The sequence below is a fragment of the Malania oleifera genome, chromosome 13 (genome assembly GCF_029873635.1).
Source record: "Malania oleifera isolate guangnan ecotype guangnan chromosome 13, ASM2987363v1, whole genome shotgun sequence".
NCBI classification, from domain to species: domain Eukaryota; kingdom Viridiplantae; phylum Streptophyta; class Magnoliopsida; order Santalales; family Ximeniaceae; genus Malania; species Malania oleifera.
The window spans coordinates 64,084,210-64,228,388 of NC_080429.1; the positions used below are offsets into that span (position 1 = coordinate 64,084,210).

The window sequence follows — 144,179 nt, forward strand, 5'->3', positions numbered from 1 at the left end:
TGCAATCCTCGCCTTAGCTAGTTTCAGCTATCCAGGCCAGAAGACTACTACTGAGTGGTTGTCAGGGGTTTGTGGTAGTTGTGAAGGAGATGTCAGAGAATGAATTGAAACTTACTAGAACGCCTGTAGTAAAAAAGTTTACATATGTTTTTCCAGATGAGTTACGAGGCTTGCCACCTGATCGTAAGGTAGATTTTTCCTATTGATCTACTTCCAGGTACAACGCCGATTTCCAAAGTACCTTACCGAATGGCGCTAGCAGAATTGGAAGAATTGAAGGATTAGTTACAAGATCTACTTGAAAAGGGCTTCATACAACCCAATGTATCTCCGTGGGGAGCTACATTTCTATTTGTGAAGAAGAAATACGAGTTTATAAGGATGTGTATAGATTATAGAGAGATTAATAAAGTGACGATCAAGAAAAAATATCCTCTACCCTGTATAGATGATTTGTTTCACCAGCTCCAAGGTACACGGGTGTATTCAAAGATTGACCTTAGATCTGACTATCATCAGGTAAAAGTGAAAGCAAAAGACGTCTCAAAGACAGCCTTCAAGACTAGGTATGGACATTACGAGTTCCTTATTATGCCATTTGGTTTGACGAATGCTCTTGCTATATTTATGGATTTGATGAATAGGATTTTTCATCCATATTTAGATCAGTTTGTTGTTGTTTTTATTGATGATATACTAGTCTATTCGAGGAGCTATGAGGAGCATGAGACACACTTGAAGCAAGTTTTGCAGATGCTCAGAAAGAAGAAGTTGTACACCAAATTCAATAAATGTGACTTTTGGCTTGAGAAGGTCGTGTTTTTGGGGCGTGTCATACTTAGAGATGGTATTTTCATGAATCCTAGTAAGATTGAGGCGGTTGTGAATTGGGATAGACCGAAGAATGTCTAGGAGATCAAGAGTTTCTTGGGGCTAGCTGGATATTACCATTATTATTTGAGGGAATCTCAGCATTATCAGGACCTCTGACACAACTGACAAGGAAGAATGTTAGATTCGAGTAGGATGACAACTGTGAGCAAAGTTTTCAGGAATTGAAGCAGAGACTAGTCACAACACCAATATTGATCATCTTATCAGGGGGTGAGGGTTATGTCATTTACAGTGATGCATCCTTGAAAGGACTTGGCTATGTGTTGATACAGCATGGCAGGGTGGTGGCGTATGCTTCCAAACAGTTGAAAGAATATGAAAAGAACTACCCTACCCATGATCTTGAATTGGCTGCAGTAATACACGCATTGAAGATTTGGAGGCATTACCTGTGTGGCGAGCAGTGTGAGATCTTTTCTGACCACAAGAGTTTGAAGTACTTTTTCACGCAGAAGGAATTGAATATGAGGCAGAGAAGGTGGTTGGAGCTAATTAAGGATTTTGATTATACCATCAGTTATCACCCGGGAAAAGCAAACGTGGTAGCTGATGCGTTGAGCAGGAAATCTAGGGAATTAGTATTGGCGGCTATTGAGATTCAATATCCGATCATGATGGATCTGGAGAGATTCGGTATAGAGTTGGTCGAGAGTGGTTCTCAGGCTCGTATTGCTAGTTTAGGAGCAGCCTACTCTATAAGAGAGGATTAAAGCTACTAAGAAAGAAGACCCAGAATTAGATGGATAGAGTGCAGAGTGGTCAGGGGGAGGAATTCAGTGTTGCAGATGACGGAGCTTTGCGGTCCCGTTCCAGATTATGCGTTCCTGCCGATACTGAGACGAGGAAGACTATTTTAGAGGAGGCTCACAGTTCTTTGTACATTGTTCATCCAAGTAGTACTTAAATGTATAGGTATCTATGAGAGTCGTACTGGTGGAGTGGTATGAAGAAAGAGATTGCTGAATATGTAGCCCAGTGTTTGACGTGCTAGCAGGTTAAAGCTGAGCACTAGAAGTCGGCAGGGCAGTTACAGCCATTAGTTATCCCATAGTGGAAGTGGGATCATATATCTATGCCATTTGGGTGATTGTTGACCGTTTGACTAAGACCGCCCACTTTTTTCCTATCAAGATCAGCTACTCTCTTAATCGTTTGACAGAGATTTACATTAAGGAAATAGTTCATTCTCATGGGGTGCCAGTATCTATTGTGTCAGATTGAGACCCATGCTTTACATCACGATTTTGGAGGAGTTTGCAGGAAGCACTAAGGTCTCAGTTGTCTTTTAGCACGGTATTCCATCCTCAATTGGACGGACAGACTGAGAGGACGATACATATATTAGAAGATATGCTCCGAGCATGGGTATTAGATTTTGGGGGTAGTTGGACTCAGTTCAAGCCACTGGTGGAATTTGCATATAATAACAGTGATCAGACCAACATTGGCATGGTACCGTTTGAGGCTCTATATGGTAGGAGATGTCATTCTCCTTTATTTTGGGATGAAGTGGGTGAGCGGCGAGTAGTGGGACCAGAGCTTGTTCAACAAGCACGTGATAAGGTTCAACTCATCAGAGAGAGAATCGGTGCAGCTTAGAGCCGACAGAAGAGTTATGCTGATAATCGCCGTAGGAATTTGGAATTTGATGCTAGCGATCATGTATTTTTGAAGATAGCTCTGTTGAAAGGGGTTGTGAGGTTCAGGAGGAAGGGTAAACTTAGCCCTAAGTTTATTGGTCCATTTGAGATCCTAGAGAAAGTGAGGTTGTTGGCCTACAGGCTAGCTTTGCCACCTGTGTTATTTAAGAATTCACGATGTATTCCACGTATCTATGTTGAGAAAATACGTTCCAGACCCTTCTCATATTATCAGTTATGATGAATTAGAGCTCAGTGATTCACTTGTGTATGAGAAGGTGTCAGTACAAATTCTGGATAAGAAAGTGTAAGAGTTATGTAGCAAGAAGATTCCTTTGGTAAAAGTTTTGTGGAGGAATCATACAGTGGAGGAAGCTTCTTGGGAATCCGAGGAGCAGATGAAGCAGAAGAATGCACAACTATTTTAAGAGATTTGACAAGTAAAATGTAAGAAAATAGGTGATTTTTCTTTTGCAAGTACACGTAAAAGTTTAGTTAGTAAGTAGGATTTTAGTATTGGGAGAATTTTCTTTTGTATATGCAATCTCATAGGATTCGGAATGTAACCACAGTATTCCTCCGCCATAAGTGAGGGTAAGTAATAAAATAAGTAGATCGTTTTGCTTAAAGGGATGATGAATCATACGAGTAGCTAATTTCGAGGACGAAATTTTATAAGGAGGGGAGAATGTAATGACCCAAAGAATAATGGTAATTAAATAATATAAAAAGAGGGAGAAAAGGAAATAAAAAGGGGGCTCAGCATGACACTCTTGGGGAGGTTCTCTGCATATCTGCCGGAGTAGATTGTTGGCGGGACTAGTTCAAAATCCATCCCAAATCTAGGGTAAGGATTTCTACTCAATATTTGACTTCCTGATAGTTATAGAAAGCGTAGTACGCATAGAAATACCGAAGTTTAGTTCTAGAAAATATCATTTTCAGGATGTTGAACAGGGAACCTTGCGGGTGCAAGACTGTTTTCTTAGGGCTCTTCAGGAATCAGGTAAGGGAATAAACTAAGTTAGGAGTTTTATGAAAATATAAGTATAATTTTATAGCATGTGATTTCAGAGAAATGTATGTATATAAATATGTATTATGTGGGAAAATACTGCTGAAACTGATGAGATATTCTGAATATATGAAAAACCCATTTTATGTGGCATAAGTACAATTTAAGATAAAATACTGTTTTCTGGGAATACGATAATGATATGGATTTTTATAATGAAAAATAGGTGTACGGGCCGAGATTTTTATATATGTTTTGCCGACGTACGGGCCGAATTATGGATATGTTTTGCCAGCGTATAAGCCGAGCTATGGATGTGATTTGCCGGCACACGGGCCAAGTGATTACGCACCGAAACTGCGTAATTGGACGTTTAACCCGAGCTTTACGGTTTATATTTTTAATTAAATATCTAAAATTATCCAATATTTTAATAAAATGCCAAAATCATCATTCTTGAACTTTATTGCACTATTTATGAAGTTTTGGTAATTTTTTGTCGCAGGAAAATTCCCGGGAATCAATACCGACACCTGTTCGTATTTTATGTATAACTTTTCCGTCTGAGCTCCGATCGAGACGATTCAAATTTTTGGAGAAAGAGAAAAGGATCATCTACAACTTTTGTGTTTTGAGTTTTGTGAGATACAGGCTCCAGAAGAGCAGAATTTGAGACGAACAGAGAACAAATAAAATGAGAAAAAATATATATATGAATGGGTATTTGATATGACCCGGCCATGCATGGCCGGGTCGGGTTGGGTAATCCGGATCCTAGGGCACCGAATTTCCACTTTTTATTCTCTCCTTTTTTCCTTTCTCTGGCTGTTGGGCACTGCCCCAGCCGCACACTCCTCTGTTCTTCTTCTTCTTCTTCTTTGTTTTATTTTATTTCAATTTCTGCTTTGCTCTTTGCTTTCCTACTTTTCCCTTCTCTTCTTCCCCTTTCTCTTCTTGTTTTTCCTTGGTTCTGTCTTTGTTTTCTCCTATTATTCTTCCCTATTCTCTTCTCCAATCTTTCCCTACTTTTCTTCCTTAAATCCCACTGCAACCTGCCCCTGTTCCAGCAGCTCCTGCACGACACTGGCAGCAACTCTCTTGCAGCAGCCTGCTGCACACGGCCAGCAACACAGCAGCCCCTTGCTGCCACGCACCACACCAGAGCATCCCTCGGCCAGCGCTCATCCTTGGCCTTCTTCCAGCATAGCTGCAAACTCCCATACTAGCAGCAGTTCCTGTTCGCAGCAGCTCCACAAAACAGCAACTCCTTCCTGCTGTCCAAGCCACACACAGCAGCTGCATCTGCTGCCATGGCCCTCTCTCTCTCTCTCTCTCTCTCTCTCTCTCTCTCTCTCTTCTTTCTTCTGCTCTTTTCTTTCTTTTATTTTAAATTACAGCAGGATATTGTTTTTTCTTCTTCTTTATCTGGTTATTATTTAGAGTTTTGAAAAGATTATATGAATGAGTGTTAAAGTGATGTTAATTTATTTTAGTGAAGTTTAATTTTTTACTTATCTATTTGGCTTTTAATTGATGTTATTGTTAAATTTGAAGAATTTAGATTAGTTTTGCTTAGAGCTCTTATTCAGTTAAAGATTCGATTTTTATTACGCGTGTGTGTGTTGGGTTTAGTTTCCATTGGGTGTTTTTAATTCCATGTCTTAGGTGACCATTTTTAAACTAACGCGTGTTAAGTTTCCTTGAGTAAATTAGGATTTCCATTAGTGTTCTTTAGTTTAATGCATGTTAGTTTTAGGAATTTAATTTACATGTCATTTAATTCATAAAAAGTGAAATGAACAATCTTGAAAAACCCCGAATCTGAACCAAGTTCAGTGTATTTTTGTTTTCGATTGGACGAACGTAAAATCTGAGATTAAACGCATTCCCTGAGGAGACGATCTAGCCCTTGGGCTTAATATTACACGACAGAACTCCTATACTTGGGATAGCTTTCGAGCTGCTCATTTTTCGAGTGAGTCACCAAGCTATGGTAAAATAAGAAATATCAGCGTACGGGCCAATAATTATCATGATATACGTATATATGCAATAATGTGATAATATTGATTTGGAAATTAATAGTATGAAATATCCATGTATTATAGTTTGATTATATGCTATATGTTATCAGAACCTGGTTGGCTTGGTTTAGGCTAGCACTTGCACGTTACCGATGCTATGTGTTCATGATCATCACGATCTTATGTTAGCGCTGCTGTACGAAGTAGTGTGAGAACAGATAGTCGATGTGGTTTTAAGAAGTGTGAGCGCCCCTGGTGTACGGACTAGGTCTGGCAGACCCATCGAACTTACAAATTGTACTTTTGACTTGACAGTGGTCAGCCAACCATTGTCAAGTCCCGCCTTTGGGCCACACAACCCAGTCATGTGGGGGTAATATATGAAAACAACCAGCTAACCTACCACGGTTGTTTTTGTATTATTATCATATGAGATGAATTAAGTTCTATGAAAATGTAGTATGTTTTTCCATCTTATGATGATATATGTTTTCCCATATATGAAATAACAATTTACTAAATATGTGTATATATGATTTATGTATAACACGGAAAGCTCATGTTACCACACACTAGTATTAGTTTATTTCCCTTATTGAGAGGTGTCTCACCCTAAAATTTCATAAACATTTCAAGAGCTTCGGATAGGTGAGCGGATAAAGTATCGCTGAGATATTTATGACTGATCTACCCTCTCTGAAGGGTATGTATTTTGTGATAGGGTCAGATGGATTTTTGTGGGAAGTAACCCTAGAACTCTTTGGGTGGTTTACATAAGTAAATATGGTGGATATAGTAACTCTGGTATTGTGATGGATGGTATAGTATATGGTATTATGGGCTATTTACGATTTTATGTTTCTACTGCTTAGGCTTCCATGTTATTTTCTATTGTATCCCTGGTACCCACGGGTTCAGGTTGATTACAACCTTCTGGATTTACTATATTGGTTTTATTATAAAAGGGGAAAAAATGTGTGAAACTTTAAGCAAGTCGTTACATACTTAATGTCAAAGTCTACATTGACGTCAACCACATAAGTGGGGGGAGAGTCACGAGCCGAGCTTGTTTAGGGCATTATACTTGCCTATGACCACTTGTCTTGTGCGTTAGGGTTGAGTTTCCATAATGTAAATACTAGTGTAAGATTACTCTTCGGAGATAGTTTTTCCCTAGGCTAAAAAGGGGAGTATGACTCCTCAGACATAGTGACATTTCCTAATGCTAGAGTGAGAATATCATAGAAAACTCTTTAGGGGAGGGTGAGTGTTCATCAACTTGTAAAAATCACTCATTATTATAAACATTTTTAGCCTACAAGCTTCCCTCGCTAGACACATATTGTTAACAGAGGTGTTGATTAATGACTTATATTGCTTCAATGTGTACTACTTGCGTGCCATTGCTTTTGTTAATCGTCCCACCTAGGAGTATATAGAGTCAGAGGGGGGCTGAATGGACTCTTGTCACGTATTTTGATTTTCTCTACAAAATAAAACTCTTTGCAAGATTGCAAGCAATTATATCACAATATATATATATATATATATATATATAATGTAAATCAAGCATAAGAAAAATAAAATAAAGAGAAGGGTAGATAAAGATCAACACTGGGATTTTTACGTGGTTCAATACCAAGCCTACATCCACAGCTTAACACCAAGCCAAGGATTCCACAATCCACTATAATCTCTTTCACCGGCGGAGAAAGCCTTACAACTCGGAACAAATCCCTACACTTGGTTACCATGCTCACAAAGAGCCACAAGGATCACCAAGATACCTTGCACATTCGGTTCACCAAAAACCTTTACCAAATGGTTCACAAAGAACCTTACAAAGAGATGGATAATACAAGACAATGCTCCTCAAATGAGTTAATATCAATTACAAACCAATCTCACACTACTCTATCAAGGAATGATTCAAACAAGATAAATGAACAAGAGAGATTGAGCACTTGTGGATAAATAACTACAACGCAAAGAGCTAGGTTTTGTGTTGAAAATATTTTTATGACTAAACTTGTGTAAAAGCAATCTAAACCATGCTAAACAAGTCTATGGACTTGTATTTATAAACAAAAACCCTTGCTAGTTGTTATTGAACCGTTGGGAGCAAATCCCAAAAGAAACTAACCATTTTCTAGTCGTTGGTGCACTGTTCACGATGCGAATCATTGACTATTGACCCCCACTCATCGACTAGTGGCCCCAACAGGTTGACTAGTGGCCCCCATTCATCGACTAATAGCACTCTACCAACAATCGTAAACTTTCTGCCTAGAATTGTCAAAGAGTTGCACCAAATCGTCGACGAGTACTCCCAATTAGAAAAAGTTATCAATATGAAAGTTGTGGGATTTTTTCTTAGCTTTCCACAGACACCAAGATCGTCCTTTTTGGACTTTTCTAGTAAACGTTATGCCCCAAATACCAAAAAATGTTCAGGAAATTTAATAGGTGCATAATTGACGTTTTAAAATAAGCTCCTCATTCTTCTTTTTAAAAGAATCATCATTCTTTTATCAATGAGAATTTCCTATGTTTAAACATGGCAAGCTCTTTCTTAAAATTTTTGTTCTTACTTTTCACTAATTCATCAAACTTAGCACAATTATTCACAACTTCTTTATATGAAAGAATATATTCATCATCATCATCCAAACTAATTTCCTCTTGCTCATTGGCCATGAAGCAAGAATGTGCTTCTCCAAATGTGTCTTGGTGAGTAGTGCAACATGAATCAAAGGTGAAGTCTATTTCTTTCCTAGGCTCTTCACGGGTGCTTTGAAGAAAATCCCATATTTCTTTTGCAGTTTCACATCTGCAAACACGACTGAATTCATCATCATTTAAAGCACAAAAAATGAAATGTTTAAAATTCAGCTCTACTAACCTCCTTTCACATATTGATAGCTCCTCTACTTCTTTCGGTTCCCCTTCTTCATTTTTGAAAATGTAGTCTCCTTTGGAGATGATCTTTCATAATTCCAAGTTGTGTGATTGAATAAAGGTGGCCATTTTATTTTTCTATACCGAATAGTTGGAGCCGTTGAACATCGATGGTTTGGTCACAGATTGTCATTGGGAAGAGGTAACCAAATACTCCATTTGATCTTTACACTCTAGATTTTACTCCAAAAAATTAAAGCGACTTGCTCTGATACCAATTGTTAATCGTCCCACCCGGGAGTATACAAAGTCAGAGGGGGGGTGAATGGACTCTTTTTGTGTATTTTGATTTTCTCTACAAAATAAAAATCTTGGGAAGATTACAAGAAGTTATATCACAATATATATATAATGTAAATCAAGCACAAGACAAATAAAATAAAGAGAAAGGTAGAGAAAGATCAACACCGGAATTTTTATGGTTCGGCACCAAGCCTACACCCACGCCTTAGCACCAAGCTAAAGATTCCACAATCCACTATAATCTCTTTCACTGGCAGAGAAAGTCTTACAAATAGAGAACAAATCCCACACTCGGGAACAAATCCCTACCACGCTCACAAAGAGCCACAAGGATCACCAAGATACCTTGCATGTTCGGTTCACCGAGAACCTTTACCAAATGCTTCACAAAAACCTTACAAAGAGATGGATAATACAAGACAATGCTCCTCAAATGAGCTAATATCAATTACAAACCAATCTCACACTACTCTCTCAAGGAATGATTCAAACAAGATAAATGAACAAGAGAGATTGAGTACTTGTGGATAAATAACTACAATGCAAAGTGCTAGGTTTTGTGTTGAAAAGATGTTTATGACTAAACTTGTGTAAAAGCAATCAAAACCATGCTAAACAAGTCTATGGACTTGTATTTATAACCAAAAACCCTTGCTAGCCATTATTGGACCATTGGGAGCAAATCCCAAAAGAAACTAGAATCGTTGACTATTGACCCCCACTCGTCGACTAGTGGCCCCTATTTGCCAACTAATAGCACTCTACTAGTATCGTAAACATTCTACCTAATCATTGATGTGTGCCCCGAATCAGAAAAAGTCATCAACATGAAAGTTGTGGGATTTTTTCTTAGCTTTCCATAGACACCAAGATCATTCTTTTTGGACTTTTATAGCAAACGTTATGCCTCTAACACTGAAAAGTCTTCAAGAAATTTGATAGGTGCATAACTAAGGTTTTAAATCCAATCGGGACCAAGTTTGTAAAAGATTATAACACTAATATAATTTAAAATTTATCCTTATGAAATTTCTTTTGAATACAAAATATCTTATTTATGAAAACACATTTGAAAGCTCATTTTGATATCTTATATGCTAGTATGTCCTTTATAAAAATATACTTGACTTTCTTGAGGCCTTAGGACATAAAACATGTTTTGACAAAACCGGGACAAAGTATGAAGAAGTTTATAAAATCAAGATGTTGAAAACTTGTCCCTTAAGAAATTATATTTTGAGTTTAGGATTCTTTTGACAAACTTTTTAAATTAACTTTGAAAACTATGAATTGTGAGTTTGTGACTTAAGGTGAAATCCTATAAACACATGTGTCCTAATATGCATATGCATTTTGCTCAACTCTTGCTCAGAAACCATGCATGAAACAAAAACTACAAGAGTTACAAAATATGTTGTCTCAAACACACCCCATTACAAATAAAGAATTTTACAGTAAGCTTCCTTGGGTGCTTGAGTCCTTTCCGAGTGAGTGTCCATCAGATCTTTCCTACTCGACGACTACTCGGTCTGATCTTTGCTTTTTTTATCAATACTTCATGTATTCGTCCCTTGAACTTGTACTAAACATAATCTGCAAAGATAGAAGAATATTAGGAACCACAAATAGGTTAATATTATCAAAACACAATAAACATGATGATGTAGCCACCAAAGCTAACAATCTCTCCCTTTTTTATGATGTCTAACTTATTAAGAATTTACTTAATCTTTGCATTTGTGATTATACTTACCATAACTTAACATGTAAAGATAAGCTTACCTAGAACCACTAATGGGTTGTTATCATCAAAACAAGGCGATTTAGAACATGTAGCCACCAAGGCTAACAACTTTCATAAATTACTTATTGCTTTCGCTTATGCTTCTTTGAATGACAATGAAAGTGTTTTGTTGGTGAATGGTGGTAAACGCTTGGCTAACTAATTAAACAAGAGTACTTTAGCTAGCACCACATAGTCCTTCTCAGTTGAGATATATGGAACCTTAGATTGTGCATCTCTGCTAATAATTGATATACATATTTTATTAATAACCTATCATTTTGATAATTTAAAGACTCCCTCTGATGTGATTTTATCCTTCTACTAGATACCTCACCCCTTTCTACTTTCACACCCTACTCCTTGCCCCACATATTTCTCTATCTTTAGATGAATTTTTTCGTCGTCCAGAGGTTGTTGATAGGTAGGCTCAAAGAGTGGATCATCTCTGTCTCCTAATCCCTCATCCACAACAAGCCACTCACTACCTCGGGCCAAGGGATCAAATGTATGCACCTAATTTTGTTCAGGTTTAAGGAGATCAATTTTATTTCAATTTGAGAAAAAAATCTTCAAAGCTCCCTTAGCTTTTACATTTGATTTTTTGAAAAAATGAAATAAAAATGTGATTTTTTTAGTATCAAAAATTCCAAAAAAGAACTCTTTTTGCCCTTTTATCTTTCTTTTCCCCTATCTTTTTAGTTGTTCTTTTGCCCTATTTAGGGTCTTTGTGTATTTTCTCTCTCTTGAAGCCTTGCTCTCCAACTTTTTACCTTTCGATTCGTTGAGCTCTCACACATCGTGTGGATGGTTTTGTAAAATTCTCTACTAGGTGGATTTTCCTCTCAATTCAAATTCCCTCTTCACCTTTATCTTCCAATTTCACCATCCAACCAAAAAAAAAGGGGTTCCCTTCTTCACTATGTGCACATATCACAACTTCACCTTTTGAATACAAGTTTCATCCATATTTGTTCATAACATTACACAATCACAAATCTAATAAGAGTCATTAGGCCTAGGCAAGAATTTATTTTTGCTAAATCATCATTTGAAAACAAGTTAGAAACCAATCAATAGTTAAGATTTGTTAAAAACATAAGATACATACATATATTTCATAAAGCAACTAAAAATGTTTAGCTTTCAGTGACAAGATCTTTACATTAGGCTGTACTTTACATGCAATATTTTTCACACTTCCTAGTCTACAAACATGACCACCAACCAATACATGCTTAGTATCCCTCTCGTTTTCTTGTTGACTAATACTTGTAAAAAATGGTAGTCTCTTAGATAACTTAATAAGTGCGGCTCTCCTTCGGTTCAAACTTGGATTTATTAAAGAATAGAGTGAGTAACAACAAGCTTAGTAGACATTATTAAATCCCTCTTATTCAAATAAGGATTTCAACACTTTAACATACAATTTCTTATATGTATGCATAATCATAAAGCGCATGAATACACTTTTTATTCTAAGCAATATGCATGAACACACTCTTTATTCTAAGCAATCTCTTTATCTAAAGTTATCATCAAAAAATGCCCAAATAACATGCATTTACATTTTTTTTTTTCAACATAGCAGCACCCTAACAAAGTACACATTTTATCCTAAACTAGTGTCAAATTCCATCTTGGCCAACCACAACTTAATGCAATAATGCCAACAAATTCCAAAATCCAGCTTGACCAATCACTGAGTAATGTGGAAACACCCTTTGGAGGTTCAGGGCCTTTCACCCAAGGGATACCCAATCCTTACTTGCTCAAATTCAACAATATCACAACCATGACAACACATGGTGTCAACTATTTCACACAATAACAATTCAACATATGCATGCACAAGCTTTTTTTATACCATGTAAAACAATCATCCTTACAAGATGAATATCTATCACATGAAAACTTGTCAACTAAACAAGATGTGTAGCTATATATCTAATGAAAACCTATATACAACCATATCAAGTAATTAGAAACAACCAGCTTAAATCTCCTTCATTAGGATCCAACTTTATGCAAGTTCCTACCCTTATTTCCTTTGAATACCCAAAATCCCTAGGTGAATAAATGAAAATTAAGAACATCTACCTTGATTTTCAGCTTCCTAAACTTAGTCTAAGTTTTCCTTTGAATTTTTTGTATTTTCTCATAATTTTCGTTGAATTTCCTATATTTTTTTATAGAGCTCTCTCTCTCTCTCTCTCTCTCTCTCTCTCTCTCTCTCTCTCTCCTCTCTCTCCATCTCTCTCTCTCTCTCTCTCTTCTTTTCTATGTTGAGGGTGGTTTGGAGGGTTAGAAAAGTCAAGACAACAACTACTTGTTGCCAGTTGTTTGCCAAATGTCTCCTTCTAGGCTAAAAACATGGCAAGAAAATAGCAGTTAGTAGTCATGCTAATTTATCAAAGTAGTTTAGATTTACTATGGCCTAAAGGGGGTGGTTATCACATAGCTTCCACCTAAAAAAGAATGGGCAAAATCACTCACCTCCCTTGAGGTTTGTAAAAAAGACAATAACCTTCTCTGAGGTTTTATAAATTCCATTTACCTCCCTCGAGGATTCAAAAATGTCACAAACTTCTCCTAAGGTTTGGCAAAAAAACACAAACCTCCCCTCAAAAGACTTACTTTTTAGAAAAATACTAGAGGAGATTTGAATTTTTTTTGTCAAACCTCAGGGGAGGTCACTGGGATTTTTGAAACCTTAAGGGAGGTCCAAATCTGCCAAACCTCAGGGGAGGTCAAATTCTAACAAATGCCAAATTTCAGCTTGACCAACCACTGATTAATGTGGAAACACCCTTTAGAGGTTTAGGGCCTTTCACCTAGGGGATACACAATCCTTACTTGCTCAAATTCAACAATATCACAACCATGACAACACATGGTGTCAACTATTTAATACAACAACAATTCAACATATGCATGCACAAGCTAATCCGTAGCAAGTAAAACAATCATCCTTACAAGATGAATATCTAAATCCTTACAATATGAATATCTATCACATGAAAACTTCCCAACTAAACAAGATGTGTAGTTATATATCTAAAGAAAACTTATATACAACCATATCAAGTAACTAGAAACAAGCAACTTACTCTATGCAAGTTCCTACCCTTATTTCCTTTGAATACCCAAAATCCCTAGGTGAATAAATGAAAATTAAGAACATCTACCTTCATTTCCAGCTTCCTAATTTTAGTCTAAGTTTTCCTTTGATTTTTTTGTATTTTCTTATAATTTTCATTGAATTTCATTTATTTTTTGTAGAGTTCTCTCTCTCTCTCTCTCTCTCTCCTCTCTCGAACTCGAACTCGAACTAGGGGTAGCAAGAGTTATGGTCATTTTTCTATGTTGAGGGTGCTTGCCAAATGTCTCCTTATAGGCTGAAAATTAACATGGCAAGACTGTAGCAGCTAGTCGCAACAAGGTCTTGTAGTGTTGCCATTTATGTGCTAGGTGTCATTTGCTAGTCTTCAGAGCTGTCAGGTGGTTGCTGTTGGTTTATAGTGTTGTCAGGTGTCAAACCTAGTGTTAGCATGCCCCATCCTTTTTTTTTTCGTCCCCAACTCTTATGTTGTTTATGTTTACCATATCCCTTATAATTTCCTTTCATCCAAGTTTCTCCTACTACTAATAAGTCAAATGAAATTTCTAATATTAGTTAAACACAACTCAATTAATAAATAATATGACTAGTATGAGTTTGTTTAATGCAAAACAAAGTAAAGTCATGCTAACTTATCAAATGTAGTTTAGATTTACTATGACCTAAAGGGTGTGGTTATCACATAGCTTCCACCTAAAAAATAATGGGTAAAACACATTCACCTCCCTTGAGGTTTGTGAAAAAGACAATAACCTCCTTTGAGGTTTAAAAATTTTCATTTACCCTCCCTCGAGGTTTGAAAAATGTATGCATACAGGGAAAATGAAAAACACGATAGAAATTTTTATTAACACAATTTGAAACCAGTTCACAGCCCAAAATCAATGAGAGGGAGGTAAAAGACAGAAGTGTCCTCGCATGCGAATGCCGCACGCAGGGACATCCTACCTTTTATATAGGTAGAAATAAGATCTCAGGATTCATATTTTGTTACTTCAATTGGAAAGAAAGGCAAAGGAACATACTTTCGAATAAAATTTTGAAGCCGAGGGGGAAGGAATAAGAAATAGTGTCTAAAGAAAGGGGAAAAATGTAAAAAGGCCGTCCATGAGATGAGACTTGCATCTATTCTAAAGTGGATGCCTTGAACTGCATAGGTAAAAGTAAAAAGGTAGTTTTGGGAATCCTCGAGGCCCCATCTTGATGAAGATTTTGATCGAGGAAAAAAAGTAAAGAATAAAAAGAAAATAAATTTTTCTTCTATTTTCTGTTTAGATTAAACAATATTAAAAAAAAATTAAGAAAAATCAAATGCTAATCAAGTCTAAAATCAATTCTTTATTTATTAACTTTTCTATATTTTATTTTCATCACTTTATTCAATAGCCAAACAAGAAAAAATAATTTATTTTATACATATGTATATATTTTTCTTTTTCAATGAAGATCATGGACAGAAAAGTAAGAGGACTACCCTGGAAATTTGCAAATCTGCCTCAAAGCGAATAGGAAATAAAGAAGGTGGTGATGGGATCTATATTATCTATTCCAAAGTGCGACATATTAGATAGAAAAGTACAGAGGAGACGCCTTGAACAAGAAACAAAGGGTAGACTTATGAATTTGTTTTTGCCCCATGATGGACACCTTGGACAGGAAAGGCAATCCTAGGGATTTCTAACCCAAAGTAGATGCCTTGAACAAGAAAAAGAAAAAAAAAAAATCTTCTGAGGATTTATATACCAATGTGGACACTGAGGACCAAAATGTGCAAAGCCAATCTTGATCTTGTATCCTGGAGGCACTTGGGACAAAAAAGCTGAAAGGAGAATGCTGAGGACTTGCATCTGTCTCCCAAACTGGGCACTTTGAACAAGAAATCGAAAAGATGCTTCATGTATTTGTACCCACCTCAAAGAGGACTACTTGATCTGTGAGCTGGAAAAGCAACCCAGGGACTCTGAATCCAAGTCCCACTCCAAAAGAAGGGGCGACAGAGCATTTAAGGGGCGGATGAATGATGATATGGAAAGGGTAGATCTAGTTAAGATTTCTAGATCTATGTCAAAATGCTTTACAAATACATTTTTATTTTTGCCACTTCTTTTACGCACGCAGTGAGGCAGCTTTCATACATCTAAATGCATCCTCAAATCTATTTAAGAGTATTGACAAGATAATATGATAATATAGATTAGAAGTGAAATTTCACCAAACTGACTTCTTGTCACCTTAACTCATTGCGAGTTCAAATGCTCTGGTCCAGGAACCAGATCAAAGCCAGTTTGGTCACCCTTGGAGCCTACCTTATCTTATTAACTGAAACTTGCCTACACCATTTAGGCCAACCTTTCTATCAGCCATTTTCTTGCTTCATAGATACACATGCCAGGACAAAATATATTTCTAACTTGACTCAGATCTTACTGCTCGAGAATGGATTTTGAGTCCCACGAATGAGGCAAATAAAAAATGACCTCAAATTTCAGGATTTACTACTGCTTTGGCAGGAGGAAAATCATCTCAACATGATTCTACATTCAATGTCATGGCATTTTTTTATGTTGTGAAGTAAGAGTAACAACGACAATGTTGAATCTATGGCAAAGTGCTTCACAAAATATTACGGAATGATGGAGGTTTATGGGGCTTTATGGGTGGTAGAAACCTCCTTAGCTGTGCTCCGATAAACACACCTGCAAGGGTCTTTATTTGCAGTCCTACCTCATCCTCTACATCCAGAAGCAAGTCGATGCAGTAAGTTAACAACTCTTAACTGCTTCAGAGACTTCCACACCAAATGCATCGCAGACAAGCCATTAAGGAGTCGGTCACTTATTGGATACTTATTCTCAATTAAACATAATGAAAAAGACAATCTAATCCTGTTTCGGTTCAAGAAAAAATCCAATGCTGTTCCTTCAATAAGTTCAGCTAAAGAGTACATGACTATTAGATACAAGACTTCTGATTTCACATCATTTACTCATTTTAAGTTCTAGCCAGCCACCGAAGAAACAGATGCTAGGATCAGGCTACCGCCCCCATCAATCACTTGGAAGTGATCCCCGACAAGCACAAACAAGGGGTCATTGACAAAATTCTCAGCCTCTCTTTGATTTGGCTTGTAAAAATGATGATCTTGTTGAGAGGGGAAAGATGACTTCATGAAGGTTGTGAATGAAACCATTATCATAAATATTTTCTTGGACAACAGCATCCACATCCTCCAGAGGGGATCTTCGAAAGAATGCTTTCCATTTGCTCTCTGGAGGTTTTCCTTCAGAGCTCAGTCCACTGATACTTGCCTTGAGTGCTGCAGCACTTGCCTTCGCTTCATTAAGCTTCCTCTGCCAGCTCACATACTCCTGCCACTTGAAGGTCTGCAGTTTCATGGGGAAGAGAGAAAGTAATACATGTTTTGATGGTTAAAAAATAAACTAATCTCACTAAATAGCATTGACAAATCACCATTAATTAGCTTTAAAACATACCAAATCAATTAATCAGTAAATCTAATGGCATGATATTGTGATGGCTGGCTGAAGTACCAACCCAAATTTCAACAGAAAGTTCGGGGGAATCTGATGTACTCAAATCTGCAAAGTTGGTGAAAGCCCACCAATCTTAACAATAACTACTAATGGATTTGGTGACTGGAACAACATATGGATCTAGATCACCAAAATCGTATAAAATTATATATAATTATTGATTACAGTACAAACAAATGATAATAATATAGAATAATTATCTTATCTAATAACATAATAATAATTGTGCAGTTTTACACTTATAAGAATGCCAAGGTTGTATTTGGGGGCACGGATTTCAGATTTTGGATTTAGATTTGTGGATTGGGGTGAAACTCAACAATGCACTGCGTTACATCCAAACCCACACAAATCCAAGGTTTGAAACTCCAAACTCCAAACACAAGGTCAACCAGATTGACTTTTCTGAATTAGCTGAACTAGAATCGGTTGCATTTATAGTCCGAATCCAGATCAAATTCAGTAAGTCGTACAGTGGTTCCTATTGCAAATAATCCATCCACCAGAACTCGACCTGCATGGACTTACTCAGTTCTAAACATTAATTTTTAGATTTAACCATAACTGTCAAATTCTTATCAAATTACCATAACAGCTTACATGATAAGAACTGTCAAATAACCACCTGGTAGGACTTAAGGTAACTGTCAAATTGTGCACCTAATTGCAAATTGGTTACCCTGTTTTGCATTGTGCACCATATCCTATTATATACAATAGGATAAATCTTGTTACATTACCACTTTACCTAAAAGCTTAAGCAGTTAGGTTGTGGGCCAGCAATGTATATCAAGCTCTAACATTCACCCACACATTCAGCCCAATAGCATGTGAAGAGATACACACACAATAAATAACACCCATCAATAGCATGTGGAGATAAACACAATAAATAACACCCATCACAGGAAATACAAGAAATTTTTTAACACCACACAATAGATGTGGGCAAGAAGACTAGAATCCAGGACCTCTTGGTAATCGGCTCTTATACCGTGTCAAATTACCAATTTACCAAAAAACTTAAGCTGTTAGGTTGTGACCAACAATGTATATCAAGCTCTAACAAATCCAAATGCTTTTCAATATTAAAAATAACATACGAAAACATGCACACCATATCGTATCACAAGTCCTTAAGTTGGTCTTTCTACGTCCTACAGGAATACCATAGAATACCCCTCCTAAAAGAACGCTTGGGAATAACGGAAGATTTACAATAACGAAATATGGTCAACATGTTCAAATGCTCTCTGATTTCCATTGTTAAGCAACCACCCAGGCCATAGGTTATTGGCCTCTCTCTCTCCTGCTATCTTAAAAGAAAGAGCACGAGGACCAAAAATATTAAATAACTGTTATGTCAAGAAAAAGAAAATATGTACTTCATCAGCTTCTAACCTAGAGGTAAGAATTCCTTTTCCATTTAAGCAAAGAAAAAGAAAAAGAAATGGGATGGAGGAAGTAAGGTAAAATCTTTTAGTTGAGATTTTTTATCATTTCAATGTATTAATTGTTCTGCAGTGAGCACATACACACACCATCGGTCACATTCAACATCATAACTTGAAGATCAAATTATATTTTGAACTTGAAGCTCAAACTATATTATTTTAGCAAATTATCACATTTTGTGTAAAGCACAATCATTTCTAGATCACAAAAGAAAAGATCTAGCATCAGACATAAAATTATTATTTTTCAAAGAATAGACGAGTATTCATGTTAAGCAACCACCCAGCCCATAGGTTATTGGCCTCTCTCTCTCCTGCTATCTTAAAAGAAAGAGCACGAGAACCAAAAATATTGAAGAACTGTTATGTCAAGAAAAAGAAAATATGTACTACATCAGCTTCTAACCTAGAGGTAAGAATTCCTTTTCCATTTAAGCAAAGAAAAAGAAAAAGAAATGGGATGGGGGAAGTAAGGTAAAATCTTTTAGTTGAGATTTTTTATCATTTCAATGTATTAATTGTTCTGCAGTGAGCACATATACACACCATCGGTCACATTCAACATCATAACTTGAAGATCAAATTATATTTTGAACTTGAAACTCAAACTATATTATTTTAGCAAATTATCACATTTTGTGTAAAGCACAATCATTTCTAGATCACAAAAGAAAAGATCTAGCTTCAGACATAAAATTATTATTTTTCAAAGAATAGACAAGAGTATTCATGACATTGAAATGTATCAAATAATACACTGAAAAAATGCATCTATAATAAATATATCATTTCAAATGTATTTTACTGTAACAATTTTTTTAATCAAACAAAATAAAACTAATAAAGCTTGATATACATTGTTGGCCCACAACCTAAAAGCTTAAGCTTTTAGATAAAGCGGTAACCTAACATGGCATCAAAGCTGGTACCCAGGAGGTCCTAGGTTCTAATCTTGTTGCCCGCATTTATTGTGTGGTGTTCAAAAAAATATTCTATTTCTTTGAATGGGTGTTATATGTTATGTGTTTACCTCTCCATGTGCTGTCGAGCTGCATGTACAGGGGGAGTGTTAACGCTTTATATACATTGTTGGCCCACAATCTAATAGTTTAAGCTTTTAGGTGAAGTGGTAATATAACAAAAGCTATGACTTTGACCCTCAAACATGCCTCAAGAATCCCACCCAACCCCTAAATAAAAGAAAGAAAACAAGGAAAAACTTAAGAATGCGGATGAAGAAATGCCACCACACAATATTGACTCAATGATGATTATTTTCTCAATAGAAAACTCCTGGTTTCATCAGTTATATTATGAAAGCAAGCCAATTTCACGAAAAGAATACAACAATTCAAAGGAAAATTTTATGTGACCTATCTACCAAGAATTTCTTAACCAGAAATTGCTTAAAATTTTCCCATCACTTTTGGTCTTCAGAAAGAGAAGTAAATGCATGAGAGAATTTGTTAATGTTTAATGCCATTATTAGCATACTGTTTGTCTCAACTTGCTGTCTGGTTCGCAGGTACAAACAAAATCACTGCTGGGACTCATTGATTCCCAGGTATTCTCATGTTCGATTCAGATTATACGATTAGGAATCCATTCCCAAGAATGGTTCATATTCCCATATAACTATTCAACACCAGCATTTCTATTCCCATTTTAAAAGGTAAATATTTAGATTCCCAACCTGGGGGAATCACACACAAATTATAAAGTGACAAAAGACCCTATTATACTTCCCCACTTATTTATAACTACTTCAATCCCTGGTTAAAGTCGTCTCTCCCTGCACAAGGTTAAATGACATAACTTGACACACATGTATAAATTGCATACTACTGTTGTTTCATTTTTATTTTTATATTCATTTTCTATAAATAGTTACACTATCAAATTAACTCTGGATTATGTAGTAATTTATAATCTTATTTTAAATATTATTATTATTTGTGAAGTATCACTAGTCCAACTTAAGGATATTAAGGAAATAGAAATTCATTTTTATCATTATTCTCAGAATAAACCAAATATAGAAAACACCACATGCCCAGGAGTCCATTAGTAATATGCTTCTAAACCAAACATGAGAATCCTATATTCTTGTGAATCATGGGTATACTGACTCCAGAGAATCACTACAGCAGGTGGCATCATGGTGCCGCTAACCAAATGTCACATAAGAGATGATCTTGGCAACAGCTATGAAGACAAAAGGATTAGGTGAAAATTAAAAGACTGGCAGCACATGCAATATGGTTGAAAGTTATCCGCCTCATCATACATTTTCAAGTAAAATAAATAAAATTGACAAGAAGAATCAAGGATGAACACAACATACCTCATTTGTGGTTGTGTTTTTGAGGCAGAGTTTGGCATGGTAACCGAAGAAACCAAACAGCAGCAGAGCAACTATGGCAAGAAATACCATGAGAAGTATTTGAGTGTTATATGAGCCCAACAACCACTGTCAGATGTCAAAAAACAATAGAACAAAAAAGAAAAATAAGAAGAGGCATGCCTATAGCATTATAATGTAAATATATTTCATATGGATTGGCTACTAAACGTACTCAGCTAGTAGAAATGGAACTACTCCTTAATGCAAAAGCAATGAACACACCTAGGGTGAATAGGTTAAAATGCTTGTTTGTTTTGCATGTGACTATGACAGTGCATTATCCAAGGACAGCAATGAATAGACATGCCATAATGGATGGTAAAAAATTTCAACCTGAGATCCACCTAGAGATCATCTGGAAAAAGTTCACACCAGAAATATCTTTGTCGGGAAAAAAAATTATTAAGAGAGGAGAATGTACATGGGCAATGACAAATCCTCACAATAATGAAGGAAAAAGATAAAAGCAAAAAAAGGGAACAACACAATAGGAAGACAGAATTAAGCAAATGAAGCCTAAAAACCCCACTATATCCAAGAAAGAGATACCTCGAAGACACCCTACAGAGAAAAACCACATGGAAGCTAAAAAACAAAAAAGAAAGTTCTATCCTGTATCAAATCAGGAATGAAATGTAACGTGTAAAAAAAATGTGAGAATTTCTCTTCAACCAAAGTACTGGTATAACCACAAAAGCTGCAGTCTGCCTACAAACTTTGCATTCTTTTGCTTCACAAATCCTCTAACAAATCAACAAAAAAGCCTCCAAAGAATGAGGACAGACCCAGCACTCCCTACAAATTGAAAAGCTTTTACCACAAGGACTGAGCCATATACAAGTGAAGAATTAAATGACAATGACCCTCACCACTAGCATAACACAACTCATACATCTGTAGAGATTGCCATATAAGGTCATCTAATCTACAGCAGATTGTTGGCATTAACTGTTTAACTCTATTAAAAATTTCCATCCACACAAATGCCTTACCTTTGATAGAGTTTTAGCTTAGCACACTTGATTAGCAAAAGGAAATAAATAGGTTAAGATGAGAAAAGAGATTTACAAGAAAAAAACCCAACAGGAATCCAAATCCTAACATCCCAACCAAGAGAACATTGACAAGAATCCAACACTCAGGAGTGAAGAAAGCACCTCCATCTCCTTATCATTCTCAAGAAACAAAAGAACTGTTTTTTTTTTTTTTTTTTTTAATTAAAAAAAAAAAAAAAAAAACTTCATTCGAAGGCAAAAGAAAAAGATACAGCAAAGGAGAACCAGCAGTCCTTAAACAGAACAAAAAAGAAAAAATAACATCAACTTAATAAAGCACTCCAGTCTCTGACAACATCTTGAAAGCAGCATCCCATAAAACGGCCAGCACTATAAGCCCAAAGAAAAAGCCAACTATTGGACACTGTCCCAAATAAAACTGAAAACCTCTTCCCAATAAAAACTCTTGCATATCTTTCCAACCAAATGCCCCACAACATAGACCCAAGAATACATCTCCATGACCTTTTAGCATCTTTGCTTCTTCCAAAACCAGCAAAAGAACTAGACGAAAAAAGGGCACCCATTGAATTTGGACAATCCCAAAATTCTCCAAACACCCCAAAGACAGAATTCCCTAAGTTCCAAGCAAAAGAACAATGAATAAACAAGTGAGACACATCCTCAAAATTATTATCACACATTGCCCATGTCAACACGCGTAGACTAGGGATTCGACACCTCAACAGAATGGCAACCCTAAAATGATTTTTTGGTGTTTAATCGTGCTTAGGTTCTACAAAGTCTTCACTAATCTTTTATTTAAACTATATGTCGTTAGGTCGCCTAATTACTACCAATTAATTGGTGTCTAAGCTAACCTAGGGCCAAGGAATCAGTAGTCATAGTCCACATAAGAGTCAGGTTCTGGAGTACAGTTATACGAGAGAAAGGTACTGGCACCCTACACACCTATCCTATGAACGGTACTTAATTAGCCTAAGATTACCTTTGAATTTAACCAAACAAGACTTTGATTCTTTCCTTCTTATTATTTATCAGCCTTTTAAATATTGGATAGCCCTGCACAAGACAAAAACCGCCCTCACCTTGACAGTCAGAAGAGCATGAATAAGACACGACTCTTGGGTTCGTTGCTAAATTGATTTTAACATGTGCTAGTATTTTTGTCCCTCCTGCTGCTGCAGTGCGAAGGTGATAAAAACATGTGGCAACTGTTCTCTTAGATGTGGAAGCCAACCCCTCCAGCCTACCTTTTGGCCAAAGGTTCTGCACTGCAGAGACAACAGTACCTATTCCTTTCTCTCTTTTTTCTCTCTCGTACCCCAGGACACAAGGAGTAGGCTATAAAAGAGGAAGAAGAAGATGACGGTGATGATGATTGTGGTGGTGTTTACATGGAAGGGTATGGTAGTTGATGGTGATAATGAGTAGGATGAGGATATAATGGTGATGGTGAAAGTGATGGTGATAGTGATAATGGAGCTGATTTAGGTATTTTGTTTTCATGGCCAAGGGTAAGATACTCCTAGGGTTTCTTCATTGTAGACATGTACACCCTTTTTGAACGTGTCCCCCTACATATTGAACCTCCTCTCTACCTCCTTTCCTAGCTCCTTTATGAAGAGTTAGGGTTAGGGTTTTAAGCCAAAAAGCCTCACTTTCCAAAAATGCCATTAAAGATTGAGTTTTTATTTTTACTAATTCACATAACTAATGAACCAAGACCTAGCCCTTGCCCACATTCAACATAAATTAGCATAATTAACCCAATTTGGGCCTTTGAGACTCACAAAGCAGTTCCCTAGAATTATTTAGAAATTAATGTCCAAAGTTAGCCCAAACAAAAATGGGTGTCAACAGCCTATACGTCCAGTGACAAGGCTGTAGGTGGTCTCCCACTCTGCAACATATTGTTGGTGTTGACTCCATTAAGGACGCCCACCCAAACAAACACCTTAATTTTAGAAGGGACATACACCCCAATAGATAGGAAAATTTGAACCAATGAAACAGAAGTAATATTAATAACAAGAAAAGAAGAAATAGGCGCCTCACTCAAAGTAAAGACAAAAAAGTAGACGGAAAGGCAACCAAAAAACATACTTCCTCCCTAAGCCAAAGGTCCTCCTAAAAACGAACCCTGCAACCATCTCCTACTTCATATTTGATATAAGGAAAGAAGAAATGATATACTTGCAAAATGAACTTCCATGTGCTTCTATGAGAAACTCCAGCTGCTACACCAGCATCCCACACTCTCTTCATAGACCAAATTTACTTTTGATAGCAATGCCAAAAGAGAATCAATTTCCAAAGGAAAATGCCACAGCCAGTTACCCACCAAAGCAATGTTTTTAGACACTGAATTACTGAGACCCAAGGATTCCTCTTATAGACGACCAGCCAATTCAAAGATGATTCCTCCTCTGACTCACCCTTGACCAAAGAAAATTTCTTATAATCCTCTCAAGTCTAATAGAAACCTCCACCTAGAATCTTAGAGAGTTATACATTGGAGCTCAAATACTCTCTCGATTCAAGAGTTTGTTGCTAATAATTGGAAGCATTTTACACTTTCTTATTTGAATTCTCAAGTAAAATTTATGCTCCCGGTTAATTTTGACCTCAAAAAAAAAATTTCAGATTTTTTTTATAATATATCATGTTTCCATAATTGAGCTTCTTATTAGTAAGACTTTTTGGCATTTATTCAAGGTAGATACTAGAACTGCGCAACTAGATAACATAAGCATCAAGGAATGACTAATTACATCAATGATGATTAATCCATCAAATGTCTAATTAAATACTACTCAGAGCTAATAACAGTGAACTACTGAATTCAAGATATGGTGCATGGATTTTGCTGGAATGACAAATATTGAGGCTGTGTGTGTGTTGTTTGCAAGTAATCTACCTAGAATTGCTTGCCAGCTATTTGGAAAAAAAAGGCGCCCCGCAGTTCTAATGGAGATGAATTCCACAGTTTAGAAGACATTCAACAACCCATTCATCCAATGAGATTAAGAATCTTTTTCCCTTCATCTGGACACCTGTTATTTCTGCCATTTCAGCTTCATGAAGTCATTTCCATTTTGTGTTTAAAAAAAAAAAAAAAATCTTTTACAACTTATGTTCTTATCATGGAATCTATTGCTCTTTTTTATATGCAGTCAGTTCACAAATTATATTCTTCTCATGAACCTGGGCTTTGGTCTGCTGGCTCATCTAGTCTAGGACCAATCAATTTGAATCCACAATGTTTTCTTGAAATACAATATGGCCTAAGGACTTGTGCAGGTTGGGAAAAGATAGAAGATCGCACATGAAATGCCACAGGTAGCACACTTAAAAATCAAAATCCCACACCATTCCTTCGCAACACGTTCTTTCAAAATAGGGTAATATAAGGGGTCATCACAATGTAGAATCCTCCTTGAGCGCTTAAATAATGTAATGGTCCTTCTCACCATAAGCTCAGTGAATGGGTGTAGCACAGTGCTTCAATTCCAGGGCTTAAAGAGAACCTTCCAAGCAATTACTAGATGAAGCTAGAGTTTTTTCATTGATCTAGTATATAACCCAGCTACTACCAGGTACTGCCTTCACATCTCTCCTCCATTTCTCTTCTGATTTTCTGTGTCTCCTCATATCTCCCTGCACTAGCATAAATTCTAGCCTGCAACACATAGTTTGCAGCATTACCAGGCTCTGTTTTTGTAGCATTGTCAGGCTCTATCTCAAACAGAGCTTGACCCACAATCTTTGCAAGCTCCGCATCTCCATAAGTTCCACATGCCAGAAGGGCTACCTGAGGTTTTGCAATCACTTTCACCCACATTTTCCAAATGACCTTAAATGCCTTGTACAATTGCCCATCTCTGCTCAAAACATCCACAAAACATGAATAGTGATCACTTCCCCCTACCCTATAATCCTCTGACATTCTTGTGAAGTACTCCAGTGCTTCATCAGGCCACCCTGCATGCATGACTACTAGCTTTTCAATACCCCAAGAAAAGTTATCCCATTAGGTCGCAATTTCACAAGTTCCATTTGTCTTACAAATTAAAAATAAATAAATAAATTCCTGTTATGGTGATTTGTACATGAAGAATGTGCTCAAATAGGACAGCAGGTGCTATATGCTTCAGTTGTCCAAGACAAACACAGCCCCCATAATGAATATCTTACCAGTTAATATCACTTGGGCCTATAGATATATGTGAATTCCAGCAGATTGATATCTTGAAAGGGAAACTGGAGAAGATCCCTAGTCCCAACCAATTAAAAATTTGAGGGCAAAAGACACTCACCTCCCATGAGGTTTGTCAAAAAGATAGGGACCTCCCCTGAGGTTTCCAAAATGACACTGACCTCTCCCGAGATTTTTCAAAAAGACATAAACCTCCCCATAAAAGAGTTGTCTTTTTGCAAAATACAAGGCGAAGTGTGTCTTTTTGACAAACCTCAGGGGAGGTCTCTGGAATTCTTGAAACCTTAGGGAAGGTCCCTAGGACTTTTAAAACCTCAAGAGCGGTCAGTGTCTTTTTACCAAACCTCAAGGGAGGTCTGTCTTTTTGCCCAAAATTTTAAAAACTGTAGTACAATAGTTTTATATATATAGAATTTTGGGAATATTGGTAGATGTAGATCTAGTCTCCAGTGGTTCATGTTTGTGTTTAAGTTAGCTGCACAGCATGGTTTGAAGAACTGCCATGAACTGTGTTGATTCTGGACAAGTTTTAAAGAAGAGTGAGGATAATTATGATGAGAGAATATTTCAGTCCAACAATGCCAGTTTCCTGCTGAGGGGATTTATCATTTAGATCCTTGAATGCTCTCTTTTGTGAAAAATAATAAGCTAGGCATATGGATGCTATGCTTGATTACTTGTGGGTAAACACTAAAGAGTAGCTGAAATCTGAGGTCCCTACACTCAAATACAAGCAACAACAAACCAAGCCTCAAGTTCAACTAGGTGAGGTCAGCTACATGATCCTTTTCCGCCAATTTACACAATCATGAGCAATTTTCTCCGACAAATTCAGGGTATTAAATCCTTAATATATTACTCCATGTTATTATAGGTCTACCCTTTCTACTGACCCTCACAGTAACAAGCTCACCCCTCATTGGTGCATATGTGGCCTACAATGCAAATGCCCGAGTCATCTGAGCCACCCCTCCCTTTTCTTCTACATGAGCTATGCCTAACTTATAGGGTATATGTTCATTCCTTTATTTATCTTTTAACATTATACCACTCATCCACCTTAGCACTCTCATCTGACAACTTTTACTTTTGGATATGTTGTTTCTTAGTTGCCCAACATTCTGATTCACACAGCATAGTTAGTCTTATAGTTGTCTTATAGAACTACCCTCGTTTGGTTCGTGGAATACCTATTCCTTGGAGTTAGATGGAATATAGTGAAAATTTTGGGATGTAGGTAATAGCTATTCCTTATATGTTCCTTATTATTCCATTCAACATGCATAAGAAAGGAATATATATTCCTATGATGAAATTTAGGAATAGTTATTCCTAGTCTATTTCTTGTTATGGACTCAAAAAAAGTTTCACATTGTTATTTGTTTTATAGTATCAACATAATTTTTTGTATAACTAATTGTAATTAACCTATTATAACTAATCTACTCTTAGAAATAGACATTCTGTGAACCAAACGTAGGGTAAGAGCATGCTACAATCACATAGCACGCGCTCGAAATATTCCTCAATTTTACCCAACCTTCTTTAACTCTATGTATTACATATTCAATTTCTCCGTCAACTTGCATAATAGATCCAAGGTATCAAAATCAACTAGTGTAATTAATTTCTTAACCATCAAATTTAATCTTTTTCTCCAATATTCCTCCAATTTAATCTATGATTGATGATAGTAGGAGCGGTGTAGAATCTAAGCTAGAACTTTGGAGAGTCACATTAGATTCTAAAGGGTTTAGGATAAGCAGGAATAAGACAGAATATATGAAATGCAATTTCAGTAATGTAAGGAGTAGCAATAGAGAGAAGATTAAACTTGATAATCAAGAGATTAGTAGCACTGATCCATTTGGCAAGCCAAAAGGGAAATTGAAAAAGATGCAGTACATAGAAATAAAATAGGCTGGGTAAAATGGAGGAGCACGTCAGGTGTGTTGTGTGATCGTAAAATACACTTAAAATTAAAAGGGAAGTTTTATAAGATGACTATAAGGCCAGCTATGCTTTATGATTTAGAATGTTTGGCAATTAATAAACAACATGTACAAAAAATAAAAGTTGTTGCGAATGTTAAGGTGGATGAGTGGTTTAACATTAAAAGATAAAGTAAGAAATGAACATATATATAATAATTTAGGCATAGCACCGGTTGAAAACAAGATAAGGGAGGGGCGGCTTAAATGGTTTGGACATTGAAACGCGCGCTAGTAGAAAACCTATAAGGAGGAGTGAGTTAGTTATTGTGTCTGGCATGAAAAGGGGTAGTGGTAAGCCTAAAATAAATTGGAATAAGGTAGTGAGGAAGGATTTAATAGGCCTTAATCTAATAGAGAAAAATGCTCTTGATCGGGTGAATTGGTGGAAAAGGATTCATGTACTCGACCCCACCTAGTGGGACTGAAGGCTTCTTGTTGTTCTTGTTGTTGTATTCCTCCTACCATGACTAAAATTACATCTCATTTATGTTTTATTTCTACTTATCCTAAAACCTCCAGATTCTAACACTTCTCTCCATAATTCTAACTTAGATTCTAATCCACCCCAAGTTTCATCAATCGAGACAAAATCATATGCATACAACATACACCATGGAACCTTAGTTTGAATATTTCTAGTGAGTTCATCTAGTGCAAAAAGATAAGGCTCAAAGTGGATCCTTGATGCACACCTACTATGATTGGAAATTTCCTAGAATTTTTACCTAGTCATTACCCCATCATACATATTCCTAATGACATCAGTATACCTACTACATACGCTTTTTTCTTCTAAAACCAACCATAGAACTTCCCTAGGAACCCTATCATACACATTCTCTAAGTCAATAAAAACTGTAAGTCCCTCTTCTTTTCCCTAAATTTTTCTTTTTATCTTCTTAAAAATGTTGTAGATCTTCCAGGCATACAACCAAATTGATTTTCTATGACACTCATGTCTAACATTAATTTTTGTTCAATTACCCTTTCCCATAGTTTCATTTTATAACTCACAAATTTAATTCCACAATAGTTATTACAATTTTGAATATCTCTATTATTTCTTGTATACTTGGTTAAAGTTATTTTCCTTCATTCGTCTTGCATTTTCTTAGTGTTTATAATAACCATATAATTCTGTTATCACCTAGTCATTTCCAAACTTCAATTGGGATGTTATCTGGCCCTATGGATTTTCCATTTTTCATTTTTTTAGTGCAAAATTAACTTCATTAACTCTGGTTTTGTGAATAAATCTCATATTTTTAGCCCTTTCCACATTTGTCAATTCTAAGTTTAAGCCTTCTAGTTGGCTTTCATTAAAAGCTTACTAAAGTAACTTTGCGATTTTCTTTTATTTCTTCTTCCTTAACCAAGATGATATCATCCTCACTTTTTATACATTTTACATTACCTAAGTCCTTGCTCTTTCTTTCTCTATCTCTAACAAGTTTAAATGTCTCTTTCCCTTTCTTTTGTATCTAATCTAGCATATAAGTTATTATATAATCAATGTTTAGCTTCACTAACATTTTGTTTTGCACTCGATATTTTGGCTCGTAATGCTCTTGTTCTTGTCCAATTCCTGGTCACTACCACCACGCAGGCGCCTCCTCTGCTCCATCATTATTTTGACTTCTGGTTTTGGAGATCCATCCCAATGTGACTTGGATTTGCCCATTGCTCACCAAAAAGGTAATTGAACTTGTGCTTAGCAATCCTTAGTTGCTTATCCTATCACTTATTATGTTTTAGTTCTTCAACTTCCTAATCCTATGTGTTTTTTGCCTCATCTATTTCCTCAGTTTCTATTTAGTTTCTTATCCTATCACTTATTATGTTTCAATTCTTCAACTTCCTAGACCTATGTGTTTTTTGCCTCGCCTATTTCCTCAGTTTCTATCCCTTCCTCGCATGTTGAAGCACTTGCTAACCACTGGTGGAAGCATGCAATGGATGTAGAAATGGATGCCTTGACCACTCAAGGGACATGGGACATGGTGGATCCTCCTCTTGGTAAAGAGTTGGTTAGGTGTTGTTGAGCCTACACCATCAAATGTCTTTCTGATGACTCTATCAAATGGCTTACAGCTCAATTGGTTGCCAACAGGTACACCCAAATGCATGGTATTGATTATTTTGAGACCTCTCTGATTGCTCGAGTAAATTCTGTTTGTGTATTGATCTCATTGGCAATTAATCTTGATTGGCCATTACATTAGTCGGATGTGAAGGATGCCTTCTTGTATGGAGATTTACAACATGAAGTATACATGGAGCAACCTCTTGGGTTTGTTGCCTAGGGGGAGAATGGTAAAGTATGCAAGTTGCATAAGGCCATTTATGGTCTTAAACAATCTCCTCAACCCTAGTCTGACAAAAATTTAGGGTTGTAGTCTTTGCGTTTGGCTTTATCCAATGCGACTTTGATCTTTCAATTTTTTAGTGTGATACTTCTAGTAGTTTATGTTGATGATATCATCATCACTGCCAGTGACCATAGCAGAATTGCAGATTTTAAGTAGTAGCTTCAAGAAAAATTTCAAATCAAGGACTTGGCATTCTACTTTATTTTCTTGGCATTGAGATTGTACAGTGTAGGAATGGGTTGAATCTCAGCAAAAGTGTATTTTGGACTTGAAATATACATTGGACTTGCTAAGTGAGATTGGTTTGTTAGGAGCTAAACTAGTTGAGATTCCTATGGATCTCAATGAGAAGTTGTCTAGGGATATTGGACCAGACTTTGATGACAAACATCAATATAGACAGTTAGTTGGAAAATTGATCTACTTGACTACCACTAGACTTGACATATCTTTTGCAGATGGTATCAATTTATGGAAAACCCAAACAACCACATTGGTACGTTGATTGTAGGATTTTGCGGTATCTCAAATGCTCTCCTAACAAAGGTTTGATATATAAATGTAATACAAATTGTGAGATTGTGGGGTACTCTGAAGCAGATTGGGCTGGATTTATTGATGATTGAAAGTCTAATACTTGATATTGTTCATTATGGGCGGTAATCTTGTTACTTGACATAGCAAGAAACAAACTACTTCAGGAAGATCTAGTGTTGAAGCAGAATATCAAGCTACGGCTCATTTTGTGAGTGAGCTTATGTGGCTGATGTCTCTTACATCAGAGATGGGATAGTTGGTAAAGAAGCCAATAGATGTGTTTTGTGATAATTAAGCTGCATTTATATTGCTAGCAATCCAAAGTTTCATGAGAGGGCATAGAACATGGAAGTTGACTGTCATTCTGTGAGGAATGTTGTGCTGAAGAAGGTCGTGAGGACTCCCTTTGCGAAATATGTCAATCAGTTAAGCCATATTTTTACAAAGCCTTTATTTAAGCCTGTGTTGTCAAATGTTTCTTACAAGCTAGCTTTTGGTGACATTTATACACCTCCAACTTGAGGGGGAGTGTTAGAAGAGAATACGTTATTTTTATAATTTAGTTGTGTTAATAGGGGTAACTTTGTCCTTAAGACTATTAATTATTAATAATATATAAGAGGGCATACCTAGAGCTATACGTAGAGTCTAGGAAACTGCCAGTTAGTTTTTTTCCTCTATTTTTCTCTTCATCTCTTCTCTTCTCTTCTCTCTCTCTCTCTCTCTCTTCTTCTTTTTTGCATTTCTAACATTACAACAAATCTTTTTCGCTAAGTCAACAGATATCTAGCTTCTCTTCAAATATTTTCCTCACTTTCAACACCCATCTACATGGCCCCTAAACTTATTGGAGTTGGTTTCCTTACCAATAGATTTTTCCCCCGAAACACCATTTCTCCCCTGAATCTCGCCAACACAAGTTTTTTGGTTCTTTCTAACCCCCTCCCCCATCAGCCACAGCTGAAGGTATTGACTTTTTGAGTCCGATCCCTGTTTTGATTATGACAAACCACAGTATCTCATCTGTGTGCTAAGTGTATGAACAGGTTCATTTTTTTAAGCACATATGATAGATGAGAAATGGAAGCCGAAAGGTACTTAAATGCGCACACTATCGGAGCAATTCATGAAATTGCAAAAGAGCAGAGCATGAAGATTTTTGTTTCAAGTTGTATTTTATTGCATTATATTTTCTTTGGGTCTGTAATAATCTGCATAGCATGCATAATAGGTATTTACGCTCAAGATACCTTAGAATGACCATTGGAACCATCACCTCTCAAACCTAAATGCTATAACTTATTCAAATATGGTTGAATAAGTTCAAGGACAACAACAGGGCTTACACAGGTTGACCGACGCTAGGTTTTTCCCAAAGAATCAACACGTTGACTGCGGCCTGGGTGACTGAACCTAATTTGAACTGAAAGTCAACGGTTAACCAAACATAAGAACAGTCACTTTTTACCTTTCTCGGGCACCAGAACTTTAGGTTCAAAATAGCCCCAGGCGACCGAATTATGAAGTTCGATAGATCGAATTGACCACCAAGCGACCGAACCTCAAGCGTTTGGGAAAATCGCCTTGGCTCACCCGCCCAAACTTTTCCTCGGGCACCCGAACTTGAAAAGGTCCCTTTTCTCTGTGTCTGTTCAGGAGACCGTCCCTAAGGGCTAGGCGACCGAAACTCTCAAGTTGCCTTATTTTTACCATGGTTAATTGAGGTTATTTTGGGTTAAACTTTAATTTAACAATTTCAAAATACCCAATAAGTCCCCAACGGTCAAAATTTGAGGGATATCTATATATGCCCCCTCATTTGCCTTGATTAGCAATAAGATTAGCAAAAGTAATTAGGAAAAATTCTTTCAAATTTTTTATACTTCTTTTGCTATATACTCAATATTCCAAGCATAGTTTTCAAACTCTCTTACATACTTATTAGCAAATATCATTTTGAAATAGAGAGTTTGTTTTTCTAGTTCTCCTCAACTGCAAATCAATTGCAAGGTGCAGTAAGATTTGATTGTTTTATTGTGTGCATATTTCAAATCATTTCCTTGGCATTACTCTCTCATATTCATATATATTAGAAAAACCTTTTTAAGAGTTTTTCTTGATTGTTTATTCCCATAATATTTCGTATATAAATATTTGATTGGGAATAACTTGTTTTTAGTTTCCTAGTCTTTGCATTCAAATTGCAAGACTTGAGAGCTTGCATACTTTATTTGACAAATCTTTTGCAAGCCTAAGCCCTAAGTATCTGTTGTTATTATATTTGATAAAATATTTGTGTGATACTTGAATAGGGTTTCGAGGTAACCTTGAATATTCACTCGTTGAATATATTATCTTGAATTAAATTTTCAAGATCTCACTTGAGCATAAATACTATTATCTATGAGTGCATCGATTATTGTTTGTGCGTATTGGTACATATTTGCTTAGTTGAGAAGCAATTGAAATTGTACACAAAATTGTATTGATTATTTGTTATATTCCAGGCGTGGCTTGAGGGGTATTGATCTAACCCGTAAGAATCAGGTTGAAAAGGTTGGGGTCAGTCCTGTTAATGTGACCTTGGACCTTCTCCGTCCCGTAAGAAGTGTTTGTAAAGGGTTGAGGTCAGCCTTGGTAATTTGACCTGATGTTGTAATCGGTGCCACTCCACCCGTTAAGTGAGCATTAGTGGAATTCTCGAGCTTGCGAGCTGAGGCGGGGACGTAGGCAGTATTGGCCAAACCCCAATAACATATCGCGTGTTTACTGTTAATTTCCAGCACTTTATATTTCTGCACATATATGTTATATTCAATATATTGTGAATGCTACGCATGATTTAATTTTCGCATATCATTTTAATCTGCGCAATTGGTATGCTTAAAAAGACCCTAAGTTGTGTATTACTGCTGCTGGTTTAGTTGATTCTAGGAAGAAAAGTTTTAAAATTTCAATTCACCCCCCCCCCCTTTCTTGGGAATACACCAATTCCAACAGAAGGCTCACTGGATATTCAATCCTCTGGGATTTTGTCTCCCACTAAAGGTACACAATCATCATCCGAATTCCCTGAAAAGTTTGAGACCAACCTAGCTTTAACCGCCCCTTTGCCTTCAAGACTTGATGGACAGATTTCTCTTCCTCATAAAGAGGAATTAGCCAAATGTTCCATCTGCAAAACAGAAAAGAAAAAAATAAAAAAATTGTAAAAATTATTAAGTCAACTTTAGGCCTGATTGCTAACAGGCATCACTTGTAAAACCTAAACTAGGAACTGGGCCTAGTTCTAAGGAGTTAATTGATGTTGAATGCCCATCCTCAAGTTAAAACTAAGTTGAATACCTTGAAAATGTGGATTAGAAATTTGGGCCTGAAATGAAGCCCCATTTACCTCTAATCCATTTTGAGCCGAAAGAACCTCATCACCTCCTGGCTGGGTTGATACTTAGGCCCAATCCAGGCCTAAACCAAACAATATTACCCAACTGGCCTAGGTCTAACAAAATAGCATGAGACTAAGACCCAGATGATCCCATCTTCAAACCCTAGATTGTTTCTTGCAAAACCCTAGCTGCCTCTTCTACAGGTAAATTCGAATCCTCTATCATCCAATTGCTTCACATCATTTCCAATAGTCATCCGCTACAAATTTTTTTTTGATAATAAAAAAAAGTATATTAGATGGAAAGAAGATAAAGTACAATGTGTGGGGACAAGATGTACCAAGTTAAAAGAAAGATAAAAAGATAAAAGAAGAAAAAAACACAAGATCACAAAATGCAACCCAGCCCAAATCTCTTCACTACCTCCTCCCCAGATGCAGCCCTAGCTGCCTCTCTAATCGTTCCTACTCCATCGCAAACCCTAATTTTCTTCTTACTCTTGTCAATCGAAGTCGACTGAATAGCGACTGCTTTAGATTCAATTTGATGCAACATGTCTCCTCACCAATGACACAGATCTAGTTTCCCAGCCTTTAGACATTGCTTTATGGAATAGGCTTGACTACTGCATCCATCATCATCATGATTTGTGCCTTCCAACACCACCTGACTCCATGAGTGACGTGAAAGGCTATCTGCACCCACACTACCAATTTCCTCAAGAAAGCCCTTTGCTATCTCGCAAAAGGCACTCGTAAAGCTTCGCCAACCTTTGCCTTTTACACCCAAAGGAATAAAGATCAAAAACTTCTTGTCTTTCCATCCCAATCCTAACTCTAAAAATTTTCTTACCTTCATCCATTATCGACATCCAGAGCTTTATAATACCAATGGTCTTAAATTTCCACGAAATTGTCGAAATTTCCATTGAAATTTCCGATTTCCATCACCCTCGAAATCGAAATGGTAGTCGATTTCCATCTTGCATAATTTCCGTCAAAATCTCAACAAATCATCCAAAATTTATTGAAATCTCGAAATTTTGGCGAAACTTGTCGAAATTGGAACTATGCAATGAAATTTCCTCGAAATTCAAATGAGGGATTTAGGAGTGAAATGAAATGTAATTTCTCTTTTAATATATTTTATTTATTTTCGTCGAAACAAATGATTATTACAAATGCTTTTGAAATTGTATGAAAAAATAAACTTACAACAACATTTTATCTGACCGTTCATTTCTAAAATTATCATTATTTGTATAATAAATAATATTTAAATGATTTATGAATTTTATTTGTATTAACTAATTCACTAAATATGTTTGATGTACATTATCTTACAAATATGTTTGATGCACATATTATATTACAACTTCTCCACCTTATACACAGCATAGATGTATTTACTTGTAATATATAAGTCCTAAAACTTACATTATTATGTGTATTAATCATTTCTAAAGCTTCATAAAAGAATTCCATGTTTTACTAATGATTTCCATTATTTTTTCAAATCAAAATTGACATTGAAATTGAAATTTCCGTCAAAATTTCTGTACTTTTGGAGCTTCGAAATTTGAGTCGAAATCAAAATTTAAGACTTTAGTAAAACCCAATCGAACCAATTGAAACCCCCTTTGCATACGACTAAAAGTAGATATGCCATTAGCAAACCAAAGCACAACCTCTCTTGAAAACCTAACCCACCTACTATGAATGATATTGTTCTTGACTACGAGCAAGAATGCGAATCCTCCAACCTTATCTAATCACAGATCAAAGGATTTGCCTTCGATCTGGATCAAACGTTTCAGCATCGGATACTTCAAAAGCTTTCATGACATCGAGCGCACAAAGGGGAGAAAAACCTATTCATAATATAATAATTTTGAATGCATTACAAACAACCTACTAAGAAAACAAATTTCCAAAGTTCATCCACCACCTCAACAAACTATAAACCAAGGACATACCTTGCAGATCCAGCAAGTGAGCCCTGTTCTGCTACATTCTCACCACACTTTGCACAGAGTTGATTAATTTATGGCAACATGACTTCCTCCCAAGACCAAGTTGTTCACTTCCCTGCCAAAATGTTTCCATTCACTGTACTGAGTATCCCTTGCCCTAGATCTAGAACCAGCAGACAAAGCTTTTTCACAAAACTCCACCATCATCACAAACAGCACTAGGATGTAAATAGAGAAACTTTTCCAATTCCATAGATTCCACCCTAACCCTAACTCCAAGTTCTCATTGAGCTCACCACCATCCAGCAATCCACCTTCCTGAATCTTATTTTTTTAAGAAAATTCCCCCAACCACCCAAGCACCTAAGACAAACCATATGCAATCCATTGTGTTGCTACTAAAGTAACCCTTACCCATAGATTTCAAAGAGGGTACCCTACCTTCCCTTTTTTCTCCTTTGCATCTGGGCAGTCCAAATAGAGAACAGATGTCATGATCAGTCACAAACCAGAAGAAACTGAAGACTTTGAAGGAGGAAAGGGGAGAGAGAGAAAGAGAGAGAGAGAGAGAGAGAGAGAGAGAGAGAGCGTCCATCTTTTACTGATTTATTCTCCCCATCTTTGAAGACTACTCTAGTATATAGTTTACCATTTTCAAAGATAAATCAATTATCTTCATTGATGAGAGATGAGAGATTGGAAATTAACTCCACATCTATTTTAATATTAAAGCCAAAATATTTAGGCAAATGTGGAAGCTAAGATAGGGTTGTGCAATTACCTCCAACCAAAATGGCTGCAATACTAATGAAAGGGTCAAAATTGATTTACGAATTGGCGAATTGAAGAATGTTGTTGGCCCCTTGGAATTGAACCTGTAACGACGATGAACCGAGAAAAACAAAATCTCCAGCTAATTGGCAAAACATTTACAATGAAAAGAAACCTTCATTGTTTAATTTAGAGACTATCCCAACAACAAGATGGTCTCTCTTACTGTCCCCATCCCCAGAAATTTAGGCTTTGACATTTTAAATTTTTGAAACACCTATAATTATTCAACCTACAACTGATTCCAAACATAGATTTAAGTCCACAAACAAAAATAATTTGAAACAATAGGGAAACGAAATGTGGAACAAAAAGCACTTACCTGCACAACATGTGGAGCTAAACTATAAATTGAATTTTCAATTCCATAATAAACTGCAGATAAGAAATAGGAAAAGAATTATAGCATATTTCGTCACAAAAGGGACTTAGCAATCAAGTAAAAACAATTATATGCAAATCAATTATACCTGTCAGAATATATATTACTTTCAATTCTTTCAGTTGACCAGAAAGAACCAATGCAATGGCAACTGCTCCATAGATGCAAAGAAGGAAATGCCTGCAAACAAGCACACATGAAATCCAAAAAAGGCACCAATAAAACCATAAATGAAATGGATACAATACATTCTTCATATAAGCTAAAGAAGTTGTAAAAAAATCGACTCGGATATGGAAGCATTGATGCAAATTAACTCCTCCTATGTTGCACTTAGTTTCTTAACTCTTTCCACAGACAGCCAGTCCAATCCCAAATACGTGAGAAATGTTGCATAGGTAGTTGATAGCCAGCATAAAGCTTTTCATATCTAGAGATATGAAACCAATTATCTGTTGAGTGGGAGACAAGGGTGGGCTAGGTCATCATGCCAAAGCATATGGTGTCAAATATATGAGGGTTTCCACATCGTTCTCAACATGGATGGGTAAAAAATATATAATGCAAAGACTAGGGTTAGATTAGCAACTCAGTACATGGCGGCCCTTGCTACTAAAAATATGGAGGTAATTGACACAACGGTTAGAAAAAAAATAATAACATGCTTTCAAGAAATATAGAGAAGTTGAAAAGTTAGGATTGGAACTTTTGTACACTAGAAAAGAAAATCATAAGAATGGGGTGGGTATCATTGTAGATAATGGCTCAAAATAGTCATGTAGACCATAGGAGTAGGGATAGAATCATAAAATTTAAGACAATATGACGATGAGAGAATAAATGTCATCAATGCTTTGATCCTTAAGCAAGCATAGCAAAAAAGTTCAAGGGAAAAAATAAAAAGACTTGTAGATAGTTTTCATTGACCTAGAGAAAGCACAAGTACCTAGGGAACTTCTATGTTAGGGAACTTCTATGTTGGGTTCTCACCAGAAAAAGAAGTAGGTGTTGGTGCATGGATGTCATTAAGGATATGTACTATAGGGCAATGAACGGTGCAGACTACATGTGGAAGAGTGCAAAAATTTCCAATCACCATAGGCGTACATCAAGGTTCAAGGTTAAGTTTTCTATCTTTTTTGTTTTAGTTATGGATGAACTTCCAACTTCCAAGGCATATATAAAATGAGATTCCATGGTATATGTTGCTTGCAAATAGGTATTAAATTGATTGATCAAAGAAATTAGAGGTGCTTGCAAATAGGTATTAAATTGATTGATAAAATAAATTAGAGGTGGGTAGAACTTAAGTTGGAAAAGTGAAACTTTAGAATCTAAGGGTCCATTTTGTTGTGGAAAACAAAATAATCCTTTTCCATTTTAGTTTTCCAAATAATTACAAGAAAGTTAGAAAATTTTTCAATTTTACATTATCTGTATGCAAAAAAATAAAAAATTAAAAAATTAAAAGGCTTTGGCACTATTTGCTTGTGGAAATAGTTTTGTTTTCCATTTCTAATTTCTCAAATAATTACAAAAATGACACCTTTTCCAATTTTCTAAATTTGTATAGAAAATTAGGAAAACATCTATTTGTAGTTTTCTAGATTTCTAATTTCTTACTCTATGTTTGGGAGCATGGATTTTGGATTTTGGATTTAGATTTGTCTCGATTATGACAAAAGATGGTATAAAATTGCATTAAGTTTCTTTCAAATCCACACAAATCCGAATCCAAGTCCCAAGATCCATAATTCCAAGCATTACCTTATATAACTTTTGGATAATTGAAAAAAAAGTTTCTTTTTTTTGTAATTATTTTGAAATCTAGAAATAAAAATAAAAAAATTTTGCCCAACAAAACAAATTCTTTATTTTCTATTTTTTTTTTTTTAATATGAATCTCAAAGAAGTAAAAAAATAAACTAGGATTTTTATAATCCTTACTAAAAGTGGAACATAGATGATGTTTTCCACAATTTAAACAGGCCCTAAAGGTTTTAAGATGAGTAGAAGACAATATATGAAATGCAACTATAGTCACTCTAGGAGAGATACTAAATTCAATGCTCAAGAAATTTTTTATAAAAGCAGATTTCAGTACTTTGGATGTATCAAGTTGAAGGATAAATTGAAAACGCACACATACAGTTAGGCAAGTTGGCTAAAACAGAGAAGTGCTTTGTTCATGTTATGTGAATACAAAATACCATTACATTGAAAAGGAGAAAGTTTTAAAGGATGACTACGAGACCAGCTAGATAAATGAATTAGAATATTGGGCAACTAAGAAAGAACACATCCAATAAAGATCGCAAAATGAGAATGTTAAGACGGATGAACTACAATGAATTGCAAGATAATCATGGCAGCTAAGAAGCATCGCCACAGGCACAGATACTAGCTGGCATGGATTATAATGAAAACAAATCCAAAAGCTTCCTAGAAAGCCTTCATATGTCTAATGTTTTAATTTTTAACATCTTTTTAATTTTTTAAACTAACGTTTCTCCTTTTTTACAGGAAAAAAAAAAATGTTCATCATTTGAACAGTTTATGAACTTGACCCATCTACGTCACAAACACACAATTAAGTCAATAACCACCACTGTTGGAACACGTGTTGAAGCCGTAATTAATAATTTTTTATTACAATAGTCTGTACATGCTAGCTGTGCGTTGGAAGTGCGTTGAAGACATCCTCATGTCCACATGTCTCCAACACAAAAATGCGCCACTCAAGATACGTGTCAATGCTTCATAGCACAATTGTTTGGAGGTGGAGGATTAAACCATCCAATGAGGATATTAAAGAGTCAAAAGTTTGGCATAAGAGTTAAATTTTGAATAGATAATAGTCCATACATTGTCTTTCAAAAAAAATTTAGTAAGCAAGTTTTATATCGACAACAATAATACTACAGCTAAGACTGACAACTATATCAAATGGCAAAGATAGTTCACAGATCACCCGATCAATAATTGCAGAATTGCATGAGAAATTTGGAAATCAACTGAACTAGCAAAAGAACTCGCTATAATCATTCTGAGAAAAAGTTGTCTCATTCAAGAAGTAGTAAAAATGACAATCAAGGTAAGTTTTTAATTTTGTGTAAGGGAAGTTTTTGTCTTTGAACTTAGAGATAGCCCAATGCAGTCTTTTTGTCTGATGGCATGGTTGCATAGCAACAAAAAATTTATCAAGGTCACAAGATCCACAAGATGGCTTCCTAGATTAAGTATTTATGGCAGGTTTGGTTTGAAGAAAGAAATAAGGTGGAAATGGAGTTGTCATTTTATGGAAATAGAATAGGAATGCGATAGCTATTCCACGGTATTGACTTGTGGACTTGAATAGCTATGTAATACCTCTCTGACATTGTTCTCATGTTTGGTTTGCCAAAAAAGCACAAGGAATAACCCAAGAATAGGGGTCAAAAAGCCAAAATATTATTTCATATAGAGAATACATTCAAAAAAGGAAACCACCCAGCCAGGTATATTTTTCTTCCACTCATACACCTACTTTTAGTTTTTTGATCAGCCAAAAACAAATAATTATATTTTCCTGTTAACATATTTACTTTATTATTGTTATTATTATTTTATTTTTATTTCTTTTGCAGAAGAGAAAGATTTTATTAACAACCAAAACAAACTACAATAAAAGAGGACAAGGAGTCCTCAAATGACAAAGAGTAACAACCAAGAAGATTACAAAAGAGCTGCCTTGCAATCCCTTTTAAGGTCGAGCAGTGAGAAGAATCCAAAGAATGAGCCCAAAAGTAAGCAAGAACACCACCATCCTATAGCAAACAAGGAGTTGTAAGACCCTTGAATATTCTCACATTCTTCTCAGTCCAAGGATTCCAAAGGTTAGCAAAATCCGTACCCCTACATAGCACACAACCAACTCTTCTTGAGCCAAAACCTCAATGCCTAAGAGCAAGAGATCTCCCATGTGTGGGGGATCTCTTGCTTGTTAATGATTATTAGAAGAGGAAAGAGTGTACAACAAAGAGGACAGGGGTTCCCCATACAAAAAAAGGAAAAAGAAATAAAATACTAGAAGCTTCCAGTACTGCTTAACAACCTCAAAACAAGTAACTTTAAAACAGCCAGCACTAAAGGCTCAAAGAGACGCCAAAATTGTATCCTGTCCCAAGCAAGTAAAGGCAATTTCTTTCCTGAAAAAATATGTGCATTCGAACAAACCAAATCCCCTGCAAAACAGCGTACACACCTCCACAGACTTCCAGCATCCTCACTCTCTTACTTAATCCTGTAAAAGAAATACTCAATAGCTCTTCTACGAACTTCAAACACACCCATACCTCACCAAATGAGCCAAATAATCTACTCTGCATGCCCCAAGAAATGAATAGTGCAAAAAGAAACGAGGAAGTCTCCAAATGTTGGAGGTAGCATGGTGCAGAAAGCTCCCACGCATGTGGGGACCAGGGAAGGTGCGCACCACGACGAGTCTATAGTATGCAGCCTTACTTTGCATTTCAGCAAGAGGCTGTTTCCACACCTCGAACTCGTGATCACCAGGTCACACAGTGACAACTCTACCATTGCTAAAAAGCCCCCCCCCCCCCCCCCCCCCCCCAAAAAAAAAAAAATCTCATCATGGGACAATGCCTTTGAAAGCTCCTAACCTGCCTCAGATTGTGGGTGTTAACTCTATTAAGCAGCACCAACCAAACATACGCTTTAATCTTTAGACTGACTTTCCCTCGCAAATAGAATGACAAAGGGGAAAAGACACACAAGGCTAGATAAGGTGACAAAAGAAGGATTTACAAGAGCAATCGCCTAAGGAATCCAAAACCCACATTCGAGCATCCCTCCTATTAAAGATATGACAACCCTCCTATTAAAGCTTGATAAACATTGTTGGCCACAACCTAATAGCTTAAGTTTTCGGGTAAAGTGGTAATTTAACATGGTATCAGAGCTGGTTACCAAGAGGTCCTGAGCTCTAGTCTTGCTGCCCATGTTGATTGCGTGGCATATAAAAATTTATTGTATTTGCGTGTTACTTATTGTGTGTTTATCTATCCATGTGCTATTGGGCTGCACATGCAGGGGAGTGTTAAAGCTTGATATACATCATTGGCCCACAAACTAACAGCTTAAGCTTTTAAATAAAGTGGTAATCTAACACCTCCAACAAAACAAGCAAAGAAGAAAGGTCCTCCATCTCCCTATCATCCAAATCCCTCCTAAACTGAAAATAGCAAGAAAAAAATCACCATCTGGAATTAGAAAATTAGAAATAGAGCATTATAGGCCAAAGAAAAATGATAAACCCAAGCAGAAGTAAACAGTAAGTCTGAATCCCCCTACACAGACATCCATTCAAAAGAAAACATGAGCACCATTACCAGTTTTAAATTTGTTAAAAGAATAAATAATGGGAAAAGTTGTGAAACTAACCTTGAAGGACTCTCAAATGAACATCTAAGATCAGTATTAGCATCCCAATCATTCAAATGAAGCCAAATTTATTTCTTATAACCTTGTGCCATAGAGAGTTCACTTCTGAAGAAAACTGCCATAAACTTTTGCCTAAAAGAACAGAGTTTTTAGACACCAAATTGGCAAGACTCAGTCCCCCTTCCTCCTAGGACCTGCACACCACCTCCCACCTAATCAAATAGTGAAACCCCTAACTAAATAAAATCCCTCGTAATCCATTCAATAGACATATTAATTAATCTTGATTTTATAAACACAGATACGCACTAAATCATATTGTTGACATATTTTGGAATGGTTACACAATAGACCCAACAAGAAAGCCAATGAGATTGAATATTGTAAAAGATCATTGGGAGAAAAGAATGGGGATTAGAATGGAGAATGGTACATACGCAATGGTAGATGAGAATTGAGACGTAGAATTGGAAATTAGGAGAGTGCTTATTTTTGTGATTATGATTGGATTGGGAATGCACCATTATTCAAGCCTTTCCCAATCTTTTCCATTTTTCTAGTCTTTAAAATGGTCCAGTTTTTTATTTCTTTATTATACATGGAGTTTGGAATACTGGAATTTCCATTTTGTTAGAAACCTAAATGAAAGGAGGGCCAATCAACTGATCATTTCATTGATTATGCTGGGTAGTTTCACTGTTTTTTTGTGGAAGGATAGGAGTTGGGCTTTGGATGCTTCTCAGATTTTCTTGCGATCCATTCTTTGACCATGCTCCCAATGCTCTTCTTGTTCCCCAGCATTTTTTTGACTTGCAAAAGTAAGATTATCTTTAAAATAATGGCTTTGACTTAGACTATAATCCTTAATAGGATCAATACGAATTTGCTTCAAGGGAAAAATTAAGCATTTCCACCTCATGAGTGTACATTTAGTTATTAAATCTGTGAGACTTTTTTCATTTGTTTTTGAAATTTTTTTTTTGAGGCATCTGGAACAATTTGTTTGGTGTTCTTGGAGAGTATTGGATTTGTCCACCTTCATGTCTCCATCAATTTAGAGGCTTTGGGAAGGAGAGGATGGATTTTTGGACATTATATTCTTTGCAATTATTCAGTGTATTTGTTTGGAGCATAATGCATGTTAGAATCTTCAAAGGCTCTATTACTCTTACTACCTTGATTTGGAGCAAAACAATTGTTACTGCCTTATCCTAATGTTCTACCAATGGTTTTTTGGAGGGACTCAGTTGAAAAGCAATTGGAGAGCTTTGCTTCATTAATCTTGTGGTGTTGTTAAGCTTTTGACTGAGTTGAAGAGGGGGGGGGGGGGGTCTCTCTCTCTTGCATGGAAAATGCTTTGTCCTCTTTGTATGTTCTCTCATTCTTCTATTAAAAAATTTCATTGCTTATTAAACAAACCCTCTCTCTTCCCTGGAGAATGGTTTGTCCTCTTTGTATCTTCTCTCATTCTTCTCTTAATAAATTCATTGCTTATCAAAATAAATCGTGGCTGGAGCTTTCCAAGTGGATATATTGTCTTCCTATTTTTCATTATTTTCTTAATTCTCTTTGATAATTTCTTATTCTCTAACAACAAAATTTGTGGCTAGAGCAGCTAGAGGACCGTCAATTCTCAGATCCTACAGTTTACAGCCACAATATCAAGTCCACAAACATCATTGTAACAAATTCAGGACATCCGAGTCCAAATCTTTGGTCTATCAATCCTTGCCTCCAAACCCTGCACCAAGATATAACTGGTATACCACCCCAAGACCATAATCGAAGATGTCACGGCCACTTTTGCCAGTTCACATTGTGGGTTGTAGCATGGCACTCTGACAAATGACAAGAACATAAAAATAAAAAAATAAAAAAATAAAACCATCTTTGACAAATTCAGGAGATATAAGCCCACAACTTTGGTGGCACCAGACCCCACACTAAGATCTAACTGGTGCACCATCCCAAGACCACAATCCAAGATGTCTCCACCAGTTTTGCCAGTGCACATTGTGGATCATAGTCTGGGTGTGTGTGTCCGTGTGTGTGTCTGTGTGTGCATGTTGTTGCCCAGATTGCAAAGCTGGTGACATAGCAACAATGAATGGAAATGGTAGCAGTGTCTACAACTAGTGACCAACAGCTGTGATGATGGCAACAGCTGGCAACATTCTCCTCTTCCCTCTTTGGACAAGACCAGGGCAATTTGGGAAGAAGAAACTTAAGGCATTATTGGTTTCTGTAGAATAACTAAGTTGTTAATACCATAGAGATGTGGGAAATAGTTAGGGCCTGTTTAGCTGTGGAAAACAGTTTTTATTTTCCATCTTTAGCTTTTCAAAGAATTATAAAAATATCAGCTCATTTTTCAGTTTTCAAAGATTTGAATTAGAAAGTTAAAAAATAAAAGGATTAGTTTAGTTGTGGAAAACACTTTTCATTTCTCATTTCTATTTTAAAAATAACTATAAAATTACACACCTTTTTCCAAATTTCTAAAAATCATACAAGAAATAAAAAATTTAGAAAACAATAAAAATATTTTTTCCAGCTTTCCTGTACAAATTTAGAAAATTGGAAAACAAAGTAGTCTTTTTGTAATTACTTGACAAATTGAAAATGAAAAATAAAACTATTTTCCACATGTGAATAGCGCCAAACCCTTTAATTGTTTTCCAGTATTTTTATGAAAATGTTGCGAAAAAAAAAAAAGCTGAATTTCTTTTTGTTTTTTTTAATTCTTTGAAAAGCTAAAAGTGGAAATAAATACTGTTTTCCACTACTAAACAGGCCCTTAGCTGTTTGAGATTTGGCATAAATGGACAGCTAGCCTGGAATACATATTCCTAGTTGTCTTTGCAACAATAGAATGGATTTCCAACTAGAAAGAGGTAGAAGAGAATAACTGTTCATCTGAACCAAAGATGCTGTCAGGCTTCAAAGCATCAGCATTTCAATATGACAGAGTCATCAATGTCTCACACATGCCCGACATCAGCATGCGTCTAACACATATTGGACAATGCTCAAATGCACAGATAGGCAACAGACATAGCAGATATGAAGGGTCCAACTCTTACAGGACACAGCAAGCCATTAATAAAAGAAGAAAATAGAAGTCTTGGGGGCAAGTTGTAATATTATCAAAATTTGAGGTTTCTAATTTGAAAATCTAGTGCACAAGGTTCCCACATATTTTTCCTAAATTAAGTCAAGACAAATTTTTGTATACTTGTATCAATCAAAGATGAGAGCTATTGAAGAACTTTACTTAACGGTTTATAGTTTATTACAAGTCTAGGAGCATCTCTTTCTATTTCAGCTTGATTTTGTACATAAAACACTGAACAACTCCAAGGAGATTTACGTACTAATCCTTTTTCCAATAAAGTTTGAATTTCTTTTTTGCAATATTCTAACAATTCTTGATTCATTTGAATAGGCCTAGCTTTAGTGAGTAACACAATTGAAGAGACATTCTTCACCTTTCCATGTCATTGCACTATATTAGAGGCATGTTATTTATTCTTTCCTTGTCCTTTTGTGACAGGAATCCCATGCAATTTATTCCCTTTTCATGGTCCTAGGTTTTTAATGGTTTATTCTTAATTTGTTATTATAACTATGCATATGAACTTTTGATGTTTGAAGGACATATATCTTTAAATTAGAACTCATGAACAGTTGATGCAGATTCAGTCATTCTTGAACATGGCCTTTTTAAGTGGACCATATTTGGAGTAAGAAATCATTAACATTAATATATATAAAAATAATATGCTTGTAATATCCATGTCCTTTTAGTGCCATGTCTTTATTTTTTATGATTTAATGTGCCGACATTATCAGAAATGTATCATCATGTCAAGCTCCATGTCCGTGTTGCATAGGTTGTCAATGTCTGCAATGGCTAATGAGTTGAATGATTATACATCTTTAAGTGATGTATCTCCCAAATCCTAATGTCGAAACATTTGCAGCCAATTTTTTTTTACAACAAACAAAGCAAAATTGTGCCTTGAAATTGCATTGAGAATCATTTGAAGAGCCACCAAGAGGTCCCCGAACAAGCATTTGGTTGATAGAACAACAAACGTGGCTTCAATCACATATCGCAATCAAATATGAAGCAAAATAATTGTCTATTGTTCTAAAAACATCCTAGAGACCCTAAACACTGATTATTTCAGAACAAAGGCATGAAAGAACATAGAGGCCACTTAATGCATCAAAATAATATTTGATTTATGGATACACAGTGAAGTGTTGCAAACAATATAGAACTCACCAAAGGAGAAAAGCCATGAAGTAGCGGGTGTTTCTCTCCCCTATGCAATTATTCTGCAATGATGAGCCACTTAAGTAGGAAAAATTTTAAATTCAATGCAATGTAAACAAATTAAAAACATTTTTCTCTTTTTGGCTTAATAACAAAAAACTATGAACTTTGACAAAAAAATTTCAATTTTACCCCAAATTTTAAAACACAAGACTTATGTTACACAAAGGGCAGTATATATGGTATACATAGGTGAGGTGCAAGGAACATGAAGCAACTTTATTCAGCACTTTTCATCGAGTGCCTGTAGTTTTGTAGACAGCATCATCAACGACGTGGGACCACTTACGTGCTGGTGTGCAGCCAATGTGGTTCACCATAATTCTAGACTATGATTAAGTTAGTTGTTTGTCCGCTAGATCCCTTCCTTGGTGAGGACACCAAGAAATTAAAAGTACGATCTGTGACAACAATCAAACTCCCAGAGTGACAGCATAATCAGTAAATCTATAATACATGTATGAGGTCTAGCAAACTCAAAATCAACTTTACTAGCCCGAGTTAGGACCTCCAGTGTTATAGTTTCAACTTGATTCCTAATACTTATTTAAGTATTGCAAACTTGCAACATAGATCCTTCATTACACTAGTGAGAAGACGTGATATCATGTGACAATGATATTGGATAACACGGGAAACAAAGCCCAATTTGGATTCCATGCAGAAAATATGGTTTTCCTTTTCATCAAGGATTGGGCACCAATGACAAAGTCTCCCCCCCAAAAGCTTCATGAGGGAGATATGTCAGAGTGTTTTGGATTTTTCAGTTGCGTTTGCCAAAAACGGTTACAAGTGGCTAACAAAAGGTGGAGGACACCACAACAGTGAATTGCAGCAACGGAGATTTCTCCAGAGCCAACAATAGTGATGGCCCTAGTGCAGGAAAAATTATTAGTTAGAAATGCTCAGTGCCCTTATAATTCTCAAAGGAGAGTCAGGAGACAATAATTGGAGTGTGGGTAGTAAATAGGGTAAAATATAGTGATCAGAAGTACTCACTCTCTCAAATCCCATGAGGCCCACCTTGAATATGGAAATTTTGGGGGATTTAAACAACCATTGGAACAGGGGCAAGGAAAAATCCCAGGATACAGCACGGTGACAATGATGATATTCCTCTCTCCATCCCACCTCATTTTTTCCAGTGTTACTCATACTTTATCATTAGCCCAAGCATAACATGCAGGGATAAAGATTTTTTGAACTATTTTTCATCATTGAAGTTTATGATTGTTAAGCCTACATTACTTTTGAAATGGAGTTTGAGAATTATTTTATCATTGATGTTCAGATAGTTAATGTTTGTTTTTAGATAAAGAAAGAAATATATTAAGGGAGAAGAAATATTTTTTTACCATCAATGAAAAAGTCATTAAAGGGCAACAAGAGGGTGCCATCCAAGTACAAACAGACAAAAGGAAATCACTCATTGCGGAGTGTCAAAAAAGTCTACAACTACATGACTGTCAGGTAAAGACAATCCCCTGTGCCAACTAGTTGCAAGAGGAATTCATCAGTCTTTCATAACATGTAAGGGTGCAGCCCATCCTTCAAAATCTCTTCTAAATCTTTCCCTCCACACACCAAAAGATAGCAAGGAAAATGAGGGACAAAGCTTACCTCCTTTCCTTGCTTGAGCGGATAAGCCCATAACTCTCCATCCACTATTCTTACAATAACCACTGCTGTTTGATCAGAGAAATGCCAGGTTCCAAAGATTTCTGGTCCAGAAGAAGTGCAAGAGAGGCTATGATCAATTGACTGAACATTTTTTTCCAAGCATAAGAAGCACCTCTTAACAAGAGGCAGTCCCTTTTTCTGCAGGTTATCTATGGTAAGAATCTTTCCAACAGTTGCCCCCCATGCAAAGAAAGAAAACTCTGTTGGGGGCTGGTGTTCCCATATGGACTTCCAAGGGAAGTTGCTCCTAGTTGCCACTGGATGAATGAGATATCTGCATTAGGATCTGACTGTAAATCTACAATTTGATCCAGGATTCACTTGGGTTCAATAGAAGTGTTCTGACAATGCATTTTATACAAGATACCTGTATGGTGGTCAAATTCCCAATCAAAACCTATAGCACAATAAGAAGTCCTAAAAAGAGGAAATCAAAACAAAAGAAAAAGAAAAACCTTCAACGAAGCTAATTAAGAAAGGCCTTGTTAAACCCTTTCCATCATAGTTAGTTGAGCACTGCATGTTTGCTAATGCTGGCCCTTCTATCACACCTCACTCTTATCACTGTCTAATAGAACTCCTTGACCTCTAGGATCAGACACCCACAAACCCATCTTGTCCATTAGTTTTTGACTTTTTTAAGTCCTTCCCATTAATCTCCACCGCAGGAGAGACAAGTATGCTACTAATTTGATCACGCTCACCAGTTGCTCTTTATCCATTTCTTTATCCTTAAAAATAGGAATAACCCCTTAAACCTTCCAGCATACTATCTGAGACCTGGGAAATATCCCCAACAACATCAAAGGAATATAACCAATATCTTTCAAAATATTCATCCAATAACAAGCAGCCATCACAAGCAAACCAAATATCAAATTCACTCTCATTATCAGAAGCATCACCCCATTTCCTTCTTTCTTTGGAACAATCTTTCTTCCAACCCTTCTTTCTGAACCTCCATACAACAACTGACATCCGTATTTCTTTTTAAAATTTTACTCACCCAACAAGTATAAACCTTGGCAGGCTCAACCTTCCCATTGCTTTTACCAGCAGCTAGAGACTCATCTATGCCACCATTTCCTGCATAAGCATCTCGTAGTCCTTGCTCCACATCCATATTCAAACCCTTAGCACCTTGTGGCACAACTCAGCAAAATTCTGCCCCTCCCGACCCTTAGATGCCAATCACCACCAGCTATCAACAATTGATTTCTGAAAAGCCCCAACTGATTTATGAATACCTCCACAGCACTAATGTTTCGCTTTCCCCCCACCACTGGAGCCATTTGACATATCCTTGAGAGGTACCTCTGTATATATCCCTTTCATGTAAAACGAAGAAACAATCAAGCTCCTCTTCTCCTCCACCTACACAGCCTCCTTACCAGCAAAACCTGACAACCTATCTGCTTCCAAAAAAAAAAAAACTGCTGTAGCTTTATTAAGTGAACCTTCCCCCTCTGGAACCCGCATCCAAAGGAGACCTATTCTAGGCCATGAAAAGGCTCCTTTGATCAGTTATCCCATTCTAGTTACCTCCTCGTATTTACATTGACTGTAGATCTCACTTGAAAACTTAAATTGGGGCTCACCAGCACTGTATTTGTCTTGTTTCTTAAACAAATGTGCTGAGTGCTGGCCCAACTGAGGAACTAAATTCCCCTCATAACCAAAGATCTGGCCCAAATCCAACACAAAAGGCATGCATCCTGACAGACTCCCACCATCGTCATCCTGTGACCTCCCCCAACAGAAACCTTAGCCACTGCTAGAGCAAACCCTGCATTCCCCATTTACATGTCATTGCCTGCCAGAAATGAATTACCAATCTGCACCACCTGCATCTCTCCACTGCATTTTGCACATAATCACTTACAATCTACCCTTCAACTTGACTCCACAAAAGGAGCTTTTTGTTGTTCCATAATATTACCTTTCACCATTCTCCATAAAGTCCTGAACCAACAATGCCAGTAGCAGGAGAATTTTTTTTTTTAATATGAACAAAGAATTGTATTAAAAGTGAGAAGAATTTACATCAGAAAATTAGAAAGAGAAAGGAAAATAAAATAGAAAATACATGGAGAATAAGAAATCCTCCCTTTACATCAATAAAAACTAGTTACAAAGAACGCAGCCTAAACAGAGAACTAAACACAATGTAACAAGGCCAACCAATCCCGCCGCAAGTCTTCCAGAGAAACATAATGTAAGTAAAACCATTTGCAGACGCCCACAGCAATGCAAGATATACCACTTTACTCCAAAGCAGATTTTTCATAGTAGCCACACTTTTGAATATTCTAGTGTTCCTTTCCAACCAAACACACCAATAATAGCCATAACAGCAATGCCATAGAGCTTTCCTATCCTTTCCTTTGCCAAAACCCCTAAAACTTATGGTATAAAAGGCCTTCAAAGTGCATGGACAGACCAACTTTCACCAAATATGCCAGATAACTTGTTCCAAATAGCCAACGTGAAAGAGCAATGAAGAAAGAGATGTGCACAAGTCTCTTCACTCATGCAAATTACAAAAATATCAAGGGACAGGGCCTTATTAGGTCTTCTCTTCTGAAGCAAATCAATGGTATTAATTCTTTCAAGTATCTCAATCCAAATGAAAGCTCTTATTTTTGAGAGAGTTTTAGCTTTCCAAATCAAATTATACAAATCAAAAGGATCCATAGTAGAATCACAAGTCAGGTAGGTGAAAAAAGATATACGAGAGAACTCCCCAGAAGGATCTAAACTCCAAACCCTATTATCACTCCCCATATGAACATGAAAAGAATTGAGCAACCCAGTCAAAAGAACCATCTCATTTATCTCTTGCTCATTTAGATTTCTCCCAAAATGGTAGTTCCAAGAATGCCCACTTCTTGCAAAAGAAGAAAAGCAAAAATGGGGGTGTCATGAAGATTTGATAAACGAAAAAAGACAGGAAAGTACTAGCCAAAGGCATCTCACCCACCCAATGATGACTCCTCACTACCGAAAGTATAATGCACTTTAGGAAGGAAAACTTCCAAGGACTCGAAAAAGTAATGTTAATTCCCACTTTAGCATCCCACTCAAGCATTCCAAATTAGTACAAATTATCTTATGCCAAAGAGAGTTAGGTTCTAAAGGAAAGCGCCATAACCATTTACCCACCAAAGAGATGTTTTTGGACACCAAGTTGCCAAGACCCAAGCCTCCCTCTTTTTTAGGCCTACAAACAATTCCAACCTACAAGATGATCTCTAGTTCTCTACTACCCTTTCCCCCACTAGACCATAAGATATCCCTCAGTAATTTATCGAGCCTCCTCGCTAACCTCAAAGGGATTCTAAAAAGAGAAAGAAAATATAAAGGGATAGAAGATAAACAAGCATGGATAAGGGAAATACAACCCCCTAAAGTGAAGAACGCTCCTTTCCACCCATCTAATCTCCTAGCCACTCTCTCAAAAACAAGGTCCCAAAAAGGGTCCTCATTGGGATTACCACAACAGGGGGCACCTAAATAAGTAATAGGCTAAGTCAAAATGGCGCAACCAGCCAGCCTAGCAAAAGAATCCACACTAATACTCAGACCCACCAGACCACTCTTAGAGAAATTAATTTTCTATAAGATAGTCAACAAATTAGAGAAGCAGCTTATTGTATCTTATAGGAAGAGAATAGTAACATCTGCGAACTGAAGATGAGAAATGATGCAATTCTTATAACCTACCTTAATCCCCTCCACCAACCCTTTATCTACCCCTCTCACAATCATCCTACACAAGACATCAACCACAATAGTAAAGAGAAAGGGACAAAGAGGATCTCCCTGCCTTAGACACTCGGGCGCATGAAACCAAGACTTGGCCTCACTGTTCACTAAGACAAAAGAGACCATAGAAGAAAGACACCCTTTAATTCATTTCCTCCACCTTAGGCTGAAAACTTTTCTAGACATAATCTTATCCAAGAAGCTCCAGCTCACACTATCATAAGCTTTCTCAAAATCCAGTTTCAACACAAGATCCCTCTTATTACTACGAATAACATCTTCAACCACCTTATTAGCTATCAAGGCAACATCTACACAACCTGTCCGTTACCTATAAAGGACTTTGGCTAAGAGAGATACTGTCCTCCAAAATAGTAGCCAACCTCTTAGATAACACCATAGTCAAAATCTTATAGACACCGGTTACCAAACTAATAGATCTAAAGTCCTTGACTTTAATCGCACCATATTTTTTGGGGGACAAGGTAATAAAAGTGGAATTCAAACTCCTCCCCACCACTCCATTGTGTGCAAGAATTCAAGAAAAACTTTAATGAGGTCTTCCTTCAAGGTCTCCTAACTATCTTGAAAGAGAGCCATAGTAAAACCATCTGGCCTAGGAGCCTTTTCTGTATCTGTCTCGAAAAATTGAGCTTTTAATCTCCTCTTCCTTAAAAGGTCTCTTTATACAAGTAGCTTTATTAGTTGATATAGGACACCAATCCAACCCCTCAATCATAACTCTACCCTCATCCTACTCGAAAAAGAGATTCTTGTAAAGTTCAATAATCAGGCCAGCAATGCAGTTAGGATCCCTAATAACCTCTCCCCTATCATTCTCAAGTTCTTTAATAAAGTTCCTTCTTCTCCTACCAGTCGTCACCCTATGGAAAAGCCTAGAATTACAATCCCCATTCTTGACCCAATTCATTCTAGATTTTCATTCCCAACTCATCTCTTCTTTAAAAACATCTTGTTCAAACTCATTACATAATTGGAATCGTCTACCTACAATTTCCTTGGAAAGAGATCCCTCCTCAACCAATCTATCAATCTCACCTCGTTCCTCAAGATTTTTTTTTATAGACCGAACATCACCAAAAGTTTCCTTATTCTAGTTTTTTAACTTCTCTTTCACCTATCTCAATCTTTTCATAAAACAAAAACCCTCCCAACCTTCCATAGTGCACTCATCCCACCAATTCCTAACCAAGCTATAAAAATCCAGATGATCAATGACATGTTTTCAAATCGAAATGAAGTAGGGCCCCACTTAATAGGATTAGATTCAAGAACCAAAGGGCAATGATCAGAAATCACTCTAGGGAGTACTTCTTGAGTAAGGGTGGGAAAAGTATCTTCCCATTCAGTGGTAAATAGAAATCTATCAATCCTAGTAGCCACTGTCCTATTGCCATCTTCAAACCAAGTAAACTGGGCATTCAAGAGTGGAATATCCCTCAAATCACACTCCCTAATCGAAGTATCGAAACCCCTCATGCATGAGGTGATTCTAGAACCTCCCAACTTCTCATTAGTGGACCTAATAACATTAAAATCACCCCCCAAAAACTAACGGGAGAACACATTCCAAAAATTGCAGCTAATTCATCCAAAAAAGATGCCCCTCAACTGAGGTTTATTTGGTCCATAGATCAAGGTAAACCACCATTGGCCCTTAACTTTGACATCTAAATGAACAGACGCAGAAAAAGAACCAATGAGAACATCCAATTTGCTTGCAATCTGTGTCTGCAAATTATCACAATTGACAATACCCCCCGATGAACCTGTGGACTCTAAACAGATCCAATATTTGAGTCTAGACCCCCAAATTCTCCTAACAAGAAAACCGTCCACCACCTCTAATTTAGAATCTTGAAGCATAACTAGGTCTGGGGCTACATTAACAATAATATCCACATATCCTTAATCTGACAATGTTTACCAGGGCAGGCCAGGCACCTAATATTCCAGATCAAAGTCTTCATTCTACCACCTTACTGCCCCTAACTCTCTTAAGCATCACCCCCTCCAGTAGCAGTAGATATCATCTCAACAAACCAATGAAATTCTTACACAAATCTGCTGCAGCCATCTCATATAGACCCACCTGGCATAAACAAAGAAAATGATTCACATTCCATTCCAGCCCAACCCTAATTCCAACAAATCATTGCAGAAATCTGCTTTAGCCACCTTATTTTGAGCCACCTAGTATAAAATCAAAAAATGTTTCCATTACATTCCAGCCCAACCCTAACTCCAAAAAGTTTACCATTTTTTCGGATCTTGCCACCCAATGAACAAACCCCCCCCCCCCCCCGGCCCGGCGGGACCCTAATACTTTGAAAAGCACTTTCCCAGCCTACCAAAAAGCAAAGATATTCCATCAGAGAATCACTTCGCTGCCACCAAAGAAATTCTCACCCAGCAACTCTAAACTGGGTTCTGCTCAAGAACAAAAAAATAAAATCCCCCCACTTTATTCAGTCTCAGATCAAAGGATCTCGCTTCAATTTCAACTAGTCGTCACCTAGTTACTCCTTTCATGGCATACAACATCCATAGCACTAAACATCAAGATTCAGAGAGCTACAAGAGTGAAACGAGAGGAAACAAAACATCATGAGCAATTGCTCTCTTGGGGTGAAGCTTTGCAACAAGAAGTACTATTGTTTCAACATGCCGATGTCAATCTTACAAATGTCAAGGAGAGATTATGCAAATTAGATGTTGAGATTGTTTGGAAAAATATTACTTTTCTAAGACATTTAATTTGATTATACCAATAATATATTGAAGCTTATTTTCATAAATTCTATATTATATATGACAACAAGATGATGTTTTGAACTACTGATGTTACAAAAGTTGTTGATTTTTTGGGATCTATTTAGTTTTTAGTTTGTATTTCTAGTTTTTAGTTTTCGTTTATGGTTTTCATTTCCATAATTTTTTTACAGTGACACCAAATGGCCTCATAATGTTTGTTGCACAAACCTTCATCACATACTAAGGCAAAAAGAGACTGCTTCATGCATGTCACTACATTACCAAAATTTCAATTAAGATTTATAAATGTAAATGAGCAGGAAATCAGGCTGCACAAGGACGTGTTTCCCTAATGGGGTGGAGATGGGAAGAATTCCCCCAAGCACAAGGATAGTTTCCTTTTCCATTGACGAGAGCAGGGAGAGCAAAACCAACTCCATCCACTCCATTGCCATTCCTAATTGGAGGTTGTCCAGTGATCATGCATGTGCAGTTTCCATTCGTATGATGAACCAATCCGCAGTTGAAAATGGAGATGGAGGTCATATGGAAAGAAAATGAGGGAAAAGGAAGGGGTTGGAGCAAAGTGACCAAGTTAGTCAAAAATGAAAGTCCAGCAAGCTACTGGTGGCTATGATTTTGCCCCACATCAAGTACCTTCTCACTTCTCTTTGAATGTCTTTCTTGCGCTTTCCCTTTCTTATATACAAAGAAAGGATCTCTCCTGAAAAGGCTTGAACGCTCGGCAGAAAAATCAAAACCATGGGCTGAAGAAGAAAGAGGACATAAGAGGGAGTAGGGCTGTGGGTATTACATGAGCCCTTTGTTGCAGCTAGCTTGCTGAAGACCACAAAAGACTTTGAATTGAGAATGATCATTGGTGAACCTCAAAAACAGGGCATTCTTTGTCTTCGTTAACATCAAATCCACATCAGGTTCCACTTTCTGCATCAGGAAATATCAAGATCACCATGATATTACATAACTAAACAGTGGCAACTTTGATTCATATAAGTATACAACTGAGCCAGTAGTCCTTAACTTGAGCTTATGAATCGAAATGCAACTCGAAGTAAAATTACAATTTGGTCAAAGTTCAGGATTTTTTTTTTTTTTTCTTTTGGGTTAAAGCCTTTGTTCTTCTTAGAGGGGGTGAAGAAACAAACCATCCATCCACAATGATGATCAAAACGGGCGACACAACGATCACATATGCTGCAATGCTTGGACCTAGCAGGTCTGAATCAGCATTGAAAACCCATCAGGATACACTAAAAAGTTTCAAGAGATATCTTGATATCAAAGCATAAACGCACTTTGGAATCTTGCATGTTGAACATTCTTTCTCCGAATATATGACATTATCATATGGATATGCAGAGAGATAATGGGAAACATTGTCAGCCCTCACAGTTCCTGGATCAGAAAAGCTAGTCAAAAGAAAAAGTAGAACACCCACACTAACTGCCAACAAGCTTGTGTACCTGAAAGATCATATATGCAATAAGAAACATCAGAAAAGATTCACATTAAACAGAACCATATAAAATATGAAAGACTAACTATACATATGTCATTGTATTATACCTATGAATTTCACTTAAATAATAACCAGGAATATAGCCAAAGCATGACTTTGAAATGAGGTAATACATTACTCCAATAATTGAAATGTATATAACCTGCAACAGAAGAAAAAGATCCCATGAAGACTAGTTCCTCAAAAAAAATAAAAAATAAATAAAAACATAGAAAAAAAACAAAATAAAATAAGATTAAATGCAGTCACAACAGAAAGAACAAATTTCTTGCAAGCCTTGATAAAGAACTTCCTGTATAAGCAAAACAATGACTGCCAATATTTAGCTTTCCTTTTTAAGCCAGACCTTTTCTGATGTAGAGTCTACGCCAGAAACCCCTCCTATTCCAAACCATAGAGAGTGTTCATTCCCCAACCCAATCATTGGACACATACAAAATTAGAATTTTAAGCACTAGGGTTGGAGATCATATACCATACACCAGTAAAGATACTTAGACCATTAGTATTATGAAATGCATAATATTCACAAAAATTCTACCAATTCATCATGCTCAACACAGGTTTTTTTCAACATAGAAAATCAGCATAGTTAGACAAATACCGAATATGTCACAATAATCAACAAAGAGAACATGTGTAAGGCTCAGTTTGGCCCCCTGTGGCTGCTGAAAAGGAGCTTTTAAAATGGAACTGTAGAAAAGAATCTGATTTAGGCAGTTGTAAAATTTTTGGCCCCCAATGAAAATGGAGCTGTTGGAAAGAAAAAGTTAATCCTCTGGCAAGAAACATTTAACATGACCAAAAGGGATATGCATTTTCAGAAATATAATTAATGAGTGAATAATTTTGTAATATTTAAAAAAAAAAAAAAAAAACTAAGGACGCCCATAGAATAGAATAATCTGTTAGGCGGTAAAAAAAAGGCTAGCTTTTAGATTTTAAAACTCCAAATAACTTTTAAAAGTTCCCCAAAAAAAAAGCTAAATACTAGCCTTTTTAAAAGCTGAAAAAGTTGTTACTAAATGGGTTATGCCAAAATTCTATTTGTTCGAAAAGAAAAGTTCATGCATAAAGAGGGAGCCAAACTCAGCCTAAGCCCCATTTGGTTTGCAGAATCAAGGCTGGAAAGGAATCAAAATTCTGAACTTAATCCCTGTTTCCATGTTTGGTTTGCATTAACATGGGTGGAGTAATTATAATCATCATTAAATAATAAATTCTAAACAAACAGAAGAGGCCATCTCTCAACTCTACCACAGCCAATATATAATAATAACAATATTTACTATTATTATTATTTTTATTATTATAAGAATAATAATTATACACATAAGAACAAAAATTATTATAATTTTTACTATTACAATTATTTTTATTATTATAAGAATAATAATTATTCAAATACAAACAACAATTATTATCATAAAAATAATAATAGCAACAAGAACAATAATAGCAACTAGAATAATAAAAATAATAATAATAATAATCAAACAACAACCGGTAATAATTCTAATTGTTATTATAAGAATAATAAAAATAACAATATCTTAATAAGTATAACAATAACTTGAATAATAACCTGATTCCTGTTCCCATGTTTTGTTTGCATAAACACAGGTGGAATAGCATTCCAAGAATGGCAATTCCTCATCTTATAGGCAGGAATCCTATTCCACTCCTAACTCCCTTTTTTAAAGACAATTATAATCATCATTAAATAATAAATGCTAAAAAAAAACATAAGTTGACCGTCTCTCAGTCGAACCACAACCAATAATAATAATAATAATAATTCCTATTATCATTATGTTTATTATTATTATTATAAAACTAATAATTATTCAATATAAGAATAATTATTATTATCATCATTATAAAAAGAATAATGACGACTAGAATAATAATAGTTATTAGAATAATAAATTAAGTATTATTATAAAAGAAATAAAAAATAAGGATAATCAAACAAAAAAATCAGTAATAATTCTAATTATTATTAAAAAATAATAAAAATAATAACAACAACATTAATAAGAATAATAATTAAAATAATAATATTTATTATTATTTTTTAGAAAACAATAACAACAACAAAAAATAAAACAAAAAAATTTATAATAACAATAATTATGATTAGAAGGAATAATAATAATTCCCATTCTTGCTGTGTTTATTATTATTACAAGAATAATAATTATTGAAATAACAAATTAATAGTTATTAAAATAACAAATTAATATTATTATAAAAACAATAAAATAATTAAAATAATAAAAAAAAACGACTAATAATTCTAATTATTATTATGAAAATAATAAAAATAATAACAGCAACATTAATAAGAATATTAATAAAATAATAATGTTCATTATTATTATAAAAAAAAGCAAAAACAACAACAATAATACTAGAACAATAAAAATTATAATAAAAATAATTATAATTAGAAGGATAATAATTATTATAAAAATAAAGAAATAGCAACAAGCCATCAACAACAAAAATAATAATTATACTATTAGTTATTATTATAAAAATAACAAAAAAATAATACTATAGTAACAACAATAATAATAAAAAAATAGCAACAACAAACAAGAAGCCTCAAGTCCCACTAGGTGGAGTCGGTTACATTAATCCTTTTTCGTTAATTCACATGGTTAAGTGCATTTTCTTCTGCTAGCTTAAGAGCTATTAAATCCTTCCTCTTAGACTAGAGAGGCCTAGCCCACACATGCTGGAAGAGGGGAGGGGCTGCTTGATGTGTGAAGAGAGCAGATCTGGATGTCAATTTATAGAATGTGGATCCCTCTTCCCCTCTTCCTCCTGGCAATGTGGGAAAAATGTTCCTCTTCCCAATGCAAAAGGCTTGGCCGGGGGGTTTGGGGGTTGGGGCGTGTTGGTTTGGTTGCTTCACTCCTCTCTTGTCCCACAACAAAGAGAAGCAAATTGGGGGTGGGGGGGCTTGCTTTGCTAGAAAAGCCCTCCCTATGATGTTCGCCATGCAAAATCTTCTCAGAAGCAAATTAAATAATGAAAATTAAGTAACTAATGAAACAAAATACTTAAAACTACATATATATACATACATATATACATACACAGTATAATTTTTTTTTTATAGCAAAAGAAGAGATTTTATTAGAAAGAGAATAATTTACAAAGAGGAGAATGAGACATCTCCCATCAAAATTCTGGAAAAACCCAAAGAAAAAAAAATAAAAGCACAAAAAAATACATTGAAGTATCAAAGCAAAAAAATTCCTCCAATCTTACTGAATTTCTGAAAAGCTCACTCCCTTAAAGCATCCAATAGCAATGCGCCGTAAAGAGGCCAGGTAATGAATCTTTCCCCAAACCAACTGCCTATTCAAATTTTTCCCTTAAAAAATCCGTGCATTGCGCTCCAACCATAAACCCCACAACACTGCAAATATTCCACATTTTCAAAGAACAGTCCTATCCTTCCTTCATCCAAAACCCTCAAAATAAAAATAGCCATCATTCCAGCCACTGATACTGGACAAAACCAACCTTCTCTTGAATCCTTCTTCACGCCATAATACCAAGTTGTTTCACTTGTTTGTAATCTTTTTTGTCCAAAGATATCACCTTTCTAGTTTCTCATGTGTGGCATTCCAGGAATGATTGCTTGCTGATGCCTGAAGCTGTTGGTCAATATTTATAGAGTTCGTTGAGGTATGAAACAGAGGTATTGTTGTGTTCTTGATTCATTTTTATCTTTCTTGTTCATTGGGTTCTTGTGGTTTGCTCCAGTTGTCAAACATTGTGTGTTGGGATGGCGTCCTCAAATCCCAAAAGTGTGTCTCCATCATCAAGCATTTGTTTAGGTGAACAACGTACTATAACTATCTCAGAGGAAGAGTATTCAAGGTTCCTACAGTATCAAACATCCCACAAGCATCTCATCACATTGCATCTTTTGCTTAGAAGGGTAATCCTGCAATTTGTATGTCATCAGGTATCTCTTCTGCTAGTTCTTGGATTATCGACTCTGCTGCTACTAACAATGTGACATGTGCAACCAACTTCTTTTTTGCCCAACTGTATCCTAAAAATATACCTCAAGTTACCCTTGCTGATGGGTCTACAACTACAGTTAAGGGGATAGGAACAATAAATCCTACTCCTTCCAGCTCTTTTTCTTCTGTGTTATATATTCTTAAGTCCCCTTTCAATCTTATGTCAATTAGTAAGCTTGCAAAGGCACTAAATTGTTCTATAACCTTCTTTCCTAATTCTGTGATTATTTAGGATCTAAAGACAAGGAAGACAATTGGCACAAGGCGTGAGACTCATGGACTTTACTACTTTGAGTCGTTCTCTTATCCCATTGCCTGCACAGCCGCTGCTACACCGGTTCAAATCCATTATCGCCTTGATCATCCATCCTTCAACAAATTAAAACAGCTAGTTCCTACCTTGAGTTTTGTGTCTAGTCTTAAGTGTGAGTCTTGTCAGTTAGCAAAACGTCATTGTGTTCCCTTTGCCTCCCGAGTCAACAAACAAGTAAGTAGTCCTTTCATGATCATCCATTCTAATGTTTGGGGTCCTAGTAATGTCACATCAAAATTAGTGTTTCGGTAATTTGTTACATTTGTCAATGACTACTCCAACATGACTTGGTTGTATTTTATGAAAAATCATTCTAAGTTGTTTAATATCTCTTTTGCCTTCTATTATCAAATAAAGACTCAGTTTGATATGCTAGTCAAGATACTTCATAGTACTTCAGTACCTATATGACTAATTCTAGTATAATCCATTAGTCATCTTGTGCCCACACTCCACAACAAAATGGAGTTCCAAAACAGAAAAATAGACATATTCTCGAAGTCACTCGTACCCAATTGTCTCAAATGAAGGTCCTAAAAGCTTGTAGGAGTGATATCGTGCTCACTGCTTGCTCCCTCATTAATAAAATACCATGCTCTATCCTTGGTGTCAAAATCCCATTTTAAGTTATTTTCCCTAAGACTCCTTTGTTCTCTCTTCCTCGTATATTTGGTTGTGTGTCTTTGTCCATCAGTTAACTCCAGGAACGGATAAGTTGGATCCTCGCACTATCAAATGTATTTTTCTGGTGTATATCCCTATACTCAAAAGGGACATCAATGTTATAGCCCTACTTTACATTGATTCTGTCTCTGTTGATGACACCTTTTTGGAGGCTACATCATACTACTATGATTCCTTGAGTTCTGTTGACCTGAGTCTCTTCCTCTTCCTAGCCTTCCTGATCCTAACTTATTTCCTTTGTCCAGCCTTCCTACGTTGTTCAAAAAGGTAAACGCACTTGTACCCATCATCCAATCTCTAATTTTGTTTCTTATGATTTCTTGTCACTCTCATACTACTAGTTTGTTAGTACCCTATCTTCTATTGCTCTTCTCAAGTATATTTTTGAAGCTTTGTCCCATTCGGGAAGGAGGAATGCAATGATAGAAGAGATGCATGCTCTACAGGATAACAATACTTGGGACTTGGTACGACTTCCTCCAAATAAGTCTATTGTTGGTTATTGTTGGGTGTACACTGTGAAGGTTAATCCAGATGGTTCCTTGGCTCAATTGAAGGCCCGCCTTGTTGCTAAGGAGTATACTAAGGTGTATGGCCTGGACTATTCAGACCCATTCTCCCCTATAGAAAAACTTGCCTCAGTATGTTTGTTCATCTCCTCAACCACCACCTATCACTAGCTTCTACACTAGTTAGACATGAAGAATGCTTTCCTACATGGTGATCTCCAAGAGGATATGGAGCAACCACCTAGTTTGCGCTCAAGGGGAGTCAGGCTTAGTGTATCGGCTCAATAAGCAACTATATGGTTTAAAACAGTCTCCAACAACATGGTTTGGTCGCTTCAATGTTGTAGTGCTTAAGTTTGGCCTTCAACGGTAGTGAACATTTTGTATTTTATCGTCATAGTCAATCTGGAAGGATTCTACTTATCATGTATGTGGATGATATTGTGATTACTAGTTATGATGATCAAGGTATTCACAGCCTAAAGCTTTTCCTACATACTAAGTTTTAGATAAAGGATTTGGGGCCATTGAAGTATTGAGATCTCATACCGAAATTGTCTTGTCACAGAGGAAGTATGTTCTTGATCTTTTAGATGAGACTGGCTGTTGGGATCCAAACCCATTGATAAACCTATGGGTGATTTGTTGCTCAGCCCAGGACGTTATCGAAGACTTGTAGGAGAGTTGAATTATTTCACGGTCACTCGGCTAAATATATCTTTCACAACAAGTGTAGTGAGTCAACTTATTGATTCTTCAAGAACAAGTCACTAGGATGCAATAATTCTCATCTTGATATTTTTCAAAGGTGCACCTAGGATAAGTCTCGTATTTCAAGATCAAGGTCACACTCATATTCAAGGATATACTGATGCAGATTGGGTTAGGTATCCTTCCGATAGAAGATCCACAATCGGATATTGTATCCTTGTTGGTGGAAATTTGGTTTCTTGAAGGAGTAAGAAACAAGCTGTGGTGGCTAGGTCAAGTGTTGAGTCAAAGTACAAGGTCATAGCTCACATTACATGTGAACTTGTTTGGCTAAAGAACATGTTGGAAGATTGGGTTTTCCACATTCTTGGTCTATGGAGCCGATGTGTGATAATCAAGTTGTCATTCATATTGCCTCCAATCCAGTCTTCCATAAGCGGACAAAACACATTGAAGCTAATCGCCACTTTGTTCAGGAGAAACTTGTGCAGAAGCTCATTATCACCATTCATGTGCAGTCTTATTTGCAACTTGCTGATTTATTTTCTAAAGCCTTGGGGGATGCTCGCGTAAAATTTATTTGTAATGAGCTAGGAGCATATGATATATATGCTCCAGCTTTAAGGGGAGTGTTGATGGTTATCTTAGACATTTTGCATTGTTAGTGTGTGTTATGTTTAATAAGTGATAGTTAGTAAGGGCATTATGGTCATTGGCATCATGGTATGTACTTTGACATATATTATAAATAGAGGGAGAGACCTATCATTGTGAGAAGGTCTTCCATTTTACCCAATTATTCAACAATTTCATGACCATCTGGACAAGTTTGCCTAGTTATACCATGACGATACATTGTCTACAATCCTACTCTAGAACAACATCAAGAGAACCGTTCGAATGTGTTTGGAAGGAAAATAACCTATCCGTGAAGAAAGAGAAGTGCCCTTTTCCTCAAAAGAGTATTAAAATTCTTGGTTACAAAATTGAACAAAGTCATGTTGATAAGGAGAAGGAAACGTTATTCAAGATTGGAATATCCCAACAACAGTCAAGGAGTTGTGTCCCTTTCATACACTTGCCACCTATTATCACAAGTTCGTTGAGGGGTACTCCTCTAGAAGGATTGTCTTGCTAAGTGAATTGCTCAAGGGAAGTCATAAGTGGAATTGGACGCAAGAGTGCCACAAAGTCTTTAATAACTCAAAGGAAGCAAAAATAGGGGATCCGTTACTTACTCTTGGGCATCATAAAGCCCTTATAAGCACAGACACATCAGACTTTGCCCTCAAGGGAGTCTTGTTACAAGAGAGGAATCATGTTGTGCAAAAAAGGTTTTTCAATCCAAGGGGGTTCACATCATCAAGGCTACAATGACACGAGTCCTTAGTGAAGCAAATGGGCCTCAAAGATGAAGAACTATGTCAAGTTTGTGATCACCTATCATGTGCACATTGGGTGGGTAACCAACATGTAAATATCATTGTATGAATTATTTAGGTAGAATAATGCCTTAGTGAAAAAATGGAGTATGACTCCTCAATAACATTGACATTTTCTAGTGCCAAAGTGAAATTAGCATAGAAAGCTTTTTCGGATAGGAGTAAAGGTTCAACTGTTCATCAATCTTGTAAAACTAACTAGTTATTGTAAATGTATTTAGCCTACTTGCTTCAATCGCTAAAAACAGGTATAATAAATAAATTGTATTGCTCTATTGTTTACCGCACTCTTGGGTGTACTTTCTGCTTTCGTGAAATTTGTATTCGATGGTTGTGAACATGTTCATGTGGTGAATTTGTGGTTTACTTTCAGCTGACTACTTAAGCACATGTGGTACAACTAGTGCTGCATAGCCCTTCACATGTTGTGCATTGTTCGGCCCATGACACCTTGCCTCAACCCCATGGAAGCTCCAAACCATTCCCTAGGTTGTCCATTCACAATTGTAGCCATATTAGCACAAATCCCTTCTTACCCACCACCTTATGGTCCTCATCCAAAAAAAACCCAACTCATTGTAAATTGTATCATAAGCTTTTCCAAAATCCAATTTCAGAATAACACCCCTGCAGTCCATCCTCCTCACAACTTCAACCATCGCAACTATTGGCAATGCATCTAAAATGTTTCTACCTTAACAAATGCAAACTTATGGATTGTGTTTTATGGGGTAGTGTACTTTTTGCTATCTTCTAGACTCTTCGGATCAAGAGGAATGCTAGAACATTCAAGGATCGTACAACTCCTTGTTTGGTATGGGATTGAGCAGTGTGTCTGGCTTTTTTTTGGGCAAGTGATTTGCATTTTCTAGGATCACTGTCCAACCTTCAAGGGATTGGAAGGCAGCTCGACTGTAATCTTTTTGGTTGTTGGTCATCATCCCTGAGGAGACCTTATCCTTATTTTGTTGTACATTGCTTTGATCCTTGGTCAAATTTTTTCTTACCAAACGAAAAAAGAAAACAAAGAAAAACAAAAACAAATGCAAACTAAGCCAAAGTCATCATATCCCTCAAAAACATTTATTAGTCTCTTTGACAAAACCTTCATTAAAATCTTATAGAGATCATAACCGAACTTCTTGTTTGAAATCTCTTCACCCTCCAAGGTCATTTTGTCACAGAAATGAGGGTGATAAAGATAGAATTCACACTGCTTCCTACCACCCCATTGTGATAGAATATTCATTGAAAAAACTCATAATATCCTCTTGGACGACCTCCCAATTATTCTAGAAAAAGGCAACCTTAAAACCATCAGGTCTCACAACTGCATCCTTTTCCATCACAAACACCACTTAACTTCCTCAACATCAAAAGACCCCAGTAGTCAAAGAGCCTTAGTCCTTACCCCACCAAAAAAAAAAAAAAACACTAAACTCTGTTTAAATCCCCCTATCATGATCTATGATGCCAATCCTCAGAATATAAGTTTTTGTAAAAAATCAGTGATTGCTTATCCTATTTGTTAGTTATCTCTCACAATGCTACCCAAGTCTACTCAAACTCTTTACTAAAGCTTTTCCTTTGCCTCCATTAGCCATCCTTTGGAACAAACTAGAATTACAACCCCCTCCTTAACCCAATTAATCCTCATCCTCCCTCAAGTGGTCACTTCCAGCTCCAAACCATTGCTAAGAAAGGCCTAGCGTACCGTACTCAGCCTACAACCCACACTCTTCAAACCTATTCAAACTTTCAATCCCCTTTAAGAATTATCGTTTTCGATTTTGAATGTTGCCAACAACCTCTATATTCCACACTTTTTGATTGTTTTTCACTAACTTTATCTTTCTCATAAATTTGAAACCCTCACAACCCAGAAAAAGATTTTCACTCCAGCACTTCTTGGTGCACTCCCTAAATGAAGGATGCCTAACCGCATATTCTCAAATCTAAATAGGGTTGGACCCCACCTAATGGGATTGAAATTTAAAAACACCAGGCAATGGTCAGAAGTAGGCCTAACTAATACCTCTTGGATTATATTTGCAAAGTGATCTTCCCAAACACTGGTCAACAAAAACCTATCAATATAAGGAGTCTAGCCATGAGAAGTGCCTGTTGATCACAAGGGAATACCACTAAGCACACAATCCTGAATGAAGAAATCAAAGTCCCTCATGCTAATAGTCATACTAGTCCCTCCCAACTTATCATTGGAAGTCCTAATAACATTGAACACCCCCCTCCCATTACCCAATGCTTGTAAATACATTTTTAAACCTCGGTCCATATAATAAAGTATTAACTGCGGTCCACAATCAATAAATATTAATTGATTTTTTTTTTTTACTAACCTTTAATCTCATTATTTTTTGCAAGGGCTTGACCCTCCATGCGCCTATGTTGTAGCAAGATTTGGCCTAGTGAGCTTGAACCGAGGCCTATTCACGGTGGCCCAATCCCTTTAATCCTTCCTAAGCTAGATAGAGCGTCACCCACAAATCCACAATATGTGGCATTTCCTTATTGTTTCTTTTTGGCTACATGTTGTGAAACCATTGGAGAACTTAAGTTATTTTCTCTTATTTGCATAACCATGACTCCCCCTCGCCTCAACCCTAGTTAGCACAATAAAATACCACCTTTCACACCCTATTTGGGAGATTTTTGGCCCTCATTTCTCATTGGAGACTTTCTCTTTCTAATCCAAACTTCTCTTTCAAAACAATCATCATCATCTCTACATAATCATTTTTGCCATTTGACACAAGCTCCTTGGATTCTTGCAAAGGTTATCTATGATTTTCAATAGATGCATTTCTTTTATTTCGTCGTTCTTTTTTGGTCACTAATGAGATCTTCTCCCTCTCTTGATCTGTTTTATTTTTATTTTTTAAAAAAATTTTCTCAAATTGTTTTTAATTGCTTATTAGTAGATTAAGTTTTGTGTTTTTTCATTTGTAGGCTTCACATATGCATTTAATTTCTCATTTTTTGGATTTGAAGACAAAAACTTTTTGCAATTCTTGGATCATACAAAAAATTTTCAAAAGTACTATTGCATGAGTTATTTATTTTAGTCTAGCTTTGTTTCACAAGCCAAAATTGCATGCTTTTGATTTTAAGTTAATTGTGATGTTTGTATGGTTTTTAGATCTAGTTCTAGTGTTAAATATAAACATATATATACTAAAAAAATGGGAAAGAATGAGCAACATAATCAATGCATGAGGATTAGGTTATGGAGCTTGAAGGGAGAAAATATAGTAAAATTCAAAGATAAAATGATTCAAGAGAGTGATTGGACAATAGGGATAAGGTAGATGTGAACACTATGTGGAATAAAATGGCTAAATTTATCATAAATATAGCATTTTAAGTGAATCCAAAGTAAGATACTCGAGCAATAAAAAACGTTGGTGGTAGGAGCAAGATGTCCAAAAAGTCATAAATACAAAGTATAAAAATGGCAAAGTTGTAAAAATATAGAAAATCTTAAAAATTATAAAAATGCAAGAAAAATTGGGAAAAAAAAAAAAGAAAAAGAAAAGGCTATTAGTGACACTAAACATAGAGCTTATGATACTTTATACACTAGACAAGATACAAAATAAGGAGAAAGAGAAATTTATAACCTACTAGAGCTAGAGAAGGAAAATGCAAAAATTTAGGTAACATAAAATGTATAAAGAGCGAGAATGATAATGCCTTAATCAAAGAAGAAGACATAAAAGAGAGGTAGTGGAGATACTTTAATAAGTTGTTTAATGAAAACCAAACTGAAAGCTTAAGCTTGGAAGTGACAAATGAGAAAGACACTAAAAATAGGATATTTATTAGCAAAATTAAAGTCTTGAAGTAAAGATCATGGTCTTAAATTCCCACAAAATTCTCAAACTTTCTGCTGAAATTTTCGGTTTCCATCACCCTCAAAATCGAAATGGCAATCAATTTCCATCTTGCATAATTTCCATTGAAATCTCAACAAATCATCCGAAATTTATCAAAATCTCGAAATTTTGGCGAAACTTGTCGAAATATTAACTATGCAATGAAATTTCCTCCAAATCCAAATGAGAGATTTAGGAGTGAAGTGAAATTTCTCTCTTAATTTTATTTATTTATTTTAATTGAAACAAAAGATTATTACAAGTGCTTTTGAAATTATATGAAAAAATAAACTTACAGGTTACAACAACATTTTATTTAACCATTCATGCCTAAATTATCATTATTTGTATAATAAATGATATTTAAATGATTTATGAGTTTCATTCGTATAAACTAAAAATGTTTAATGCACATTATCTTACAAATACTTTTAATAAACATACAATATTACAACTTTTCCACCCCATACACAACATAGATGTATTTAACTTGTAATCATAAAACTTACATTATTATGTCTATGAAACCTTTCTAAAGTTCCACAAAGAATTCCATGCTTTACTACTGATTTTTGTTATTTTTTCAAATTGAAATCGAAATTGACATAGAGATTTCCATACTTTTAGAGCTTCGAAATTTGAGTTGAAATTGAAATTTAAGACCTTGGTTAAGATGGCTTTAAAAAAAAATGAAAAGTGGGACATCTAAAGGACCAAATAACATACCAAACGTTTAGGGGATAAAGGAAGTATATGGTTAACTAATCTATTCAACACTATTATAAAAACTAAGAAAATGCCGGAGAATGGAAGAAAAGCACATTAATACCTTTATACAAAAGCAAAAGCAATATTCAAAATAGTAATAGTAACTATCGCGGAATTAAGGTTATGAATCATACGTTGAAACTATAGGAAAATGTAATTGAACAAAGAATAAGACTAGAAATGAGAGTTCCAGAGAATCAAAGTTTTATGCTTGGGAGATCAACAACTAAAGTTATTTATCTCTTAAGAAGATTAATGAAAAAATTTAGCAAAAAGAAGGGAGACTTGCCTAAGGTTTTCATTGACCTACAAAAAGCCTATGATAAAGTACTAAGGGAAGTTCTTTGGCTTTTTTTTAGAAAAGAAGAGAGTCTGCAGTAGATATACTAAGATCATTAACGATATGTATGATAGAGTAACAAATAGCATTAGGATCATTAGGATCGTAGGACAAGAACCTAGAGATTTTCCAATCACAATAGATGTACATCAAGGTTCTACTTTGAGTCCTTATCTTTTTGCTTTAGTGATCGATGAACTCGCTAGGATATCCAAAACGAGAACCCTTGGTGTATGTTGTTTGTAGATGATCTTATCTTGATTGATGGAAGTAGGAGTGGTGTGGAATCTAAGTTAGAACTTTTGCGAACCGTTTTAGAGTCTAAAGGTTTTAGGATAAGTAGGGAACAAGATAGAATATATGAAACGTAATTTCAATAACGTAAGGGGGAGTATTGGAGAAGAGATTAAACTTGAAAATCAAGAAATTAATAGCACTAGCAGATTTCAATAACTTGGATCTATTATAAGAGTGGAAGGGGAAATGAAAATGATACATAGAGTTAAAGCAAGTTGCGTAAAATAGAGCAGTGCATCAAGCGTGTTGCGTGGTCTGCTGGTCTTAGAATACCCTTAAAATCAAAAGTAAGTTCTACAAGACAGGCTATAAGGCCAGTCATGCTTTATCGATAAGAATGTTGGACTACTAAGAAACAACATGTACAAAAAGTAAAAGTTATAGAACTATGAATGTTAAAGTGGATGAGTGTTATAAAATACAAATTAAGGAACGAACATATATGGAATAAACTAGGCATAGCACTGGTCAAAGACAAGATAAGGAAGGGGCAGCTTAGTTGGTTTGGGCATTTGAAGCGCAAGCCTAGTAACACACCTATGAAGAGTAGTGAGTTAGTTATTGTTTCTGGTATTAAATGAGGTAGGCATAAACCTAAATAACTTAGAATGAGGTAATGAGGAATGATTTAATAGCTCTTAAGCTAGAGGAAAATGCTCTCGACTGGGTAAATTGGCATAAAAGGATTCATGTAGCCAACCCCATCTAGTGGGACTTAAGGCTTGTTGTTGTATCTCCTCCCCCGCTGGAAGGTTTGGAGGAAGTGTCTATTTTTGAAAATGATCGGCTGATTAATAATTTACAGCGTAGGGATGAAATTTTGCCTACACTTATGGAGGAGATTCCCAAGGAGTTAGAAGCTAAAGATCTTTATGACAAAATGGATTTAAAGTTGACTGATTTTGGAGGAAATGAAGCGCGACTGGATGGTGGCAGTAGTCAAAAAATGAAGGGTCAAAGGGAATTAGCAAATTTAAAGAGGTCGGTAAATTATAATGGAAAGCATTTGCAAAGGGTTTTCCTTGGTTAAGTTTATCTAGTTTTATTTTGTGGTTTTGTGTTTTATGCTTTCTTTCTTTTTTTCCTTTTTGTTTTTTCTTTGATGGTCTTTTGTTGTTATTTTGTGGACTCCTTGTCCTTGCATGTTGTACCATCTTTTCTTTCTATCTAATACAGCTTCTTCTATTATCTAAAAAAACAAAAGTTTTTTTTTTTTTACCCTTTTTTGGGAGGATTTCTTATCCTTCAGTTTTATACATTCTTCATCTAACATACTTCTTCTTTTCTGATCAAAATATATATCTATATACACACACAGAGACACACAAAGAAGAGGATAAGAATCCTTAAAATGAGAAAAAGTAAAGCACAATCAAAGAAATAAAGCCTTTTAACTCCCACTAAATATTTATAAAACATATAACATATACCCTTTTGCTTAGACCAGATCCACAAAATAAAAGCAGAAAATGCACACTTCCACAAAGTTACATCATCCACCCTCTTCCCAAACCCAATGAAAGGAATACACCCAAACGGATCCATTGTCCTCAAGCACACCCGATCCTCTCCCAATAAACCAAACAATCAATTCCATATGCCCACAGAAATGGACAGTGAAAAATTGATGAGGTTAGATATGATCTCCAAACTATCAAAACAAAGGAAACAAACATCCAGGGACAATGCCTTAAATGGCCTCCTATTCTACAACAGATTGTTGGTGTAAACTCTACTAATCGCCACCAACCAAACAAAAGATTGATCTAGGAAGGGGCTTTTAACTCCTAAATATACTGATGAAGAAAGAAAGACACAGTAGATTTGATAAGATGGCCAAAAAAAAAAGGCTTACAAGAAATATCACTCAAAGAATCCAGACCCCAACCCCATAGCATCCGTCCTATTAGAAGAAGCAAGTTACTCCCAACTCCTATCGTTTAACCCTTTTCTAGACAGAAATTCCAAGAAACTTTACTCTTTATTTTTTATGGATAGCAAAAGAAGAGATTTCATTAATAAGAGATGAATGTACAAAGAGGAGAATAAGGCATCTCCCATCAAAATTCTGGAAAAATTCCAAGAAACTGTAATGCCATTATGAATCAAAAAAAGAAAAAATACTAGTAATATGGGCTGAAGAAAAATGATAGAGACAAAGAAAAGCAAAGCTGAAAACCCCATCCAAACGTCCTCCTATAAATATACACGAGAACCATTTCCCACTTTATATACTTGGTCAAAAGAATAAAGAGAGGGTAAACTTGCAAGATGAATCTCCATAGGGAGTTTATCTATAAGGTAAACTGTCATAACTATTTGCCCAGACCAGCTGTGTTCTAAGACAACAAACTACCAAGCACCAAAAACAATCCTCCTTAGACCTACACGCAACCTCCCAACTAACCAAATGATCCCTCTTCTCTCTTAAAGAGCATCCTTCCACAAGATCTCAAAAAGCTAAAGATCAAGTATTATCACCTCCCTCCCCTGGTCCTGGCCCCGGCCCCAAAGGGACTCCAAGCCAATCTAAAAATGCCACAACCAGCTAAAGAAGTAAACTCTAACACCCTATCATGACTAAGATTAATAGATCCAATTCCACTCTTCCCTAAATTTATTCTAACATCAGAGATCCCCTATCCAACAACCTATTTATAATCAACTCAATGCCTCAAGACAAACAAAAAGGGAGATAAAGATCCCCTTGTCTGACACCCTTCACGGACCTAAACCATGATTTTGCCTCCCCATAGTTAATTGCACAAAACATGCAATAAACAAAGCAACCTCCCATCCATAAAGGCCAATCTCAAAAACCCCTTTCTCGAGAAAACTTCATCTATCCCCTCCCCTTCAAACCAAATACACGATCATAACCTTCTCAAAATCCAACTGGAAGAGGGAAGAAAAAAAACAGTCCCCTTCATTTTTCTCCAAAGAACATCCTCCCCTATCCCATTCACTACTAAAGTAGCCTTCGTTATCTATCTACGCCCATACATGCATGTTGAGCAAGTGAGATATTGGTATTAAGCACAGAACATAACCTATTAGTAAGAACCTTACCAGTAATCTTATAGATACTAATTACTAAAGCTAATAAGCCAAAAGTCCAACACCATAATAGAGTGACTTTCCTTAGGCACCAAGGTGATAAATGTACATTTTAACACATCCCCTAAAAACTCATCAAAAATCCATCATAGGCCTAGGAACAAACTCCTCTGTGTGTAGATTACTAGAAAAGAAAACTAGAAACCTCATGAACTATCATCCAAGCATCGTGCACCAACTCACCTTCCAATTATTGAAATGGAGATTTGACCTATTCTACCATCAAATGGGCAAAAATATATTTATCCTGAACAAGGAGAATAGTAGTAAACATGCAAAAGACATAACAAAGAATATTGAAGTCACACAATGCTGAAAAAGAAGACTTCATTGTGTCTAAGTGTGATTTTTCATAGGATTATAGAAAGACCATCAATTGTTTCATCAAGCATCCCTTTCATAAATGAATCAATTATCACTTGAAGCCTACTTATTGTGCATAAGCAGCTCCTCAATCATCTCATGAAGTGTATTCTTCATTCATAAGTAGCTCCTAGTCAACTCATCACAAACAGATTTTGTTAATAGGCAATCCATGAGTGGCCTCATAGAGCATCTTGTTTATGCATGAACAGACCGTCAAAGATGACTAATTGATCTTCATCAACAACTCCAAACTAACTCTAACTGCATAAGTCCTTTAGAATTTGTTTAGGGGCATTGCATCACTAACTTATAAATCATAGAATTCCAAGGTGATAGCTATTGATGTGAGACTTATTGTGTTATTTATATTCCTTTAATCTATTATATTGTGTTGAGAATTGAATCAAGCATCATTTGGATCAGATATCTGGTTAATTGGATCAAGTATCTGTTGTTTAGGATCTAGGATCTTGAAGGCATGGCATGTGTATTGGTTGGTTTTATGAGCCCAAGCGAGTTTTCCTAGGAAGTGGATGTAGGCCACAAAGACCAAACCACTTCAAGTCCTCCATGTGCAATTTTTTCCACTACATTGGTTTGAAAGAAATGCCCATGATTTTTATACTACCATTCATCTATTGATTTGATTTGAACCAATCATTGGACGCTTTTTTTCACATTATTTTTAGCAATTTTGGAAGACAAAACAACAAGAGTGGTTCGTAGCAATCTGCAATTTTTTCCACTTTGCAAATACTTTGGCTTGAAAGAAATGCCCATAATTTTTATACTATTACTACCAATTTCATTTATTAATTTGATTTGGGCTATGATTCATTTCTTTGTTTCATTATGGATTTTCTACACAAGGTGTTTTGGCAATATTGTTTTCTCTCCCAACAAAATTGTTTGTGCCAGCCTAATTTTTTTCTATCCTTGAATTTGTTTCATCTCAAAATCTTTTTCTGATTCATTAAATGAATTTCTCATCCTTCACAACATTCTTTCACCTTAACACATTTTTCATTTTCGATGAAAAAGATTAAGAGCTTTTATAAGCAATGAAAATTTGAAAATGGTTAGTCTTGCTCATTCAAGCTTGTTTCAGACTTATTCACTAAAAGAACCAAACATAAACAATAGTGGCCTCAACTAGTTATTGAAACTCATTTATATACAACTCAATTATGAACATGTTAATACCATGCCCAGCTTGGCTCAATTGTAGGATCCTTCCATACTGACCCATTAGGCATAAAATTAATAGAGCCTCATAGCAACCCAAAAAGGAAAATAGCCACTAGTCAAGGAAATATGAAAAAAACAAAAGCATACATATAATTCCTATAAATTAGCCAACTTGTTCTTCTCATTCTTTTCCTCTTGCTAATTGATTGTGGAAAGCTAATATTCCTTCAAAGATAAAGACTTCAGTGTGGACACCCATTCTTAATAGAGTTAACACCAATAACCATATTAGAAGACCTTATATGGCTCTAGCGTGCATATAATGTGTTATTTCAAGAATGAGGATTATGCTCATCCTTTAATTCATTGTTTTGTGCCTTGATGTTTATGGAATAAACTTTGTGGGTTGTTGGGCAAGTGTTGGGTATGTCATAGTTCATTGGAAGCTTTTTTTCTCATTAGTTTTAGAGGTTTTGGGAGATAAAATAACATGAGTACTCGGTAGTGATATGCATTTTTTTCCATTTTATGAATGCTTTGTTTGAAAGAAATGCTCATAATTTTAACACTACCCTTCATCTATTGATTTGACTTAGACTAGTCATTGGGAAATTTTTTGCACATTAGTTTTAGAGGTTTTGGGAGACAAAACAACATGAGCAATTGGCGGTGGTCTGCAATTTTTTCCATTTTGCGAATACTTTGGTTTGAAAGAAATGCTCATAATTTTTGTACGTTCATCTATTGATTTGATTTGGGTAGGATTGTTTACTTCATTTCTCTATGGGCTTTTTTATGCAAGATGATTTTCTCTTCAAGACAATTTGTGCCAGCCCAATTTTTTATTTTTCCTTCTTGAATTTTTTTCTTTTAATTTTTTTTTATGATTCGTTAAAAGAATTTCTCATCCTCCATGATCATTCTTCCAACTTAATTTTTCTTTTTCTGTGAAAAATATTAAACCACTTGATAAACAACAAAAACTTGAAAAAGATTAGACTTGCTCATTTAGGCTTGTTTCAGGCTCCGTCACTAAAAGAGCCAAGCATAAACAAGAGTGACCGCGGCACATTTAACTAATCAAGTGATCAACCAAGCTAAAGCTCAATTATGAAGCTCATTTACAAACGAGTTGAGGATAAACATGTTAAAGTTATGCGCAATTTGGCTCAATTGTAGCCTCCTTCCATATTGACCCATTGGGCATAAAATTAACAGAGCCTCATAGCAACCCAAAAAGGAAAACAGCCACTAATTAAGGACATGAAAAGAAAAAACATACATATAATTCCTACAAATTAGCGTTTATTTTCCGGAAATCAGATCCTTTATTTATTCCAAAAATATTCTCAAAAATAAAGTAGTAAAAACAAGTTTCATGAATAATAAAAAGAACAACACCACTGCCAACAAACCCCTGGGGGAAGTCTCTAACCGATGAGGAACATGTGAAGAGGCAGACAACCAATGACAAACAAACCGAGTGAAAAATCTAAATATCCAACCATCAACATGACCAACATGAAAATAACTACTAAAAGGCAAAAGCTATGTTTCTTTGTTTTTTTTTTTTTTTTTTCTTTTTACTATATAGCGAAAAAGACAAACACAAACCTGCAAGATAGGGTTTGGTCGATCACAGCAGTAATATTCAACCGAAAGAATCGCATTAGTACCTTTTGTGCCAAAAATAACGCCTATAAATCGCCTGTAACAACAAATAATTAAAAAAAGTGAAGTAGTGCATCAAAGTTAGAGAGAGAGAGAGAGAGAGAGAGAGAGAGAGAGAGAGAGAGAGAGAGAGAGATGGAGGGTGTTACAGGAAATAGTCATAGGCTCCGACGGTAAGGAAGTAGTGGATGCGTTGAATGATAGTGCCCTGAAAGATAGGCCATTGGCCGCAGAGGAAAGAGATCACCACCAGCAGCGTCACGAGGCCATGGCACACCAGAATCCACTGTACGGCCATGCCAACCAGACGACGAGACAAAATGGGTCCGGTGACCACAGATTTCCGGTGAAATGGGTCATGGGGATTTCTCATTCATTTATTTTTGGCATGATTTTCTCAGCTAAAATTTTTAATTTAATAAAGGTACAACAATAAATATAAAAATATAGCAGAAAAGGCACTAATTTGCCCCAAGGAAATTAAATTCACTAGCCATGGTGCGACTTTCTATTTTTTATAATTTTTAAATAATATTAAAAATAAAAAATTAAATAGTAAGTGTATTTTTGAATAATTATAAATAATTATATGAATATTTTAGGATAATTATGAGTAATTATAAAAATAAATTTGACATAATTATAAGGATATTGTGGAATACTTATTGATAGTTATATGAGTTTTTTTTTTTTATTACATAGGAACTGTTAAAGGAGCATTTTGAAATAATCATGAGTAGTTATATGGATAAATTTAATATTTTTAAAATATGACATCAAAGGGAGAATTTCCTTTATAGTATTAGAAATTTTAGAGTTGTTGTGGGTAGTTAAAAGAGTATTTTGGAATAATCATAAATAATCTGACATTTTTAAAAGATGACACTAAAGGGAAAATCCTCTTTATAGTATTAGAGAAGTTAATTATAATTTGTTTAATGAACGTCTCACTCAAATTTAATTTGATCCCTAAATTTTAATTTAATATAACTCTTGCACTCAAGTTGTAAAATTCATCCAATTTTAGACAAAACCTAATGTTCGTCAATAGCATTAAACAGGAGGTTATATTATTATTTTGATTAGCAACTCATACTATGTAATCAATACCGTCCACTAAAAGTTAGGGCATTTAACAAATCCTAAAGTATTCTTCAAGATTTTTGGTTTGCATAGTATAAATGAAAGTATTGATGTAGAAATGGCTCCAATTTGAAGGTTAAATCAAGAAAAGAGTTGTGCTTTCCAGATATTCTAATCTCTCAAATTGAAAAATCCTCAAAACCCTCATAGCGTAGTGACCATTTTACTTCAATTTTCCTTGCATGTGTCTTGGAATAGCCAAAAAAAAAACAGTATAAAACTAGAAATCAAAATCCCAATTCAATAGTTGTTTTAAAGAAGAATTGTTCCATCCTTTAGTAACATATGAACATGAGATTATTGCATAAAAAATCTTATAAGTATATAAAACAAACGAAAGATTTCTAAAATCTCAAAACTTTATTTTAAGGGCTAATGACATATTTAATAAATAACATTCACATATGAAGATTTTGAGAAGGGTTAAGCTTTAGTTGTTGTAAACATGTAATGCATTTTTATTTTTAAAAAACAAATCGTTAGTCTTATGTGTTGACATATATTTCATCATCATGATATTATCTAATTTGGCTACGCAATGATGATGAGTACTTTAGTTTGGAGTTTCAACATAGAGGTAAGTTGTGAAATTTTGTATAATGGTGGTGCAATCGATATTGTTGAAGTTGAGTTTTGTCGGCTAACAAAAATTGGCTGTTGAAGATGTCTACATTTGAATAAGTGTTATTTTGTTCTAACTTGCATATATGTTCAAATGCACTTATAGATGCACTAATAGATGCATTTGCAAATGCATTCATAGACTCATTCACAAATACATTCACAAATGACTCATTTACATTCACATTTACATATGCATTTACAGATTCATTCATAGAAGCATTTACAGACGCATTGCAAATTGTTGTCTAGATCAATATAATTATTAGTCAACTTTTTTGAGCTAATAAAATTAGAATTATTACCTATTTTATTGATTGATATCTTAGACAAATTATTGACTATTCTTATCAAAGTTATCAAACATTCAAATTCAAATTGAAGAATTAAGAAGATTTGTCTAAATGACTAGAAGTTTCTATCTTTAGTTTAAGAACAACACCCATTCCATGTGCATGAATTTTCATAAAAGATCATGCATCTATGTTATGTCCAAAAGTGTTGAGCTCAGAAGAACCACTCTCTCACATCTATAAATACCAATTGACCATCAAGATCGAGAAGACACATACAAGGGAATCGAATTACACAAATTGAAGTCCATGCTGCCATTCTTTTATTTTGATATTTTTTTTATTGTAATTTTGATTTTTTAGCTTTTAACAAACATTCTAATTGAATTTTTTTATAAAGACTCTAGTTTCACAGATTCTGAAAAATCAAACTATGTGTGTGAGTTGGAAAAGACCTCAAAGGTGTGTTTTTCTTTTTTTATTATCTTTGTTTAGGTATAATTTTGGCGGGATAGGTGTGTCCCGAAGTTTTACAACACTGAGTTGTTTGGGTGTAAACCTGGTGGGACAGGTGTGCCTCGAAGTGCCACGACACTGAGTTGTTTAGATGTAATCTCGGTGGGACAGGTGTTATAACGCCCCAACCTGGGTCTATCAGAGAGCACTGCGTCTCTCCTCCTCCACCTGGACCAAACAAAAGGAGGTCTTATCGGACTAATGACTCATCCCACAGACCAATACATGTCTTTTCAGTGTATTTTGTCCTCACTCAGACACTTCCTCCGAAAACTTCCCAGAAGGTCACCTATCCCAAGATTATTCCAAGTCAAGCACGCTTAACCGTGGAGTTCTTATGGGAAGGCTCCCAAAAAGAAATGTGCACCTTATTGATATGAGTAGTAACATTAAATCCTTTTTAAACCTTTCTTCCACAGAGTATCACATTCTCTCCCACTTACAGAACGCAACGTCCTTGTTGCGAACCCACATTTCCAAACCCAGGCGATGTGAATCTCATCACACTTCCGGTTGGGTAATTGCATTAATACCATTTGTAACGCCTCAACCTAGGTCTGTCAGGGAGCACTACATCTCTCCTCCTCCACCTGGACCAGACAACAAAGGGCGAGCCTTATCGGACTAACAACTGGCCCCACAGACCAACACATGTTATTTTCAGTATGTTTTGTCCTTACTCACACACTTCCTCAGAAAACTTCCTAAAAGGTCACTCATCCCAAGATTACTCCAAGCTAAGAACACTTAATCATGATAGCTTTGGAATGTTTAAACATTAATCAAGCAAGGATTTTAATTTTTCATTAAATTTTAGATTATCTTTCCTTTAAATATTTTTCTACCTTATAACTATCGAGTATCCCATCAAAATCACAAGACTTCTCTCACCTCAAGAATATCAGGAAGAATGTTATCACACTACTTCCAAGCTTCATCAACGGATTATTTCAAATCATTTTTTATTAAATTGATTACACTAATTAAAGAAATTATGATGATGAAAATAAGAAAAGTAATATTTAAATTCAATGCTTACCTAAGCAATAAGGAATGTAGAGTAAAAGGACATAAGAACACTAAAACTTATCAAATACTTATATAGCTAAATAAGAAAAGTATAATAATTAAGGAAACTGAACTTCCATTAGCCTAAATCCAAGATTTCATCAAAGCAATTCAAGATAAATAATATCAAACTCTTCAAAGAAGAAAGACAATGCTTTATGTACAACAACAAGCAATTTTATTTTTTTATTTATTAATTTTTATGATTTTTATGAATTTTAAAATAATGAAAATAAGGAACTTAATATCAAGTTACCATAAGATAAAAGACACAACCACGTAAAGTCAAAATACAAGTTTCCTGAATCACAAGTTTCTAATCTTATTAAAATAAGAAAGAAAGAAAGAAAGAAAGGAAATACAGCAGATAAACTCTTTATGTACAAAAGGAAACGTTTCCTTCTTAATTTTTTATTTCTTTATTGGAAAAATAAAAAATCCTAATATGTTAAAGCACACAAGAAAACCCTAGAATCCAAAAATCAACCATAGAATTTGTCAATTTTCTTCAATTATTTTTATTTTTTATGAAAATTTAAGGCACAAAAAAATCAAAATAGCAATAATAATAATAATAATAACTAATAATTTTAAGATAATTTTCATATGCCATTCTTATCTTTTAAAATATTTATAAAGTAATAAATAAAGAAAAAATAAGAAAAAAATAAGTTAAAAAAAGTAACCAAGCTGAATTTAGCTCCACTTTTCCAAAACCTTAACATGATTATTTGGTAAGCTAGCCAAGGCTTGGGTCCTCAACTACTAAAAATACAATTTATAAGACCTAACTAATCCCAAGTTCTATAGAAAGTGAGAAAATCGAGTATCAATCCACAGGGACTCAAGCGCAGTTATCAACCACTTCCAATCTAGTTTATTAAAACTTTGTGTAAAAGAAAGTGAAAATGAGAGATTTTGATTTTTTTTTCTAACAACCTAGTGAAAGCATGTAAATTTTATTTTAACTCTACTCCTACAAAGCAATGCTCAGTTCATGAATCTGACTTAGAATGTCGTGTGCGTAAACTACGTTTGGTTAACTATCTGTATTAGGCTAGATAGTAAAAGGAGCCATTCGAGAGCATAGGGTACTAAGGGTGCACCAATCGTATGGAGCACGATCGGGAACCAGAGTATGCCCTATCTCAATGATCACAAAAAACTTTTTCAGTATCCATAGCCTACTATGTATATCTAATTGAATTGATAGTAGCGTTATCCTATCCCTAAGATCACAATCCAAGCATTAAAAGTGCATGAAAGTAAAAGAAAGCAGTAAAGGAAAGCATGTAAATGAAAGCAAGAAAAGGAAAGTAGTAAAGATGAAATCATGTAAAAGATCATTCCATTACATTCAAACCGTCTGTCACTAACGACTTGAGCTACAACCAAATGATCATCTATCTACTTAGTATAAGAATGTAAATCAAAGTAGTAAATCTAATCTACTTGCCTCTCAATGATGTTTTAGTTCTTCACTAACCCAAAAGAGGCCAAAGAGGAACCCTAAGAACATCTTCGAAGCTAATATTTATACCCATTAGGGCATACAAGGTTTGAATTTCAAAATAGGAAAGTTTGCAGCAAATCTCGCACAAAAGATCGTCGCTGTCGACCAAGTTGCACCCATGCTTTCCCTTCGTCGCGCATTGGTCGAGGCTCGTGGGAAATAAGGAATTTAAACTTCAGCATCTTCTACTTAGTCGTGCCAATGGGTCTTGATGGTTGAGCTGCTGGTCGAGACTTGCAGTATCTCAATCTTTAATTCAGCTCAAGAACTCGACTTGGTCGCCCCTCAAGGTCTCCCTGGTCGAGCACTTGGTCGAACCTTGCAGTATTTTGTCTTTAGTCTGAACCTTGGAGTCTGCATCTTGTGACCTGGTCTACAACGCCCCAACCTGAGTTTGTCAGGGAGCACTGCGTCTCTCCTCCTCCACCTAAACCAGACAATAGAGGGGCGGGCCTTATCGGACTAATGACTGGTCCCACAGACCAACACATGTCATTTTCAGTGTATTTTGTCCTCACTCACACACTTCTTGAGAAAACTTCCTAGAAGGTCACCCATCCCAAGATTACTCCAGGCCAAACATGCTTAACTGTGGAGTTTTTATAGGAAGGCTCCTGAAAAAAAATGTGCACCTTGTTGATATGGGCAGTAACTGTAATAACCCTGATAATTATTGGAATTAAATAATAAAAAAATTAGGGGGAAAATTATTTTTAAAGGGGGTCACAGGCGTTCATCGACAAAAAGTCTTCTTAGGCTCATCAACATGGATGCGTGTCTCATCGACAAGAAGTTGCCGAGAGGGCATTTTCAGGGCCTGAATCTCGTCAACGAGGAGTAGACATTCATTGACAAGACTACAACCTAGACTCGTCGACGAGATGACGTGGCTCGTCGACGAGGTCACGTGGACAATATTTTATATATAGCCCTAAAACAAACTTTTGACGGGAAATTCATTTTATAACTCTTTTCTCTCTCTCTCTCTCTCTCTCTCTCTCTCTCTCTCTCTCTCTCTCTCTCTCTCTTTCTCTCTCTCTAAAATGGTTTCTCTGAATTCTCTCTAAGATTTCAGCTCCATCTCTCCTTGGTTTGATGATCAAAAGCTACCACGATGATCCTAAGGAGATTCTCTACAACCTAGCTGAAGCGAAAATTCGACTTGAGCAGTTTGGGAACCATCCTAAAATTTGGGTAAGTGAATTTTTAGGTATTTTAAGTATTATCAGTATTATTTGGGGCCAGATTTTGTATACCATGAGAATATACTGGTGTCTTGTGAAATAAATTTGGGGTGTCATATTTTCAAGAATAAGGTGTTTTGGGCCACTATAGTCATGGGTTGAGGACCCCAGCAAGTATCTGTTCGGGAGCCCATGTAAATTACAGTTCAAGAAATTATGAATAGGCAATCTCAGAAAATATAGGTTTATTGATTTACTAGAGAATTTGTATATGTAAATGCAGGTTTTTGGGATTGGTACATCGAGGGTGCGAGAGTTGAGTGGAGGCCAACTTCCTAGTCAAATAGGTAAGAGAAATATGCTATGTTAGGAATTTTATGTATATATTAGTAATATTATTCAGTTTTCCAAAATATTATTATTATTACATCAGGAGATGCAAATTTTAGAGCATGGGATTTAATTACTCAATTATGTGGCATGAGTTTATTACAGCTTAGTATAGTATTTATACATTTTTACAAATATCATGTTTTATAGTTTATTAGCAGAAAATATTGATATGCAGTTTTCAGAAAATATGATTTATAGTATGATTAAGAATGTCATGGCTTCAGAAACATAACACTCAGTTATTCAGTTAGAAATTTAGATTATGCTGATCAGTTTAAAGATGTTATGGTTATTTCAAAATCATGGTAAACAGTAAGATAATGATATATATCAGTACTAAATCGTATTAGACTCTGAGGAAATATTCAGTCAGATTCTGATAGCAGAACACGGTACCGTTGTTATTTCATATCAGAGTGCAACCACATATCTTAGATAGTGTGTGGATTTCGTCTACCGTGCCTGGAGAGATTGCAGTCTCCCCATAGAATTGGGTTGAGGTGGCTGGTTTGATGAGGTAGAGTAGTATCGTGCCCGGAGAGGTTGCAGTGGGCGAGATTGTTGATTGGTAGAGTTTTAGATTGACTTACTTGGTAGGCCAACCAGAGTTAAGTCCTGCATACGGGCCACACAACCCTGTCATAAGGGGTTAAATCATGACATTCAGTTCCTAGGGTATTATCATATTTGTTTCTATATATATACAGATTTACAGTGCAAAAGCAATTTTATTATAATACTAGAATTATGTGCAACTAGAAAACTCAAATATACAATTGTATTTTAAATTATAATGTATGTAATCTGTAAAGTATACTAGACTAACAGTTTCAGTATTGTATCAGTATATTGATTGTGTAACTCATGGGCCATACACTGGTGATAACATATTTCCTCTTACTGAGCGTTGTCTCATCCTGGTGACTTAACATTTTTTAGGTGATCCAGCTAAGCGAGCAGATCAGGCTCGCGGGTAGAGAAGTTTTTATGCTGCCCTTTTTGGAAGGGTGAGTGTTTCCTGGGTGTTGGTTGTTTGGGGTAGATCCCAGGATTTTTGATTGATGTCATTGGGTATTTTGTGATGTATATTTTAGGACTTTTTTAGATTTTTGGTATTGTAAATACAGTCTACAGTTTTATGTTTACCGCTGCCTAGAAATGTAATTTGAACAGAGTTTCCTCAGTGCTTCCATGGGGCCTCAGATGTTTTTAGTAGGTAATAGAGAGAAAATTTTTATATATGTTTAAATGGAAAAAAATTGCATGAAAAATCAGGTCGTTACAATTTGGTATCAGAGCCTAGGTTGCTAGGTTCTGTAGACCTTAGAGTGCAGCGGAAACAATACTAGAATATAGGAAAAGGATTTGAGGTTATGTTCTGTGGTTTGGGTACATGATTTTCATGGTGGTTTTTGTGTCTTTCTTAAGGTGAAAATTTCAACAAAGTCATAGTAAACTATTGACGAGTCGTGTGTCTAAGTTGCGGGATTGGATTTTGAATTAAGATCAGGGAGGGTAGTAAATTGTGAATATGAGATTTTAATTAGATGAAATAAATTAGGTCTGTATGGGAGATAGGGTTCTTATAGTATGTACTTGTATTTTCAAGATGGACCCAGGAAGCAGTGGTACAAATGCTGGGGGTGACGGAGCAGGACCTTCTAGCATAGGGGATAGAGATTGAGATGCAGTGTTGCGCAGCATCACCCAGCAGGTGATGGATGAGATGGCTAAGAGCTCGGGGGATCGTGGCTGCATGTTCGAGAAGTTTACATGGATGAAACCCCCATCTTTTGCTAGAGGAGCTAACCCAATTGTGGCTGAAAATTGGGTTCAAGATATTGAGGAGATTTTGGTGGTGCTTTCATGTACAAACGAACAGAAGGTGTCATTTGCGTTGTTTAAATTAACAGGGGAGGCAAAACGATGGTGGAGATTGGCAAAGCTTATTGAGGAGTAGAGGCCTGATCTTGTGATAGTGACGTGGAGTCAATTCAAGGAATTGTTCTTCGAGCTATATTTCCCTACTATCGTTCAGAGCGTGAAGGAAGCAGAATTCCTGCATTTAGCTCAAGGGTAGATGACAGTGTCACAGTATGCAGCATGATTTATTGAGTTGTCTCGATTTGCCCCACACTTGGTACCAGACGAGGAGAATAAAGCAAGGAAATTTTAGGAAGGTCTGGGGTAGACTTTGTTTGAGCAAGTCATCAGTTTTTGGGCTCAAACGTTTGCGGAGGTGGTGGATAGAGCTGCCGTTATTGAGAGTGGTATGCAGTGGGGTGCCGCAGCTGAGTGTCAGAGAAAGAGGCCCATGCCTTAGGATTTCTAGGTGGGTTCTAGCTAGGGGCCATGGAGGGGAGACCGATATAGAGGTAGTTAGGGACAAATGATGGAGCGTAGTGGTCCTTAGGGTGGACGGACTATTCCTATTTGTCCTAGATTTGGCCGAAGGCATCTAGGTGAATGTAGTATGGGAGAGGATGTCTGTTATCATTGTGGGAGACCCGGGCATAGGTCTTGGTTATGTCAGGGATTGCTGGCCCATGCACCAGCTCCCAGACCATTTCGTGATGGTTATCAAGCGCCCTATGGAGGCCAGTAGAAAAATACTGCACCAGCGAGGGTCTATGCGTTGACGCTGGGTGACGCCGAGGCAGTTGGAGATGTAGTCAGAAGTACCTTTACCACTTTTTCGTATAAAGCTGTTGTTTTGTTTGACACAAGTGTCACCCATTCTTTTATTTCGTCGGGGTATGCTAAATTGACTGGGTATGAGACACTTTTGTTAGATGTCAATTTTCCTGTAGCTACACCAACTAGATTAGTAGTGAGGTGTAAAAAGGTACTTAAGGATTTTCTAGTGGCCATTCAGGGAAAAGTACTGCCAGCTGATCTTGTGATATTAGACATGTAGAGGTTTGATGTAATTTTGGGTATAGATTGGTTGGCAGTTAATCATGCTAGTATTGACTGTCATTTGAAAGAAGTAATTTTTAGACCCCCTGGTGAACAAGAATAGAGATTTATTGGTTCACGTGTGTGTGCTCTGCCACGGTTTGTGTCAGCTATTCAGGTGAGGAAACTGATTCAAGATGGTTGCCCGGGATTTGTTGCCTACATAAAAGAATTGCCAAAATAATAACTGAAACAAGTAGATATTCCTATGGTCAGAGAATTTTCAGATGGTTTTCCAAAAGAATTACCTAATTTACCACTAAACCATGAAATTGAGTTCACTGTGGATCTTCTATCGGGGTCAGCACCGGTATCTAAAGCACCTTCCGAATGGCTCTAGCTGAGTTAAAAGAACTGAAAGATCAATTGCAAGAATTACTAGATATAGGATTTATCAGGCCCAGTGTGTTGCCTTGGGGAGCACTAGTTCTATTTGTGAAGAAGAAAAATGAGACCATGAGGATGTGCATAGATTATAGGGAAATAAATAAACTGACAGTCAAGAATAAATATCCTCTTCGTAGGATCGACGATTTTTTTTATCAGCTCCAGGGGACCCATGCCTATTCTAAAATTAACCTTCAATTGGATTACCATCAGGTGAAAGTTAGGGCAGAAGACATTTTGAAGAAGGCATTTCGAACTAGATATGGGCATTAAGAGTTTCTGGTGATGCCATTTTGGTTGACTAACGCACTAGCAGTATTTATGGATTTAATGAATCAGGTGTTTCATCAGTACTTGGACCAGTTTGTTGTAATATTCATTGACGATATACTGGTCTACTCAAGGATTTTTTAGAAGCACGAGCATCACTTAACTAGTGTTGCAGACATTGAGAGAAAGAAAGTTGCACGCAAAATTCACGAAATGTGAATTTTGGTTAAGGCAGGTTACGTTTCTCGACCATGTGATCTCCAGGGACTGCATATCAATTGAACCGAGTAAGATAGAGGTAGTGGTGAGTTGGGTGAGGCTAAGGAATGTTCAAGAGGTTAGAAGTTTTCTGGGTTTGGCAGGTTACTACCGGTGCTTTGTTAACAGTTTCTCCAGATTATCGGGTTTGCTGACGCAACTCACGAGGAAAAATGTTAGGTTTGAATGGACCAATGACTGTTAACAGAGCTTTCAGGAATTGAAGCAGCGGTTGGTCACCGCCCAAGTGTTAGCTATTCCATCAGGAGAGGACAGGTTCGTGATATACAGTGATGCGTCCCTGAAGGTACTTGGGTGCGTATTAATGCAGCACGGTAGGGTTATCGCATATGCTTCTAGGCAGCTTAAAGAATATGAGAAAATTTATCCTGTGCATGATTTGGAGCTAGTTGCAGTGGTGTACACTCTCAAGATTTACAGACATTCTCTATATGGAGGGAAATGTCAAATCTTTACGGACCACAAAAGTTTAAAATATTACTTCACTTAGAAAGAGTTAAATATGAGGGAAAGAAGGTGGCTGGAACTTATTAAAGATTATGACTACACTATTGGCTACCATCTAGGGAAAGCGAATGTGGTGGTTGATGCATTGAGCTGAAAGTCAGTGGGAGCAGAATTATCGGCAATAGAGATTCAACACCCTATTCTGATGGATTTGGAGAGATTATGTGTGGATTTGATAGAGGATGATCACCAGTTATTCATTGCTAACCTAGTGATTCAGCATACGTTGTAAGAAAGGATTAAAGTTGGCCAGAATTTTGACCCAGAGTTAGCGGACTTGATAGAGAAGGTGCAAGACGGATAGGAGGATGATTTCAGTATATTAGATTATGGAACCCTGCGGTTCCGTTCCAGATTATGTGTTGCTGCAGATGCCGAGATCAGGAGAACTATGTTGGAGGAGACTCACAAATCCCTATACATCGTACACCTAGGTAGTACTAAAATGTATCGAGATATATGGGAATCCTTTTGGTGGAGCGGCATGAAGAAGGATATTGCTGAATTTGTTAAGTAGTGTTTGACGTACCAGCAGATAAAGGCTAAGTACCAAAGAACTGCGGGACAGTTGCAGCCACTCTTCATTCCAAAGTGGAAATGGGATCACGTCTCTATGGATTTTGTTACTGGGTTACCACTAGTGCGACAGGGGTTGAATGCTATTTGGGTGATCGTTGATCGTCTGATGAAGACTGCTCACTTCATCTTTATTAAAGTCATCTATTCTATAGACAGATTGGTAGAAATATATGTTCAAGAAATAGTTCACGACCATGGTGCGCCAGTATCCATAGTCTCAGACCGAGATCCTCGGTTTACTTCACGATTTTGGAAAAACTTTCAAGAGGTTATGGGAACACAGTTAGCATTCAACATTGCTTTTCACCCTCAGATGAATGGTCAGACTGAAAGGACGATCCAAACATTAGAGGATATGCTTCATGCATGCGTGCTAGATTTTGGGGGTAGCTGGACCTAGTTTATGTCGTTGGTTGAGTTTGCTTACAATAACAGCTATTAGACCAGCATCGACATGACACCTTACGAGGCACTGTATGGTAGGAGGTGTCGTTCTCCTTTTTCTAGGATAAAGTAGGGGAGAGGCAAGTTTTGGGTCTAGATATGGTGTAGCAGGCGTATGATAAAGTTCAACTAATTAAAGAAATAATCAGTAGAACTCAAAGTCGGCAGAAGATCTATACAAACATTCGTTGTCAAGAGTTAGAATTTGATGTGGGGGATTGGGTATTCTTGAAGGTAGCTCCTATGAAAGGGGTTATGAGGTTTGGGAAGAAAGGCAAGCTGAGCCCTAAGCACATTGGCACTTTTGAGATACTAGAGAGAGTGGGGTCAGATGCCTACATGCTAACTTTGCCACTAGTTTTGTCTGAAATACACGACGTGTTCCACGTTGCTATGCTAAGGAAATACGTTTCAGACCTGTCCCACATAATTAGTTATGCAGAAATAGAGCTTAGAGATTCACTAGCCTATGAGGAAGCACCAGTACATATGTTAGACCGAAAGACGTAGGAATTGCGCACCAAGGAAATTCAGCTGGTGAAAGTTTTGTGGAGAAACCATGCTATATAAGAAGTTTCGTGAGAGCTTGAAGAAGAAATTAGACAGAAGTATCCATACTTATTTAATGAATTGTAGTATTAGTCAGTGTTGTTTAGATAAAGACAAAGTTGTTTAGTGTAGAGTGATACATATATGGTTATATTTTAGATTATAGGATAGGTAATATTTTGGTTTTGGGAGAATTTTATTTAATGAGTATATTTGTAATCTCCCAGGACCTTGAATGTAACCATGGTATTCCTTCGCCATAAGTGAGGGTAAGTAATAAAATAAGTAGCCTATTTTTTTTAATGGATAAAGTTCAATATAGGTATTTGGTATACAGATAGTAAATTTCGAGAACGAAATTTTATAAGGAGGGGAGAATGTAATAACCTGGATAATTATTGGAATTAAATAATAAAGAAAAGAGGGGGAAAAAGAACTTTAAAGAGGGTCGCAGCAAGGCCTCACCGATGAACGCTTTGCGTTCGTTGATGAAATGTCTTCTTGGGCTCGTCAACATTGTCAACGTGGAGGCGTGTCTCATCGACAAGAAGTTATCGAGAGGGCATTTTTAGGGCCTAAATCTCGTTGATGAGGAGTAGGCGTTCGTCGATGAGACTACAACTTAGACTTGTCGACGAGGTGATGTGGCTTGTCGACGAGGTGACGTGGCTTGTTGACGAGGGCACGTGGACAACATTTTATATATAGCCCTAAAACGAATTTTTGACAAGAAATTCATTTTATAACTATTTTCTCTCTCTCTAAAACGGTTTCTCTGACTTCTCTTTAAGATTTCGGCTCCGTCTCTCCCCGATTCGATGATCAAAACCTACCACGATGATCTTGGAGAGATTCTCTACAACCTACTTGGAGCGAAAATTCGATTTGAGCAGTTTGTGAACCATCCTAAAATTTGGGTAAGTGAATAATTAGGTATTTTTAGCATTACCAGTATTATTTGGGGCTAGATTTTGTATACCATGAGAATATACTGGTATTTTGTTGAATAAATTTGGGGTGTCATATTTTCAAGAATAGGGCGTTTTGGGCCCTTATAGTCATGGGTTGAGGACACTAGTAAGTAACTGTTTGGGCGCCCATGTAAATTACAGTTCAAGAAATTATGAATTGGCAATCTCAAGAAACATAGGTGTATTGATTTACTAGAGAATTTGTGTTAGCTTTGGTGTATTCCTAAGAGGGGGAGGTGAATTGGAATTTTAAAATTTATCTCCTAAGTTAAACAAGATAGTCATATAACACAACCTAGGGTCTTTCTAATCATACACCAATTGCATAGGTAATGATATGTGGAAATTAAATCATATGCATCATTCACAATATAACATACATGTGCAGTAAATATAAAGTGTAAATATAAATAGACACATGATATGTTATCGGGGTTCAGCCAATACTGCCTACATCCCTGCCTTGGCTCACAGGCACAAGGATTCCACTATGGCTCACTTAACGGGTGGAGCGGCACCGGTTACAACCAGGTCAATTAGAGGGATTAACCTCAACCAACACGCCTTACCAGGATGACATACCTAGCTTTCCTAACCGGGTCTAAGCCAATTCGGGACTATTCAACAGGGCTAGTCTCCCTCTTCAGACCCGTGCCTGGAATACAACAGATTTGATAAACAATTTTTGCGTATAAGAAAATGTTTCTTACACAAGCTGATATGTACCAGTATGCTCAAAATAATGTACTCACAAATGATAGGATATTAAGCTCTAGTGAGATTTTATTAACTCAAGTGTTAACTTTCAATCAAATATATATATCAATGTGTGTATGTGAGAGTGAGGCTTTTGAAGTCAAGCCGATATGCTTGTGATGAGATTAATTAAAGGCTCTTAATAACCTTAACACATATCTCAAATAATAATTCTCAAGTAATAAGCACAATAGATAATAAGGTTTTCATGCTTGCTCAAAAGATTTTCATCAAAGCACAAATCAAGCATACGAACACTTGTAATGAGGATACAAGGTTCCCAGTCACTGGAGGGTTTTTCCCAATCAAATATTTATGAAAGAAATATAATGGGAAAAACCTTAGGTATCTCACCAAAAATCAATACATGAAACTATTTGAAAACATGAGAGAATAACCTATATAAGAGATATAAGAAATACTACCTTTCAAGTTAAGTAGATAGATAAGCACAAGAGGTCGATCTTTAGCTATAGATTTGAAGAATTATAGTACATGAAACCATTTGAAAACATGAGAGAATAACCTATATATGAGATATAAGAAATACTACCTTTCAAGTTAAGTAGATAGATAAGCACAAGAGCTAGATCTTTAGCTATAGGTTTGAAGAATTATAGGAATATGAGGATTTTGGCCAAAAATATTTTCTAAGAATTTTCTTAATCATAAAACCTAATCCATGCTTAATTTTAGCAAATGAGGGGCTATATATAAATATGGAAGAAAATATAGTCGTTGGGGTTACGCTAGACATTTTTGAAAAAGATTAAGTGAGTTTAATAACAATTAACCCGGTTTAAATGTTTTAATCGCGGTAAAAATAATATGGCAACCCAAGAGCACCGGTCAACCAAAGGTGAGGTTCGGTTGACTGAGTGTCCAAGTTTGGTTGACCGGGTAAGATTTGAACTAGAAGTTCGGTTGACCAGACACAAGGGTTCCAAGGCGATTTTTCCATTTCCACACGGTTCGGTTGATCGTGTGAATTTGAACTAAGTGATTCGGTCAACCGGGTGGTTGGCCAAGCACACGTGGGGACTCGGTCGACTAGGTGGTTGGCTTAATCATCAGGTGCGGTCGAATGTATGGTCAAATGTTTAACTTAGAGGGAGTTCGGTTGACCAGGTGACTTGAACTTGGCAGGGTTTGGTCGACCGTGCAGTGGTTAAATTGTTGACCCGGTGACCGGTTCAGTCGACCAACATATTTATACTCATGAAGTACGGTCGATCGAACATGCATTTTAAGTGCATTTTGGTTCTATTTCCTTATGTGATCCCCCTATCAATATAAACATATATATATATATATATATATATATATATATATATATATTTGATCATGTATGAGTGTCCTAAGGTCATTCTAGGTATTTTTCATTTTGAGCTTACTTATCATATCATGCATCTGATGCATATGATTATTACAACCCAGATCCTATTTACTATTACAGACCTATAATGAATAATGAATTTAAATACATCACAAATAAAGTCTTTAGGGCCTTCAACTTCTACTTCTTGTGTCATCATTTTGTTTTTCCAACTGTATACTTGCACATATCCTCAAACATCTATCAAATAGAACAAGTATTTGTCATTATCAAAATTGGGTGTGGTTTATAAGGTCAACATTCTCCCCCTTTTTGATGATGACAAATACATAATGCAAAAAATGGGTATAGCCTTAGAAAGCTCCTCCTAATAATGTGCATTATATATAAGTTTGTCAATGCAGATTATTTTTCTTAAGTGCAACCCAATTTCTGCCTTTTCATCTCCCCCTTTTGGCAACAATAAAAAGGGCCATGAAAATTATAGCTTTAGGCAATAGGTAATGATCATTTGTATGCAAGAGAAGTGGGGAATTTTTAAAAATTTCGACAGCATGCCGTTTGAAAATAAGACATTTCCCAAAAATTCCTGTATAAAAATGACATGTTTTAAGTTTATAAGACCTAATAGTTTATCCATAATTAGGCAACTCAAACAGTTCCAGTATGATCAAGATAAAAATATTAGTGTAATCATCAGCATGCAGTAGATATGAGAATTATGCATTGCAAGCCTTAATCAAGTCTAAGCCAATAAAAGATATCAACAGTTATTTTAGTTGTTAGACTTTTAAAAATTATTTGAAGCTCCCCTTATCAATTTGAATTATAGCTTAGATGAAATGAACTGCTTACACCAGATGGATAAATATTTCATTAAGAATACCAATAAGTATAAGCAATCAATTTTTAAGTCTTTTAAAATGAATATACTGGATTTAGATTTATTCATTTTACCATTCAATCAGTATAATCATCCCTATAGATCTTACATGCATCAGAAAACATACATTAAGGCATGAAATAAAGCACATAACCGAGAACAATCCATATCAAAACATTCGGGATATGATGATCAGGGTTCTTAGAAGAGCCTCAATATTTAATAAGTCAAAACATGATGCATATGAATTTGTTATGCTCTTTCTCTAGGGATGGAGCTACGCTCCTTAAATACCTAATGATTATGTGAGGATGAAGTTTAATTTTCATTGAGTTTTCACTCATCCTTTCAAAAAGATTTTAATTTTTAATTTTATTATAATCATCATTGGACAAGGTTTTATGTTGGGAAAAGTCCATCAAAATTTCGACAACATGCCATCCATAAATAGGACATTTCCTAGATAAACCTGCATAAAAGACTCCCAAATAGCCAATATATCAAAAGTTTAGGGCATTCGAGAACCTAATTATCTACCAGCAAGCAATTGCACATCCACTGCATCTGCCATGTAGGAGGCATTCTAAGCTACTCATGCAATCAAGTAGACAATGATTTATGTGTCGTTTATCACAGAATATCCAAAAAGAGAACATAAAAGTATCATCTAGGCATATACATACATGAGTACACAAAGACATGATCATGGGAACATATGGCACCTAAGAAATAGACAACCACAGCTCCCCCAAATCAATACATACCGACAGATATAAAAAAAAGCAAATGACCCAACTATCCGCAGAATCCAAAGTGGACAATAGGTGTGAGTATAGTATGTAAGAAAAAAATAAAAAATAAAAACTAATGTAAGCTGTTTTATAAGTACAGACTAGAGAATATAAAGGATAATGAATCATAAAGGTAATTCCTGATCCCGCATAATGCTCTTCTGAAGACTAAATCTTGCCCCCATCTATACCACCATTAGTACCATCACCCGCATCAAAGTCAAAATCCATCATCATCCTATCTCTCTCATCCCGCATCTCCTGGATCCGGTCATTCAATTCGCTGAAGTTAACCACAATGACCCTCTCCATCTCCATGAATCGGTTCTCAGAATAGATCGAGAACTATCTAAACTCATCACGAAGTGCACTAGATGACGATGCTAAATCTTAAAGGTCTGACTGGATGGAACCTCTGAACTGTCCAAAGGAGTCAGTAAGACTGGTGATGGTAGCCATCAGATCAATATTTCTCGGCTGCATAGGTTGCGGTGGTAACTTTTGTGGGGTCTCCTCTTGAGCTGTTGCACCTCTCGCACCAGATGGCAACCATATGTTGCTGACTAGCTCATATCCCATTTGTCTCAAAGTGACAGAGGAAAACATATCTACAATCCTTCTCCTCTTCAGCACGGCTACATTGGATCGGGTAACTCCCATTGCCCCGAATAACTTGTTCAAAATTCCCCTATATGGCATAATAATCCTATGCTCGATCGTCTTAGCCATCATCCACTAAATCATTAGGCTGGCTAAATCAAACTTTTTTTGTGCGAATCGACACCACATGACAAAATAGTCTAGGAAGGAGACATGCACCCTAGATCCTGCCTTAAGCAGGATATTGTATGTAATCAGGTGGTGCACAATTTTAGCCTCTAAGGTAAATTGCCTATACTGTGGTGGGTGATTTTGACTAGCGGCCAGTGGATCAGACATAGTCAGATTAGCAAAGGTGGCGATAGTAAAGTCCTGTTCATTTATCTAGGACGTCACTGAGTCAGGGCATTCAAAGTCACCAAGATCAATATCTAGAACATCAGATAAATATCCTGCATCAAATCTAATATCAGTCCTCACTACCCTGGAGAATTACCCATTCTCATCGTTGCTTAAGTTAGCATAGAACAACCTAACATAAGTGGGGTAGTGGCCACTGGGCCGATAGGAAATAAAGGACTTCCACCCCTGATAACAGAACATATCCATAGTATTCTTGAAATGTTGTTCCATAAACTCAATGTCTAGAATCTTACCCAGAATAACTTCCTTTGGGCGAAACTCCCACACATACCTGATTTTGGCTTGTTCTGATCGGAACCAGTTGTCCTCAGCGTGCGCAATATCCCGAACTTCGGTACGATCATCTGAATGAGCCATGAATGTTGGAGGAGATGGGTTTGGTACTGGTTTAAGAATATAGGATGATACTTAGAAAAGCAGTGGAGGAGCTCTAAAATTTTTCAATGAAAACTGAGCTTCTAAACGTGAAAAATATATATAGACAGTAAGGTTCGGTTAACCAAGAACAAGTTTTGTCGACCGTCCCTTCAAATTCTTCACAAACCAGTCATGTTCAGTCGACCAGAAGAAACTTGAACTGAATTGGGTGGTCAACCAAAGCAGGTGCTTGGTTTTCAATTCAATTGACCGAGGGTAGACCGATGGGAATGGTCGACCGAATTCGTGCAACTCAAATGGGTCGGTCGACCGCATGGTCAAAGTCAATGCAACGGTCGACCGAGAGGTCCTGTTCATTTGATGCTGGTTGATTGAGCATGGCCAATTTTTCAATTTTGACCCAATTTTGAGACAACTCCTCTTTAAGAATGGCTTATGAATTCTTAACATAGGGTGAATAGATTTTGAGGCTTTCCAAGCTAGACAACATTTTAAGTTGTAGGTTACATCTACCTCACAAAGCATTATCCTATGACTCGGTTCGATTTCCTCCCTTCTATCTCTCTGAGGAGCTACCCACCTAGATTATCCACAACATTTCATTTGACCTTCTGGTACTATCACACAAATAGGCAGATCCAATGAGTCCTAAGCACCTGTTACGCACATACCAACTGGTATGCCCATTTGTTTTATTTTGTTTAGAAGAGATGTCTGAATTTTTACAACTGTGGGATTTGGTGTACAAGCTCCTTTTCAATGATTTATTTCTCTTAATTCCTAAGGGTTTATTATTTTTTGTTTCTTCCTTCAACTAGATGAATTTCAAAATCTTTTTGACCTTTTTCTTTTCTAAGGTGGCATGATAATCTTTTATGCTTTCTAATTGCTTTACCACACTTTCATTTTCCCTTTTCCCGATCTTTTCCTACTTAGACATCTTGGTTAAAAGCATGTGCACTTTACTCAAGTCACTTTCTATTCATTTGCAGGAAGGCATGCTTTTATCATTAAACTTATTACATGATTCATCCCCTGATTTACTACAGTAACCAACATATGATTCGATGCATATAATGTCAATAGAGACGTAAGATGATTCATCATAAAATATATTATAACTATTATATGAATCATTACAAGCTTGGCCTTCAGTATTATCACAAGAATCAGCAAATGGTGTGTCACAACCTTCAGCACAAGAACCTTTACATGCATTCTCAATTGAACTATCACGATTAACAATGCATGATCCATTACATAGTATGTCATAGCAATCATCATATGAAACAGTTTATGCATTCTCAACAGATGATTCAACACTCAATATATTACAATCTTTAGAATGTGAATCACCACATACTTCGTTGCATAATTCAGTAAAAGATGTAGAGTCAGAACCATATACCTCATCATCTATCAATGCAGTTTGATTATGATTGTGGCTTGGAACATTTTGAGTGACATCCTTCATTTCTTGGGTCTCTCCATATCTCTTTTTCAGCTCAATCTAGATTTCTCTTGCATTCGTACATGCCATAATCTCAAGCAAGATGTTAGAATTTAAGGAGCAATAAAGTACATTCAAGGCATGTGAATTTGCATGCATCAAATTTATATCATTTTCTCTTGGCATACAAATTCCCTTATCAATTACATGCCAGGTCCTCCAATTCATAGATTTTATAAACATGCTCATTTGAATTTTCTAGTGGGTGTAGTTAACACCACAAAATAACAGATGACTGGAAGGTGATTGTCCCTCTCTGAATGGGGATATTCCAAATTGAACCATTGCGATTTTTTTTGCAAAAAAATGTTTAAGTCTAGGAAACAAGGCTCTAATACAAATTGTTAGCTTTGGTGTATTTCCAAGAGGGGGGAGAATTGGAATTTTAAAATTTATCTCCTAGGTTAAACGAGATAGTCGTATAACACAACGTAGGGTCTTTCTAATCATACACCAATTACGCAGGTAATGATATGCAGAAATTAAATCATGTGCATCATTTACAATATAACATACACATGCAGTAAGTATAAAGTGTGGAATATAAATAGACACATGATATGTTATCAGGGTTCGGTCAATATTGCCTACGTCCCTTCCTTGGCTCACAGGCACAAGGATTCCACTATGGCTCACTTAACGGGTGGAGCGGCGCCGATTACAACCAGGTCAATTAGAGGGGCTAACATCAACCAACACGCCTTACTAGGATGACGCACCTAGCTTTCCTAACTGGGTCTAAGCCAATCTGAGACTATTTAACAGGGATAGTCTCCCTCTTCAGGCTCATGTCTAGAATACAACAGATTTGATAAACAATTTTTGTGTACAAGGAAATGTTTCTTACACAAGCTGATATGTACCAGTATGCTCAAAATAATGTACTCACAAATGATAGGATATTAAGCTCTAGTGAGATTTCATTAACTCAAGTGTTAACACTTAATCAAATATATATATATATATATATATATATATATATATATATATATATATATATCAATATGTGTATGTGAGAGTGAGGCTTTTGAAGTCAAGTCGATATGCTTGTGATGAGATTAATCAAAGGCTCTTAATAACCTTAACACATATCTCAAATAATAATTCTCAAGTAATAAGCATAGTAGATAATAAGGTTTTCACGCTTGCTCAAAATATTTTCATCAAAACACAAATCAAGCATACGAACACTTGTAATGAGGATACAAGGTTCTCAGTCACTCGAGGGTTTTTCCCAATCAAATATTTATGAATGAAATATAATGAGAAAAACCTTAGGTATCTCTCCAAAAATCAATACTTTACCATTTGAAAACGGGAGAGAATAACCTATATAAGAGATATAAGAAATACTACCTTTCAAGTTAAGTAGATAGATAAGCACAAGAGGTAGATCTTTAGCTATAGGTTTGAAGGATTATAGGAGTATGAGAATTTTGGCCAAAAATATTTTCTAAGAATTTTTTTAATCATAAAACCTAAACCATGCTTAATTTTAGCAAACGAGGGGCTATATATAGATATGGAAGAAAATATAGCCCTTGGGGATACGCTGAACATTTTTGAAAAAAATTAAGTGAATTTAATAACAATTAACCCAGTTTAAATGTTCTAACTGCGGTAAAAATAATATGGCAACCCGAGAGCATTGGTCGACTGAAGGTGAGGTTCGGTTGACCGAGTGTCCAAGTTCGGTCGATTAGGTAAGATTTGAACTAGAAGTTCGGTTGACTAGACACAAGGGTTCCAAGGCGATTTTTCCATTTCTGCGTGGTTCAGTTGACCGTGTGAATTTGAACTAAGTGATTCGGTCGACTGGGCGAATGGCCAAACACACGTGGGAACTCAGTCGACTAGGTGGTTCGCTTAATCATCAGGTGCGGTCGACCGTATGGTCAAATGTTTGACCTGGAGGGAGTTTAGTCGACCTGGTGACTTAAACTGGGCAGGGTTCGATTGACTGTGCAGTGGTCAAATTGTTGACCTGATGACTGGTTCGGTCGATTTATACTCATGAAGTATGATCGACCGAACGTGCATTTTAAGTGCATTTCAGTTCTATTTCCTCATGTGATCACTCTATCCATATAAACATATATATATATATATATATATTTATATATTTGTGCATGTATGAGTGTCCTAGGGTCATTCTAGGTCTTTTTCATTTTGAGCTTACCTATTATATCATGCATGTGATGCATATGATTATTACAACCCATATCCTATTTACTATTATAGACCCATAATGAATAATGAATTTAAATACATCATAAATAAAGTCTTCAGGGCTTTCAACTTCTACTTCTTATGCCGTCATTTTGTTTTGCCAACTGTATACCTGCACATATCCTCAAACATCCATCAAATACAACAATTATTTGTCATTATCAAAACTGATTATGGCTTATAAGGTCAACAATTTGTACATGTAAATGCAGGTTTTTGGGGTTTGTACACCGAGGGTGCGAGAGTTGAGTGGAGGCCAACCTTCTAGTCAGATAGGTAAGGGAAATATGCTATGCTAGGAATTTTAGAAAGTTTACCAGAAACATATATATGAGTAATATTATTCAGTTTTCCAAAATATTATTATTATTATTATATCAGGAGATGCAAATTTTAGAGCATGGGATTTAATTACTCAATTTTGTGGCATGAGTTTATTAGTGTTTAGTATAGTATTTATACAATTTTATAGATATCATGTTTTATAGTTTATTAGTAGAAAATATTGATATGGAGTTTTTAGAAAATATGATTCATAGTATTATTTAGAATGCCATGACTTCAGAACCATAACACTCAGTTATTCAGTCAAAAATTCAGATTATGTTGATCAGTTTAAAGATGTTATGGTTATTTCAAAATCATGGTAAAAATAGTAAGATAATTATATATATCAGTATTAAATAGTATCAGACCCTAAGGAAATATTTAGTCAGATTCTGACAGCAGAACACGGTACCATTGTTATTTCAGATCAGAGTGCAACCACATATCTTAGATAGTGTGTGGATTTCGTCTACCATGCCTGGAGAGATTGCAGTCTCCCCAGAGAACTGGGTTGAGGTGGCCAGTTTGACGAGGTAGAGTAGTATTGTGCCTGGAGAGGTTGCAGTGGGTGAGATTGTTGATTGGTAGAGTTTTAGATTGACTTACCTGGTAGGCCAACCAGAGTTAAGTCCTGCCTACAGGCCACACAACCCTATCATGAGGGGTTAAGTCATGACATTCAGTTCCTAGGGTATTGTCATAGTTGTTTCTATATATATATACAAATTTACAGTGCAGCAGCAGTTTTATTATAATACTAGAATTATTTGCAACTAGAAAACTCAGATATGCAATTGTATTTAAAATTATAATGTATGTAATTTGTACAGTATACTAGAGTAACAGTTTCACAGTTTCAGTATTGTATCAGTATATTGATTGTGCAACTCATGGGCCACACACTAGTGATAACATATTTCCCTTACTGAGTGTTGTCTCATCCTAGTGACTTAACATTTTTTAGGTGATCCAGTTAGGCGAGCAGATCAAGCTCGCGGGTTGAGAAGTTCTTACGCTGCCCTTTTTGGAAGGGTGAGTGTTTCCTGGTGTTGGTTGTTTGGGGTAGGTCCCAGGATTTTTGATTGATGCCACTGGGTATTTTGTAATGTAAATTTTGGGACTTTTTAGATTTCTGATATTGTAAATACAGTCTATAGTTTTATGTTTATTGTTGCGTAGAAATGTAAAGTGACCAGAGTTTCCTCAGTGCTTCCTTGGGGTTTGAGATATTTTTAGTAGGTAATAGAGAGAAAATTTTTATATATGTTTAAGTGGAAAAAAAATTGCATGAAAAATCAGGTCGTGACAGTTTGGTATCAGAGCCTAGGTTTCTAGGTTTTGTAGACCCTAGAGTGCAGCGGAAACAATACCAGAATATAGGAAAAGGATTTGAGGTTATGTTTTGTGGTCTAGGTAGAGGATTTTTATGGTGGTTTATGTGTCTTTCCTAGGGTGACGATTTCAGGAAAGCCATAGTAACCTATTGACGAGTCGTGTGTCTAGGTTACGAGATTGGATTTTGAATTAAGATTAGGGAGGGTAGTAAATTGTGAATATGAGATTTTAGTTAGATGAAATAAATTAGGTCTGTATGGGAGATAGGGTCCTTATAGTATGTACTTGTCTTTTTAGGATGGATCCAGGAAGCGGTGGTACAAATGCTAGGGGTGATGGAGCAAGACCTTCTAGCATGGGGGGTAGAGATTCAGATGCAATGTTGCGTAGCATCACCTAGCAGGTGATGGCTGAGATGGCTAGGAGCTCGGGGGATCATGGCTACACGATAGAGCAGTTTACATAGATGAAACCTCCATCTTTTGCTGGAGGAGCTGACCCAATTGTGGCTGAAAATTGGGTTCAAGACGTTGAAGAGATTTTTGGCGGTGCTTTCATGTACAGACGAACAAAAGGTGTCATTTGCGTCGTTTAAATTGATTAGGGAGGCAAAATGATGGTGGAGATTGGCAAAGCTTATTGAGGAGTAGAGGCCTGATCCCGTGCCAGTGACGTGGAGTTGATTTAAGGAATTGTTCTTTGAGCAATATTTCCCTGCTATCGTTCGGAGTGCGAAGGCAGCAGAATTCCTGCATTTAACTCAGAGGCAGATGATAGTGTCACAGTACGTAGCACGATTTATTTAAAAGCATAACCCATGCTTCAAATAATACCTTCTTCGCTCATGCATACAATTTCATCAAACCATAGAGAGATTGTAGGTTAATCTTCATACAAACATGCAAAAAAATCCAAGGATATGATCTAGTGTTCAAAATTAAATTAATCCTTTGTATTTAACAAGAAAAAAAATCCATAAACATCACAGAAAGATTAAAAAGGTTATACCTTGTGTTATCCTTCAAAAAAAAAAAAAAAAAAACCAATAAGATTCAATAAAGCTTAGAAGGCCAAGAAATAATATTATGTTCTTCCCTTGAATCTCTAACTTTCACCTTAGAGGTTTTGGAAGGATACAATTTGAGCGGGATGTTTCATGGGCTCATATATAAACTATTGTTTCACGAGAGCGAATACTATTCCATCCTTATCTAATCCTAAGAGGACAAGCCTGGGAATAAAGCTTGTGAGTGTGTGCATGTTATATTACCCTTTAAACCATAACATATACACTTATTAATGAAAAGCAACCAATAATGAAACCATAGAAGATTCAAAGACCATGTTAAATTTGATGTTTAACCAATCTTGGGCTTATCCTTTGGTCCAACTATTTAAAATCCTGAGCGGAGTCACCAAGCTATCAATGTATGTGGACCAAGATTCGACACTTCAACGAGGATGGTTATCCAAAAATGTGTTTAATGTCCTTTATCTTGCACTTTGTAGGTGTTGATTCTATGAGTCCAATCCTGTTTTTATAATGACAAATTATTTGGTATTTGATCTGTGCATTGAGAATGTGAGCAGGAACACTACTTAGCATGTATGGAAGGTGATGAAGTCATGGAAGCCACGAGGATTAAAGTATATATATATATATATATAGCCTAGCACAATCTATGGAACTAAAAAGAGTAGAAGAATAAAGAATTTCCTCAAAATACTGAAGAATTAGTTCAGTCATCTAAAGGATTAATTTTGAAACACAGAATAGGCAGAACACCTTTAGATGTCTGAACTTTCAATTCAGTCGTCTGAATTGGGACTTCAGAAGACTGAACTTACAGTTCAGTCATCTGACCTTGTGTCCAGACTATATTTTTCAGTGCTTTAAGGAACATCAGACGTTTGAACCCGAGTGCTCAGTCATCTGAACTTGCGGGAACTTTAAAAATCTGAACTTTAGCAAGAAAACACATGAGTTATTCACTTGATCAAATTGATCCAACGGTCAGGACTTATCCTAAGGCTGAGATTACATATATAAACAACCTCTAAACCCTAGTGCCTCACTTTTGGCACTTGATTGGGAGCCTTGAACGTATACACAACTCTAAAAATCGTTGAATTCATTGCTAAGCTCTTGTCTTCGATTTTAGAGCGTTTACTACATATCTAAGCTTGGGCTACGTTGATTTTCAAAAGGAGTTCCAGCAAATCTTGTGCAAACAACTTGGGTATTGAGGTTTGGTGATCAAACTAATTGTTTGCTTATTCTCAAAGATTTTTTCTTCTCCCAAACTTATTCTTGAGTTATTATTTATATATACTTTTGTGAAAGATCACTACTTGAGAAAAGTTTTTGTTTAAAAACTAAAATCTTGAAGAAAGTTTCTAAATATTTCTTCATTCAAAGATTGACTATTTTATTAGTGTAAGAAGTATTTGATTGCAAATCCTAAGAGCCTCTAAATACAAATTCTTGAGGGATATTTTTTTTGAAACATAGTGTTTAAATCTTTCCCATATTCAAAGTCGTACATTTATTCAAAGATTCAACTTTACAGATTATTGATAGCAAGAATATAGATTTGCGCATTATCAAAGATTATTTTTGAAAGGATCTTATCTTCTAATCTTGCATAAAGTATTTTGTAATCGAACCTTACATTTCTCCAAAGCATTTATTTATAAAATCATTTTTGGGTGATATCAATTTAAAGGATTGATTTGTAAAGCATATCATTCATATAACGATATCATCGTTACATACATACTGAGCTTCAAGTTTTATCATATGAATATGTGTTAGGATTTCGATTGTACTCACTAGCTTGTGTAGAAGCAATATTGAGTTTTTGTAGAATTCTAATTTTATATTGTAATCGCCTTTAGACAGTCGACCAAAACCTTAGTTCAAAAATGCCATGGTCGACCGAACTTAGTGATATGGTCGACCAAACCTTTAATACAGTCGATCGAACCTCTTGGGTTGGTCAGATTTTTACCGAGGTTAAACAAGGTTATTTTTCATTAAACCTTGTTAAACATTTTCAAAAATACCACTTGTATCCCCAACGGTCATATTTTCACCCAACTCTATATATACCCCCTCTTAACTCATAATTAGAATGGTGATTAGTCAAAAAACTCTCTCAAATTTTTATACCTTCAAGCTAGATTTTTCATTCTCTTTTAGTTGTTTATTTGGAAAATCATTTTCAAAGAGAGTGTTTTATTTATCTTTGGCATTTTTTTTTTACTCTCATCTTGCATTCATTTTTCAAATCATATCTTTTGAGAGTAAATCCATAGTTTCTCCCACACATTTTATTTGATAAATATCATTGGGAGTAAATCATTCTTTGCTTGTGAATCTTGCACATCCTTTGCAAGATTCAAAGGCTCACGTGCTTGTGCTTGCAAAAATATTTTAAGCCATAACCCTAGACTCTCTAGCCCTTCATTTGGAGAAATATTTTTGGAGAAAAAGTTTTATTTGGGCATAAAATTTTTGAACACTCATTATACACATCTTTATTTAAAAGATTATTTTTATGAAAAACACATTCTCACATTGAACTTATTTTCATATCATACGTGAGTGTATTGAGCTTATCGTTGTAAACATCAACTTGTATTAGAAGCATTTGTTTGTACAAAATAATTTAATTATCTACTGTATTCCTGACATGTGGTCGGAAGAGGGAGACTTGCCCTGTGAAAAGTCCCAGACTTGCTCAAACTCGGTTAGGAGAGCACTAGACTGGTTTAAACCCGGTTAAGAGAACTAGGTGCACCATTCTAGTAAGGTGTTGTAAACGGTGTCGCTCCACCCGTGAAGTGAGCAACTAGTGGAATCCTCTTGCTTGTGAGCTTGAGGCGGGGACGTAAGCAATTTTGGCCAAGCCCAGAACATATTTGGTGTCAGTTTTATTTTCCGTAATTTACTTTCTGCACCTATATGTTAATATTTATTGCTCTGAATGTTTGATATATTGAGATTGCTTTAATTGCTCTTATACCTACTCAGTAGTTTATCTGTTGAATTGGTATGTGTTTAGACAGACCCTAGGTTGTGGTATACTACTGTTGGATTAGTTATACCTAGGAAGTAATAATTTTAAATTTCCAATTCACCCCATTTTGGGAATACACTAATTCCAACAATTTCTTCTATTCTACCCCTTATTTTATATACCAATTTGTCAAATGTTGTATTTCTTTGCTTATGCTTTATGCAGGTTTGGGGAAACTGACTTTTCCAGTGCTTATGACTTAGTGTTATGATTAGATTGGGCACACTTGGTCAACAAGGCAATTAAGAAAAAGAAGGGTTTTCCATACTAAATCTAGTGAATCATATCGATGACTAGAGAAAACTTAAGGAGTTAGAAGGGAATCATTTGTTGAAGAAAAACAAGGAGCAAAAAAGAGGAGATGGTGAAAGATTATGGTATAATCTTCGAAGACTGTTATGGTCTTAGGCCTAAATTTGGTGAGGTATTGTCCACTTTGGTCCATTGGCCTCACAGTTTTGTTCTATAAAAGAGGCCTCACATAGTTGGAGTCCAAACCGTCCTTATAAGCCCAAGATCGTTACATTTGCTAGTTAAATCCTTAATGTATGATATGTGCATTTGGTTATAGCATTTTATGTCTTGACTATATGATATGTGGCCCTCCTTGGTCGACTAGTATATTAATGTATCATTTACTAGACAGTTGAGCCTTAAATGAACTCTGAAGTCATATTTTTCCACAATTCATTTGACCAAAATTAACCTTGGGTATTGGGACCCTTTTTTCATGTGGCAATTCAATTGAGGTGTTGTCAAATTGAAGGCAAGCCATTATTTTGTTAACTGAAAAATAAATAGATAAATCCCTCGCTAATGCTTTGAGCTAATGAATATTCATTTCTTAATAGCCCGTTGAAGGACCACCACCCACATGGGGTAGCATTGAGGTATTCAATATATGAAAGAAAAAGCAAAGTATAGCTCCTTGGAAAGGAACGGAGCAACATTTAAAAAATGGACAAAGTCACCAGTTGTAAAAAAGAAATACTGCTAAAAAGAAAAAGCAACGCAAAAATAATGAAGGATAAAATATCAAGTTTATACCTCACGGGTGATCTTTGACAAAAGTGATTTGGTCAAATTTCTCGAGTCTTCTAATTCCTCTATTTCTTTAGCCAATACCCTTGGCATGCATCATGGTCCAAAATAAAGTCTTGACCTAATTGGCAAATTCCTCCTCACCTCAAATGAATTGCCCGCACTATACAAGCCTAAACTTCATAATGACTTGATATTGAAAAGGTTACTAGGCAACTTGTTCATTATTAACAAGTTCAATCAAAATTTAGGGCAAAATGTCATCTTAGGAAAGGGATTTTGAGATATAACTGTAATGTCCCCATAATGTCTTTGTCAAAAACAATTCTTGTCATCAATAATCCATCTTATAATTATGTACTTGATGGCAAGCAGGAAAAATGTCAGAACACAATTAGTGATATCTCTATAGATGTTATTGAATAAAAAACATAAAGATCCACAAACATACCTCAGGGATTGCAACAAAGGCCCATGCAATAAATATGTTTATTAAATGTCTTTGGTGCTAACCCTTGAGTCAAAGGATCTACAATCATGAGCTTCGTCTTAATATGTCTATAAATACTATTTGTTTCTGAACTTCCTCCTTAACGGCTAAATATTTGAGCTCCATGTGCTCAGTTCCATTTGAATATTAGTCGTTTTTGGAGAAAAAACTGCCACAAAATTATCACAATACTCAGCGGCCTGACAATGCTGTCCACAATTCCAAGTCCCGAGATAAAATTTCGCAACCATAAAGCATGAACTGTAGCCTCAAAGCATGCCACAAATTTAGCTTCCATAGTAGATGCTACTATTATAGTCTGTTTGGTGCTTTTCCATGATATTGATCCTCCAGCTAATAGAAACAAGTAACCAAAAGTTGACTTTCGACTATCAACACAACTAGTAAAATCTGAGTTGGAGTAACCAACCACCTCCAACTGATCAGACTTTTGATACGTTAACATATAGTGTCTTGTTCCCTTTACGTATCTTAAAACCTTCTTTGCAGCTTTCCAATGCTACATTCTAGGATTACTTTGGTATCTCCCAAGAATTCCAACTACAAAACTAATGTCCGGTCTTGTACAAGTTTGAGCTTACATCAAGCTTCCAACAACAGATGCATAAGGAATATTTTCCATTCTTTTCTTTTCTAATGCATTCCGTGGAAAATCCTTTTCACTGAACTTGTTCCCTTTACAAATAGGAGTAGGAGTGGCCGCACATCTATCCTTATGAAATCTTTCAAGAACTTTATCGATATATCCCTTTTGAGACAACCTTAACAATCCACATGATCTATCACAAAATATTTCAATTCCTATCACGTAAGTTGCCTCACCCATATCATCCATTTCAAAATTCATAGAAAGAAATCTCATGGTTTCAATCAGTAAACCAAGATCATTACTGGCAAGCAATATATCGTCAACATATAGAATCAAGAAAATAAACTTGCTCCCACTGACTTTTAGGTATATACACCGATCAACGGTATTTTCCTTAAATCCAAAGGTCGTGATGATATCATTAAACTTAAGATACCATTTTCTGGAAGCTTGTTTAAGTTCATAAATTGACTTTTTTAATTTGCATACCATATGCTCCTTTCCTTTAATCAAGAAACCTTTAGGTTGATCCATATAAACCTCTTCATCTAAATTCCCATTCAGAAAAGCAGTTTTCACGTTTATTTGGTGTAACTCCAAATCATAATGAGCCACCAGAGCCATTATGATCCTAATAAAGTCCTTCGATACAGGAGAGAACGTCTCGTTGTAATCAACACCTCCCTTTTGAGTGAAACCTTTTGCGACAACTCTAGCTTTATGTCATTCAATATTACCATTGCAGTCGCATTTGGTCTTAAAGACACACTTACACCTGATTGTCTTAAAACCTTCAAGAAAATCAACGATGTCCCAGACTTCATTTTGTTCTATTGATTTCAACTTATCATTTATAGCGTTGATTTACTTTCCAGAATCACTACTTTCAATGGCTTGTGAAAATGAAACCGGATCTTTACTTGTCCCTAAATCATAATCAGATTCTTGCAGATATACCAAATAATCATCTGAAATAGCTGATCTTATTTCTCTTTGAGATCTCCTTAATGCTATTCCTTGTGATTGTTTTGTAACTGGTTCATTGGTGACATTCTCATTATGGAGTGATTGATCACTAGATTGTTGTTCAATGTTGTCATACTGTTCGACAACTGGAGAAACAACAATTTTTGTCGAAGTTATAAGTATCGGGATAGGCACCCGAACTTCTACAATGACCACATTACATGATACATCACTCCCACTAATTTCATCATTCTCAAGGAATCTGGCATTTTTGATTTCAATAACTCTCGTACTATGGTTAGGGCAGTAGAACCTATACCCTTCGGACCTCTCTGGGTAACCAATAAAATACCCGCTTACAGCTCTAAAATCCACTTCTTTTTATGTGGATCATAGATCCTAGCTTCTACTAGACAACCCCAAATATGAAAGTGTCTCAAACTCGGTTTCCTTCCCGTCCACAATTCAAAAGGAGTCTTTTGAACTGCTTAGCTTGCTAAGAACCCGATTAAGTAAATAAACAACTGTCTTAAGGGCCTCCATCCACAATGAAATGGGTACTGAGGAGTTACTTAACATACTTTTAACCATTTCCATAAGAGTTTGATTATGCCTTTCAGCCACACCATTCTGCTTGGGCGTACTAGGCATTGTGTATTGTGCACAAATACCATGCTCTTCTAGGAATTTAGCAAATGGTCCTAGACATTGTCTTATTCCATCATACCTTTTGTAATATTCACCACCTTTATCTAATCGAATGATTTTCACCTTTCTATCTAATTGTTGCTCAACTTAAGCAATATATGCCTTTAAAGCATTTATTACTTGAGGCTTTTCATGCAACAAATAGACATAACCGTAAAGTGAAAAATAATCAATGGAAGTGATAAAGTACTTTTCTCCACCAAAATACGGTGAGTCAAAAGGTCCACAAATATTAGTATGAACAATCTCCAAAAGTTTTTCACTTCTTGTGGCGCCTTTCTTTGTATGTTTGGTTTGCTTTCCTTTAATGCAATGCACACATACATTGAATTCAGTAAAATTAAGATTTGAAAGAATCCCATCTTTTACCAATCTCTCCATACTTTCTCTAGATATATGACCCAGTATTTTATGCCACAAGAAAGAAGAATTCTCATTAACCAACAAATGAGTCATTTCTCAACAAACGAAAACCCTTATGTTCAAAATACAAAGCATAACCATCATAATCAAGTATTGACAAGGATATTAAATTTCTAGAAATTGTAGGAAGATAAAAAGTATCAAATAGGTCCAAATAGTGGTCTGAATCTAAAAACAAATGTAAAGTTCCAACATAAACAATTGGTACTTGAGTTCCATTTCCCAAGATTATAAAATGCTCATTTTCCTTTATGTTTTGGATTGAAAGGTAACCTTGCATCGAATTTGAAACATGAATAGTAGAACTAGAGTCAATCCACCATGTATTAGAAGGAACTTGTGTCATATTTGATTTGAAACATACATAATCTAATAGCGTACCCTTCTTCTCGAACCAAGCTCTACGTTTCGAGTAATTTTTTTCGTAAATGCATATATCCATGATTAGAAATATCATTTCGGTCCATTATGTTCCCTCTTGCGAGCCCCATTGACACGAAAAAGTCCTGCAACCTTCAATGGATCTTTCTTGAAACTCTTCTATGATTTCTTTCCTTTGCTTCCAAATCCATGACTTATAACATTAACTAAATGTTGTCCTTGTTGCCTAATCCTTGCCAATGAATGTTTTCCTTGTTGCCTAAGCCTTGTGTCTTCTTGAATTAACAGATTCGCAAATTCATTCACATTATACTTTTCCTAAATAGTGTTATAGTGAATCTGAAATGACCCATACTGAGTAGGCAAGGAATTTAGAATGAACTGAACAAGGAAAATTTTATCAACACTCATACCTAGAGATTTGAGCTAGGCAACTAGATTGGTCATTTCAAGGACAAGCTTATTCATTTTATAACTACCATCAAATTTCATGGTGGTCTTCAACCATTAATTTGCCTCCAAGGAACTTGTCTGCTGAACGACACCGATCTTCCATAGCCTTGAAATATTCCTTTGAATTTTCAATTTGAGGAAGCATTGACTTAATGTTGTTCGCAATACGCATCCGCATAAACATGATGCTTAATCTATTCGATTTTTCCCTTGACTTAGACAAAGCTTGCTGCTCCGAACTGCTTATTTCAGTAATAGCAGCCGATTTGTTAATTTCCAGTGCTAAGACAAGATCCAATACACCAATGTGAAATTGTATCTATTCTTTCCAGTTAGAGAAATTAGTTCCATTAAAGATCAGAACAGAAGAAGCTAGCGAATGAAGCAAAATAGGAACTGACATTGCAATAAAATCATCACAACATTAATGCTTTGAGAAAATCACTTCCATTAGTAATATTGCGTTCAATCTTTGTGGTAACTAATTTAATATACTAATATTCAAATTTAGTGGTGATTTTCACGTACCTAGGCATAATTGATAACCCTTCAAAGTTTGATTGGTTTGCTACCTTTAGGCATCCATTCCAATCTCACTATCATTCTGTTAGTTACCCTAATTAATTTAATGACTACTTGAAAGTTAGTGTGTAGAGACCTATAAAATTAATAGCAATTAAATAATAAAAGAAAAGAGAGAAAAGGATTTTTCCAAGGAGGGCCTCAGCAGGGTTTCATCAACGAACGCAGAACGTTCGTCGACGAATATCCTTTTTGGGCAAGTCGACGAGGACATGTTCTCGTCGATGAAAAGATACCGAGAGGCGAGATTTTAGGGCCTGAAGTTCATCGACAAAGGTTATGAGTTCATCGACAAACTTCCTTCTTGGCCTCGTCGATGAGGTGACGTGGCTCGTCGACAAAGCCACGTGGATAGCACTCTATATATAAGCCAAAATCGGGATTTAGCAAGGAAAATTTATTTATTTCTTTATATATAAAGTGCTGTCCACGTGGCTTCATCTGACGAACTTCCTTCTTGGCCTCGTTGATGAGGTGACGTGGCTCGTTGACGAAGCCACATGGACAACACTCTATATATAAGCCAAAATCGAGATTCAGCGAGGAAAATTTATTTATTTCTTTATATTTTCTCTCTTTAGCTCGGTTTCTCTGATTTCTCTCTAGATTTCTGGCCTCGATTTTCCCTGGTTTGACGATTCGAAGCCGCCACGTTGATCTTGGGAAGATTTTCTACAAGTCTGCTAGAGTAGATTGTTGGTTAGGCCAACTTGAGCATCATCCCAAAATCAGGGAAAGTAGATTATTTAGATATTTCCAGTATTAGTAGGTTTATCAGAGCCCAGATTTTGTGTTGTGTGCGAATATACTTATGTTTTTTGGGGTAAAGTTAGGATGTCATGATTTCAGGGTTATGGTGTTTTTGGGACCCTATAAGCATGGGTTGGGGACCCCAACATATATTTTGCTAAGGGCTCAGGTAAATTATAGTTTAGAAAATTACAAATAGGCAGGTTCAGGAAATATGAGTGATGTTTTTCTGGGAAATTTAGTGTTTTACTGGGGAATTTGTAAATATGTAATTACAATATTTGGAGGTTGGTACGCTGAGAGCGTGAGAGTTGAATTGGAGGCAAGCCTCCCAGTTAGATAGGAAAGGAAAATATGCTATGCCAGCTGATTTAGAAATACTTAGCAGTAAAATATAATATATGATTATGGTTGTTTATAAGAGTAAGAAAATTATATAGTTTTACAGATTTCAGTATTTTTGTTTTATTTAATTAATTGTGTGGCATGAGAAATTTTTAGTATAGTACAAGATTTATGCATCTTTCATATTATCAGAATTTTTGTAATTTACATAGATAAAATATTCAGTTTTCTCAGTATGGTACCGTTTCTATTTCAGTTCAGAGTGCAACCACATATCTCAAATAGTATGACGATTTTCAGCAATCGATCGTGCTTTTGTTGTGAACAGGCTCCCCGTTAGTTAGGGTTGAGGTGGCCAATTTGACTATCAGAGTTCAGTTGACTTATCCTGATCAGCCAACCAGTGTTAAGTCCCACTTTCGAGCCGCACAACCCTATCATGAGGGGTTAAATCATGACTTTCAGTTATCCATCCAGAGAAGTTTTCTTAGTTATTATTACTATGTATCTAGATTTCCAGAAACAGCAGTCATATTTATGGATATTAAAAGTATGTTTGAATAGAATATTCATAAAAAGTTTATGTTAAGCAACATAGGTGTGTGTTATACGGTGTATTATTTATATGTGTTTTCTCAGACTTAATTGTTTACAACATATAGTACTTTTAAATCAGATATTACAGTTATTCAAACTTATTTACCACACACTGGTTATAACATATTTCGTCTTACTGAGAGTTGTCTCATCCTGGTAATTTATCACTTTTCAGGTGAACCAAATAGACAAGTAGATTAGGCTAGGAGGTAGGGGAACTACAATATTGCCCTGTCTGTAGGGTTAGTATTTTTGGGAAAGATGCATTTTTGAATGGTTCCTAGGAGATTAGATGAAAGATTTTTGGGAATGTTCATGTTGTATGTATATGTTGGGAATACTAAAACTCTGGTATTGTAAATGTGGATGTATGCCTTTTTGTTTACCGTTACATAGAAAATTTTATGGATGATTAGGCTTCTCGATCCCCACTTGGATCGGGATAATGTTATAGATTTTATTCATGGTATCAGAGTAGTATAATTTTATGGTATATATATAAAAAAAATTGCATAAAAAATCAGGTCGTTACAATTTGGTATTAGAGTCTAAGTTGTTAGGTTTTGTAGACTTTAGAATACAACAGAAACAATACCTGAGTATAGGAAAATGATTTGAGGTTTTGTTCTATAGTCTGGGTACATGATTTCCATTGTGGTTTTTGTGTCTTTCCTGGGGTGACGATTTCAGGAAAGCCATAGTAAACTATTGTTGGGTTGTGTGTCTAGGTTGCAGGATTGAATCTCGAATTAAAATCAGGGATGATAAGTTAATTGAAGATATAGGATTTCAGATTGATGAAATATATTAGATATGTATAGAGATACGGTTCTTAAACCATGTTCATTTTCTTTTCAGGATGGGGAATAGTAGTGCCCACGCTAGTGGTAATAAGGGTGCAGGACCCTTGAGGGTAGGCGGAGATGATTTAGACACTATTTTGCGTAACATGGCTCAGCATGTTATGGCTAAGATCACTAGGAGCTCCAGGGTACAGGAAGGTCCATCTACAGGCCCAGGTTGTACCATAGAAAAGTTCATGAAGATGAATCCTCCAGCATTTACAGGAGGAGTTGATCCTGCAATTGCTAAGAACTAGATGCAAGAGATCGAGAAAATTATGACGGTGCTCTAGTGCACCGATGAGCAGCGCGTCCTGTATGCTACATATAAATTGACTAGTGAGGCCGAGAGGTGGTAGATAGCTACAAGGTTATTAGAGGAGTAGAGACCCATACTGGTGGCTATGACCTAGAGCAGGTTCAGAGAGATATTCTTCAATAGATATTTTCCCACCACTATCAAAGAGGCTAAAGTATAGGAGTTTCTGAATTTGTCCCAGGGACAGATGACAATTTAGGTGTATGCAGCAAAATTCATCGACTTGTTGCTCTTTTGCCCTTATATTATCCAGATGAAGCTAAGAAGGCCAAGATTTTTGAGAGGGGTTTGAGACAGGACATTTATAAACAAGTGGTAGTTTTTAAGGTATAGGATTTCTCTGAGTTAGTAGATAAAGCCACAATAGAAAAGGAAAGCATTCAAGGAGATGAAGGAACATCGAGCCAAAAGAAGAGGTCTATTTCCTCAGGTTTTCAGATCTGTTCTAACTGGGGCCCATATAGAGGAGACCGACATAGTGGAGGTTAGAGGCAGATGATGGGATATCGCAAGAATCAGGGTGTGCAGACCTACCCTGCATGTCAGACATGCGGAAACATCTGGGAGAGTGTCGAGTAGGGAAAGACGTCTGTTATCATTGTGGGAGACCCAACCATATTGCACGAGCATGTCCAGGATTGCTAATCCACGGATCAGCTCCCAAACCTTTTCAGGGTGGTTATTAGGCACCTCGTGGAGGCCAGTAGAGGAAAGCAGCTTTGGTGAGGGTTTATGCTTTGACACCGGGAGACACCGAGGCTGTCGAAGACGTTATTAGAGGTACACTTATTAATTTACCATATAAATTTGTTGTTTTGTTTGACTTAGGTGCTACCCATTCGTTTGTGTCATCGGGATATGTAAAATTTTCTGCAATTGAGACACAATTTCTAGATATTGAGTTGTCTGTCGCTACGCCGACTAGATCAGTAGTGAGGTGTATGAGGGTACTTAAAAACTATCCAGTGGGCATCTAGGAGAAGGTATTACTAGTGGACCTCGTGGTATTAGATATGCAGGGGTTTGATGTTATATTGGGTACGGATTGGATGGTAGCTAATTATGCCAGCATTGATTGCTATTAGAAAGAGGTGATCTTCAGACCCCCGGGAGAGCAGGAATTCAGGTTTGTGGGGTCGCGTGTGCGCACCTCGCCACAGTTGGTGTCATCTATTTAGGCGAGGAGGATACTTCAGCGTGGTTGCCAGGGATATGTTGCCTATATAAAGAAGCTGCCAAAGGAAGAACTAAAACAGGCTGACATTTCAATGCTTAGAGAGTTTCCAGATGTTTTTCTAGAGGAGTTACCTAGCTTACCACCAGATTGGGAGATAGGATTTACAATTGATTTGCTTCCATGGACGGCACCAATATCTAAAGCGCCTTACAAAATGGCTCCAATTGAATTGAAAGAATTGAAAGACTAGCTACAAGTGTTGTAAGATAAATATTTTATCAAACCCAGTGTGTCGCCCTAGGGAGCGCCAATCTTGTTCATGAAAAATAAGGATGGGACCATGAGGATGTGTATTGATTATAAAGAAATAAACAAAGTGACAATCAAGAATAAATACCCTCTTCCCAGAATCGACGATCTATTTGATCAACTCAAGGGGACCCAGGTCTATTCCAAGATTGACCTCTGGTCAGGTTATCACCAGGTGAAAGTTAAAGTGGAGGACAGTTCGAAGACAACTTTCAAGACCACGTTTGGACATTATGAGTTTCTAGTTATGCCGTTTGGTCTAACTAATGCACTGGCTGCATTCATAGACCTGATGAATCGGGTGTTCCATCAGTATATGGACCAGTTTTTTATGGCTTTTATAGATGATATATTGGTCTACTCAAAGATTTTTGGGGAACATGAGTAACATTTGAGGCTGGTATTGCAGATATTAAGAGAAAGAAAGTTGTACACAAAATTCAAGAAATGTGAATTCTGGCTGAGGCAGGTCACCTTTCTAGGGTATGTGATCTCTGGCGACAGCATATCAATTGATCCAGGTAAGATAGAAGTAGTGGTTGATTGGCCAAGGTTGGGAAAAGTTCAGGAGGTTATGAGTTTTCTTGGTTTAGCAGGGTACTACAGGCGTTTTGTAGATGGCTTTTCCAGATCATCAGGTCCCTTGACACGACTCACGAGGAAGAATGCGAGGTTTGAATGGTCCGATGAGTGTGAGCAGAGCTTCTAGGAGTTAAAACAACGACTGATTACTGCTCCGGTGTTAGCTATTCCATCAAGAGAGGATGGCTTTTTCATATACAATGATGTGTCCCGGAGGGGACTTGGGTGCGTGTTGGTGCAGCACGGGAGATTTATTGCTCATGCATCTAGGCAACTTAAAGAATATGAGACGAACTATCCTGTGTATGATTTAGAATTAACTATGGTGGTGTATGCTCTCAAGATCTAGAGGAATTATCTGTATGAAGGAAAATATGAAATCTTCACGGACCATAAAAGTTTGAAGTATTTCTTCACTCAAAGAGAGTTGGATATGAGGCAGAGGAGGTGGCTAAAGCTCATTAAAGATTATAACTGCGCTATTAGCTACCACCCAAGGAAGGCAAATGTCGTGGCTGATGCATTGAGCCAGAAATCAGTGGGGGCAGAGTTGTCGGCAGTGGAGATTCAACATCCGATCCAGATGGATTTGGAGAGACTCGGGGTAGAGATAGTAAAGGGTGATCACTAGGAATTTATTGCTAATCTGGTGTTGTTGCCTACTATGCAGGAAAGGATTAAAGCCACTTAGAGGAATGATGTAGAGTTAGTAGAGCTGATAGAGAAAGTACAGGATGGACAGGGGGAGGAGTTCAATATTTCAGAGGATGGAGCTTTGAGGTTCCGTGCCAGACTATGTGTTCCTGTAGATGTAAAGATCAAGATGACTATATTGGAGGAGGCTCACAGATCCTTGTACACAATTCATCTTGGGAGTACCAAAATGTATCAGGATTTATGGGAATCCTTCTAGTGAAGCGGCATGGAGAAGGAGATTATTGAATTCATGAAGCAGTGTTTGATGTGCTAGCAGATAAAGGCTGAGCACCAGACACCCGCAGGGCAGTTGAAGTCACTCTACATCCCTGAGTGGAAATGGGATCATGTCTCTATGGACTTTGTAATAGGGCTATCGCTAGCGTGACAGGGACAAAATTCTATTTGGGTGGTTATAGATCGACATACGAAGACTGCTCACTTCATTGCTATCAAAGTCAACTATTCTGTGGATAGGCTAGTAGAGTTGTACATTCAGGAGATAGTTTTCACCTCCATGGTGTGCCGGTATCCATAGTCTCAGATCGTGACCCCTGATTTACGTCACGGTTTCGGAAGAGCTTTCAGGAAGCTATAGGGTCACAGTTAGCATTCAACACAAATTTTCATCCTCAGACTGATGGGCAGATAGAGAGGATGATTCAGATACTTGAGGATATGCTATGAGCTTGCGTGTTAGATTTCGGGGGTAGCTAGACCTAGTATTTGCCGTTGGTTGAGCTTGCCTATAATAACAACTATCAGGCCAGAATCGATATGGCACCTTACAAGGTGTTATATGGTAAGGGGTGCCGTTCTCCACTATACTGGGATGAAACAGTAGAGAGGCGAGTTTTGGGGCTGGAGTTGGTGCAGTAAGTGTATGATAAAGTCTGAATAATTAAAGATAGAATCAGTGCAGCTCAGAGTCGGTAGAAAAGTTACGTTGATACGCACCATCGAGAATTAGAGTTTGACGCGGGAGATCGGGTATTTTTTAAGGTAGCTTCACTGAGAGGAATTATAAAATTTGGGAAGAAGGGTAAGTTGAGCCCTAGATACATTGGCCCATTCGAGATACTTGAGAGAGTGGGGTTAGTTGCTTATAGGCTAGCTCTACCACCAACCCTACTTAGAATACACGACATATTTTATATTTCCATGCTGAGGAGATACGTCCTAGAACCTTCCCATGTGATTAGTTATGTAGAGATAGAGCTCAAAGATTTACTGGCATATGAGGAGACACCAGTGCAGATCTTGGATAGAAAGGATCAGGAATTGTTGTGATGACCCAAAAATATATATATAATTAAAGTACAATAATAATAAAATAATAAAAATGGTCATTAAGTTAATATCAATACATAGGTGTTTTTCTGTAAGATCCTTGATTCCATGTTTGATGCCTAAGAAAGACCTTGTCTTAGCGAATGCTCAGAGACCATTGCGGCTCAGTCGCTCCCTGGAGGTCGACTTGGTCAAAATGGAATTTCATAGGATAAACAGGATAAACACTGTTTGTACACGTAAATAAGTATATATACATAAAATAGTGTTTTGACAGATATAATTTGTAAAAATACATAATAAGATGATAATAATATAGGTATCATATGTGGGGCCCACAAGACTATGTGGGGTCCACATGAGTCCCGGAGCCACAAGACACTGTTTATATACGTAAATAAGTACATAAAATAATGTTTTGACTGATATAATTTGTAGAAATATATGATAAAATAATAATAATATAGGTATCCTATGCGGGGCCCACAAGATTGTGTGGGGCCCACATGAGTCCTGAAATCATATGGAGGTTTACACGAGTCTCAAAACTATGTAGGATGCATAAAATCGTATAAGAGTTATTCGAGTTACGTAGGATCCATTCGAGTCTCGAAGTTGTGTGGGGCCCACAAGACCATGTGGGGGTCCACATGAGTTTTCAAAATTCAAATTTAATTTTTGTTCAAAAATAAATAATAAAATAAATAAATACTAAAAATAGTTTAAAAGTACAAACAATGATAATAATAATGATTAAGAAAAATAATAAAAGAATAAAATAATTAATTAACTAATTGACTAATTAATTAGGTAAGTGATTAATTAAAAATTTATTTAATGGGAATGGTGGCAAGCACTCCCACATGGCCTCCATCCCCATCCCATACTCAACCCATACTTTGCCCATTCTTTAATTTTAAAAAAATTATAATTCCACTCATCTCCCCACACTTTTATAAATTTCATTTCTTCCCCAAAATTTTCCTATAAATAGGGAGCTCTCAACCTTCATTTTTCACAACAATTTTTCAAGAAAGAGAAAGATTAGTGAGTGAAAGAATTTGTGGTGGAGAGAGAATTTTTGAATAAATTCTCAATCACCCACTCTTTCCGATCTCATTTCTTAGAGATAGTTACAGTGTTCGTAAGGAAGAAGGTAAGTAAATTTTGATTATGTTAGTTTTTTTTTTTATTTAAAATTCATACCCGAGTTTATTTTATAAGTAAATTTCAATTATGTTAATTAGTTCCATAAAATTTTCATGAGTTTATTTTTACGCGTATTTAATTATATCAGTTCTATCTTTAATATACTTGCATCTATTTTTGGGTTAAGAAATGTTCTAATCCCCTTGGGTAAATTTTCAGCATTTCTTTCTAGTCAAAAATAAAATTATATATATTTTTAACACAAAAATTGTGTGGCATGAGTTTATTTCTACGTTTCATTTTTTATGAAAATATGTGTAAAGATGAGATTTTCACGATATTATTTTAAATTGCATAAATTATAATAAGATGATTTTAAAACCCCTTATGGCAACGAAAGTTCAAAGTTACAGATGCTCGGTACCGCAGCTTAAAGTTTAAACGGATCAGAGTGCACCCACACTGTTTACAGAGTGGTTATTTATGTTAGTGGATTTCTCCTGAGTGCACACCTAGTTCCGGACCAGGACTTAATAAGGAAAATCTCACTTAAAGTTTACGTACATTGATTTAGTTTGGTCGGCCAGCCAGCCAAGTCCAGTCTTTGGACCGCACAACCCAGTCATGGGGGTAAACATGACTTACGAAAAACAGGCCTAAGGGTGGTTTTTATAATATATGTTTATACATATTTAATTACGTGTACAAAGTTACTGATGATTTGAAGGAAAAGTGTAAGTTTATGTGAAAATGATCATTTTGGTGCTTAAATGACGATTTAAGGAAAACGTATAAGGAAAAGTATATGCTTGTTTATCATTAAATGTTTATACAGTTTTAAAGTTAAAAGTTTAATTTAACAGTTATAGTATATAATTATAAAATTTTACTGTTGTAATTGATGACAAAAGTTTTATGTAGAAATTTTTAAATTTATATTTATTCTAAAAGAAATTTTGAAGTTATAGTATTAAATATTATTTTACGAAATTTTTTTAAAAAACTCATTTTGGCCACACACTAATAATAATCTTATTTACTTACTGAGCGTCGTCTCACTCCAATCATATTTTTATTTCAGATAACTCTGAAGAGCATGTTGAAAATCAGGCTTAGCAAGCATGCGGGTGGCGATAGAAAAATAAAGATTTGTTTAGAAATATTAGTATGATGTCAGATATTTATGCTTGTGTAATTTTTCTTCTTTTGAAATAAATGATTGTAATATGGATAATTAGCGCTCTGGTGTAATAATAATTGAGTTTATTTTGCTTCCGCTGTAAATTAGTAGTAAAAAGTTAATATCCCAGGCCCCTCAGGGTCGGGGTGTTACAATTGTGTACCAAGAAATTTCAGTTAGTGAAAGTCCTGTAGAGGAATCATGCCATAGAGGAAGTTTCGTGGGAACTTGAGGAGGGAATCATACAGAAATATCCACACCTGTTTAGTGAGGTACAGTATTAATTACTATTATTTATTTTAGTGCAGAATAATTAAGGTATGAATTGTATATTAGATTATAGGATAAATAACATTTTGGTTTTGCTATAATTTTATTTTTATGTATATATCTGTAATCTCCTAGAACCCTAGTTGTAACCACGGTATTCCTCCACCATAAGTGAGGGTAAGTAATAAAATAAGTAGCCAATTTTCTCAGAGGATGGTGTTTAATAGAAAAAAAATTTCAAGGTTGAAATATTTATAAGGTGGGGAGAATGTAGAGACCTAGAAAATTTGTAGCAATTAAATAATAAAAGAAAAGAGAAAAAATGATTTTTCCAAGGAGAGGCTCAGTAGGGTTTTGTCGATGAACGCAGAACATTCGCCGACGAACAACCTTCTTGGGCACGTAAACGAGGACACATGTCTCGTCGACAAAAAGATACCGAGAGGGGAGATTTCAGGGCCTGAAGTTCATCGACGAAGGTTATGAGTTCATCGACGAACTTCCTTCTTGGCCTCATCGATGAGGTGACATGGCTCATTGATGAAGCCACGTGGACAAGACTCTATATATAAGGCAAAAATCAGGATTCATCGAGGAAATTTTTTTTTTTTTTCATATTTTCTCTCTCTCGCTCGGTTTCTTTGACTTCCATCAAGATTTCTGGCCCTGATTTTCCTTGGTTCGATGATCGCAAGCCGCCACTTTGATCTTGGGAAGATTCTCTATAAGTCTGCCGAAGTAAATTGTTGGTTAGGCCAACTTGGGCACCATCCCAAAATCAAGGTAAGTATATTATTTAGATATTTCTAGTATTACTAAGTTTATCTGAGCCCAGATTTTGTGTTGTATAAGGATATACTGATGTTTTGTGGAGTAAAGTTAGGATGTCATGTTTTCAGGGTTAGGGTGTTTTTGGGAACCTGCAGGCATGGGTTGAGGACCCCAGTAGATATTTTTCCGGGAGTTCAGGTAAATTATAGTTTAGGAAATTACGAATAGGTAGTTTCAGCAAATATGAGTGATGATTTTTTGGGAAATTTAGCATTTTACTAGGAAATTTGTAAATATGTAATTATAGGATTTTGAAGTTGGTACGCCATGGGCGTGAGAGTTGAATTGGAGGCAAGCCTCCCAGTCCAGATAGGTAAGGGAAATATGCTATGCTAGCTGATTAAGAAATACTTACCAGTAAAATATGATATACGATTATGGGTGTTTTCAGAGTAAGAAAATTATATAGTTTTATAGATTTCAGTATATGTGTTTTATTTAATTAATTGTGCGCCGTGAGAAATTTTTAGTATAGTACAAAATTTATGCAGCTTGCATGTTATCAGAATTTATGTAATTTACATAGATAAAATATTCAATTTTTTCAGTACCATGATTATACAATTTATACAAAAAGCACGATATGCAGTATTAGCCAGAATTATGATATATATAGATTATGATTTTTACATCTTATATAGAAATATGAAATTCAATTTCAATAAATAATGATATTCAGATTACAGAACAATAACATTCAGATATATCAATTTATTTAGATCAGTTATTGCAGCGTTATGGTTATTTTAGTTAAACAGAATCATGGTTAATCAGTAATATAGATATATCAGTTATATATATAGTATCAGACCCTTATGGACCAGATCAGTTTTCAGAGCACGGTACCGTTACTATTTCAGTTCAGAGTGCAACCATATATCTTAGATGGTGTGTAGATTTTCAGTAGTCGATTGTGCCTTTGTTATAGATAGGCTCCCCATCAATTAGGGTTGAGGTGGCCGATCTGATTATCAGAGTTGAGTTGACTTATCCTGGTCGACCAATTAGTGTTAAGTCCCGCCAATAGGCCGCACAACTCTGTCATGAGGGGTTAAATCATAACTTTCAGTTATCTATTCAGGGAAGTTTTCTCAGTTATTATTACTATGTATCTAGATTTCCAGAAAAGCAGCCATATCTATGGATATTAAAAGTATGCTTGAATAAAATATTCAGTAACAATTTATGTTAAGCAACATAAGTGTGAATTATACGGTGTATTATTTATATGTGTTTTCTCAGACTCAGTTGTTTACAGCATATAATACTTTTAAATAAGATATTACAATTGTTCAAACTCATCTGCCACACACTGGTTCTTGCATATTTTGTCTTATTAACAGTTGTCTTATTTCAGTAATTTATCACTTTTCAGGTGAACTAGATAGACCAGCAGATCAGGCTAGGAGGTAGAGGTACTACAGTACTCCCCTGTATGTAGGGTGAGTATTTTTGGGAAAGATGCATTTTTGAATGGTTCCTAGGAGATCAGATGGAAGATTTTTGGGAATGTTCATGTTGTATGTATATATTGGGAATACTGAAACTCTGGTATTGTAAATGTGGATGTATGCCTTTTTATTTACCGTTGCATAGGAAATTTTATGGATGATTAGGCTTCCCGATCCCCACTTGGATCGGGATGACGATATAGATTTTATTTAGGGTATCAGAGTAGTATAATTTTATGGTATATATATAAATTAGGTCGTTACATGGTTTGTGTGCGTGTGTTTATATATATTGCATAAAAAAATCAGGTCGTTACATGGTGCACTTTTGGGTCAAACCATAATAATCAAATAATAATTCCATAATAATTTTGAAAAATCATAATTCAATTCAATATTTATAACTTTTCCCAGTAAGATCACTTTGGTGACAACATTGCTAACAATAATATAAATATTGATTGCTAAATAACCAAGCAAAAACCTATCCACATTCAAAATAGATAAATAATATCCCAGAATAAAAATTTTATCATGAAAGATAGTAGCTTAATTAGTAAGCATGCATTGTTTTGAACACTATGTTCTGAGTTCAAAACCCTATACTAGCATTCTCAATTAATTTTCTCAATTACATGTAAAATCTGTCCCATAACAGTTCAACCCATGCATGCATAAATGCAATTATTAACCCAATACAAGTGAGCCCATAACATAGCCACCATTACTAATTTACTATCATAAAACATGTAAGTGGCCCAAAAGAAATCAAATAATAATAAAAAATGGTCTGCATGCATTAAACCATATGACCCAACAAATGATCACCAAAAAGTAATCATTTAAACAAAGTAGTGAGCCCAATAAAACAAAGAAGATGGCAAACGGATGTCAAGACTCAAGCCAATAAATCGACAGTTTGAATTGTGAGTAAATGAAACCATTATGCAACCAACAAATTTGGAATCAACTCATATGAAATCAAACTGACACATGCTAATAAATATCTACACGGAATCATGATATTCCAATAATGTAAAATCTCAATAAATATGGCCACTACATGTTTTCATCAAGATTTCATTAAATCCGGAACATCATAGGAATTTTTAGAATTAGCAAATGAACATTATGAACACAAAACATTGCACATAAAACAATAGCGAGATCAAAAAATTTTAAAGCAATCAATCTCTACGTTAGAAGGAAATCATAATAGTTTCAACCATGCTCCGATATCACTTGTAAAACTTTAATTTACTGAAATAGGAATCTTCAACTATCATGAAAATCACATAATTATCTTTTATACGAAAATAAATGTTTCATAAAACATATCAGAATCAACCATAATGAAATCTCATTCTTGAAGAAAGCTTGTAGAAATTATTTCTCTCACTTAACCCATTTTATTTGCTTCATTAGAACCTATAGGAAAATCTGATGAAAAGGAAGATTGCTTTATTTTTGTGGCTCTTATACTTTGTGGAGTGCATAAACAAAGGAAGAAAAACATATGTGAAGTCATTGGTGCAGTGCAGCAAGAATTCGTCGACAAATAGGCCTAATTTGTCGACGAATTGAGATACCGAGAGTAGATAAAATTCAAACATTTAGAAGTTGTCGAAGAATATTGAGAGCAGATAAAATTCAAGCATTCATAAGTCATTGACGAATGAACCCTAATCATCGACGAATGGACCCTATTCATCGACAAATTGACTCGAGGTTGTGAGGATGATTTCAAATTTTGAATATGAATGTTAGAAGGTTTGGGTATTTGGAGGGGAGCCTCTGTGGGGTTGTTAAATATGCCATTCTGGGTATATTGAAGTAGAAGAAGATGATTGTAATACCATTGTATTGTGTACTTTGTTTTTCATAGTGAAACCTTTGTCGATTGCTCTTGTGGATGTAGGCTTTGCTTAACCACGTAAATCTTTGTGTGGATTCTTGTTGCTTTTAGATATACTGTGTGTGTGAATTATATTTTGGTTCTTCATTATTTGCTACATTTATATTCCTTTGTGCAATCCCATATTCATTTTCACAAACAATTGGTATCAGAGAGTTGTTTTCATGGCATTGGGTACTTCTTCTATAAGGTTTGACGTTGTCAAATTTGATGGAATTGGAAACTTCAGTTTGTGGCAGAGGAGAGTGAAGGATTTTCTTGTGTAACAAGGAATTGTGAAGACCTTGTATGGTGTTCAACCAGAAGGTATGGATGAGGCGAATTGGAGAGAAGTGGAGGCAAAGGTAGTTTCCACAATACGTTTATGTTTGGTTGATGAAGTACTCTATCATGTGATGGAGGAGGATTCTCCAGCGGCTTTGTGGCAAAATCTTGAAAGTCGGTACATCTCCAAATCACTTTCTAATAAACTATTCCTTAGGCAACGTCTTTATTAGCTTAATATGGTTGATGGTTCAAACTTAAATCAACACATCAATGCATTTAATCAAATCATAAATGATTTAATGTGTGTTGATGTTAAGTTTGAAGAAGATGATAAGGTTTTGATGTTTCTAAATTCCTTGCCAGCAACTCATACTTATGACAATTTAGTTACCACTCTTACATGGGGGAAATGGACTCTTAATTTAGAAGAGGTGACAAGTGCCTTGTTGGGTTTTCATCGAAGGCTGAAATTTGTGATGAAAACTCACACGGAGAAGGACTTGTGGTGAAAGGTAACTATGAGTGTGGGAGAGGAAAATTCAAAAATGGATCGAGTCAAAAATCTCGTACTCAATTCAAGAAGAAAAAGGATATCCGGTGTTATAAGTACGGTAAAAAGGGGCACGTTAAACCGGAGTATCCGAATTGGAAGAAAGGAAAAGGTTAAAAGCATGAAGGGACTTCAAAATCAGCAAGTATGGTTCAAGAAGAAAATTTAGTTTGTAGTGATGGTGATGCACTTTTAGTTTCACCCCGGTCAGATCACTTTACGGACTCATGGATTCTAGACTTGGCATGTTCTTACCATATGAATCCAAACAAGGAGTGGTTCATCACTTACATGTTGGTAAATTCAGGTTCAGTTCTTATGGACAATGATGTTTCTTGTAAGATCATTGGCATTGGAAATATTAAAATTAAAATGTTTGATGGTGCTGTGTGAACCTTGGGTAATGTAAAACACATACCAGAGCTATAGAAGAGTCTAATTTCACTTAGCACCTTGGATTGTAATGGATTCAATTACAAGTCCGAAGGTGGGGTTATGAAAGTATGGAAAGACATTCTGATGGTGATGAAAAGGCAAAAGTAAGATGAGAATATTTACACACTACAAGGAACTACTATTGTAGGTGGAGCTGCAGCCGTAGATACGGAATTTGATGAAATTGTCTTGTGGCATAGGCATCTTGGGAATATAGGGGAACATGGTATGAAAGAACTTCACAAAAGGAAACTCTTGAAAGGTATGAAACTATGTAGCTGGATTTTTGCAAGATTTGTGTTATTGGGAAAAAAAAAGGGGCAAAATTCAAATCCATTATTTACAAGATGGAAGGTATTCTTGATTATATACATTCCGATGTTTGGGGTCTGGTTAGAGTAGCATCAAGAGGTGGACATGTTTATTATGTGAGTTTTGTTGACGATTACTCACGAAAAGTCTTGGTATACTTCATGCGGCACATGTTTAATACGTTTGTCAGGTATAAGGTTGAAGTGAAAAACTAGACGGGGAGGAGAATCAAATGTCTCAGGTCAGACAATGGGACCGAGTACGCTGATTCTAGGTTCATGGAGTTTTGTGAGCAGCAAGGCATTAAGAGACACTTCACTGTTCGCCAGAAACCTCAGTAAAATGGTGTGGCTGAAAGGATAAACTGAACTCAAGCTGAAAGAGCTTGGTATCTTAGGCTTAATGTAGGGCTACTGAAGAACTTCTAGGTCGAGACAATTTGTATGAATTGTTTCTTGATAAACCGATCACCAAGGGCATCACTAGAGGAGAAAGTGGCAGAAAAGGTATGGATAGGAAACACAGTAGATTATTCCGGATTGAAGGTATTTAGTTATTCAACCTATGTTCACGTGTCTAGTGAGGAAAGATCGAAGCTTGACTCAAAGTCTAGATATTGCATCTTTTTGGGATATCAAAAGGGTGTGAAGGGGTTCAAGCTATGGGATCCAGTGGCAAACAAGTGGTGATCAGTAGAGATGTAGTTTTCGATGAGAAAGCTATGGTGAAACGTACTCAAGAATGTGATGAACAGAAACAAGAGCCAGAAAATTAGAGCAGAGATGAACATGTTGTGTAGGTGGAGTTAGAAGCTCAAGTCAACGACAATTATCTTGGTCCTTTGGTTGCAGGGAGTTCTAGCTTGAGAAACCAGCAAGTCAACAATGTTCCTATACGAAGATCCAGACGCACTATCAAACCACCACCAAGGTATGGATTTGAAGAGTTAGTGTCTTATGCTTTCCTTATCTGTTGCAATGATCCAACTACATTTCAAGAGACAATGCACGACCAGGAGAAAAATAGGTGGATGGGTGTAATGATTAAGGAAATGAAATCGTTGCATAAGAATCAAACTTGGGAGTTGGTGGAGCTTCCATATAGGAAGAGGGCAATAGGATGCAAATGGGTATATAGGAGAAGGAAGCAATTTCAAAAAAGGAAGAAGAAAAATTCAAGGCATGGTTAGTGGTAAAAGTGTACTCACAGAAAAAGGGAATAGACTATGTTGAAATCTTTTCACCTGTGGTCCGACACACTTTTATCAGGATAGTATTGGGGTTAGTAGCTCATTATGATCTGCATTTGGAACAAATGGATGTGAAGACATAATTTCTTTATGGTGACTTGGAGGAACATATTTATATGGTACAGTCAAAGGGATTCAATGAACTAAGGAAAGAAAACTTAGTTTCCAAGTTGAAGAAATCTCTTTATAGGTGATACAAAAGATTTGATTCTTGTATGATCAAGATTGACTACAAAAAATGTGAGTATGGCTGCTGCATGTATGTGAACAAACTTGATGGTGGTTCTTTTATTTTCTTGTTGTTGTATGTCGATGACGGTTAATAGTTTGTAAAAATTTAACTGAGGTAAATCAATTAAAGGAACTATTGTAAAAAGAATTTGACATGAAAGATCTTGGTCCAGCCAAGAAGATACTTGGGATGGAGATTCGATGGGACAAAAAAACGGGGAGGTTGTGGTTATTTCAGGGCGTTTATGTGGAGAAGGTGTTGGAGAGGTTTAGCATGGCTGATGCAAAACCGGTACGTACACCTTTAGCGAGTCATTTTAAATTGTTTACTATAGATTGCCCAAGTACGGATGATGATATCTAGGACATGTTAAAGGTCCCCTGTGCTAGTGCTGTGGAGAGTTTAATGAATGTCATGGAGTGCACAAGGCCAGACTTAGCACATGCAGTGAGTGTGGTGAGTAAGTTTCTTTTCAATCTGGGTAGAAAGCATTGGGAAGCCGTCAAATGGATTTTCAGATACTTATGAAGTACATCGGGTTATGGTATCATGTTCGACAATCAACAGGATAGTCCAACAGTTATGGGGTTTGTTGATGCTGATTATGTAGGGGATATGAATGATAGAAGGTCTACAACGGGTTATGTCTTTACCCTTGTAGGGGAACCTATATGTTGGAGGTTCATGGTACAATCCCTAGTGGCATTGTCTATAACTGAAACTGAATATATGACAGTTGCCAAAACTGCAAAGGAAGCCTTATGGCTTATCGGTTTGGTCAAAGAGCTGGGTACACAGTAAGTTGGGGTTAAGCTGCATTGTGAAAATTAGAGTGCTATTTACTTAGCAAAGAATTAAGTGTACAATGGTAGAACCAAGCATATTGATGTAAGGTTCCACAGGGTCTAGGAGTTGATTACTTCAAGTGAACTTATATTGGAGAAGGTTCACACATCTGAGAATGTAGAGAATATTTTGACGAAGTCGATTACTACTGAAAAGTTTAAGCATTGCTTGAACTTACTTCATGTCTCCAAGTGCTAGAAGGGAGATAAACCCAACCGAACGTTCTAAGGTCAAGGTGGAGCAATCAGATATGTTTTTCAAGTTCTCCTAAGGGTCGTATAATCGCCAAGGTGGAGGTTGTTGTGTTTTTGTGGCTCTTATACTTGTTGGAGTGCATAAACAAAGGAAGAAAAACATAAGTAAAGTCATTGGTGCAGTGCAACAGGCATTCATCGACGAATAAACCTAATTCGTTGACGAATTGAGATACCGAGAGCAGATAAAATTCAGACATTTAGAAGTCGTTGACAAATATGCCTAATTCGTCGATGAATGGAGATACCGAGAGCAGATAAAATTTGGACATTTAGAAATTGTCGACAAATGGACCCTAATCGTCGACAAATAGACCCTATTCATCGACGAATTGACTCGAGATTGCAAGGATGACTTCAAATTTTGAGTATGAACATTAGAACGGTTGGGTATTTGGGGGGAAGCCTCCGTGGAGTTGTTAAATATGCCATTATGGGTATATTGAAGCAGAAGAAGATTATTGTAATACCGTTGTATTGTGTACTTTGTTTTTCATAGTGAAACCTTTGCCGATTACTCCCATAGATGTAGACTTTACTGAACCATGTAAATCTTTGTATGAATTCTTGTTGCTTTTAGATATACTACGTTTGCGAATTATATTTTGCTTTTTCATTGTTTGTTGCATTTATATTCCGCCGTGCAATCCTATATTCGTTTTCACAACAAAGATGTGGGTAGAGAGAGGACAATTCCTCTCCCCATAAATGTACTTCCCCTATTATTCCTCACTAATTAAGTATGAGGAAAATAACTTTCCCTCTAATTTCTCACTAATTAAGTAACCTTTCTCCAAAGCCAATAACCTTGATTTCATTAAGTCCAAATAATGTTCATATTATTTATTTTAACAGTATACATATATCATACGTACATCAGTACATGTGAGAAGCCCCCCGCGGGAGGGGGGGGGGGGGGGGGGGGGGGAGGGGGTAGGGTTGGTGGGTCCTGGGCTTGTGAGAAACGTTTGTCTGAGAATCTGTAAAAGAGAAAGTGAAAAATAACTCAAAGACAGGGGACTTTGAATCTTTTTTTTCCTCCTCCTTCCATTCATGGAATATAAATAATGAGTGAGGCTGTATGAGCAATGGAAGGCTCAACATATATACATATATATACTCACTATATACAGGGGGCCGGCGGCCAGTGAAGTCGATCGATCAGGCCAGTCAGCCCAAGGAAAAGAGAAGACGGGAGATCAATATGGCGCCGGTGGGACTGCCTCCAGGTTTCCGGTTTCATCCAACCGACGAGGAGCTCGTGAATTACTATCTCAAGAGGAAAATTCATGGTCAAGAGATCGAACTCGACATTATTCCCGAGGTCGATCTTTACAAGTGCGAGCCATGGGAGTTAGCAGGTTCTTTATTATATTTTAATTCTCAATCTCCATCTCTCTTCCTCAGTCTTTTGTCATTAGTTGTAGTTACTTACGTACACGCATGGACATCACATATCGATGCATGCATGCATTCATCGTAATTAATTAATGAATTAATTATCCGTGCTTTGTGCATATGAATGTGCAGAAAAATCAATTTTGCCAAGTAGAGATCCAGAATGGTATTTTTTTGGACCGCGGGATCGAAAATATCCCAACGGATTTAGAACAAACAGAGCAACTCGAGGTGGGTACTGGAAATCAACGGGAAAGGATCGGAGGGTTAACTGCCTGAACCGATCCATTGGAATGAAAAAAACTTTGGTATACTACAGAGGCAGAGCTCCTCAAGGGATCAGGACTGACTGGGTTATGCACGAGTATCGCCTTGACGACAAGGAATGCGAGGATACCTCTGGAATTCAGGTAGGTACACATGACATACTACTATATATACATATATCAAATTATATATTAGTCATTTATTGATACTTTTGTTATTCATTAAGCATTTTGATGTTTATTTTGGGTGAATCCTTTCAATCCTTTCATATTTCTTTTCTTGCATGGTATAATTAACGGTAGCCTAAATTTTGCGGGCATACGTATCTACACATGCACACACACACCTATTATACGTCCATATATAAATAATGTGTGTTTATATATATATATGTATGTATAAAACTTAATTGGGAATGACAGAAACAAACTAGGTTAAATGTGCGTGTATTTTGTCTTCTTCAAGAAGGCTAATTAAAAAGAAAAGGTGATTGATGTTAGATGAAAACATATAATTTTTTGTTTGTACATATGTATAAGTTATGGGTGTTAGTGTCAATACTATATATATCTCTTTTTAATTTTATATAGCACGAACCATGTATAGAGGCGCTATCCTTTTTATTTTTTCCCTTCTGATGCAATGAAAATCTATGCTGTGGACTTGATCTAGACAATGAGAAATAATTCATCTCAATTAAGTTTTTAACTATTGATATATACACATATACATTATCTTTTAATTGTTTTTATATAGTAGATGGAGTCATGGAAATAGTACTTTGCTATATATAGCCGAACAATTTAATTTTATATTATAATTTATGAAAATTCATACAAATTCAAATCTAAGATTCAAAATTCATGTTTCTCAATGTAATATTAACTATTTAATTATGTATAATCAAGTTATATATAAAGTTAAGTAATTTAATTTATAAATTAGAAAATTCTTTATTAGCTTTATGGTGAATATATGAATCAATTCTTCATAAGAGCGAGCTGTATCTATGTACGTCTCTCTCTCTACATATATATACCTTAAGAAATGCTGCTCTTCTGCCTCCTCACACAACTGTAAATATATATATGGAGAGAGAGAGAGAGAGAGAGAGAGAGAGATTCGTTGCTTGCAGTATTGGTACTACTCTTAAATCTAAGTGGATCTTTGGTGCATATATGCATGATGACAAAGCTGTGCGCCACTTTATCCTCGATCTCTAATCAGAAGAAAAGCAATATCCTCCTCCCCACTCCATCCAACCTAGCTCTCCTCTTCCAATAAATAATTAAATCTTATTATATATTAGATGGATTTATAGTGTGTCCCTCTCTCAGTCTGTGTGTGAGAGGGAGAGGGAGAGTTAATTAATAAAATGACTTGAAATAATTAATTAATTTATGGAAGCAAGCTTGAAATATAAGCATGCATGCAGCTATGACCCCCTGGCCTGGGCCTGCCCTGCCCTCTTCTATCTTCACTTCACTTTCATGCTGTAAGAAGCTGGTGTCGGCTACTTTCCACTTTATTCCGCGCGATATACAATCATCTCCACCCTCACCCTTACTATATATTTCATCGCCTTAATTAGGATATACTATATGCACTCGGTCATTGATTAGCGCTTTTTGGTATGGTCTTGGTTATGGCTCCTCAACTAATATGCTTATGCTTTTAATCCCAAGATATCGCATTCCCCACCAAACCCTTTTATTACTTGGCCTGGGTTTTATTACAAAACTAATTTACCAAAATAAAAACTAAAACTTGTTAGATGAAGTTTGACGAGTGAAACTTAATGTACATTGTGCTACTTAAATCTATCTGTGACAAGTTTTAGATATTAATCTACTATTTTCATCAATGCTGCAGAGCTCAACCCCATCATAGTTAATACTTCATCATTAAATTATTAATTTAAAATATTTTCATATGAAATTATAGCCCACTGAATAATTCTACTCTAGTGTGGCTTATATTTAAACATCAATTATGTAGTCTATACTTTAGAATTTATCTCTTGTTATCTTGAATAAGTATTTTTTTTGTTACTATATTTAAAAAATAAAGTAATTAAAGTGTTTTAAGAGCTAGCACAACAACTAGCTAGTGGGGTTCACACACGTATGTGTGTCCCTACTAGTTAGACAAACTGTGCTCAAACAATATAGGAATCTTCAAGTGTCTGTTAAAAACGATCAAACACTCTTTTTACATGTGTGTCAAAAATTAAATTAATCAATTTTATTTTTTGGCGCAATCGTAACAATTCTCAACACATTTTTAGCATGACCCTAACACGGTGTGATCAACACATCTTTTGTATGAATCTTTTATTTTGTTGTTAGCACATTATGCTTCCGTTTATATACTCCACCTTTGCTTGCAGGATTCTTATGCACTGTGTCGAGTGTTTAAGAAAAATGGAATTTGCTCTGAAAGTGAAGAACAAGGGCAGTGTAGTTTATCATTAATTGAGACCTCGCATGGATCAGGATCATCAAGTGTAATCAATGACTTCGAAACAATGTCTCCTCTTGATGTTCCTCCCACATCGTCATCGTGCCTAGATGAAGAAGATAAAGACAACTCATGGATGCAGTTCATCACTGATGATGCGTGGTGTTCTAATGTCTGTATGGCTGGAGAAGAAGTCTCCCACAACACATTCACAAATTAACTACTCCAAAATTCAAGGAGTAGTTCTTATATATTTCAAACATGGGTGGCGAATAATAGATGCTTTAAATTTGAATACATTTTTCATATACTTAACCAATTAATTAATAAAACATACACTATTAATTAATTTCATCATTTTTGTAAAATTTCTTAATTTTATGTATAGATTACGTTCAATTGACGTAGTCATCTTCATATTGTGGCTTGGTTCAACTTTATTTTACATGCTTAAGGGAATGAAGCTAGATATATATATGTACATATGTATGTATGTGTCTATGTTCCATAACTTACTGCTACCATCCAGTAAGCATTTTTCATGCCCACTACTCCAGCCGTTAAACAAGACAAAAGCTATTCCTTATGCAAGCCACGCACCAGGACTCTCGTTGATAATACCAACACTAGCTGTATTAAGCTATCAACTGCCCATGTACAATTTTGAAAGTACTTGCTAACTATCCTTTCCTCTTAGATTATCTTGGTGAGTGCTGGTTCAACCATAAGCATGTCTACATTTCCCAAAATCTTGGCAAAGTCGAGTTTGGTGCTTTTTTGAATGCAACTAAATACAAGAGTGATTGATAGAAGTTAGTATATTCTTGTATATCAAAACAAGAAGACATGTGAACTTGGGTGTTATTAATTTTTATTATTTTAAGAAAATGAGCAACAAGGATTCTTTTCAAGATTGATAACACCTTTCATTGAAAATAAATGGTTAGCAAGCAGCAGGGTTTATGGTTGGAGCTTTTGTCTCTAGATGGTGGCTTCCACATCATATGGGGTTGTCATGTTGAGGCGCTATCTCAAGATGGAATGCTATTGTCCATTATGTAGCCTTTGGTTCTATATCTTGGAGACCAAAGGCTCCTCAATAAACGCTTCTATCGCTACTATACTTCGTTAGGGGAATTCTCGATCCTCATCTATTTCAACTTAGCAGATCGAAGGGGTACAATTTGAGCAAAATGGTTTGTGCGCCCATGGAGACTTATGCCCGTTAAGGCTGCGCTATTGCATACCTATCTAACATAAAGGCTAAAACTCACATATAAAGCTTTTAAGTATTGCTCAAGAAAAGGCTAAGATAAACCCTCCTCAAGATCAACTTGTCGCAAAGTCCTAGAGAAGGGTCTGGAATGGCAATAACTTATAATATTAAAACTTTGATGGAGTCGCCGCTAACCTATTATTTTCCTAAGTTTGGTTAGTTCACCTAATTACCACTTGTTGATTGGTATCTAGACTAATCATAGGTCAAGGAATTAGTAGTCTCGGTCTGCATTTACCAGAGTTGGGATTGGGAATTCAGTTATGCAAGGGAAAGGTACTAGCATCCCATACACACCCGTTCTACGAATGGTACTCAACTAATTATGAATTATCCCTAAATTGAATATAATGATATTTAATTAATTCATTTAAAATAAATAAATAAAAATATAAAGGAAAAATGAAAAAGTAAAGTGTGATTAAGGAATATCTAATAAAACCTCCAAAACCCCCTCAGAACTAATATAGGTGAGGTCTAAAATACCTCTTTACCCTTCATTTAATTATTGGGATGCACACACACAAAAATAAAATTAATATAGATAATAATAAAAAATCATCAAATTTGAGCAAAAAGAGTCTTTAAAAATATTCCCAAATTTTTCCAAAATTTTGTAGAATTTGTTCTAAAAAGTTTTCATCATTTTTCCAATTTTTTTTTGTGATTTTTAAATAATTTTCTTCATTTTTTGGCATTTTTTCCTTTTTTTTTGTTATTCGAGTCAAAATAAATCAAATAATTTTCATTTATTTATTTTTTATAATTTTAAAAATATTTTTCCAATTTTTTCCTGATTTTCCTTAATTTTATTTATTTTTATAAATTAAAAATTGATTAAAAATTAATTTAAAAAAAATAAAAAAAACCTGCTGATTCAAAATCTGACTGATTTAACTAGCCTCAACTGGATTTAACTTGGTTGGGATTAGTTAGCCACATGTCCGCCCATAGTGGAGACACGTGACTTTTTTTTTTTTTTTTTTTTAAATTTCATTTTTTATATTTTTTTTTTGTTTTTTTGAATTTTAAATGCAAAAAAAGATTCAATTTATCTGTATTTTATTTTATTTTCATATTTTCTCACTTTATTGAAGTAAAAAGAAATTTTGCTTAATTTTTATTATTGTGACATCCCAGAGCGCGTGTGCCTCGAGGTCGGTGAAATACAAATTATTTTATATTTTCAGGAAAAAAATAGGAATGAAGTCGCCACTAACCTTTTAGTGTGGTTGAAACTGTAAGAACCTGAACCGTGATAACTGGGTTTAAATGAACAAGAGAGGGGCAAATTAGGAATTTGGCATATTTCGTCGATGAAGCTAGATTTCGTCAACGAAGCCTTTGTTTTTCTCATTGAGGAAATTCAGAGACTCGTCGACGAGGAGAAGCCAAGGAGTTTCAAAAAAACCGGTGATCTCAGATTAGTCGACGAGGCCACCGATTCGTCGACGAAGGCAGTGGAAGATTCGTCAACAAGAACACCATTTCGTTGACGAATTAGGCCGGGTCAAAAGGGCTATAAATAGAATATTCTTTACTTCCAAACTAAGAAAACTTCAAATATATATCTCTCTCTCTCTAAACCTCTCTCTACTCTCTCTCTAGATTTCTTCGCTGATCGTTGTTGGAATCGAACATCTGAGGTTACCACGAGGATCATGGAAGGATTCTCTACTACTTCTATGGATTGGAATCTCGTTTCGGAGGTTTTCGGGTTTTGGCGAAAAATCGAGGTAAGGCTTGGTTTTCAATTCTAATCCGGTAGTTTTGTAGGTAACTGTCTTGTAAGTATATTCTGTACTGTGATTTGTAGGTTTTGAAACTCGGTTCGCTGTTTAAGGGCCTTGGAGTTCGGGATTTGTTATTCGACGAAAATGTAAGGGGAACTATGTTTATATTGGTTATTTTTGAAATCGGACTTGGTGGAACTATGGTTCACGGTCCTGTGTGTGTTTTGAGTACTCATTTGGGGGGATTTAATGGGGAAAACTATGGGTTTTTTATTATTACAGTTTTGGGAAAAGGGGGCGATGGGTTGCATCCCTGGTTTTGTTGAAAACCGTGCATATATGTTGATTTATACTGTGTTATTGGGATGACTGTGCCTTGACTTGTTTAAATTGTATTTGTTTGGAAAATTATGATTTAGATTACCAAATGGGTGCGGTTTGTTTGGTTATATGAACATGCATGTGTGTGTGATATGTTGAAATGCTAGTAGGAACACGGTTCCGAAATTGTTCTAGGTACTGAGAGTGTCTAGCTCTATATCCGAGGGCGTGTGTTTATCGCCTGCCATGTGGGCAAGAGTGTCCGACTTTATATTCGAGTGCATGTGTTTATCGCCTGCCATGTGGGCAAGAGTGTCCAACTCTATATCCGAGGACGTGTGTTTATCGCCTGCCATGTAGGCAAGAATGTCTGGCTCTATATCTGAGGGCGTGTGTTTATCACCTGCCATGTGGGCAAGAGTGTCTGACTCTATATTCGAGGGTGTGAGCCTATTCCGGCAGATCAGGCCAAAGGGTGTGGATCCACTAGTTATGCGCCGATACGATGCCATGGGAGTCGAGGACTAGCCATGTGCCGATTGCGCCGTGCTTTGCGGGTTGGCTACGGGCCAATGCCGGGTGTGATGACACCAAGTTTACTGATCATATGTGTGTGTGCATGTATGCACTGTGTAAACTAGTACTGGACTGCGTTTAACTACGTGTATGTTGTATCATGATAACACTCAAATGCCACACACCGATATAACCTACATTCTTCCTTACTAAAAGGTGTCTCACCCTTGCTGTACGTATATTTTTACAAGTCCTTCGAGTAACCGAAACTAGTGTCCTGGTGTAAGGAGCGTTGTGGCCGGTGTATTGCGTATAGCGCTGGGTAAGTGCTAGGACTGTGTTTTGATGGGTTGCCATTTTGGGATATGTTGGGCACCCGTCCGTACATTTTGATAGAGCCTTGTGTTTGCTCTTGTATAGACTTTAATATGGTACTGCATATGTATATATAGAATGATCCTTTTTCGCTGCGTATATGATTGTGTTTGGATGTGTTTAGAGTGCCTGGGAACCCCACGGGGTCAGTCCCTCATTTCCTATACTGTATCTTTGGATGTTTTATCAGATACAGGTACAGGTTAGATTACATTTTCACCCTTGGGTCCCATTTCGGGGTTTGGGGCGTTGGTATCAGAGTAAACCAGGTTACTAGATCTTGTAGACTTGGTTAGGCTTAATTGTGAGTACATACTAGAGTATAGGATGTGGATATGGGTAAAGTTGGTTGAGGGTTGTTTGGTTGCTAGACCGGGAATTGTCGACGGTACGTATTCCGTGTTTTTCGTGGGATGACGATTCCAGTAAAATCAGGGTAGATCATTGATGACGTTCAAGTCGGTGTGATAGGACAGACCTAGACCTGGAAGCGAGTAGTTAACATGATTAGTGTTGATCATTATGTTAACTATATGTGTTGTAGGAATACTGATAGATTCCTATTGTGCTGCATAATGGAGCCCAAGGATAATAACCTGGGAAGTGGCTCCAAGGAGACTGCGAGTGATGAGTCTCCTTCTGAGCCTCGGGGTTTGACAAGGCAGGTATTGTGGGAGATTGGGCGGAGTGTGAGGAGAAGCGAGCGCTCTCCTACCGTTACGAGGTGCACCATTGAGAGATTCACATGCATGCATCCTCCGACGTTCTCTGGAGGACCTGACCCGACGATAGCAGAGGACTAGGTAGAGAAGACTGAGAGGATCTTGGAGGTCCTACATTGCACAGATAGGCCGCGAGTCCTTTATGCCACCTTCCAGCTATCTGGGGAGGCAAGTTGTTGGTGGACTGCGGTGAGTCTGCTGGAGAAGCAGAGAGCCAGTCCTGAGGAGATGACGTGGAGCCGTTTCAAGGAGGTGTTCTTTGACAGATACTTCTCGGCTTCAGTACGTGATGCGAAGGCAGATGAGTTTTTTGTTCTAACTCAAGAGAATTTGACAGTGTAGGGATATGCGGCTCGGTACATAGAGTTGTCCTGCTTTGCATCATGTATAATCTCGAGCAAATATGAGAAGACTCGGAGGTTCAAGAAGGGTTTAAGAAAAGATATCCGCAGATTGGTGGGTATGCTTCAGATCCGTGAGTTCTCGATGTTGGTGAATAAAGCCACAGTGATTGAGACTGATATCCGAGAAGATGAGGTGGATCAGGAATCGAAGAATAGGACAGTACCTTCTGGTTCTCAGTCAGGATCTCGTCAGGGATCGTGGAAGAAGAGGAGCAAGGGCTCGGGTTATCGTCAAAATACCAAGCACCAGGATTCTCAAGGGAGCCAGATTGGTGATCGTTGTACCAGATGTCAAAGGTGGCACAAGTATATTCTCTTACTCCAACGGACGCTGAGCATGTAGGTAACGTAGTGACAGGTACCTTATTATTGCTTTTGAATAAAGCTTCTGTTTTGTTTGATTCGGGTGTAAACCATTCCTTCGTGTCTGTGAATTTTATGGGATGGTGTGGGGTGGAGACCCGAGACATGAATAAGGTGTTATCTGTTTCTACACCATCTGAGAGTGTATCTTCCTGCAGAAAGATGTTGGTAGACTGTCCAGTGGAAATTTAGGAAAAGCTGCTACTGGTAAATCTTATTGTATATGACATGTCGGGGTTTGATGTCATTCTGGGAATGGATTGGTTGTTCTCCAGTTACGCTATGATTGATTGTTGTAGGAAGGTGGTGGTTTTTAGATCTCCTGGAGAGCAGGAGTACAAATTCGTGGGATTGTGTGTGCGTCCAGCGCCACAGATTCTATCGGCACTACAGGCGAGGAGGCTACTCTTGGATGGATCTCAGGGGTACCTAGCTTGTATGAAGGAACCGCCGTAGGATGAGTTGAGACTTGAAGATATTTGGGTAGTCATCGAATTCCCAGATGTGTTTCCAGATGATTTACCCGGTTTACCTCCGGATTGTGAGGTGGGTTTGCGATAGAGTTGCTGCCTGGTAAGGCACCGATCTCTAAAACTCCGTATCAGATGGCTCCAGAAAAACTTCAAGAGTTGAAGGAGCAGTTGCAGGAATCACTAGACAGGGGTTTCATTCGACCTAGTGTTTCGTCCTGGGGAGCTCCAGTACTGTTTGTGAAGAAGAAGGACGGGTCGATGCAGATGTACATTGATTACCATGAGATTAAAAAGGTAACTGTGAAAAATCGCTATCCTTTACCTTGTATAGATGATCTTTTTGACTAGTTGCAAGGGACGCTGGTCTTTTCGAAGATCGATTTACGGTCAGGATATCATCAGGTGAGGTTTAGAGCGGAGGATGTAGCGAAGACTGCTTTTTGAACCATATATGGCCACTATGAGTTCTTAGTCATGCCTTTTGGGTAGACGAATGCTCCGGAAGTGTTCATGGATCTGATGAACAGGGTTTTCCATGAGTACTTGGATCGGTTCATGGTGGTGTTCATTAATGACATTCTGGTATACTCGAGGAGTACGGAAGAGCATGTGGAACATTTAAGGTTAGTGTTACAGATTTTGCGAGAGAAGAAGTTGTATGCTAAACTGAAGAAGTGTGAATTCTGGTTGAGTCAGATTGTGTTCTTAGGCCATGTCGTTACTGGGAATGGTATATTAGTTGATCCTAGCAAGATTGAAGCTGTGTCGACTGGGTAAGGTCGAAGAATGTGTAGGAGGTTCGGAGTTTTCTAGGACTGGTAAGTTACTATCGTTGGTTCGTAGAGGGTTTCTCTAAACTATCTGGACCTCTGACACGATTGACCAGGAAAGGAGTGCAGTTTGAGTGGACCAGTGATTGCGAGCAGTGCTTTCAGGAGTTGAAGCACCAACTGATTACTGCTCCAGTGTTGACCATTCCTTCGGGGGATGGTGGACAAGATTTATAGCAACGCGTCTTTGAAAGGCCTGAGATGTGTGCTCATGCAGTAGGGTAAGGTAGTGGCGTATGCTTCCCAGCAATTGAAATAATATGAGAAGAATTACCCTACGCATGATTTGGAATTGGCTGCTGTGGTACATGCACTGAAGATCTAACGACACTATCTGTACGGGGTGTAGTGTGAGATCTTCACTGACCATAAGAGCCTCAGGTATTTCTTCACATAGAAGGAGTTGAACATGAGGCAGACGTGGTGGCTAGAGTTGATTAAAGATTACGATTGCACGATCAGTTATCACCCGGGGAAGGCTAATGTGGTGGCTGATGCATCGAGTCAGAAGTCTAGGCCTACGACTGTGTATGCGGTTGTAACTTAGTGTCACATCAAACGGGATTTGGAGAGCTCGGGTATAGAGTTTGTGTCTAGTGATCAACATACTTTCATTGCTGGTTTGGAGGTCCAATCGACCTTATTTGAGCATGTAAAAGCTGCGCAGGCTAGTGATGTAGAGTTGGTAGAGGTTATGGAAAATGTACGGCAGGGACTGGCTACAAAGTTTAACATCTCTGAGGCAGGTGTGCTGAGGTTTGGGACCAGGTTGTGTGTTCCGAATGATGCTGAGATCAGAAGGACGATTCTAAAGGAGGCGCATCGTTCTTTGTATACGGTACATCCTAGTAGTACGAAGATGTATCAGGACTTGCACGAGACCTTCTGGTGGTTTGGTATGAAGAGGTAGATTGCTCAGTTCGTAGAGTAGTGTCTGACATGTTAGCACGTGAAAGCTGAACATCAGAGGTCGGCAGGGTCGTTGTAGCCTTTGCCTATTCTGGTGTGGAAATTTGAGCATATTTCCATGGATTTTGTGACCGGTTCACCACCAATGCTTCACGGGCAGAATGCTATTTGGGTGATCATGGTTAGGTTGACAAAATCTTCCTATTTCATACCAATGAAAGTTGGCTATCCTTTGAGTAGGCTAGCAGGTTTGTATGTGCAGGAGATTATGAGAATGCAAGGAGTACCGGTGTCCATTGTGTCAGATCGAGATCCGAGCTTTACTTCTCGATTCTGGATAAGCTTGCAGGAGGCATTGGGGACGAAACTTACTTTCAGTACAGTGTTCCACCCTCAGACTGATGGATAGTCGGAGAGGACGATACAGATATTGGAAGATATGTTGCGAGCGTGTGTGTTAGACTTTGGTGGTACCTAGATATAGTTTATGCCACTTGTAAAGTTCGCTTATACTAATAGCTTCCAGTCTAGTATCAGGATGGCACTGTTCAAGGCTTTGTATGGTTGGAGGTGTTGATCTCCTTTGTGTTGGGATGAGGTTGGTGAACTTCAGGTGTTAGGACTTGAACTTGTGCAGCAGGCGTCTGAGAAGGTGTGTTTGATCCGGGAGAGGATTAGATCAGCTCAGAGTCGGCAGAAGAGTTACGCAGATGTTCGCCGCTGTGAGTTAGTGTTCGAAGTGGGCGGTAAGGTATTTCTGCATATCACTTCGATGAAAGGGGTGATGAGATTTGGGAGGAAGGGCATGTTGAGCCCGAGGTATATCAGACCATTCGAGATACTTGAGCGAGTGGGTCTGGTAGTCTACAGAGTTGCATTACCTCTAGCACTTTCGAGGGTCCACGATGTGTTTCACGTATCTATGTTGAGAAGATACATGTTGGATCGTTCACATGTTATTAGTTATGATGAGTTGGAAATTGGGAATACTTTAGCATATGAGGAGATACATGTTCAGCTTCTGGACCGTAAAGTTCAGAAGCTTCGTACCAAAGAGCTACCATTAGTGAAGGTATTGTGGCGAAACCACGAGGTTGAGGAAGCTTCTTGGGAACTGGAAACGAAAATACGCCAGAAGTATCCACAATTATTTTGAGCACTGGTACATGATCCTACTATGGGTTGGGATGCGTGGTTAGTCATCGAGAGTGTTACATGATCCTACTATGGGTTGGGATGCGTGGTTAGTCATCGAGAGTGTATGTATTGTGAACTACTGAGACTGTTGTATATGTAACCACGGTATTCCTCTGCCATAAGTGAGGATATGTATATGTGTATGATGGGACTACGCTGTAGTGGTCGCCAGTTTTCGCTTGAGTTGTGTATATGTATTCGATTGTAGGAATGAGTTGTGAATGAGAGATGGCAAATTTTGAGGACGAAATTTTTGTAAGGAGGGGAGATTATAAGAACCCGAACCGTGATAACTAGGTTTAAATGAATAAGAGAGGGGCAAATTGGGAATTTGGCATATTTCGTCGATGAAGCCAGATTTCGTTGACGAAGCCTTTGTTTTTCTCGTTGACGAAATTTAGAGACTTGTCAACGAGGAGAAGCTGAGGAGTTTCGGAAAAATCGGTGATCTCAGATTCGTCGACGAGGCCACTCATTCATCGACGAAAGTAGTGGAAGATTCGTCAACGAGAACACCATTTCGTTGACAAATTGGGCAGGGTCAAAAGGGCTATAAATAGAATATTCTTTACTTCCAAACTAAGAAAAATTCAAATATCTCCCTCTCTCTCTCTAAACCTCTCCCTACTCTCTCTCTCTCTCTCTCTCTCTCTCTCTCTCTCTCTCTCTCTTTCTCTCTCTCTCTCTAGATTTCTTCACTGATCGTTGCTGGAATCAGAAATCTGAGGTTACCACGAGGATCGTGGAAGGATTCTCTACAACTTCTATGGATTGGAATCTCGTTTCAAAGGTTTTCGGGTTTTGGCGAAAAATCAAGGTATGGCTTGGTTTTCAATTTTGATCCGGTAGTTTTATAGGTAACTGTCTTATGAGTATATTCTGTACTGTGATTTGTAGGTTTTGGAACTCGGTTCGCTGTTTAGGGGCCTTGGAGTTCAGGATTTGTTATTCGGGGAAAAGGTAAGGGGAACTATGTTTATATTGGTTATTTTTGAAATCGGACTCAGTGGAACTGTGGTTCACGCTCCTGTGTATGTTTTGGCTACTCATTTGGGGGGATCTAATGGGGAAAACTATGGGTTTTTTATTATTACAGTTTTGAGAAAAGGGGGCGATGGGTTGCATCCCTGGTTTTGTTTAAAACCGTGCGTATATGTTGATTTATACTGTGTTATTGAGATGACCGTGCCTTGACTTGTTTAAACTATATTTATTTGGAAAACCATGATTTAGATTACCAAATGGGTGTGGTTTGTTTGGTTATATGAGCATGCATGTGTGTGTGATATGTTGAACTGCTAGTAGGAACGCTGTTCCGAAATTGTTCCAGGTACTGAGAGTGTCCGACTCTATATCCGAGGGTGTGTGTTTATCGCCTGCCATGTGGGCAAAAGTGTCCGGCTCTATATCCGAGGGCGTGTGTTTATCGCCTACCATGTGGGCAAAAGTGTCAGACTCTATATCCGAGGGATAGTCGGAGAGGACGATACAGATATTGGAAGATATGTTGCGAGCGTGTGTGTTAGACTTTGGTGGTAGCTGGATACAGTTTATGCCACTTGTAAAGTTCGCTTATAATAATAGCTTCCAGTCTAGTAGCGGGATGGCACTGTTCGAGGCTTTGTATGGTCGGAGGTGTTGATCTCCTTTGTGTTGGGATGAGGTTGGTGAACGTCAGGTGTTAGGACTTGAACTTGTGCAGCAGGCGTCTGAGAAGGTGTGTTTGATCCAGGATAGGATTAGATCAGCTCAGAGTTGGCAGAAGAGTTACGCAGATGTTCGCCGCTGTGAGTTAGTGTTCGAAGTGGGTGGTAAGGTATTTCTACGTATCACTTCAATGAAAGGGGTGATGAGATTTGAGAGGAAGGGCATGTTGAGCCCGAGGTATATCAGACCATTCGAGATACTTGAGCGAGTGGGTCTGGTAGTCTACAGAGTTGCATTACCTCTAGCACTTTCGAGGGTTCACGATGTGTTTCACGTATCCATGTTGAGAAGGTACGTGTTGGATCGTTTACATGTTATTAGTTATGATGAGTTGGAAATTGGGAATACTTTAGCTTATGAGGAGATACTTGTTCAGCTTCTGGACCGTAAAGTTCAGAAGCTTCGTACCAAAGAGCTACCATTAGTGAAGGTATTGTGGCGAAACCACGAGGTTGAGGAAGCTTCTTGGGAACTGGAAACGAAAATACGCCAGAAGTATCCACAATTATTTTGAGCACTGGTACATGATCCTACTATGGGTTGGGATGCGTGGTTAGTCATCGAGAGTGTATGTATTATGAACTACTGAGACTGTTGTATATGTTACTGCGGTATTCCTCTGCCATAAGTGAGGATATGTATATGTGTATGATGGGACTACGCTATAGTGGTCGCCAGTTTTTGCTTGAGTTGTGTATATGTATTCGATT

At 36.5% G+C, this 144,179-nt stretch overlaps 2 protein-coding genes across 2 annotated transcripts; one reads left to right on the plus strand and one right to left on the minus strand.

The window, feature by feature from the left end:
* Positions 1-16,513: 16,513 nt before the first annotated feature.
* Positions 16,514-77,164, minus strand: LOC131146614 (probable protein S-acyltransferase 17). The gene is made up of 10 exons (XM_058096313.1): positions 76,841-77,164; positions 76,635-76,728; positions 57,388-57,482; positions 57,117-57,284; positions 56,967-57,039; positions 47,530-47,582; positions 37,885-37,976; positions 37,737-37,789; positions 21,031-21,156; positions 16,514-17,061 (listed from the first exon to the last, which is right to left on the minus strand). The coding sequence occupies exons 1-10, from the start codon at positions 77,062-77,064 to the stop codon at positions 16,783-16,785; spliced, it is 1,257 nt and encodes a 418-aa protein (XP_057952296.1). The 5' UTR covers positions 77,065-77,164; the 3' UTR covers positions 16,514-16,782.
* A 52,458-nt stretch (positions 77,165-129,622) lies between these two features.
* Positions 129,623-133,125, plus strand: LOC131146433 (NAC domain-containing protein 54). The gene is made up of 3 exons (XM_058096043.1): positions 129,623-129,879; positions 130,049-130,326; positions 132,573-133,125. Exons 1-3 carry the CDS (start codon positions 129,723-129,725, stop codon positions 132,861-132,863), a joined length of 726 nt encoding a protein of 241 aa, XP_057952026.1. The 5' UTR covers positions 129,623-129,722; the 3' UTR covers positions 132,864-133,125.
* Positions 133,126-144,179: the final 11,054 nt, after the last annotated feature.

Excerpts from the sequence above, each read along its gene's own strand:
- LOC131146433 (XM_058096043.1), top strand. The coding sequence starts at position 129,723 with ATGGCGCCGGTGGGACTGCCTCCAGGTTTCCGGTTTCATCCAACCGAC. Across the intron at positions 129,880-130,048 it reads CGAGCCATGGGAGTTAGCAG|AAAAATCAATTTTGCCAAGT; the intron begins GTTCTTTATTAT and ends ATGAATGTGCAG. Across the intron at positions 130,327-132,572 it reads AGGATACCTCTGGAATTCAG|GATTCTTATGCACTGTGTCG; the intron begins GTAGGTACACAT and ends CTTTGCTTGCAG.
- LOC131146614 (XM_058096313.1), bottom strand. The coding sequence starts at position 77,064 with ATGAGAAATCCCCATGACCCATTTCACCGGAAATCTGTGGTCACCGGA. Across the intron at positions 37,790-37,884 it reads AGTAATATATATTCTGACAG|TTTATTATGGAATTGAAAAT; the intron begins GTATAATTGATT and ends TCTTATCTGCAG. Across the intron at positions 17,062-21,030 it reads AAAACACAACCACAAATGAG|ACCTTCAAGTGGCAGGAGTA; the intron begins GTATGTTGTGTT and ends ATGAAACTGCAG.